Source organism: Rhea pennata, chromosome Z (genome assembly GCF_028389875.1).
Source record: "Rhea pennata isolate bPtePen1 chromosome Z, bPtePen1.pri, whole genome shotgun sequence".
Lineage (NCBI taxonomy): Eukaryota > Metazoa > Chordata > Aves > Rheiformes > Rheidae > Rhea > Rhea pennata.
Window position 1 is genome coordinate 20,275,427 of NC_084702.1, and position 138,927 is coordinate 20,414,353.

Below are 138,927 nucleotides of genomic sequence, written 5' to 3' on the forward strand. Positions count from 1 at the left end.
ATTTAAGAAATATTACTGAAATATTAAGAGTCAAACAGCAAATAAATTGGACAGAAGATCCAGAACAGAATGACAAGTCATTATCAACCTGATTTTCTGCAGTACCTGCAGCTTCACTTCAGGACCTCTGAATAGTGACACATTGAAGTTATTTTTTAAATCTAACTCCTTCTTTTTCAAACACAAAAGTTAAACATGTCTTTAATGCTAAGAATCAGCTACTCAGAGGAAAACTAAATTAGCCAAACTTATGCAAGTCATATGCTTGAGACAATGTGCAGATCTGGGATCTCCTCCTTCAAAGGTTCTTCAAGAATTTGCATGAGCTTACACCACAAAATCTAAGGGCAATCAAGGGACAATCTGAAAAGGTGATAAAAAGATCCACTACCTCTTGCCTGGTCACCAAGCTGAAGCAGCTGGGAGATACTAAGCCTAGGTCCATTAGGACTCAATAATGTGTGTAACATACTTGCTACTGATAGGTCAGCACAGTTAAGAGCAAACAGAGAGCTACAAAGATGCTATCTGGAAAAATTAACAGCAATTTATATTGAGGGAAGAAAATCCAGTCCAGAGGAGAATGGTGTGACTGAGAAGAGATATCCCCCGAGAAGCTTATAAATTTGGCTTTTGTTAAGCATATATAAGCTTGTCTAAGATTCTGTCTGATAGTAATGCTGTACAGGTGAAGTGTTCAGTTGGATCACTTCCTTAGATTCACATCTTTGGCCACAGACCTTAACATCAGGTTTGAGAGACGGACGCTTAAGAGAAGCTACTGATTTCTTGAAATGCAGAAAACAGAACAGTACGTTTGATTGAGTGTCTTCTGACAGCTCAATTTTCTATCAAATGACAAGATTCTGAAGGAAATGGTATTTCTTATACATAACGCTAAAACAACTGGTTTATTACTCTTGTGTACATACCAAGGCTATAATAATATAAGGCTATAATAATATAAGACAATGAGAAATATGAGGTGGTAGTAATTAACACCCACATTGCTTTAAGCAACTCTTATTTTTCTGTGGCACATACTATGAAAGTACACTTGAGTTTTATCTTATGAATAGTTTAGACATGCTGATACAGTATTGTTGATTGGCACATGTCTAAGATAAAAAACAATCTTTCACCAGAAAGATCATGACTGCAGTATATATAAAATATACCGTTAAGGAATGAAAAGATATTTCCAGCTGGTCAATTGAGAAAAGCCAGTCAATAACATTTGTTAGTTTTGTCTTTGTGATATGGTTGTTCCAATAAAGTTACAGTGGCTTCTTATTTGTCAGCAGCTGCAAAATTAAGTATGCAGCAAGCACAAAGGGTGCAGAAATAATAACCAAGTTAAATAATACAACTTCTAGAGTGACAGTGACACTGTGCTACATGTGATCTATTGTTGGCAGGCAGGCTGGCCAATTAAATAATGCCTTGTAGGAAAGTTTTTATTTGAACTAGTAATTTCAGATTACCAAAAACCCATCTTATGTTTCATTTGAACACAAATTTGACACAAGACAGATTCTCTTTAACGGTACTGCTGAGATACTGTGTGTCACTTACATTCCTTACACAGGTATACATTGGATTGCTATAGCACAAACAAAAGTTTGGTTTATTTACTAAATAGAACTGGATAACCATAAGACAAGATTTAAAGATTTCAGTATGAGGTACATGATGCTGGCATATGTATTTAGCATAATTTCTGCTCTTTATAATCTCACCTGATTTGGTAAAGCTGAATCAAAACAATTCTTTCAGTCTCACCTTCTATTTTTTCTGTACTTTTATGAATCTTCCCTTCATATTCACCGACTTTTTAGATCCAAAACAAACAGAAAGTTGCCTAGTCCCAAATCTATCCTTCCTCTAAGTTCCTAGACAGGTCTTTGTGAATCTTATGAATCTGGCTCAAGTCTAAAAAGGGTTGTATACCTCAACTACTCTACTAGCTATTATTAGCAATATTGAATTTGATGCAACCTGTCATTTAGATGGACAGAGCAGAGGATACGTTTGTAAAAGATTCTGCATTAAATAATCTTTATTTTAAACATTAAGACTTTTCAAATGAAATAGCAGATCTCTGATATTATGCAAAAGTACTATTCAGATCCCTATCAGTCTAACACTAACTATACCATACTGCAGTAAAAATCCAGTTGTTCTCAAATGTTTTCAGGCTGTTTTTCATCAGTGGCTTCTGTTAATACTTCTCAGAAATTCAAATATTATTAAGTTCATAGGTAATATCCACTGCACTAAATGAAACACAGATAGTTCTGATATTATATCAAGACAAATTTCATTAATATTTTCCAAAAGATTTTTGAAGTGAACAACAACAACAAGCACTAATTTGTCTTAAGAATGCAGTTTCCTCTAACAGAAAAAAATTTGAAGGAGGGCTAGAGGGAATGAAGTAAGATTTCAAAGTATGCTATGATTTCACTACTGAAAGTCTAACACCTTTTCTTGCTGGAACAGCTCTTTCTGAGAATCAATTTCAGAAACATTACTTTAATAATCAAGTACCATCATACAGTCATTTGCTAAGTTTTCAAGAAGATATTGGTAACTTACTGTTTAGAAGTCTATTATTCAGAGAATAAAACTCACCATTTTCTAAAAATAAAGCCTTTCCCAATTCTTTCTTCTCCCTTCTCTCCTCAACACATTTAGAAACTATTTTGGAATAAACGCTACTAAAGTGGGTTAAAAAGTAAAGTAGCTGCTTTAATCACTTCAGACATCAGTTTCTACAGTTAAGGGTGAATGGGAGACTGAGAAGACAGACATTTGCCAAATCTAGTAATAAAAAACATTTGAGAACCATTACACTGAAATTACCATCTTTCAGGGAAAAAGCATACACCATTCACTAGAAGGTATACCTGGTACTTTAGGTAGAGTTCACTTTTGTATAGTTTAAATAAGTAATTTAAAATTTACAGACTTTAAATTTTTTAGTTTATAATCCATTGTTTGAAAGAAAAGTCAAAGATAGATGCAGACAATGCTGCCCTACTTGATGCACACAGTATTGACGATACACAGTAATATAGACTGTGGACTTGTTCCGAAGATTTTCTAGAAAATCTGACATGCTTCACTTTTATCTGAAGCAGATCCAAAGCAGTGTCAGTATACCTAAGCTATAATCTAGTCCTCAGACTTGAACTCTGCCACCAACACAGACACCCATTCAATCCATGCAGTTATTGCTCCAAATAACCACTGTGTAATAATGAAGTCTCAGCAATCTGTGAACCGTAACAGCAGGGCAACCATTCCTGCCTTAACCCAAGAGTGAACTGTCTTTGCATAATATGGCCAAAAGAGGGCACCTGCAGAATAAGAGAGGAAAGGCAACACTCTAGATTTGAATAGGTGGGCTTTGACACTAGCCTGACATACTGCCGTCCTAAAACAGTATGCATCACTACAGAAGATAGAATACTTGCACATGTCCTAAGCTTAAAACTTTACAAATATCACCTACAAATCAGGCACATAAACACATTTATGGATGTTTCTATCTATGGTCTGTAGTACAGCTAGACCACGTTTAATCCCAATATGAGCCATTTTAGGATTAGTTTCAATATTTCTTATTTCTTTTTATTTATACACAGTATTAAATTTGGAGTACTTGTGGATTTTTATCCCCCAAAAGCAAGTAAAATATAATGTTCCTATTACTTGACTGTATAAATGACATAAAAGATTTAAATACATGTTATAACTAAGGTTCTTACAATTCGGCAGGTTATGTATTACAGTTTTGGCTCCCCATGGGTAATTAAATTAACAGGAAGAATGATACATAAGAACAGGGAGAATAATTATATGCCTTGTTACATGCCCAACAATGAATGAATCAAGTGCAGTTAAATTCTTGATCCTGTCTCTTGATGAAATGTTTCAGAGCTGTATGATTTGCTAACTTTGAAAACTGGTAAGTATGAAAAACTTAAAAGAAAATTAACTGTTTTGTGTCATAAAACAGATTTAAATATTGACACATAAAACAAAGGTGAAACATAATAGTCCCTTGGTACCTCAGAGAGAGACAGAGATAGAGAATTCAGCAGCTACTTTATAATGTATGTGTGCATTTTTGAATTCCAAGTCCTACCTCAGCCCTTTCATCTACTTTGTTCATGCCCAGGTTTGGTTAAATATTGCTGCTCATACCATCCTGAAGAAAATTCAGACTGATGTATAAAAATGCAGTGCAGAAACTTCAGAAAGAACGGCTGATGATAACTCTTGAAATTTAAGTGAAGAAAGCGTTACACCTATTTTCAAAGGGTAGAGGAGGTAAAGCTGGTTCAGAAGCTAGAAGTTTACACAAACTTTAAAATCAAGTAGTTTTTAAAATGACCCTTTTTGAATTTTCAGTGCATTATCAAAATCTGTTAATTCAATAAAGGAAGGTGGGCCCAAGATAAGCAATATTAAGATTTTAAAAGAGCTGATCTAAAGATTCATCATGAATAGCATTCATTACAAATTTAGCCCTTTATGTTGAATGAACTGTTCACAAGTGAACTCCGATCCTCTCACAAATACAGTCTACGTATTGTTTGCCCTAACTTTGTACCTCTTACTATCCTGCTGCAGGGCTGTCATTTGAGATGGTATTAGTCCTATTGTTAGATAAAACAACAAACACAGTAAGCAGCAGAGCTTGAAAAATCTCAGATGTGACTGTCTCATAAAAATTCAAGGAATTTTCCAGAATCACACAGAATGCTGATATTTGTCCACACAGAATAATAAATTACATATTTCCAGACCCAGAAAAACAAAGGCAATATTTTGTGATTCATTGTCATTTTACTGACCTAATCATAAGGATGCTGTCTTTGGTTGATTAATTCCATGAAGAAAGGGCCCACAACAAGAATATAAAGCTCTCATACATCAACATAGTACTGCTTTAAATCAGCTAATATACATTACTGTACATGTTAATAGCAAATATCTGTTTTTATATATAAATTAAAATATTTTCATGTTTCCCATTTATAAGCACCTAAAATGATTTTAATTCCAGCTAGTCATGACTAAATAAAAGAAAATACAAAACGCATAACTTTAATATCTATATACTATTCTCTATGATATATTATGCTAATTAAATCAACTTTTTAAAAAAAGAATTTGCATTTTAATATTTGCACTATACAGCTTCTTTATTGAATTACTGCAAGGAAATCCTTGGGGAAAAGGGGAAAACATGCTTACTATCTGCATATTTTACCCTAGAATATTTCATAGCTTTTGTTGACATAGGGACATGAATGATAATGTTTTTCACTAAGATCATATGTATATAAAAGGATAACTTAAGATATAAGATCTATCCATAAACTTACATATATATGTATTTATAAAAACTCTTCTAACAAACGTACAGAAGTCTGCCTCAGTTTCAAATGTTAACTTTTTACAGAGTGGTGCTGCATGATTACTATTGCGCATCATAAATTAAAGGGAATATCAGGGAATGTTAAACACATCTACCAGAAAAATGACTGGCATGTTATCTAGACACATTGATTGATAAGAACAGTAGAAAAATTAAATGCAGCATGAGACTACTTAACGGGAACACTAGCAAACAACATAAACTTCAGTGTATTCTACCAAAGGAAAGAAAAAATCAGAATAGCTAGTACCAAACAAATAGAGGAAGACTCCACTCCAGTCACTGTTTTCATTATCATTGTCAAACACTACAGAAACCCCTTTAGAAAGCTAATCTGAAACTTAAATATATAGGTTGTATTAATCCCATAATACAATCCAGACCACTACTAAAACAAAGCCTGGGGCACATTATGATAACTTTGACTGGTGGGTGGATTTTAATTGACTTGAGGACTGTCATAGTCTTATTATCATAAAACCTGTAATGCCCTTCCAGCATGTAGGACCCATCTGTGCCCACCATCCATCTGTTTAGACATGACTGGCAAAGTGGTAGGGAACTCTCAGTGGTTGCCTCTGCCTGAAAGGAATAAACCACAGGATCTTCCAGCGAGTGCCAAAAACTTCTGAGAAGGTCTGCTGCCACGGCTTTCGAGGCCTCGATCTACAAAAGACAGCATTATTAGTGAAAGACAGCACTCCCATGTGCATTTCAGTCAGTTAGAACAATACAGGTTGGCTAGAGATCCATTACTGGACTCTGATGAATTGTGTCCCAGCATCACAAACACAGCTTTTCTTTCATTATGGCATGCAGCTGAGACTTAACTTTGGAGAGAAGAAACTATCTGTGTTGTCAATCAACCAAAGGCAACTTCTGAAGCACAGGAGAGCCTCAGGATCAATGAAATGTACATCAACAACACAGTAGCAAGTGTCTTTTGATCTGTGCTTTTGAAAGAAAATACAGTTTTACTTACTTTGGGTAGGGAGGGAATAAAAATAATCTGAGGCTATTTGATGTAAAAACAGTAAAGATCAGTAAGCTACTATTACAGGTAAGAAATATAGGGCACAACAGCATGCAAATTAATCTTAATAGTACCTTCAGTTCTTCTCTCACATAGTTACAGAACACAGAAAACACAGCTACTCCTCTAACTTTTCAACAACTAAATTTAGAAATTTTACAGTACTTACATGTCCTCACAACAGTTTGACATTTTTTCTATACTTGTAGTATCCTATTGAAGAAAACATAATGAAAAAAACTTTTTTTACATTCCTAACTGTTAATATGTCATTATAAAAAGAGCTAAATAAAGTACAGAATTATTCCTTAGCATATACTGCTTTGGCAACAGTCCAGTAAGTTATATATTACTCATACCCAAATTTAAACTGATGTAACATTATATGCACAGCAAATTTACTCAGTCTGTTAAATCTGATCTTCTATAAACACAAAAAATGTAACAATACTACATAGTTCTATTACAAAAGCACACATTACAAAAAGTCAACACAATTACAATATTATTACAGCTAAAAATAATTCAGGTATTACAATTAATTCATGGACTTTTAAAAATTGCAAAAAGTGCACTTTTGCCTCACATTTCCTATTCCAGTCTTGGAGTTTCCACTCACATAAGCACAGGAACAAAATATATTTATTACATAATTTAATAAAATATGACTATCAGCAGAAGTAGTTCTTTCAAAAGTAGAACTTATTAAGAGATTTAAAAATAGAAAAATAGTTTTATTTATGAATCTTATAATGTGAATAGCACCATCAATGATAGGTAAGCAGCTTCCATGCTCTCTAGAGGAAAATACTAAATATAAAAATGATTTTCTTAAAATTAACAAAAATTGAATTGTCTGGAGTAGAAGTGTAGAGTGAAGGTACCTGCAGCTAACAGAAATTATATTCCTACTTTTGTGAATACGATTAATTTCATTATTCATTAAGTTTTACAAATAATAAATCAATTTAAGCTCAGATCACCTCTAAATAAAACTTTAAAAACCATCAACAATGATACTTTTCCATACTTCAGCAATATATATTTAACAAAAATATCTTGTTTGTAAGTCAGTATTACCTCAGTTTTAACTCCAGCAGTATTACAGTGTTTTCAATGCACAATAATAGTTCATTAAGTCCCAAAATAATTCATTATAACTAAAATACAGTAATTCAAATATTTGCTATGATTCCGGTTTCTTTTCATGGTAGCTTGACACTTCCCTTTACTGTTGACTCATACAGGCATGTACACAATGCACCTGTCAAATTAAACTACATCTTGAAAGAAACTCTGTTGTCCCAGCCATGCAGAGACACAAGAAATGTGGTATAATTACCCTGCAACTTCATTAAGTCATCTAGAAACACTATCTAGCAATAAATTATCGTGCATTCCTTGATCATTCATGCAATCAGAGCATCCAATTCAGTGCAGGCACTGCTGAGATTCCACCACCACCCTTCATACAAGGTTTGAAGGGAAAGGGTGGAGTGGGAAATGCCATAAAGGAAGCTGCTTTCCCGCTTCACCAGATACAGGTGGTCTCAAGCCCTGTTGCCAAAGTTCCTTCCTCTAAATCCATCTCCGCCCCCTGATTTATACAAAATCCCAGTTCTTCCTAGTTTCTGCAGAAAAAGCATGTCCACAGCAAATTACACAAATGCATTCTGCTCCATCATTAGGTGGATGTGAACCACTGTTCAAGAGTGAGAGAGGCCATGATTGGAGGCACACTGTAAATAATGTCTGTCATTTCAGTTTCCCCAGGTAAACTGATTCTTCTCTTCACCTTATGAACTTGTCCAGGGTATTAGTTTGCCCTTCTCTCATCTTCCACAAGCAACAGGAAAGCATTAGGAGACAAGCCATTCTTCTCATCAAGGCAGGATCTGACTGTGACCTACCTTTCAACTCAAAACTGTCTACCTAGCAGAACAAAGAATATTGACACATTTGATAGCAATGATTGCTAGATGATTTTTTGCAGAACAGTAGTATACTAGTACAGACTGTAACTGATAACCAGTTATAAAAAATGTGCACTTTCATTTCAGGAAAGGAGCTTAAGAACAACTTCTCATTGCAAAAAAAATTATACTCTCAAAATGGCTTTTTGTCATGTTTTTGAATATGCTGTTTCTTTTTTGAATATTTTTATCCATTAATATGTTTATACTGATTTCTAAAATACTGTATTTGCATTTTGGAGACTGATTGGGTATACTTTTTGTAGGAATTCCTCCATCTGTGTTATTGGTTTGGGGTTTTTTTTTTAATTGTTATCATAGCAACAACATCTGGATGCTCACCATGGACTGCTTCTCTCAAAAATATAACCCATTAAACTAATAAAGTAAGTAAAAGCACTAAAACAGGAACTGCAGAAAATTACTGTAAAAAAGACTGCACAATTTTCACACCTTCAAAATATACCAAGAATTTTAGCCGGATAGGAAGTACAAAAAAATTATTTCTTCCTTCTTGTATTAAAATGCCAAAATCTAACTGATAATAGCTCTGCTTTATGATAAATAAACTGGGACTGAGAAGTGAATCCTTTGTTTCTGGGATATTTTTTCAATATTAAGAAAACATTATAGACATATTTTAAAAGCTATAACCTATAGCTGGAGGAAACTGGAGAAAAAGTTTCTTCTCTGAAGTTTAGCTGCTTAACAAGTACTGATGACTAAATTTAAGAAACCAAAATTCTTTCTACTGCTTCCCTCCCTCCCTCCTGCCCCTCCTGCCTTGAAAAATGCTGCCAAACATTTGGGATCATTTGAAATATATTTTCATTTGCAAGTGAATCAATTTACCTTTTCACATGAAAGTGACACTTCACAGAATCCATTACTAGGTGTTTCTAGAAACTCTTTTTAGTATTTCTTAATTCAGTAGCCCCACTGGAGAGGAGAGTAAGGAAAGGAAGGAGCCCACAATTGAGGTTTGGCCTGGTATTTTAAGTTTTTTTCTCAGACAGCCAAATTCTTCTTTCAGAAATTGGAGGACAAAAATAATCAATATTCCACGGAATGACAAGGTGTTCATTAACACATCTGAAAAATGACCTTAAACAGACTACCACGTTTCTGTTTACTATGTATCAAGGTTTTCTTACAACATCAGTATTACTCTGTTCAGCCTAAGAGGCTTTGACTGTCTGCGTCAGCTATCAGCTTGGATTACTATTAATACAAATGGAATGCGGCTAGGAATTCTCCCTGCTAATTCTGATGTTAAAATCTGGAGAGTAAATATTCATCCATAAGTTGCAGGCAACTTGAAATGAGCAAACATTAATTGAGTCCTAGTAACCTCTATCTTCAAGAAAAATATAAAATTTACAATTGCACACAAGACCGAATGACTACAACACAAGTGATTAATTTCACATGATGAGTCCTCTGGACCACTAAAGTCATCATTCAGATTGGAAACAACCATTGCTTCTGCACCTGGTTATTCAGAAATATACACCCACAGATAAACATCTTAAAGCATTTAAAGAAAAAAAGTCCTAAGTATCTTAGTGAGAAAGGCAAAAGATATTAGAGGAAATAAACACAGAAAACACTAAAATACATATATTTTTTAAGAGAAACAAAGACCAGGATGCTCAGAGACTGCTGAGGGGATGCCGAGTGCATTATTACTTTGCAGACTTAACACAAGTCTACAATAGCAGCTTGCCTACTCTAAATAAACTGCAGCAGCTACAACTGCTACGAAAGGATGAAGAGATATATTTAGCAGTATTGACTGAATCCTACAGACTGCCTTAAGATGCATTTGCAAATGAATGCACCTGTGCTAGCTACTCAAAGGAACAGATCTTTCACATTTATATTTTAATTAGCATTAGCCACTGCCTCAAAAAAAGTTTTTAAATAGATGCAAGAGAGCATATAATGTACTTGGACAATGCATCGTTCCTTTTACCTATCCTCCTTTCATTGCGTATACAGTAACAGGTAAGCATTTCAGGAATATCAAATATTGAACACTTCATAAAAAAAGAATGCTACTATTTTGGTAATTTTTCTGCCAGTACAGTGTACAAATTATTAACTACATTTGGATTTTACAGTTCATCACTTTTTAGCGGTTTTATCTAGAATTCTCATGTAAAAATATGATCGATGTTACCAATTACATTTAAGTTCAGCCTGAAAATTACCAGAAGAAAATAATTCAATTTTAACTGCTATTTTTTTAATTCCTTAAGAGAGCTGTCTGTGTACAAGATGAAAAATGAAATTGCATTGTATTATTTCTAGGGAATACTTCTATTCTCTGGTTTCTGATGAATTTAGTGAAATGGATTTCCTGGTGCTAGTTCCACTTGGGGCTTGAACCCAGGACCTTCAGCATGTAAAGCAGATGTGATAACCACTACATTATCCCTCTACTTTCTATTTCTTATGTATTTGTCAGATATCAGAAAATGATTCAGTGACAAGAAAACACTCAATACTCAATTAGGAATATACCTACAAAGAAACTGATACTGAAAAAATCTCTTTTCTTCAATTTGTTTCAAATTCCTGGTGTTTTAGGCACAACAGCATCACATGTAACAAAACACAGTATTTCTCTTAGTTCTTAACCACAACCTCTTAAGACAAAAATATTAGTGAAAAATGTTTGGCAAGGCTGGCTGTTCTTCTTCACACACAGAAGTTATTTTAATGGTCTGATGTCTAAATTTGACAGTCATTATATTTTAACAAAAGGTATTTATCTCCCAGAACACTCCAACATCATTATTACAGTTACTTATTTCTAGTTGTTCAAAGATATCCGCTTTGTTATTTAGAAACATACTTGAGTTGCAGAAGGGCTTCCTTGAATGATCAAAAGGGATATTTATTTTGTTTCTCTTCAAAGGGTAAGATTTCATTGACTAAATTTTTTAAATTAAAATACCTTCTCTTAATAATGTAATTAAAGAAATTCAATAAAATTGAATATTCCCTAGTCACCCATATATATATACCATACATTTACTGGGATTTATTTATGTGAATCATACAGTGATCTAAACAAAACATGAAAGATATTTTGCTCTTCGGTATTTTTTGCTTTTAAGTTTATTCTTATATTTTAAAAAGATCGTGCAAAAGGCTTTTTGAAAAATCTAGAATAACAGTTTTGATGGTAAATAGGCTTTTAAGACTAGCAAGAGATATTTATTAAAAAAATATTAATCCTATTGCAAATAATAATACACAGAGACACAAAAGACTCTGTACAGTTAACAAATTCTCATTTAAAGACCAGAACATGACTAATGCCTGACAATTTTGTTTATAGAATTTTATACAGTATTTTAATGCGAAATTTATTTATAGGTGGATTAAAGGTAGACACAGGCAAAAAGAAAGGGATAAGGAAAACAAGGAAGACAGACAGCACTAGTTTGCACTTATTTTCTGTTAATTCTCAAATTTCAAATTGTTATTTAGGTTTTCTTTACGTTCCCTCTGTGATAACTTTATATTTTACACTATTATATAGCAGTAAAGAACACGTTTGTCTGGGAATCCTAATTTCCCCTTGCAATCCCAATTTCTTCTGTGCTAAACTTAATTACGAGGATTAATAGTTCTCTGATTACATTTCTGCCATGTTTGAAAAAACAGGTAAAGCCCTTATTATTTCACTAATCAAAACAGTATTTAATAGATTATCTCATTAAAGAAATGATTACAAATATTTTTAATTACAAGATACTTATTTCTTCAGACAAAAAGCATTTTAACATAACTACATCACTTGTCCAATCTGTGTATAATAAATATCAATGGCTCAACATTGTAAAATATGGAAAGAATTAAAAACTGTATTTTTCACAGAATAACTGCAGTAATTTTTCACAGCTGAGGATTTTGTCTTTGATAAAATTTTATGAATTACTGATTACACAAAGAATTTCAAATTTCTCACTAGCACTTTATTGTTTGCATTTGCTTTTTGCACTACGTTGTTAAATGGAATACTACGCCTTAAACAAAACCAAGTGCTTCAAAATCTTCCTCTGGGATAAAAATATCACAAAAAAATTCATTTTTACAATGTCCAACTTTTTTTGTTCCTTTAAAAAGTAGTTTTCTTCATTTTTAAAAGACAAGAAACTCTGAGCAAAATGATCAGTGTTCTTCATTACTTACTCAATGTAAGTATTAGCTACATTAAGGAAAATTGTTAAAATACTTGAACTAGCAGGTTTACTATGGTTATGTTGAGATGGATATATTTACTAGAACAACCAAAATAATCTAGTGAAATGCATTTGCTACTTGGAAGGTAAAAAGGACAAACTGCAACAGTAATACAACATAGTCTTTAAAAATATCTAGAATGTTTCTGGAGGGAAAAAGTTATATGGATAGGCATTGCACTATACACCACAGAGACTACTGGAACACCAGCTGTTTAATTGTTTTCTCTTCCAGCCTCCTCAAAGCAAATGAATGGAAATTCTCTCTACCATATCCACACAGTATTGATGCTCCAGGATATTGGCATATCACTGTACATCATTTAAACTGTTAATTAACAGGAAACCCTGGCAGCATTAATTAAATTAATAAAGTCATTGTCTGCTTAGTTTATGATAATACATATACTAGATCGTAGAAAGACCACTATCAAATCTATCAAATCTATCAAATTTATGAAAGCCCATCTATTACATAGTTTAGCTGCAGAGAAACAAGTTTAGTAGTAAGTAATATTAATGAAAAGCACATCTCTGCAATACTGACACATAAAAACTATAGAAAAATATATATGATGGACTATAATGAAAAACTAAAAAAAAATATTTAATTTCATATAAATAATTTGTTAAAACATATGGAAAAATGGAAACACGAACTCTTTAGTGTTTTAAACAGAAAAACAATCAAAGTTAATCCTTTGAAATTAGGGTTCAGATTAGTCTCTGCAAAGGATGCCTTTCAACTGAAACATCTGGTAGTGTTATGTTGAGAGACAGATCTTTTTTAACTTTAGAAATGAGATTAGTAGATCTGTTATTTGTAAGTGTCCAAGTAATTTCTAATTATTTTATCTGGGTCACAGCTAATCCGCTTTTACAGGGCTCTCACAATGACATCAGAGGATCACTGCGGTACTGATTATCCTGTTACCTTCCACCATCCATGGGAAGATGGGATTTTCCTTTTGTACAGAGGGAGAGAAAGAAAGAAGTGGCTGATTGTTTCAGACAGGTGGCAGCCAACAAAATAAAGAACAAGACAAAGCTTGAGGAAGAAGCCCTCACATATGCAAAAGATACCAGCCTCAGAAAACAGAATACTTTACAGTAGTGTGACACAATTTATAACCTCAATAAATATTTGAACAAAATGCTACACAATACAACAAAATAATCATAGACATTTCCCTTTATAAAAAGCATACCACATTATTTATACTACAGTAATACTTTTTAGATATGTAACTAATGCCTCAGAACATACAGAAGTACTTTCTTAAAGCTAAAATGGCATGAGTGAAAGAGACAAACAACAATGCAAGTGCTGGTACTGTATTAATCTATATACAATTAACCTGATAGTCCATACTTTTTAAAATAGTCTAGATTACAGCTCTTTACCTCTTGCAAACATAAATCAGAAGTGATCTATAACTGACAGAAAAAATACTCTTTTCTGTAGGCAAATCTATGCCTTTTCCTATCAATAAATGAATGAATAAATAGGTTAACTTGTTTTACTAAAAAAAAAAAGGGGGGGGGGAAGCGTATGTTGTATATAAAAATACTACATATCAAATGAGAGGACTTTTTAAAAAACATTTATTGTCTTAGAAAAATTTATGCCTTGGAAAAGCAAGCATGTTTCTGGGTATTATTCTCTCTACTTTCTAACTAGATTTAATTATTTGATGTGAGGTTAACTACAGGAAAAAATGTAATTGGCAATATAGTGGAAAAATATGGAAAAGTGCTCCTCAACATCTGGTTTTTGGTTAAGTATAAAATACCTTTTTCTAGATAAATTTTGCATTCATATTACAGTTGAATGTCACTAAGAAACACACACAGTAGAGTACATAATACATGTTTTGTATTTTTTTAATAGAAAGTTAAATTTATCTGAAACAGTTGTCTCAAGCAAAATGATAGCTTACATTTAATAATATTTTTGCAGTAAAGAATGATGTGACAAATCAATAGATAAGGGATACATCTTTCTGCCTTGGAGTTCTGAAGTGTCTGTACTAAAGCTGTCTTCTTTTCCTGTCAACTGGCTAAGGTCAACATGGGAGTGTCCTACCTAAAAGCTAGCTGAAGTAAAGGGTAGCAATAATAATAAAATTAAAAAAAAAAAGGAGAGAGAGAAAAAAAGAAAGATTGCTATTCTCAGTAGGAGGATTACATTTAGTCTTCCTAGGATGCAATTGTATCTGTCTTCTTTACTTACTGTTTTATGCTAAGTTCGTCTTTATTTCTAGAGAAAATCTATTAAAAAAGCTTGCTCTGACTAGAAACGAATACAGACTCACTTCCAATTAAGCAAGATCAAATTTAATTTTGCAGGGCAAGCAACAATGGAGGTCTGGATAAGCAAGCACCAAGCAAAGAAGATAAGCAAGACTTCAATATAAATGCACAATCCATGCTGAAAATTGTAACAGACTGTTTTCATGGGTAAAGTTTGAAACAGCGTTTTCTTCCACTCTGCTCTTTAGAAATATTAAAATTGTATGTAATAAGGCTCATTGTTGCACACAGATTTTAAAAAGTGTATTTATTTTCTAAATTATGATCGTTCATTTCTCTCACCTTTCAGAGACTCTTGAATTAGACAGAACCTTAGCTACCTCTATTTCTAGAGAATTCATATATAGTTCACATGCAGTATTACAACTTCAGGATCACCATGACAGTAAAGGCAAATTAGAGCTTGAAGAAAGCAATTGGAGGAGGAGGGTGAAAAGAGCCATGTGCCCCTTCTGCTAAAAGGGTATTTCACATATGCTAGTTTCTAGGGAGAAAGCACTAATCTAGTATAAAGCGACCACCTCAGCTGCTCCCCCTTCATGAGGGCAACTGACATCGGAAGCTCCACTGAGGACAGCTTTTTGCCAGCTGTTCTCACACTTCTCCTCTCATTGTAGGAAGTCACCTCCCTTGATCTTTGGCTGCCTGGACCTCCAGATGAGATTTGAATAGCTGTGGGCTTAGGACATACTAACAGTCTTACCACAATCAGAAAGGTGGTAAGATTCTGAAAGTTTACTGCATATTAAGTAACCTGTCTATTAATAACCCTCACAAATAGTACAGCCTTAAGAATAGTGTCTATGCAAGAGCCAAGTTTGAATATTGAGCAAAGTTTCCACGTTTATAGGAGAGAACACTCATTTCCAAGCCTCTTAGAATCAATTGAACATACAAGAAACAAGATAACAATAGAGAATGTAGAGAAGTTTATGAACTCCTGCATAAACGATCTACCCTTATAATGTAAGACCATTACACAAGGATGGGCACAGAAAGTAAGTCAACTGCACTGCAACACTGCCTTTTGGAAAGTGCCAGTACATAAAACAGAATGTATCACCTATACTTCATAAAGTGCTTGTTTTCTTATTTTTAGCTACTGCCCTTATTTGAGAGAAATACAACAGGGTATATGAAATATATCATTTCCACTGATAACATTTTTCAACATCTGAAAACTGTTACTCAAAATGAGCAAATATTCTTTAAAATCCTACAAAAAAGTGGTTGTAATTCATAGGGCCTGTCAAGCTATCGCTTAGCTCAATTCATAGTAAATTCTGCCTAGAAGCCCAGACAAATGTTATATGTAAATGTAACTTAATGCTAATTCATTTTTTCTATACATTCAACTTTATCTGTCTTGCTGCAGTGAAAAAATTACAAACTTTTAGCAATTTTACTACTGTTAATAAGTGATACAAATAAATGAGAGCTCTGAACTAGGGGGTTGTCTTCCCTCATAGCTGAGCTGCTTGCTATACTAATTACTTATATTTGAGCAAAGCCATCATACAGTGGGTATGAACCGTAAATAATGAAGGCAAAAGATGCCACTTCAAGGCCTAGTTCTTTATTAGCGATGTTATTAAAAAAGGAAAACAACAGACTGCAGTTTCGTATAACAAATTCCTTTTTGGAACTGACAGTAAGCAGGGCACATGTTTAGAAGATATTGAAAGTCACTGGGAACGGAGATTTCTTTATATCTGCACATCCAGTATTACTGAAAAAAAGTTTGCCTTAGCTGTTTGTATTACTTTTTTTCAATGACACGAAACAGAAACTATTGTCTTGGTTTCTGGAATATCTTATAAAGAAGGTCAAGCAAGTTTACATTACGAAGAACCAGAAATTTTGCTATAAAAATGCTCAAAGTTAGTTAAATCGTGAGTTTAGTTCTTTTTCTAAAAATATAACCTTGGCAGTTTTTGAAAAATAGGAAAATAACAAAGATAAAATCCAACAAACCTGAACTTGTTGGACTCACCTAGCAACAATCTGTTGGTTTACTTTAGATCACAGAACTGTAGTGGTAAGTGTCTCTCTAATTTAAAAGTAACTTATATCCAGGAACTGTGGAACTAATCTTGACTTGATGTTAACTGCAAAGACAATGGAGCAGGAATTAGAAAAAACGTTTACTACACTTTTTTCTGTACATACACAAGTAGGAAGAACAGAGCTGCTGCTCTGCTGCACCTTTTCCAAGGGCAAGAGCCCAAGCTTTTGTGCACCTCTCTTGCACATATGCCTGTGAAGCTTCGGCAATCACTGAAGCATATGCTCTCAAGAATCACTATGGGACAATTAACGTAACATGAATACCTTAACTGTGTGTGTCTGTCTGAGTTTCTTTCAACTTAACCTCAAATCTGACTACCAAGCTTTAACGATGCTGTTCTTCCAGTAATAACATCTTAAATAAAACTGTTTTTAGTTGGTATTCTTTTAAAAAATGAAACTTAATTTCACCAAGAATTTTTTATTTCATTTTAATTACAGCTATAATTTGCTTAGTTTACACAGGAAGGTTAAAGGCTGGACAGTGACTTCAGCATGGTATGCAATAGGCATGTCTAGAGGGACACCTGTCTTTTAGTCACCATTATTCACCGCTCCTACGGGACTTTAACACCTTCCACACAATGCACTCTACAGTGGGCATCCCCAGGTTTTTTTTTCCCCCTATACTGTTCACATTACATCTTAGAAATATCTGTAGAAAGCCTAGAAAGAAACTACTCAAGTCACCTTTAAGAGGAAAAAGTCTCTGCAGTATCAAAGTCATAAAAACTCTACAGTTTTTCAACTGCTGTCCTTTCATCTGCCTTTTTAATTGGCTAGTCAAAACTGTTAGCAAGTGCTTACAGAAGCAGAACCCCACATTGCAATACTGGCAATCAAAAGAACTTTTTACACATAGATCTATCTGACATGACCTGCAAGCCAAACAGCCACCCTATCAAATAACTTTGTTTTGTCTGAAATGTGATTAACTCTTTCCACACAGAATTCCTCAAAATGACCACACTGGAATTTCTTACCAATTCTATCCTCATCAAAGAAGCTACACAAGGGAAGAGGAGGATTGTTTTTGCTGGTATAGAACAAGGCAGGTGACTGCAAAAGGGTGATCTTGTGCAAGAACATTACGTACATTTAGAAAACAAGCTCTCTTCTCCTTGGAGAAAATTCATGAATGTCTTATGGAAACTTACGACTTCCTCTATCCTGCCCCATGTCATGATGGAGTTGTATCAAGCAGGAGCTATCACTGGCTAAATATTGATGCATATCAGTATCTGAAAGCAGTGCTTCTCCAAACTGCAAGCCTTCCTGATCACTGCTGAACCATGTGCTGTTTCTCCAATCCTATTTTTATTATTTTGCCATCATTTTGGGCTGTATCATTTTAAGAAATTGGGGTATCCTTCAGGTCAGATAAGAGGTCAGTGAACACTCTATAAATTTACCAAAGTCAAAATACATCTTGATCAGGTAAGCTAAAGTTACTAAAATTTTTAAGAATCCACTCATATTTTATGGAGAAAAAAAATCTCAAGTATTAGCAAGGCCAGCAGACAGAGACAGTAATCACAAAAGAATCTTTAAGACCCTGCTTATCCACAAATACTATGTTAAATATTTTCACTTGAGCTTGTTGGCTAAGAAAGTACCAATTTCACCTAAACAAATGCAGTAGTATTTCTGTGTAATAGTGACTGCCAAAAGGAGGTCTACAGACATCCGAACATAACGCAACATGTATATAGCCCCTAATATCTGTGACTACAAAAAAGTTTGCAAAAAGGCAAAAGATTGCAGTTCAGAAACTTGAAGGATGCATTGAGCAGCATCCTTCTAAAAAAATACCATCCAGTGCCCGTATTTTGAATTTTGAAGCCAGTTTCTTTCATCTCTGTAGTCTCCCTTTGAGAGTTTTTCAAATAAACAAATAGTAGAACATTGTATTGTTTGAGAAGCCAGAAGGAGATATCCTTGGGATAATGGTGGACAGTTGATTATGCTTTTTACATATTTATTCCTTTCACAGTGGCCCAAACCTCAATAATCTTTGCACTAAAGCTAGCTGTAGCAAGCTTCTGCATGCTTGCAGTTTCTGTCCCCCTTGGGGTACTGCAGAGTTACAGCCTAATGCTCTCAACCATTCAAGGCATTATGATTTTGAGCACAGAAAAAAAGATGAAAATCCTAAAAGCTCACACCTGTTTCAAGGCAGTGGTCAGCTCAGTAAGTAGAATGATGTACATCACAGTATATTGTACAACTGATGTAGAATAAAGAAGCTTTAAACTATTTTATAGAGTTTCCAATGTTACTGACAAGCTGAAGGTGTTAAGGTGCAGAACGGCACAAGAATGTTCTGGGAATTCATGCCTGTCCAGAGGCAGCACTGTTGGTATCTTGTGCCAAAACAGAATGTCCCAAGTTTCAGGTGTTTCAGTAACAGAATCAGCTTCAGTCTGAGAGCTTCTGCTTCATGTATACTACTGGCATCTGGGTAAGGGCTGATGACCGCTACCAAAATTTAGCACAGCTCCCAGTAGCACAAACAGGTGACTTGAACAGAACTGTAGATTTAGGGTTTGTCCCTTGTTTGCTGCTATGTAATGCTTCTCAGATATCTGTTTAACAGAGACTCAAAAGCCATCCACATTGCAGTGTCTGAACTCTAAGACTCCCTGAACTTCTCTCTCTCCTTGCAGTGGGAGTGAGGGGCAGCAAAATGCAAATGTTTCCATCACTTCAGCTAGATACTCAGGAGGGCAGAATACAGGATTAGAATAAATTCCTGACTCCAGAGTAGATAGACACAAAGGTTGTGTGCCAGCATTTAAACAGGGAGGTAACATCCTGTCAACAAGCCCCAGAACAGAAAAGAGGCACACAATAAACAGTGACAAAGATAAACAGGTAAGGTCAACAGCAGGTCTAAAGAAGGTGCAAAAAGTAGCCTGGCAAAGCAGCTAGAGCACCTACACAGTTTAGTATTCTGTAAACACAATTCAACAATTCCAAAAAGACCTCAGAATTAGCTGCAGTCACCATGCAACTCACCATGCAAAAGATGCTGTCATCCTATACATTATTGTCATTAACAAAAGTTTTGCAGGTCAAATCATACACTCTTTCAGACATGTACAGAGATGTCTAACATTTTGTTCAATACCAAAGAACTTAGCTTTTACAGATTCTTAAGACAATTTTAAATGGTTCACTAGCAGTGATTAACTTCTAGAAAAAAAGTATGTTGCAGCAAAAAAAGCTTGTTTCTTGTAGATATTTTTTACATTGTCCAATTCATTTAACTAGAAAATGTTTCCGTGCAGAGGTGTTTTTTCTGTAACTTTAAATACAGAATATGCATTTAGACTGTACGTTGTTGATCCCTGGCCATAGTTTATTAACTGGAAAAATATGATAATAGGCAAATTTATTAAAATACTTTACAAAAAAGCTGTGTTCTCAGAATACATGATTAACCAGTGGGCCTTACTGCTGCAATGTCTAATGGACACCAGAGCACGTAAGACTTTAAAATAAAAGCAAAAAAAGACCCCAAAAATACACACCTTGTACTTCACTGTAAATCCATTGTTCATTTCCAGGGCAGCATATGATTTTATTTCACTAATATAAATCAGAAAATTGCCTCAATAGTCAACATTCAATTATTAGACACTTCTTTGCAAGAAGACTTTGTAAGATTTCCTTGGAGATGAGAGTCTTGACAGAGCATATACCAAATAGGTGCCTCATGGTGGAAGGGTTTATTATTTCTTTAAAATGCATTCTGCTTTTTTTTAACTCTGTTGATAATAAAACTGAAACACATTTCTAAAATTAAGGGATTAGCTACTTACAGTGAAAATACCCATTAGCTGAGTGTAAAAGAGTCCACTGATTCCACCTAGTATTATTAGACCCATGAAGGCAGACACTCTTAGAATAGCAAGTTCATGTCTACTTACAAAAACATCCTAGAACAAGAGAGAAAGAAGAGACTTTAGCACTTTAAAATTAAATTAGGTCTTTGAACCCAGTGGTAGTACTAGGTAACAGCTGTCCCCAAAGACTTAGAGCTGAAGTCAAGTGGTGGATTTTGAGCTGCATAGCAATTCATTGATGTATTTATGTGCTAAAATTATAAACAAGAATATTTTATTTATATATCTAAACACTTGGATAGATAACCAAAAAGCTCATTCAGATATTTAAGGCTTGGGAATACAGTAAACTTAGATGTTTTAATCTTGATTTTTTTCCACCTCAGACTGTGCTGGATAGCTATACAAATGCTTCAAAACATCAGAAAACTAATCTGTTAAACAATCTCAGTTGTAAGGATTTTAATCTTGGCTCCCACCCACAGCAAATTCTATTATAAAAGAGGTGATGTTAAAATGAAAAGAGTAACATTTCTAGCTTGACTCCTGAAGATGGTACCTATAGAATCAAAGTATCTATACTGGATTGGTCTAACTATAATGCTGCCTACTACCCAACAAAAACTTTTCTTCCTCTATTAAATCTTAGCCTCAAGCATCTTATTATAATTTTGGTACGGGAGCACAAACAAGTTGCCTTTTTTACCAGTAATAAATATAAGAGAGTTTTTTAGATTACTTTCAAAGGATAAATTACCTGATTTTTATCAGAGAAAAACATTTGTACATGGCAGTTACTGCAGATGCACTGTAAGTTCACACCTTATCTTACCCCTTGATAATAAATTAGCACACCCATTCCCTTATTTGTAAGTTACGATTATGTTCTCCAGGCTGTCTTCTGAACATACACATCTGTTCTTTCATTTAAAAAGCCGGATCACAGCAGGGAACTATTAAAACCCTTTCAAGTAAACTTTAAATTACAACTAGAACATAAAAGTGAACTGAATGAAAAAGCCCTATTGCTTTTGAACTTTATTTACTTAGAATCACTATGACTTAAGGAAGAGGAATTCTTAGATCGAGGAATACTAGGATTTAATTAAACAAGGCACGGGCAAATTTTATCTTTGTTAAAAAGTTTGATACTACATTTGAATTCTTTATGTGAAAGTTCAAACAATAAAGCCAGTCATTAAAGTAAGAATTATAAAGATTTTCATATTGTCTGCTAAAGCTGTGAAAAAAAGTCAAAACTTAATTTACTTTTTTTTGAGCTCTGTTTATTCAGTAACTAGTTCATTCAAAGTTAAACCAATCCCAAAAAGCAGGCAAGTTCACTTTTATTTTCCTTTCCACCTCCCTCATCATACCTCTAAAGAAAAACAGGATAAGACACCAAGATCTATCGGTTCTAAAGCATTTTATCTTCATACTTTCACATATATGCCACTTTATTATCAGAAATGTTTTAATGTATTTTAACTGAATTGCACACTCAAATTCAAATTCAACTTGATAGAAAAGATAGAAGTGTGAGAGAGTGCCAAAGGTGAAGTCACATTTTGGATCTAGCATCATGTTCCTTCCATTTAATTAGAAAAAAAGAAATAATAATAAAAAAAACTTAGCATTCCCCTTAGCTGCTAATTAAAGGGATCATTTTCATCAGGAAAAAGACATCAACTTACACACTACAACAGAAAATCCTAATGAAAAAGGTGGCAGTAAACATTTTGTATTTCACCCTTCTAAAACACATTAAAACCACAACCTGTCTTTTATCTATTGGGTATTACGAGGCTAGAGATACAGAAAAAGGAAAGACTTTTGATACAGTAGTGAAGATCACAGGATTTTAGTCTGTCTTTCCTTCCTTCGTCCTTAAAAGAATAAGGCATCTACCACAAAAGAATTTCTTTGGCTGAACAAATAATGAGAGGAAGTAACATCATAACATTTTTGGAGCCATTACTTGTCCCTAGGAGAAACAACTCAAAACCAACTGCACTAACTTTCAGACAACCTGTCTCTTAAGCAGTGATGGCCTAGAAAGCAATACTGGACCCTCATCTAGAAACCTGTACAGGTAGGACAGTATTTGTTAGAAAGATCCCCAGCATATTTAGGAATAGAGTCTTCTGGTAATTATACATTAACAACAGAACTGCTTTCCCACTGTATCTTGAAACAGAAAAGCAATTGCATAAAGACTGGGAAAAAAAAGACATTAAAAAAAATACCATTTAAATCACAGCAATAACAATAACTACATATCTAGCATGTTGGTACATTACATAAAAGTTCACCCCAATATTTTTTTATTATTCCTTCTCAGGACTGACAGAAACATTTTTCCCCTTAAGAAAACCACCCAAGACTATAAAATCACCTCAAATAACCAGTCAACAACTAATCAATCCTTACTTCAATACATTTTGGACAGATTCATCTTGTTCAAACACTGAAACTCACTCATCCCTGTGCAGTGAGCACTGAGATTGTCTGAACCCCAAAAATCACACCGTATGTGCTCAAAGAGCTAAACAGACTGAGCCGCAAAGCATAGGCACACCTCAGCTAACACCAGCGACACAAGAACTCTCTCATGGGGCAACAGGGTTTTGTCCCACAGCACTTTTTTCCCCTACTGGGCCAGGCTCATATTGGTGACTTTGGTCTAGACCATCACTCTGTGCAGAGGTAATCAGACCAGCACTTCAGGTAGCCCCCATTCTCCTTACTTTTTGCAAGCACCACAGCCTACCTGTCCCCTCTAAGCTTCAGAGGGAGTTCGTATGGGTTGTTGCCATTGTTTTCCTACGTACCGTACTCTGCTCAGTTGTGCCCATCTGTGCCTAGTGCCTATTCCAAGTTTTTTAGGTCCCCTTCAGCCACTACTTCTAGATTTTCTGTCAGACTACAAGGATTCTTGTAGTCTTAAAAAGAGATGGACAGCAGAAATGTATAGCAGAAAATGTGCAGCAGACGTACAATAGTAAATTGACACAAAATGAGACTGACAGTGTACGTCTGCAGGCTTATATTAAGATTTGCACTACAAACCAAGAGGTCTGGCACCTTTACCTTCCTAGTACCAATATATTCCACAGATTCATAGAATGATAACGTTGGAAGGGACCTCTGGAGGTCATCTAGTCCAACCCTCAGCATAGCCCGTACAGGGATTGAACCCGTGACCTTGGCATTAGCAGCATCATGCTCTAACCAACTGAGCTAAACCTGCCCCGAAAGCTAATCTTTGTGACAAAGAGATTCAAATAAGACTTCCTCAGCCCCAGGATAGAATATACACTGCATTTTTATCTGGAAACAGCAACCGTCACAGATGCTTCCTACGATCAATGCTAATAGTGATTAAGAAAAATAAAATTATAGATTTACACAAACATAGAGGACAGGTTGAAAGGATCCAGCTCAAGACCATAACCAATTCCTTTCCATTACTGATAAATGGAAGTCATGAGCATGTCAAAAAGATATAACCACCACTTTTAAATTCAAGTTTCTTTTTACGCTGCTAATATATGCACAAAAACCATTAACAGGTCCCTGCCATTAGGAGTGTTGGGCTAGTCACAGCTTTGTATACACAGCCTTGGTTAGTATCCATTGCTTCAGCCTCTGAGAACAGCATATTCTGTACAGAAAATAAAGCTTTCGCAGGGTCAACACAGGGCTACAGTATCAGTTACAGAAGTGACAAGGTGCAAAATGGCCTTCGTGACTTTTCATTTTCAATATAAGATTTATTTCTTCAATCTTGCCTCTTTACTGAAATGTAGTATGCATAGAAATTAATACGCTAACAAAATAAGGTGAGACATTTTATCTTTCTCTTGAGGAGATTGATACAGACGAAATCTCACATAACACACAGTAGTCGGCTTGTGTATTGTCAGTTGCAGATGTCTGCCTCAGGCTGATGACGAAGTCAGTATATCAACCTGGCTACAATAAAAAAAAAGTAAAACACAGAACAAAGCCAGGCTAACAGACTGGAAAAAGACAAAACAAAAAATAGGGGCCACAGTGTTACCAGGAGGGAAGAGGAAATAGGAAAGAGGGGAGAATATTTACTCAGCTTAAAAAAATAGGAAATTAATTCATAGCTCAAGAGCTGCATTCTGAGTAAGTCTTTTTGTAAACATATTTATTACAAGTAAGAATGTGTGCGTAAGTTAAGCACTTATTTGATTCAAGCCTATTTCAGGTCTACTAAATCTCTGATTTTCCAAAGTCTGTTCCAAGACTGATTTGGATTAAAGTGAAAATAGGAAGAGCACTTTTAGAAGAGATCTCAATCCACAGTAATAATTCTGAAGTAATCACAGATGTAGAGAAGATTTTAACAGAAGGCAACATGATATTGGCATAAAAATGATACTACCAATATACTTAGTTTTAACAAAATATCATCCTTTCATTCCTATCTTCTCCTGTAGATCATATAATTTAACAACTTCATTCAAGGTTCATTCACTGTCCTTATAATTATATAAAAGGAGAGCAGGGTTAGATTGCTTTTTTCTTTCTTTTCTTTTCTTTCTTTCTTTCTTTTTCTTTTTTTCTTTTTTTTTTTTTTTTTTTGGAGCATTGAGGAGGCATTGTTTCTTCATTTTTTAAACAAATTCTGGTCACTTCAAGATCCTAAGGCACTTCATGACCCTAAGAGAAAATTTTTTACTTTGGAGTCTCTTTAGAATAAAAAAGTGGGTTGGAATTTATAGGATAACACATATTTCCAGATTTAAATTAATAATAAATAGCTAATATTTTAAAAAAGCAACAATACTGAAATAAATATTACCTTAAATAATACTCTTACAAAATCTAATGAAATTTTCCCAACACCTCTAATTTGAAACTGGGAAATCTGAGTTCCAGTTAGCAGGTGGATTGTCCTACAGAGCCTCCTACCTCAAGTTTCATTCCGCCTCTGCCAATAGAGCTCAGAATACTCTTCAAGAATTAGTTAAGTAATGGTATTTCCATAATATATAGTGTGTGACTGCAGAACCATGAATGATACAGACTTCTTATCCTGGCTGTTTTAATGAAGGTACAAAACTAGGAATATCCCAGACTGAGATTCCAAAAATCACCCAAGGTAACTGAGGAACTCATATGCTGCCTTATTTGAATTTTGTGTTTTCTGCTAGGATCTTACATGTATGACTTAATTACTAAAACCCTATTTCTTCCAGTTCTAGCAGTAACTGTACTCCTCCTGCTGGACAAAAAGAAGCAGTAACAGCAACACATCATTCTGAAAGTAAATCAATCACAAGAGCTGAAAATACTACAAAGCAGCTTTCTGCTTATAAGGTATGACACTGAAAAATCGTAACTCTGCCGAAGATAAGTATCTTCCTTCACTAGCTTTAAAGTTAATGAAGTATACTTAGTATACTTAATTTAAAACTGTTCAGGTTTTTCTTGCTTAAACCCTTACAAATAAAAATGCAAGTTCTGATTTGAGAAAAATGCTAAAATGCATATAGTGACCATATTTTCACAATACATTTTCCAGTCCTATGAGAACATGATTCTTTCATAATAGCATTAAAATCAATTTTAATTTTATAGTTTTTGTACTGTGTATTATTTTATATCCAAAGAATAAAAACACAAAAAAGATGAAGGCACACTGCCAGAAAGATCACAAGTATTTTTAAAGAGCAGGAGGCAAGCTAAATCCAGATGGCTATTTAGAAAAAATTATCCAGTTTTTAAACCTGTGGTAAACATGAGCCCTTATTAATGAAAAAAAAAAAAAGAAAAAAAAAAAAAAAAGCTCTTGGTTAAAGCAGAATATGCTGGGGTCTCTGGAATGCGATGGTACTTCATGCTTAATTTGCTTTGGAAGATTAAAACAATCTTGCACAATGACTGCCTAGATACCTAACTAATGGTGACCAAGTCTTATTACTTGTCCTACTCACGTGATGTCAAAAGGATATAATTCTGACAAACGATTCTGTGGTGTTCAGTTACATGACATTAAACCGTCAGCAATACTATCACAAAACAGCTAAACAGAGCTCTGACATTGTCTTCTAGGCCGAAATGCTGACTAGACCCCCAGAAAAATTATTCTTAATTTTCTGTACTTCAACTAGGACACTTTGTCTTCCAGCTGAAAAACTGAGAAAGCCAAATACCGTAAAGTGACTAGACTTAATAAAGCAGTGCAACTAGGAACAGATTAGACCTGCTGCTGTGTCTACCAAATTTATACACGGTGTAAACAGCTTTGTTGCTCTAGAGCACAGAGATACTATAACATGCACCTAGTTTTTTAAAAGTAAAGTATCATTCAAAGTGTCCATATATGCAAATATATCATCATGCCAAAACCAACCACTTGCATGAACCATGCTTTTTCATGACTCTCTATAGATTTAGATATCCAATCACAGAGCTGGCTAGTATTCAAGCATCACTTCCTCCAAGCTCAAGAACGGTGCATCCCTATGAGTAAAAAATCCAGCAAAGGGGGCAGGAGACCTGCATGGGTGAGCAGGGAGCTCCTGGCAAAACTCAGACAGAACAAGTCCACAGAATGTGGAAGAGGGGACAGGATACTTGGGAGAATTATAGGAATGCAGCCAGAGTATGTAGAGATGCAGCGAGTAAGGCTAGGGCCCTGTTGGAATTGAGTCTGGCAAGGGATGTCAAGGACAACAGGAAGGGCTTCTTCAACTACATCAGCAAGAGGAGCACTAGGGAAAATGTGGACCCACTGCTGAATGGGGCAGGGGCCCTGGTGACAAGGGATACAGAGAAGGCAGAATTACTAAATGCCTTCTTTGCTTCAATCTTCACTGCTAAGGGCAGCCCTGAGGAAACCTGCAGCCTGGATGTGAGGAAGAAACTTCCCAGAGAAGGGAAGACTTTCCTTTGGTTGAGAAGGATACGATTAGAGACCTTCTAGGTAAGCTTGACATTCACAAATCCATGGGCCCTGATGGAATGCACCCATGGGTACCGAGAAAGCTGGTGGATGTTGTTGCCACCGCTCTCCCTCATCTTTGAAAGGTCCTGGAGACCTGGAGAGGTGCCCGAGGACTGGAAGAAAGTCAATGTCACTCCAGTCTTCAAGAAGGGCAAGAAGGAAGACCCAGGCAACTACATACCAGTCAGCCTCACCTCCATCCCTGGAAAGCTCATTCTGGATGTCATCTCCAGGCATATGGAGGAAAAGAAGGTGATCAGGAGGAGTCAGCATGGATTCACTAAGGGGAAATCCTGCTTAACCAATCTGAGAGCCTTCTATGGTGGAATGACTGGCTGGGTACATGAGAGAAGAAGGGTGGACACTGTGTACCTTGACTTCAGCAAAGCTTTTGACACTGTCTCCCATAACATCCTCCTAGACAAGCTCAGAAAGTGTGGGTTAGATGAGCGGACAGTGAGGAGGATTGAGAACTGGCCAAAAGGGAGAGCTCAGAGGGTTGTCATCAGTAGCACAGAGTCTAGCTGGAGGCCTGTGGCTAGTGGCATCCCCCAGGGCTCAGTACTGGGTCCCATCCTGTTCAGCTTCTTCATCAATGGCCTGGATGAGGGGACAGAGTGCCTCCTCAGCAAGTTTGTTGATGACACCAAGCTGGGAGGAGTAGCTGACACACCAGAGGGCTGTGCTGCCATTCAGAGAGACCTGGGCAGGCTGGAGAGTTGGGCAGAGAGGAACCTCATGAGGTTCAACAAGGGCAAGTGCAGAGTCCTGCACCTAGCGAAAAATAACCCTTGGCACCAGTACAGGCTGGGAGCTGACGTCTGGAAGGCAGCTCTGCAGAGAAGGACCTGGAGATCCTTGTGGGCAACAAGTTGACTACGAGCCAGCAATGTGCCCTTGTGGCCAGGACAGCCAATGGTCTCCTGGGGTGCATTAGGAAGAGTTTTGACAGTAGGTCGAGGCAGGTGATCCTGCCCCTCTCCTCAGCCCTGGGGAGGCCTCATCTCGAGGACTGTGTCCAGTTCTGGGGTCCCCAGTACAACAGAGACATGGAGCTACTGGGGAGAGTCCAGCATAGGGCTACAAAGATGATCAGAGGGCTGGAGCACCTGCCCCATGAGGAATGACTGTGAGAGCTGAGCCTCTTCAGCCTGGGGAAGAGAAGACTGAGGGGGGATCTTATCAATGTGTACAAGTACCTGAAGGGAGGGTGTCAGGGGGACAAGGACAAACTCTTTTCAGTTGTCCCATGCAAAAGAACAAGAGGCAATGGGCAGAAATTGAAGCACAGGAAGTTCTGCCTGAACGTGACGGGGAATTTCTTCACTGTGAGAGTGACAGGGCACCTCTCTGGGCACTGGCACAGGTTGCCCAGAGAGGTGGTGGAGTTTCCTTCTCTGGAGGAAGAGAGAAGCCCACCTGGATGCAACTCTGTCTAACATGCTCTAGGTGACCCTGCTTCAGCAGGGGGGTTGGACTAGATGATCTCCTGAGGTCCCTTCATGACCTTACCAATTCTACGATTCTATGAATTAAATGTACTCAGGCAAATGCATTAAATTAGGTTACAAGAATTGATTGCTCTGTATCCTAATTTAGCAGATCTCCTTAAGTGTGCCTATTAAAAACAGGCCTCTCTCCAAAATGCTTGAAATTAACCCGGTTGAACAATGAAGATCTGTATCCGTGCTACGTGATACTTGATGGGAATGGTCCGTGTTGCAACTTTTGTATCTGTACCACATGCTACTTGGTGAGAATAGTCTAGTGCTGTAACTTTTTAGTGCCTAGAATAATACCGCTGTGTTAAGCGGGATACAAACAAGTAACTAACAAGGTCATGGAAATCTGTGAGAAAGAGCAGCGGTTGGTCACATATAGATGTGGCTGGAAGCCACAGAATCACCATGAGAAGCAGTCAACATGAAGGTCAGAAGCTGAAGAGTAGTGAAATAGCGACCCCCAAAGTCAAATGTGGCCCCCAAAATAAGTCTGCACGCGTGCGCAGTATCACAGCCCAGTTATGCAACCGGGGCGGAGTTGGGCTAGACTCCCCGCACTTGCTGGCTCCAGGTGCCGGGACTCTCGCCTACCGCAAGTAATCATAAATGCCGGAGTTTTCCAAAGGAGGGTGAGGCTGCTACACAACAGAGGACCACGTTGCCTCCTTGGGGACGCCCGAAAAGATTGTGCCTGCCGACTCTCCCTCTCGCCATGCAGACGATTGGGACAAGCATTGAGGTGGTCCTTCTTGAGATTACCATAGGGTCGGTCTGTTTGTAAGTATCTACTAATAAACTGCTTGCTACTGAAGAGTGTTTGTGCGTGTGTGTGTGTGCATTTGTGCTGGCTGGCCAAACTGGATGTTTGGCCCCCGGGAATCTAACTAGAACAAGATCCAAGTTTTACACTTGCTCATTTTCAGAAACATTTATTGTTGCCATCAGAAGGTCCTAATCTGACCAAAGTAAACCTTATTTCCCATTTCTTCTCTTGCCTACCATCTCCAAGCAAAGAATCTGATACCTTCTATTTCACCTTTTAAGAAGTAAAGCTGACAGTCAGAGCATACGTTCATTGTCCAAACACAGTATAATTACTTACAGCAAATTGCGGCATTGAAGATGCTCTCACAGGTTGAAAGGAATCTTTCTCAACCATTAAACTACATCAATAGACAAGCTCTGCCTATGTCATACAAAGAATTTATCACAGGAAAGTAAAACTCCTTTGAGAAGCACTGTAATGACCAACCCAATATTCAGTTCAAATACTGTATCATATAGAGTTCCCTGCACTTAAAACCTGCAAATTCTTTATACAGAAAGCCTGCAGAATATAGATGGTATATAATTATACCCTCTAAAATATAGCAGGCTACTCTTATTAGAAATTACAAGCACTGGAAGAACTAATAGAACTAAAACCCCCAAAGACATTTACATTCAACTGGCTTCAAAGATGTTGATTTTCCAAAAGCCAAATACAATACATCCACAGTAATTTTACTCAGATAACTGTCTTCATCACTTCACTTATATAAAAACATGGCAGCTGTCCTATCTCTTTTAACCTGAATGCAACTACAGCAAATCAAAACAGCTCTGTCTAATCTCACACTGCTTGTAACAAGGTGAATATAAAAAGCCCCTTTGCAGGCAATAAACTCAAGACGAACTGATTAATGTGGGTACTTCTCTTCACTTTCAGACACATACATTACAAGTTTGTCTCAGTTTAAAGGGCCATGGCTGTGGAAAGATGATCAAAGTACACAAAACCCTTCTGCTTTCAATGCTTCTAGAGCCCTTTAATAGCCATATAAATGAAATAATTAAAATAGAACTAAAAAGCTTTTCTAAGAAAGCTTTGCAAAAATCCACAATTTTAGTACACTCTAAGTAATAAAAATTTAACATTATCAAAATCAATTTAAGACCTTTTGTTAATTTTGGATATTCCAAGGAGTACAGACTTCCTATGTTTTTCATCTCTCATTTGACAAATCACCTTCATATGTGCTTCCCTGAGGACTTCACACTCGGTGTAGACTGATATGGAAGCAAATATGGAGCTTAAAAGGGTAAGCCCAATTCTTTTTCAGAGGTAGAAAATTTTCAGAGAGTTTAATAATCTTATTTTATACCATTTAGGATACAAAATAAGATAATAAACTTTTATATTGTTCAACAAAATGGGAAAAATAGGACTTATCTCACCTATAACTGAGTGCCACTTTCTAGCACTCTTGAAAGATGGGTGTGAAGTCACCAGAAAAAAATATGCTGGTGTGTCACATCAAAATGGAGTAAAAAATTTGCAGCACTTCAGGACTTGGAGAGGGGAACCCTAAATTTAGTACACGTTACCAACCTTTAGAATGGTTCTGGTCTCTTCACATTAGGCACCTGGAACATAACCTTAAATTTCATTTAGAATCTGCTTTCTAGGCTTTTCTATTTAACATGTTGTACTTTTATTGGCTTAAGAAAGATACAAAGTTTATTTCAGATTTTGGGTGAAGATTTTCACTTTTCTTTCTAAAAAAGATTTTACAACATTTTTTAAAGAGAATACCAGCTTTCCTGTTTCAGCACTGTCAAACATTCAGCAGCTTTCTAGCAAAACTCTTGAATATGCTGAACTTTGTTGATAATATAGATATAGAGACTTCATGACTTCAGCTTCATCACTGAAGAACATCTTTTTATTCCATTCTAATTCATAAGTCCATTTTTACTGTTTGAGTATTCAGCCACATTTTGCAGAGACAAAACCTTGAAACATCGTAATATCATATAGCCCAAATACAACAAGCCAAATTTCATTCTCTGCTTACCCACATCTCTTATGATCTTTTCAAAGCAACACACTATATTGCTTCAAAAGGCATATACATTTTTCTCCTTTTAGAATTAGTATTACTATTCCTCACTTCTCTGGTGATATCAGCATTTTCCAATAGGGATTTAGGGGAGAAAAATACATTCTGCATAGATCTACTTTGGAGAAAGCCGAAAGCAATATTAATAAACCTGAAGTAGTTATGTTGTTTCTTCCCAGTATTCACCAGTCACTTCTGAAAGAACTGCATTGGTTTTATTCTCCTTTCCTATATTTCTAAGAAAACTAATGCTGTCTTTTTAATACGGACAGTTCAGAATGGTATTGTTACTTACCACAAATGTATTTGTTCACTTGAAAATACATATCTATGTGAATAGGGGACAAGGTAGTAACATTTAGTAGCTACAGATCAAAATAAATTATCCTGTAGTGTTAGCTATTTATTCACTTTGAAGAAAAAAAGATTCTTACCCAGTTATCTTTTCTCAGTGGCAAGAAGTAGTAGTAATGGCAGAAATCAAGTATCAATGTATAGGAACTAAGAATCTGAGTGTAGAAACATAGCTGTAAAAACAGCCAATGATTGTCTTCACCAACACAATTATTAATCCTGCAGAGAAACAAAGTATATATAAAGACAGTAGTACTAAGGCTTTTTAATACTGTAGTTACAATATAAAGAGACTAGTGAATATTACTACCATGTGTGCATAAGTGATGATAATTCAGTCAATATGCAAGAGCTACCGACTGACCACTTATTCTTAATAAAAGCGATGGTCTCTACATTAAAGGTGGCAGTTACTGAAGAAAGGCTTGACTACATTATCATTTAAAGTGTAGGCTAAATTACTGAAATAACTATTCGGAACAGGAGACAGTTCTCCTTATGTTCATGTAATAAAGATAAAATTGTAGCATATCACACAAAGTGTAAGTAATACTAAAGTAACATGATTATATAAAAGAACTTCACAAAATTTCACAGTATTTTACATTATTTTATTGCCACTCAATAGCTTTCACCCATAGTGAGCTAAATAGAACACAGAAACTTGAAAAGCAAATGAACAGTTTGAAACAAACGTAATCACAGAATATCCCAATAACAAATATACATGACTTAGGAAGGAACAGAAGACACTAGGAGACAGGGAACAGGCATCTCTTCTAAGAAAGTGCTTTTTCAGATAGCAACACAAAGGAGTAAAAGAATAGCACAGATTCTAAATACTAACTAGGAGATTGAAAAATCCTCATAAACTAGGTCTAGACTGCTTCACAAAACTTCCATTGACATAATCAAGTTGGTCAGGGGTGCAATTTCATTCAAGTGTGATGACTCTAGTACTAGCACTGGCACACACATTAATACCAAGCTAAGTCATAATGACAAAAGCATTACATTGGCACTATTTTCTAAACTAGAGATAACAAAAATGGTAATCCAAAAAACGGCTAAATCAGCGTAGGAGGATCCTGACCTCAATTCTGTCCTCTGCAGCTCACCATTGCTGTCTTGCTGGAAATGACCCTCAGATCACTGGTAGAAATATTCATCTTCATTTTAAGCAGCAAACAATCAGCTTGACTTAGTTTAAATAGACAGCTTGACTTAGTTCATTTTGACTTAAACTAATCAGGAAACACTCACATGACCAATTTCACTAGGAAATCAGAAATACAATAACAAGTAGGGATACAGTGTGAGGCAGTAATATTTTCTACTCAGCACAGCTTTCCTGCGTCTTTCAGAAAACTGAAGTCAAAACTATCTAAGAAAAGAACTATTTTGGTTATTATAAAAAAGACATCCAATATTTTACTTCAATTCAATCAACAAATTTCATGTTTTACTATGTTTAATGTCTACATTTATTTCTGTAAATAAATTTAAAGAATTTACAGAATTAAATCATTAATATCCTATGATTTACTTTCTAAAAAGAATAATTTTTTTCAGCATGAGAACATAAACAAAAAAGTTACATATGAATTATGCTGACATCAGAAATAGAAATACAAGTTGCGATTCTTTAGTCAAAATATGCAAATGCTCCAATATGATATGACATCAGCATATAACAATTTGACAATAATTAAAGGAAACACAACAAGTTCTTACTGTAAACTGCACTTCTAGCTATAAGGATTCCCAAAAGCTGTTCCTACCCTGCTCTAAATGCCTAAATAGTTAAACACAATTGGAAAAGAAAGATGACAAACAAGCAATGATTGAGATCATGAACTTTGAAATGAATAAGAAAGATCTAATTCATTAAAACAAGAGCAGACTGTTATAACAAATGGCACGATCTTACCATGGGCAGTGATGATCCATCCTCCTAACACAATGTCCACAACGGCTGCAATGGTGAGAGCGCTTTGGTCTCATCATATTGCATTTGTTACATAATTCCCAAAATTCTCGTTCTAGGAAAAAAAAGTTAGAGATAGATTAGAGAGGTTTAAACACAATCCAGTAAGCTCATGATAAATACACATGATAGTGATTTAAAGAGAAAAAAAAATCTTACTATGACAAATGCATAGTAACTAAGCAGCTTACTAGAAAATTTTTTCCCATTGCCACCTTAATTAAACCATAATAACTTTAGCATTTATTTTACCATTCTGTGATAATTTCTCTGCTAATGACATGTTCAGAAAGTACTTCATCTTTATAGAGGAAAAAAACCCACAACATTGTAATACGTTTAACTCACAAAAATATGTATTTTCTTTCTTTAAAGGAAATAGGTGCATGCTTGAGAATATTAAAATGCTTTGACTGATTGTTTCCATTCAAAAATAACTTTTTTAATGCAGACAAATTTATTAAATCCCAAGGAGAGAAGTAAAATTAAGCTTAGTTTTTCAGTAGAGCATTCTTAAATCTTTTATGGTAAAACAACTGTCACCGTGTGAAGAAAATAAAGGTAAATTTAGCATTTCTGCGGGCAGCTCTCATCTTGTCTTTCTTGCTGTAAAATAACATCTTGATGCTAGAAGTAAAGAAACCCAATATCTGAGATTATTGAACTAGTGGTGACGCCAGATGAAAACTGACATAGTCTGTTCCCAGGAATTTAATGTCTCAAAAATGTCACTCTGTAACAGGACAGCTACCAGGAGAGTTCAGAAATACTGCAACTTCAATATCAAATATGATTTAGAACATGCAAAAAATTGTTTTGCTGCGAACCTACAGAACACCAGAGAATTTAAGTGCTACTTTAAAGCGATATGACAAATCAAATCATAATATAGCACAAATTATTGCATAGCACAAATCATAATACAATTATCATAATAAAATCTAAGTGTTCTGTTTTCAGAAGTACCTACAAAGATGTCATGAAGTAAGTGAAGCATGAATATGAAAATTTGGAGAGCTATTCAAAGGCATCCCCTAAAAAAGCAAGAATCTTTTGTGCATGAAAGTAAATAGTTTGTGTTAATCCTGGTATTTTGCAGTGAAATGAACAAGAAACTCAGTCACAAACCTGTCTAATTTTATTAAGTCTCCCTCTGTCCTGTGCAGTTTGTGGGTATCATAACATGATCTGAGGCCAATGAGGTAATGTTTCCAAACAGATCCATCTAGACTCTTATTGCTCTTAAAGAGAGCAATGTTACTCCTTCATCACATTGCAAGAGGAGAGTGAAACATTCACCACTCACTCATTTAATACATTGCCTATATTCAAAAAGTATTTTCTGTTTATGTGAAAATGCTGTTGTAAAAGCTCAAACCATTAGAAAAGTATCTTAATATCATAAAACAAGTAGTTAATGTAAACACTGGCTTTCTCCATGGGAGAATTAGGAGTATTATACATTCTTTTCTATTTCACTTGGTTTGGATACTATACAGGAATTGCGATAAATTAATACAAACCAGTGCCACATTTATTCGCTTAACACACCATACAAAAATAACGTAGTGCAATAAAATGCATCCCTCAAGAGCAGATAAAATCCAGTATAATAGTACCTTACACTACTGCTTTTAATATTTCATAAACATACTCAGGAAAAAGCTATAAAATTATAATCACTAAGTATCTCTTAAAATTTCTTAGCAAATATAAGCAAGTCAGAAGTATATGCAATATACCTGAAAGCCTAGAACCCAAAATAATTCTTTCCAGTGAAAACTACCTAGCAGAATACCCTGCATGACAAAAACTCTGATATTAGTCTTTAAAAAGAAGTTTTGAGCATTTTTATACCAGTAAAAATGCTAGCAATATGTTAGTTAGAAACAACAAATTAAAATGATCTTTTTCATGTCACTAATATTATACAGGTTTCAGAATACACTGCTCACAGTTTCAACTAAATCTCGTAAGATCAGATTGAATCCCAATTGTTCTGAGGACGTGAAAGTGATTTTTGTTCAAAAATTCAAAAGAAGCTAAACTCTCTCTTATTATTGTTATTTACAATCTAGGAGTTACTATAATTAAGGTAAGAAAACAACTGTGGCAGCCTATCCTGCATTATTTTAAAATATCTTGTACCTGTAAGTGGTATCTTTGGGTTTTCAGGTAGTTTTCCTGGATCAGCTACTGAGGCTCTTAGTAATGAAGCTATACAAAACAACGAGCAAAAGTAAAAACCTGAAACAATACATAACATTGGTTACATTTGGGCAAAAAAGAGCAAAAAAAGTAATCACACTTTAATTACCTCAAGCAAGTAGAAATTACAAGAGAGAAGTGAAAAAATGAAGATAAAATAATATACCAAAAATTTCATCTGATTATAGTCAATAATATTTTGGATTTCCTAATAAACAAATGTACTTACTAATATAAATAATAAACCTTCTCCACAAAGCAAGTGTTAAGCAAAGTATTAAAAGAATAATCACTTAAGTGTTTAACACCCAAAAAAAGTTTTTAGAAAATCTATTTTATTACTTTTGTGTGGACAGACTAGGGTAGTCTTTAACTATACTAGCACTGAAAATTACTTAGCCTTCCCATTCAACTCCAGATAGTTTTCCTTCCAAATCATTCTACACCTCAAGCCTCTTTGTGAAAGTGTAGATAACTCCTTTTTCAAGATCCCTACCTACTTTAATAGATTTAATAGATTTATGAGATCCCAAAATTTTAGAACAGCTGTAAAGCTAACTTTTTAACCAGCGTAACTTCACAGATCCATTAGGCTCATAAATTGGCTTTGTGCCATCCACCAAAGCTTTGTAGTACATAGTTTGAAAACTGAAGGGAATGTGTTCTTCCAGATATACTTGGTCAGTTGGCCTATTTATAAGTTCTGATTTTAAGAATCTCTTAATAACATATCAAAAAACAAACAACTGTAGCATGCTGTAATGCTAGCCCCCAATATTAAAGAAACAAGCTATATGAAATTTTAGGTGAGTAGTTCAAAATAATTGTAAGTTTTCTTACAACTTTCCAAACCACTAATATAATGTTCTTCACCTCACTTTTACATAAATATTGCAAAAACATTAAGGTGTTTCAAAAGAAAAATTAAAACTCTGAGTTGGATACAGTATATGCTTGATTTAACATAGACTTTTCTTCTCCACATCAAAACATCCCCACCTATGAAACATCATGAACAAAACAATTACACAATTAGTTACACAGTTGTTAATGACATCATGACAGAACCGGTTATACCTAAAAACAATAAAAACAAGCCACCATCTAAAGATATCTAAATGATGCTCAAACTACAAAATATTAATGTTTAGCAAGATATATACTGTAGAAACAATCCATGGTTGGAACCACCCACATATAAGTAATGTTTTCTCAGGTTTGGTATCCAGTAGAAATTAATTTTATTTTCAGAGGGGTTCAGAATATACTTCTCATTGAATCAAAAATGTAGATGCTCTAGCACTGAAAATTACTTAGCCTTCCCATTCAATTCCAGATACAGTTTTCCTTCCAAATCATTCTACACCTCAAGCCTCTTTGTGAAATGACATTTACAATGGGCCATCTTAGATGGCTCCAGTTATATTTTAAGCGTTTTACCCAGTGCAACTCATACCGGCTGACCCATGAAGGGACATATGATGAAACTAACAAAAGCCAATTTGTCAATCAGGGTTGCAGGCCTGAAATTCTGTCAGTTTTTCCGAACTATAACAGATGATTAACTATTATTAGCATGAGTTCTAGCTAAAGGTCCTCCTACATTCTTTCTCCCAGTTTTCTCACAAGCAAGTTTTACCATAATACCTTTGAAAGGAAGAAAGTGTCTCAAGTTACCAGAACACAAAAATATAGGATGTACCCCAGTGCTCTTAAAACCACACACCTTCATTTTCTCCTTTATATTCCCTTATATTCTGACCTAACATATATTAACTACTGGGTAAACGTATTTCTTGTATTGTGTAAGAAGGAAAAAAAAAAAAAAAAAAAAAAAAGAACAAGTTAAATAGACTTACACAAAACTGCCACAGCTGAAATATGTCCCTCTTCATAGTGAGGAAAAAGGATGACTTTGGGAATGAAGATAGTGTTGTACAGCCAGACAAAGATAATGAGGCCCATGCAGCACCAACCCTGAGGGTCTACCACAAAGTGAATTCGTGGACCCATTGAACACAAACAGATGACAATTTGTCACATCCACGAATAAAAAATGATTCTAGAGAGATTAAAAAAAAAAAAAAAAAAAAAGAAAAGAAAGAAAGTGAAACCAGTATCATGCAACTTACAGGTTTCCATACACATTCAACAGGAAAAACTCTCAGCTTATGATTTAAGGAACTAAATTAAAACTTAAAATGTTTCACTTACACAGCTAACATACCAGGAAGAGACCTATCTTATGATTTCCTTAATAAGCTACATCTCGCTAAAAAGTAATATTTATCACCAAAACACAAGTAAAACAAATACCTGGGAAACCTAGTAAATTATAAGAAAAGCAAGCAATTACGTCTGCCAGGTGGCAGCAGAAAAGGATAAACACTCTCCCTCCCACCTATCGTATTTTCCCAATATGTTTTTGAAGATTAATTTTTAAAAGCTGATATGACAAAATTTTCACAAGCTTCCTAAGAATTTATCGTCTTTCCTCACTGCTCAAAATTTTTTTCTTCATACCATTTGTAACAAATCTGTACAGAATGGGACCACACTTCTCTAACATTTTTCACTTGAATCTGTAAGAGGAATCTTATGAAAACATGTTTTCCCACTATTTTTCATACTTAAAATATCAAGGTTTCTATTTGGATAGTGTTTATCATGCTTTCCTTTATTTTTTATACTGAAGAAACCCCAAGTGCTATACTAAAAACTTCAAAACTTCATAAGCTGATCTTTTTTTTTCCTGTTCTTTCCCAGCACTAGAAGTTTTAAGTGATACTCATCAGAACCTACAAGGGAAAGACTGCTGTCATTGTATATTCTGGCAGGATGTCTTTGCATATGTATCTTAATATTACAACAGACTTATTCCCAAACACAAACATAAATCTTAAACTACTCTCCTACTCAACAGGCAGCCCATTCAACATTAGTTTCCCTACTTCCTCTGCTTTAGGAAATGTGCATTTCAGGTGAACTTCCTCCCATTCCTACAATTTTTTTCCATTGAAATTTCATCTTATCAATCAGACACCACCTCTGTGTCAAAAGGTTTTATTTACTTGCTTGTTTCATGCCATTTGCTGGCATTAACAATTCCTCTGCTTAACATTACCCACAAGTTCCATTCATCCCTTTTTAGATAATTAATCAAACTCACATAAACTCAAATTTTCCCACCCTTCTTCTACGCACTGTTTATCATAACCCCTTGGTTACTGTCTTCCAGCCTAACAGTATTCCTATTCAAGTATAGCAGAGTATTAAGTGTTTATTTTTATTTAAAAATGCATCAAATAACACTTGTATTATAAACTCATGCTGCATATTGAATACAGTTACTGTGTCCTCAAAATCTTTTATAAATTTACGATAATCATTAAAAAGATTTAATATTATATTTACTAATATCTTATACCAATAAGTATAAGCCTAAAAAAAATTAAGACACTCCCTGATCTGCTGCCTGGGGTCATTTCCTGCTTGCCAAGAGCTTGGGTCTGGGATGTCCTACAGAGACTGACAAAGCTCTTCTGGCCAGTGGGCTATTTCCCCACCTGCTCTTCCACATGGGCACCAATGGTAAGGCCAGGGAAGACCTGTGGTGTATTAAATATGATTACATGAAGTAGGGTGGGTGAACGCATGGCGCAGCTGGGGGAGAAAGCCAAGGGCACAGGTGGTATCTCCTCAGTCTCACCAATCAAGAGGGAAGGGCTTTAGGAAGAGTGCACAGATACTGTAGTTCAACAACCATTTGTTCAGCTGGTATCAACAACAGGGCTTTTAAAGCCTAAAAGGGTTCTCCGAGGACCTCTCCGAGGATTGCTAGGAGTTGACTGGATCCATCTAACCAAGTAGGGCAACAGCATCTTTGCCAACAGGCTAGTCAAACTGCCAACAAAAGCTTTAAACTAGGAATGACAGAAGAGGGAGGTGGTGATCCAAGAAGTCAACTGAGGAAGCAGTGGTCATGGTTGGTAAGCAAAGAGTGAAGGGTGATGTGGACAAGAGAGACCTTGTAATCAACAAAACAGGGCTGTAGGTGGGCAACCTCCAGCATATGGATGCAGATAAGAAGTATTGACAGCACAGCATAATGTGGGAAGTTCATAAACTTTTTTCTGAGGAATTGCACAACCAGGTGTCCATCTGAGGTGCTTATACATTAATCCATGCAGCATGGGGAACAAACAGGAGAACTAAAGGTCTGTATGCAATTGCAGGGCTACAATCTCATTGGCCTAAAAGGATATGATGGAATGGCTCACATAACTGGAGTGCTGCAATGGAGAGATACAGGCTGGGATTATGAGGACAGAGAGTCAACATTTATGCAAGAAAGCGGTGGAAATGTATGGAACTCTGCCTTGAAAGAAATGATGAACCAGCTGAGAGCTTACAGATCAGGATTCATGGGAAGACCAGTGTGGGTAATGCTGTCATGAATGTCTCCTACAGACTACCTGATCAGGAAGAATAAGCAGATGAAGCTTTCTTTAGACAACTGAGAGAAGCCTCTGGTTCACCGACCGAATCCTCACCAGCAGCTGGAAGAGCAACATAGCAGCGCACAAGCCCCAGGAGTGCACTAGTGGTAACTTCCTGACACAACTAATCATGAAGCCAACAAGGGGAGCTACTCTGCTGAACCTCATACTTATAAACAAGAAAGAAATGGTCATGGATATGAAAGCTGGAGGCACCTTTGGCTGCAGTAATTACGAAACAGTGTGGTTCAGGATCATGAGAGGAGGGAACAAGGCAAATAGCCAGGATCACAACTCTGGCCTTCAGTAGCTCAGATTTTGGCCTGTTTAAGGATCTACTTGGAAGGTCCACAACAGACTGTCTGACAGACTGACTGTCAGACAGTCTGACAACTGACTGTCAACAGACTGAAAAGAGAGATTGAAGAGAGTGAGTTGATTTTTGAGAGTCACTTCCTCCAAGCTCCAGAATGGTTTATTCCACTGAACAGGAAATGAAAAAAAAAGCAGCAGAGAAGACTAAAGGAATGAACAAGGAGCTCCTGAATAAACTCAAATATCAAAAGAAGTATACAGGAGGTGAAAGCAGAGCAAGTGACCCAGGAGCAGTTAGGGCTGGGATTAGGAAAGTCAAAGCTCACCTGGAGTGAATCTCCCAAGGAATGAAGGTCAACAACAAGAGCTTCTACAAATACATCAACAGCAAAAGGAAGACTAGGGAGAATGTGGGCCTGCTGCTGAATGGGCCTTCAGAATTCCAATGCCTCTCAAATCACTGGGAAAATCTGAAGCAAGGAAGATCTACCCTGGGTGGAGGGGAACTGATCCCAGGTCTATTGGATCTTAAGGCACTCACACGTGCCAAAGGTGCTTGTCAGCGTCATTACGAGGCCACTTAGGTGACTGAGGGAAGTTCCTGAGGACTGAGGAAATCTGTTATAATTTCTTTCTTCAAGAAGGGCAAGATGGAGGATCTAGGGAACCACAGGCTGGACAGCCTCACCTGGGATGCAAATGATCCTGGAAAACTTTTCCAAACATATGAAGAACAAGAATATGATGTAAAGAATTAAGCACTGTTATGAAGAGGAAATCCTGCTGGACCAACCTGATAGTCTCCTCAGATGAGATGACTGGCTCAGAAGGTAAGGGGAGAGCAGTGGATGCTGTTTATCTTGATCATCTTGCTTGTTTATCTTGAGAAAAGTTTTTGACACTGTCTTATAACGTTCTCACAGACAAACTGATGAAGTATGTGCTACATAAGTGAACAATTAAGTTGGATTGACTACCAAGCTCAAAAGGTTATGATTAAAATCATAAAGTCCAGCTGGATGCCTGTCACTAGTTGTGTACCTCAGAGGTCCAATAGTACTTAACATCTTCATTAATGGCCTTAACAATGGGACAGAGTGCACCAAGTTAGAAGGTGGTACAAAACTGGTGGCTGACACACTAGTGGGCGTGCTGGCTTTCAGAGGGGTCTTGACAGGCTGAAAAAGTGTGCAGACAGGCACCTCACCGGGCTAACAAAAGGAAGTTGGCAGAAAAGCCCCTAAGGTCCTGCTGAACAGTAAGTTGACCACAAGCCATTAACATGTTCCCGAGGCAAAGAAATGCAACAGTGTCCTGTGCTCCATGAGGGAAAGCGTTGCCAGCAAGTCGAGGTAGGTGTCCATTTCCCTCTACTGAGCATATTTGGAGTACTAGACTCCCCAATACAAGAGACATGTGATCATTCTGGAGCAAACACAGCAAAAGAACCACAAAGGTATTAAGGGTTTGAAGCATCTGACACATAAGGAGAAGCTGAAAGAACTGGTTCTGGTCAGCCTGGAGAAGAGATGCCTCAAGGGGATCTTATCGGTGTGTATAAATATCTGACGGGGGAAGAGTAAAGAATACACAGATAGTTTGTGCATACTCTCTTTTCTTGCCACTGGGCAAAATAATCTGAAATGTAGGAAATTTCTTTAAATGTAAAAAATAACTTTTTTTCACATGAGGGTGGTCAACACTGGAACAGGTTGACCAAAAAGGTTAGAGAGCTTCTATCTATGGAGACGTTCAAAACTTGACTGGACACAGACCTGGCAATCTGCTCCAGCAGACCTTCTTCTGAGCAGAACAGTTAGGAAAGGCAAGCTTTAGAGGTCCCTGTCTACTTCTCTCCATCTTAACAATATTAATTCACACCTGCTTCCACCCTGTCTTTTCCTGTCCTCACCTTTTGTGACATGATCGAGCTGGAATTAACTGTCATTACATGAATACATAATAATTCCAGCCAAATTCTCTTCCTCTGCTCATCTACACATCAATACAGAGATACACACACATGCAGTCATACATATTTTTTGGTCTATTGTGCTTATACATTCACTTTAGCAGTCATCTACTCTTACAACCTGGGCATCAGACACACTCTCAAATTGCCAAATTTTATTAATGTTTCTACAGAGTATCCAAAATTAGCAGCTTCAATCTTCTGTTTAACAGTTGCTTTTATACCGGAAAAAGCAAGACCAGTATTTCTCTTGCACATTCAGCTATTGAGGATATACACTTTGGCAATTAAAGATTCACAGAACAAGTAAAGACGGAGGGGACCTCTGGAGATCATCTAAGTCCAACCTCCAAAGATTTCCTGGTGCTGGTTCCACTGGAGCTTGAACTTAGGACCATCAGCATGTAAAGCAGATGTGATAACCACTACATTATCCCTCTACCCCCAATGAGAGGCACTTGCACAACATATGCTACGAATGTGTGCACGCTAATCATATTAGCACTCTCATTATGAATACCTTTGCAAAAGTGAGAAGTTAACAAATTGCAATACATTTGTAATAGAGAATGGCTCTACATTTTTCATCAAGCTCTGATCTTTTAACAGTCCAAACAACTGGGGAAAGAAGAAGCTGTTTGGAGTTTTTTAATATTCATGCATTTTCCCCCACCTACTTTAATCTTTATACTTGCACTGCTATGTAGAATAGTAAAAGCAAGTAATGAGTTAAAAAATATTATACTGCATGAGACTAGATCTGCATTTTGGGCTTTCAGTATGACAACCGAATACGGATCTTACCACAACTTACATCACAAAATTCATTTTTACTAGTCACAATCCGACCTATTTTTCTGATTTCCCTATGCCACTTCACCTCTCTTTTTCTAACTTTGATTACTAAATAACTAACTTTCCAAAAACATTTTAAAATTCATGCTGTTTAATCAAGAATAATTCTTCAGTACAACAAACATATTTCTTTCGAACCTATGGATAAAAAAGCTTTTGCCTACAAAACTATTGCCTACTTAGTACAACATTTTATATGTGATACAAATTAAGAATACTTAAGAATTTTTGTTTAGAAGCCCCTTTCCACTTTACGTACAGCTATTTTTGTAATGTTCCTCTTAAAACAAACTGGCAAAGCCATGTGAGATAATGCTTATCTGTTTCTCTTTGTCAGCCCAGGGCATGTGCTAAATTTTGACAAACTGACTTTTTTTTTTGCTTTTGGCAGAAACACAGACGCCAACAAAACCAAAGACAGCCTAAAACACTGCTGACCACTAAGAAATCCATTTGTTTTCCTTATCAGAAGAGAATTCAGAATTTGGAGCACAACCTCAGAGGAGGAAGTAACAGCTCAACAAGCATAACAGAGAAATGTAAGAACTAGAACAGTTGTTTCTCAAGTCTATTTAGTATAATGTGCAAGCAGTAACTAGTAAGAGATAGTCTAGAGACAACAAGAATTCTCACAATGAAAATATATCCCAAATCCTTATAAGTCTAACTTGTGCCTGCATGTGATTATTTACTTTAATAAATTTTTTAAAAGTATCTTTGTGTTCCACAAAATGCACGCCTGTTGTAATGATTTTTTTATATATTTTTCTTTATACTACTGTCTGCAATACTGCATAAACAACACTAATGCATTGATTTCCTCCACCAAAGTGAGCTTCTCCTCCCTTGATTTACATACCACAGATAAATTAATATGTAGACGGAAAAAAAAATCAAACTAACAAAAAAACTCCACGTGTACATTTAGAAAATGAAAGAACCTAATTTAACTCATAGATTTAAGGTACATTTGCAACCTTTTGTTTTTAAACATACCTTTAAAAATATACATTCAGTCCTATATAAAAAAAAAATGCCTGAATAAAACTGACCTAAAATAATTCTGTTAAAAAAGTTTTCTATGATGTACTACTTCGGAGGAAAACAACAGCAATACAGAGAAAAAGATGTTCATGGGCAGGTTTACAACAAGTCAGTTACAAAACAAAAATTAAATTAAGGGATTTATATCAGTATGCATTTAGAAATGATATATGTACTATCTCAAAATTTTCCAACAAAATAATTAAGGATAAAATACACATAACACTATTCTGGATGCTTTATTTTTTTTCCTCTCAAAACAGAATTTATAGCAATTTCTTCTAAATAAACATCTCACACACAAAATATCTGAAAACAAAAAGCTGTGTATCTGTCAAAGTTACTCTGCTCTTCTTACATGCTCAAAATTATTCCTGCCTTTTCATAAAATACCTTTTCTAAGCAATGCATAGACACAGAGCATTTTTTTTTCTAACCTTTCTCTCTGACCAATTCAATAAACACTATCATAAATCCCATACTTGTTCATTTTAGTTACCTACCCTATAACTTGTGATGTGATGTCTACTGAATAAAGAGACCACAGAATGAATCCAGCAGGCAAGAAGTCACTTCCAATAGAACAGAAGCTCTGCACTAACTGGAAATATTAACATAAAATAAAGATTGTTTTAATAGATTTGTTTGAACATAAAGTTCTAAAGGTTATACAGTTATGCATCAAGACTGTCCAAAAACATGTTTAGAAAAGTTTCATAAATAATCCCAATACAAGCACTACTCAGTTTTTCATCTTGCAAAGTGTAACGCCAACCTGAAACAACTTACTCCTTGTAATGTTGATATATAGCTGACATAGGACTGAGAGCTACAGCTAGAAATGAAGATTCTGTATTTTCACATTCTGTCTCACTTTAGGAGAGCAAGTAGTCCTGAACTACTACTTCAGTAACAAATTATGCTCTGTACAACACACACCTAGAGGGAGAAAAATACTATGTTCTAAAAAGGCTGCATTTTAAGTGAACTAGTTCAAAAAAGAGATAGACAGTAGAAGCATTTGGGTGATAATTAAAGCAAAGATACAACTATCAACAGCATCTGCCAACTTGTAGATCCAGCAATAGCTTTCACCCATGACTTTCCTGGAATCCTCTGTAGTTGACTTAAGAATTACAGCCTAAAAATAACAGATACAGAGCTGAAAATACACCTTACAGGAAAAAATACTGGATAGGGATGCAACTTATCTTTCAATTGCTCTTTCTTTTTTTTTTAAGAAGCCTTTTATGTGAACAGCTATCAATTATCAGGCTAGAATTACCACTATCGCTTTTGTAGTTCTTCAATTTTACAAAACTGTTACCTGGTTAACCAGTTAATACAAGCATGTTTTTGCCATGACAAAGCCCCGAGTACCTAGCATTGCAAATGTCCATACCACAGAGAGTTGTTAAAGAGACACCTCAGCATTATACAACTATGAAGTGACTGACAGGACAATTCAGGTAGGCAAGACATTCCAAACCAAATTTTTTGTATAGCTAGATAGCTACCTGCAAGATGTTCCTTATTAAGAGTTTTTTTTTTTTTTTTTTAACTACCACATTCACAAAAAATGCCTAACCTGCTTGGACTGGTATCGATGTATTTGCTTTATATTCTTATTTATCACAACTACAAAAAAGTCTTACTCAGTAACACTGATCAAAGAGCCCCTCCTAGTTAGCTGGTGCAAGCTATTTATGTACATTCCGATTCTCAAGACTAAATGGTATGAAAACTTACTAATTTAATTTTAGTAACTATTGGAAGGCGAAAGTGAAGGTCTGAAACTAAGACCAGACATGAGCGACTGCACGTGTTTCCTCCAAAACTGAGTGCACACATAGCAGAAAAGGAGCCCTAGTACCTTTCCGCCCCCCTCCATAAGCCAACACACTCCCTCCCTGTCGCGCAGCATCAAGAGCAGCATTGCGGGGCTTCGCGGGAAAAGGACAACAGGATTTCTTTATTTCGCAATTAAGGACATACTCAAGAAGTGGACTATGCGCTTCCCTCCCCAACTCTTTATAAAGGGAATAATATTTCCGAATTAAATGTAACGCGGGAGAAACGAGGCCCGAGAGCGAGACAGGGACGCGTCCCGGAGACAGACTCCGGCGGCCCGGAGCTTCTCGCCAGCCGCCCGCGGCGGAGCGCTCCGCGCAGGCACCGGCCGCCCTCCGAGGGCAGCGCTGGGCCAGAGCCTCCCCGGCGGGCCCGCCAGCGGCGCGGACCAGCGCCGGAGGGCTAGCCCGGCGGTGCGGGCCCGCCGCTTCCTCCTCCCCTCCCTTCCCCGCGCACGGCGGGCGGCCCCGGCGCTCGGCCGGCCGCGCGCCCCCGCCGGGGCACGAGGCGGAACCAACCGTTGGCGAGACCCGGGGGAGAAGGGCGGGGCCGCGCTCACGCGCTCCCCTCGCCTCCGCTCTCCATGGCAACCGCGAGGACCACCTCCGCCGCTCCCTCGCGCCCGCCAGCGTTTCTCGGGAGCCGCGCATGCGCGCTGAGCTCTCGCCAACCGGGGCGGGCGGGAGGCGGGAGGGGGCGTGGCCCGGCGAGACGGCGGGGACGCGTGCGCAGTGGGGACCCGCTGCGCTGCCCCGCCCCCTCCGGCCGTGCCGCCTCGCCCCCCCGCGCTGTTTGCGGCCGTTGGCGTCGTGGACCGTTAGTGCCTGACGGCGCGGTGCGCTGTGTGGCGGCGGGAGCTGGGGAGCGATGGGAAGGCCGTTTTTCTACCCTGTAGCGGGAACGTTGTCCACGCGCGGTTGGTTCAGCTCTTGTGCGGCTCACCTTCCCTGTGCGCACAGGAAGGGATGGCATTGTAGTAACCTTCTCTGCCTAGCTGCAGGCCTAAAAAGAGCATAACCTTGCGTTCTAAGTTCATTGTTAGAGCAGTTCTTGATTAAAGCTGTAGGAGAGTATTTCATGCACGCACTACGGGGTTGTTCCTGCTGTCTGATGCCTGCATGGTTTAAGGTGGCACCGGCAAGATTGTCGCTAGATGCTGGTGAGCGAGGCACTCGGTGTGACGCAGCCATAGGGTGTATTCAAATACAGCACACCAGTGCTGTGTGTCTGCTTGGCTTCCTCTCAGCTGCAGTGAATCAGGGTCATGCAGTGCTGTTCACATGCTGTTTTTCAGATTTTGCTGCTTTGTTCCAAAGGAATTAACAGCTCAGGAACTCAACTGGTAATAAAAACTTGTATTTCTTAGTGGGCAGGGAAGTGTGAAGTATGCAACAGAACTAACTTTTCTGACAACTTCTGTAGGAATACTACATACAGAAAAGAGGGGAGTGGAAAGGAGGAAAACCAAAAAGATATACTCCTTTCAGGAGTATAGTCTGCTGTTCACTAATCTGTGTTTGAATGTGAATTCATTTTTGTCCAGTTAAAGCTCAGCAGAATGCTGAAAGATGTACTCAGATCTAAACAAAGCACGTATCAAGAAAAGTCCTCTTCTTCATGTCCTTAGAATCCCTTTGTGATTTTCTATCAAAATAGAAGCACTGCAGATGAGGTCAATGCCTCCAGACACAGCTCACAGAAGTCTCTTATATGGCTATGGAAGCAAATTTTTATTTTTGAACGTTAATTCTGTCCAGAGAGGGATTAGCAGAGGCTAATCACCACAGGCAGCTTGTAATGGACAGCAGTTTCAGCATTCCCAGCTGGGAATCATGCCTTGAGCACCCAAAGCTGATGCACATACATGATCTCTTGGCTACCTAGAGGTATCCCCATCTGTTTGAGTGGCATAGTTCCCACTCTAAATTGATGGACTCTTGCCCTGGAGCATTTTTCTTGCACAATAATGAATTAAATGGGACACCTGAAGAAGTGCTGTGATCAGCTCTGATATAGAAAACTCTTCTTTAGCACTGATACGTTATTAAAATTCCATCATAATGATTACTTTGAAAAACAAGTACCAAAATGCAGAGTGAGCTTAGAGTTTAGGTGGATTCCAAACTTCCGTCAAGATTGTTTTGTCTTTGCCCTGATTTTTTCAGTGTCTATAGTCTTCTATTGTTCAGGGTAGTTGTTAACATTTCAAACTAAAAGTGCTCTGACTTGTGAATATTTATTCCTGGAGGAACTGCAAGTTGTCTGAAAAGAGAATGAAACGTTTCAAGTAAACCTCGGGATGGCTCAAATAACAACTTAGATATGTCTCTAAGAACAAGTAACACTAAAAATTATTAAAAATGTGGGTATTAAAAACGTGGAAAACTGGAAGGGTTGTAACAAAAGCCAGCCTCTTTATATTCCCTGACTTATTTCACATACCGCTTTCTGTTTATATATGTAAGACATTATAGATGGTTTGTGAAAACTTTCCACAGGCGGGCATGAAGAATAAACATAGATATAAAAAAGGGAAGAAGGAGAAGGAGAAAAAAAGAGCTGGAAAATAAAGTGAAAAGGTAAATAAGAGGGAGAGTATGATAGAAGGAAGTCTTTTCTAGAATAAAAAAGAATCAGACAAGTCAATAATGACATTTCCTACTCAGTACCAGATATTTGCCGATCTATAATGGTGCTCTGATAAATACCTTTACTAAGCCAGTACATCGATAGTCTCTTCAGATAGCTTTTATTCTTCTTTTTTCTACTTACAGATTTGCAGAGAGAACACAGGTTTTGGAACAAGGGCAGTAGTTGTTCTGGCTCAGTTAGCAGAAAAATTCCTATTTGTTAAAATTTACTTTGAGGAAGCACAGTGCTGGAAGAAAAGGGGGAAACTATGTGCTTGACTTCCCAACTGAACTTGTAAAGGCTCTAAATCTGGAAATTGCCTGATGGTTTTACCGAAATCCAAATATATTTGATCTGGGATTCTGTAATAGATAATGATAAGTCTTCATGGTGAGGACCATTCTAAAGAAGAGAACATACCTAGGGAAAGCATTGACTTTGTCTTATATAAAGTCCAGTATGGATGTCTTATGTAAAGACTGTTAAAGGTCTGCAGAATTAGAAAAATATCCGAATTCTTCAGTGCTGAATATTGCAAAATAGTATGGAACTCCTCTTGGAGATTCTGATGTCCATGTTGTGTTTTTGTTGCTGTTCATAAATTACCACATGAGCCACCAGCTGTCATCATAAAAATTTTATTGGCACTCTGTAAATATTAAATCAGCATGCTAAAATCAAGCCATGTGCAGTAACAGCTGATGCTCTGTTATGGAGATCACATGCAAGAGAGTGATGTATTATGACTCCCATGATTCTTACTGCTTACAAGTCCCTTGCTTTGTGTTTCAGGATTCATTTTGTGCTCAACTGTGCCCCTTGATCGATGTGCTGTCTGCTCATAGATATCGCCTAGGGGGAGAAAGCAGCCTTCTTGATTACTTTCCGTATCTTCCTGGATCCTTCCAAATTTTGAAGTTTGTTATTGCCACTTTTTTTTTATTGCTAACTTCCTTGCGAACCTTGCCAATGTACACAGGAGACACTTGTTAACTTCAGAATATGAGCCACATTCTTTGTGTCATGAAAGTTTACGTTTCTGATGTATGAGGGAGGCATTCATTAATGACATGCCATGCTGAAATGGAACCTATCCTTGTCCTTGTCCAGAAGTTCTGTTAGCCATAAATAACATTTATGTGGACTGGTGATAGACGGTAAAGTAAATGAAAGTACCTCTGGGATTCCCTCTTCTCTCTCTCTCTCCGATAGTAATGGTCAGAGAAATGGCAGGCAAGAGGCATTTTCAGATCCCTTTGCCTCTGTGGTGAACATGGTGAAATCTGTTTATACTCAAGCCTAGATGGGTTATGTAGAACAGACTGTGCTAGACCAGCCCTAATTTAGAGAGTTAGCTTTCATCCAGGATTCAAGACACTTCAAGAGCATAAGTTGCTCTCAGATAAGGTCCTGCTGAAGATGTCCTAACAGTAATTCTTCTAACCTTTCTCTCCCAGCCAGGGTTGCTGTTTGAGCAACCTAGGCAGTAGGCAGTAAAACAGAACATTTTAATGTCTCTCTGTCTATTGTGAAGAAAGGTGGCCAAGGTGCATGGATGCTCTGTTTGAACTTCTTGACTATGGGCAGCAACCACCAACAGAGCATCCTATTAAATGGCTAGTTATACTAATTCTCTAAACCAGCAAAACAGAAATTCCAGAAGAGTGCTCGGAGAAACCTAATGATGGCTCAGATTTTGTTTAGATCCATTTTTGGTTTTTTCATTAGCTTGGATTGTTGGCTAGGAAGTTTCTTACTATGTGAAGCGTCTACCACAGGGAAAAAAAATAATCAAAAGGAGACAGCAAGAGATATTGCTCAAGATGAAGTGTGTTTTGCTGGTGCAGTGGAACATATGGCACTGTGGACAGGATGATTTTGTTTTCAGGATGAAGAATTAATATTTTCTCAATATTCCTGCAATGGTCAAGCTACAGAATTTTCTCATCCCCATTCTTTCTTTCCCGCCAGAGGGAGTGGTAACAGCTGTCAGGCTGGGCTTTAAAGGTAGATAAGTTGGTGGCTGCCTATCATAGCAAGGAGTTAAATCTGATCAAACAGCAAATGTAAAATACTTATAATCCACTAACAATAAATATTTCTTGTTACCATGGGCAAACCTCCAAACAACAGGCCTTCTGATGGAGGACCTAGCAGAGCTTCAACTCCACTCCTCATATGTATTGCCCAGCATAGCACCTCTCTCCTGCACCATATGATGTGATTGTGCAGCTGTACAGATTGGCAGGGAGTTTCTCCTCAAGTATGGAATCTAATGCAGTGAGAAGCTAGAACATTAAAGAGAAAGTATAACAAGAGGTTTCACCACCTGTCAGTAAAACAGACTAAAGCTTATTAGCTGGCAGCTGGGAGGCTAGCTGTGAGTATTTTATGAGTGGTGGACAAAGTACCAAGTACAGCTGAAAGTACCAAGTGCAACATAAGTACGTTTTCCCTCAAGTTTATATCTGGGTGGAATTCGGTGTGAGCTACCATCTAGTGTTTGATGTAATTAGGAACACTAAAACCAGCCTCATAAAATATTTAAGAGAATAGCCTGTACAATTTCCATATGCAACTCAAATAAACAGCATTTCTGCTCAGTTATTTTCAAAGGTAAAGCACAGAAACTACCCACATCTGTTCAAAAGACGTCTAACTGGTCAAGTAAGCAAACCCCTGCTGGGACTGAGCTGAGTTTTCAGAGAACTCTGCAAGTAAAACCTGGTCTCGTTCTGTAAAATAAGCATGCATGAGGAGTGGTCTGAAATCATCTTAACACCACTTCCTTTGTAAATACAGTTACACAGGAAGAGCTTTCACTAAGACAACGTACAGCCTCTGAATGAACACAGCTAAACTAAAGTCATGCAGGTTTGCGGTTACAATGGCATTACAACTGAAGGTATCCACATAGTGACACAGATACCTCTCACCTTTCTGACCCTTATCCCTATACTGGTAGAGGCCATCATAGTTGTTCTGAAAGAACAGAATCCTGTTAACATCTGGACACAACCTGTTCCTAATAACGAATTTTTTAAGATTGAGAAATCTGATCCAATTAACACATTCTTGATTTTGCAGAATACAGTACTAATTACATGCAAGGAATCATTACTGGTTAATTAAACATTCATCCAAAAACCTACAGCACTAATCTAATTAGCAATTACAACAGCTGTCATTATCTCTTTTCACCTACTTTTAAGCTATGCAATTCATACTAAAAGTCTAGCCCTGCAGGCTACTTACATGAATAGCTTTCTTTGCCTCAACATGGAGAAGGAACTTTAAAAATTAGGCTGAATACAACACAAAATACAGCTTCAGTTCTTCCATCCTTGTATGAAAAAGTCACAATTTATGAGTCAGTCACTTCAAACAACGAAAGTATGAAATCTAAAATACAAAACCCTAAAGCTAAGGTTTCAAAAATATGAAACCTCAAGAACATTGTTCTTTTTAATTGCTTTATGATCTTAGAAAATCTATTGGGAGCTTAGGTAATACTGCCAAGAGGTTCTCTATAAGTATAAAATCTAAAATGTGCTTGCGTCAAAAAAGCATACAAAGTCTGTTACATATTCACACCGGTTGTTTGAACTTTCAGAAGGCTCAGCTTTTTCAAATTACTGACACTATGAGAGGATAAAATTGGAACCTTGATGCTTTGTACGCTCATCTCCCTTAGGCTTGTTTAAAAGTTTATACTGATAAGCACACAGTAATTCAGAAAGCCTTGGTAAGGTGCTGAAGTTGAACCTTATGGTAAGGCAGGGACTTCATCCTAGCTTTTCCACAGGTGCCATAACAAAGCAGCAGCCATTAGGGCTGACTGTATGATTGTATATTCCCAGTGAAGAGGGATCTCTGTTGAAAAAAACGTTACCTGGAAAGGTTTACTTTGTCATCTGAAACTACATGGCTACTAGCTAGTGCTATTTTTTTTTAAGAAAACCATTTCTTTCTTTGATAATAACAGACGTAACACCATGCAGTTTCACATGCGTTGGCAGGTTTCTGAACCTGAGTGCAAGCTCATTTCACCAGCTAGCACCTTGGAAAAGTTGATCAGCATTATAAAGTTGAGAGGAAAAGTTAGAATAAATATTTGCTAGATACAGTGTTTTCAATACAGGGATGAGGAGGCTTCAGTCATTGCTTTTTGGGATGACATATGCCACAACGTACAAACAGCCATACACAGTTCACATCTTAGCCCTTGGTGCAAAGGATAGAGAGAAGAGCTTTGCTTAGTTTTGACACCTATTTGTTTTTATTTAAAAGCGGATTTATGTATAATGAAAGGCAGCTATATACTAATCTCCATCTCTCTCATTGAAGGTAACCTGCAGATCAAACAACTATAGCAGCAGTTGAGACTTGGTATCAGAATGGCATCAGGTGCAATTTTCAGTGGACATTAAAAACTGTCCTGCACTCTAAAGCTACAGTGTGCATATTTTTGATAGGATTTGAAGATACTACTAACCACATTGCAGTCCATGTCCAAATGGTATGTGATGTGTTTCAGGTAAAGTTTTGATCAAAACAGAAAAGCAGTTTAAGTAGAAAAATCTATGTCTTTAATCTATTGGTGAAATTGTATGATTTTGTAATGAAAGCATTAGTTCTTTGCTTTTTCATTGGCAAATGCTTATGATCGAGCAGTTTAGAGGTGCATTTTAGGAGGCTGGTTTTACACATTTGCATGCAAGTCTGACTGTAGTGATCTTATTGCAGGATCTTTAATCTTCTGAATCTCACATTTACATTCTTCTACAATCATGACTTCTTTGACCACTGGGACAGAACTGGTGCAGTTGAGCTCCAAGCGCTTCATGGAGAACTTGGTGGGCAAACAGTGTGAACAAAAGGTATAAAGACGATCATCTGGACCAGGAACATGGAAGGAACTACACTTTCCAAAACAAAGATTGTTCTGCACCATCACCTTCTCACAGCTCTCATGACCAACACCCTGTAATAGAAAGCAGTTTGAAGATCACAATGCTAGCACTGACTCGTGAATATAGGTAAATCTTGAATTTGATCTTCCGGAAGATCAAATCTGAATCTTGATCTTCCTTGTACATAAATGATCTCCATGGACTTTGCAAGAAAGTATGAAATCAAAAAAGCACCCCAAAACTACTATACAGTTGCTATATTTTTACTTCTCAGAACATTTCCATTAAAATGTTAATTTTTACATCAAACAAGCAAAAAAATTCAAGAATTTTATAAGCAAACATGAGAGCTCTGTTCTTAATCTGTGTATTGAACAACAAAGAGAGATTTTTACTTTGTCATTTGTACCTTGCTGATTGGAATCTACATTTCTGACATGATTAAGCAGTATTACTCATTTAGTAGTACTTAAAACATAGTTTTGGCCTAACATTCTTGCATGTGCAAGCCACAAGCCACGAGCCAGACTCACATCTGAAATCTTGAAGATTTGTCTTCATGAGGAATAATAATGTTCTTTAGCAATTTTTTGGGGGTAAGCTGAGTGCAATAGGAATTCTGTAACTTCTTTGCAAAAATAACAGTTCCTTCTATCAGAAGAGTCTATGTCAATTCCAAAGCCAGAAAAACTACACTGAAGCAAGCACTTTTATACTGACATAACTGCAGCCATCCTGGAGAGAACTAGCTATATGATATGGCCAGAAGAAATAAAATGGCATGAGTTTTTTGGCCACATCTGTATTTACAGATATCTGTTGATAAAGTAAATTACGTGAGGAGTGTGAAAACACATCATTCCTGACTGACTATGGTGACAGAAACTAAGAATAGATGCAGTCTAATGAGGAAAATGGCACTTTTATCTGTACTATTTGCTTATCTGGGCATGACAATAGATATGACAGAATAGCTTCCTCTGCGCTTGGGCACTTTACCAGTTCTCCAACATTCTTGGCATAGAAGGAAACTATGCATCACTCTTCCAATTAATACAATAGATAAATAATCCTTACCTAACTGTAAGGAAACAACCAGCTTCTCCTTGAGTACTTGTTCTGAGACTCACTGTATATATGGATACTTTGTGTATAAATAGTGTATAGATGTATATTCACTGCATAGGTAATTACATAGGTCATAACATCCTTGGATAAAGAGAATAACACTTCCTGAGCACTGAGTGTGTTGCCTTCCAGCACTTCAGTAGTTTCTCTCATCAAACTAAAGCCTCAGAAGTGGTCCTGAGTCTTAGCAAATGAACTAACCTGTATGTCTTCAGTTACGGATACAGGGAAAGGTTATGTTTACTGATCTTGGACAGCTGTTCTTACCTGGGAAAAAGGCAGGGTTCTGCAGGTTTCTTGGTGCATTTCATTGGTCTTGATTGGCAGGACAACCTCTTCAGATGCTGAATTTTTCTTCAGCTTGAAGTGGTCCCAGAATTTCTTGGCATCTTTTCTATACAGAGGTTCAGCTTCTCTCTTGCTAGAAGAGTGGGATGGAGAGACACTTTCCACAGGAGAGGTCTCTCTGGGTGCTGTCCGGGTTCCCAGATCTCGGTCTGCATAAAGCTCTGCATAGGGAAGGGTGAATCTGGAAGTTTTTTTTTGTCCTTGCTTTACACTCTCGGTTGCTGTCTGTGGAATTGCTACAAATAAGCTTGTTTCTCCTAGAGTTTCTTCAACATTTATTGGATTTTTCCCCACCAGCTGACGAAAACCCTCACTTGCAAGCAGATTTTTGCCTGGGTAGAAAAGATGTTGAAATGACCTTATACTTTTCTTTTGCTGTAGATCTCCCTCTGTCTCTGTGGCTCCAAGATGTGAGAACATTAACAGCTGAAGAAAAAGTAGTGACATGGTCCTGTTGAGTATAGCCCTGTAAACCCTTTGCCATTGCAATGTATCTAGCCTGCTAGCTTTATACAGAAGACTGGTGTCAGCTTATGGCTGATGTTTGTGTGTAGAGAGGAGGGATGGGCTGAAGGGAGACCCTAGCATGGCTAATTGCATTCTTTTACTATAGATTACAATTATGATAGGGGAGTTTGTGCTAATGAAACTCTGCTTTCAATCTGGGTTATGTGTATTAGAAGTTCCTATCTAAGATCTACTACCCCAGGATGGGGTGGAGGACAGAGGGACTCAGTAAGATGAAATGTTTGGATAAGCTGTCTAGCTGAGGTCTAGGAATTAAGGAAGCATTTCGGGTTGTGTATTCACTTGTTCAGCGTGGTCTTCATTATTTATTTGACTTTCCATTCCACAAAGCCAGAGACTGTAAATACAGGTAGTGTTACTTCATTAGTTCATCAGAAAAAAAAACAAGCTGATTAAAGTTTCATAAAGCATGAAGCTAGTTCTGGGGATGTGAAATCAGACCATATTTCACAAGTAGCTCACTAACACTCTTATTGCCTCTTTTGACACCAAAGTGACTGCAGACATCATGGGAAGTTGGTAAACGAAATGAGAATTTAAGCAAAATATTTTAGAACTTACATAATTCATGGTTCTAGACTTGAATGTTTCAAGAGAAACATTCCAAGACTACTAGACCCTGAATTGAAGATTATCTTTTTGAAGTTATGTTATGCAGTGTGTGAGAAAAAAAAATGCCAGAAGAGGAGGAATTCTGCAGGAGAATCGGTAGACTTACGTTTGTAGCCACTGTATTCCTTATAGTTAAAAATCTAGCTGATCTGTACCAAATGTATGGCATTATTTGTTTTTCACTTCTGGGGAATTAACTCATTGCCTCATGACCGAAGTAAACTAATTGCACATCAACACTCCTGTGAGGCACTGGCTTACAACTTCAGTGCAAAGTTAGTGGAGTCTTAGAGCTTGTCCTTATCTTGAAGCTATCCCAGGTTCATCCTAAAACAGAAGTATACGAAGCTCCAATAAGGATGGATTTAGATACCAACATTTGAGTGTATTTGTGCTTTCACCTCAGTGGCGTGAGCGTGTTAGGGAAAGCACAGCTGTCAGACACTAACTTAATTGCTCTGTAATTTAAACTCAAAGCAATTTAAGTCTTCTACTGGTTTAATGCCTTCCTGAAGTCTCAAGTGTGCCCTCGGAGGGCTTCTACAACTATCAGGAAAGAAATCAGAGAAAACTTGGCATCCACAGCAAGATCAGCTGTGAGGTGTGCCTCCAAAAGTCATTGTGTCATATTTACAAAAGCATCAGGGTGGAGCGGCAATGAGTAAAGAGGATTAAGTTGAGTGTAGATAAGATGAAGTAGCCTAAAAGTAGAATTTGAATACTCACATCCTATCTTCATTGGCCAGCAAATTTAACCGAAGCAGTAGACTTTTGGATCTAAAATTTCTTTTAGCTACTGCAGGTTACAATTAGTAATTTAAAATTATTCAGCAGAAATAAGACTATTATGTTTGGACTTTTCCTCTTTTTTTCTTCTCATGATTTTAGTTGCTTCAATAGTTAGAAGTTTGGGACAATACTCAGACAAACATGCTGACATGTAAGGGTATAACACATTTGTCAGTCTTTTATTTGAAGCAATGTATATTTTTGCAGCTTTTTCCTTCAAATTTTAAAAACATAAAGATAATTAAAACAATTTAGAGTCCTTCTGGGTTATAGCACTAAAACAGAGATGTTCTTTTTGTTTGTTTTTAAGCCAGTTAAGCTATTTTTCACTTCTTTTGCCAAGTCGTGACTAAGTCTAGATGCTTAAAAACTCTTAGCTTTGGTCTTGATCCTGTAATATCTACGTATAACTTTATCTATGTAAGCAAAATTTCTTTAAGTCAGTGACATGCATATTTACAAGATTGAAAACTAAATGCCTGGAAAGCACAATTTACCTCCCTTCAAAGACAGCTGAAAAAATCCCACCGCATTCAATGTAACAGAGAACAGGCTTTTAGGTCTTCTTTTTTTACCTTGGTCTGCCCTGAAAGAAAAAAATATACATCTAGATATGGGGGTGTATTTTTTCCCTTCTTACCTGATATGGTTAAGGTATGGGTAAGTGCTCAGATAGCATCTTAGTTTCTTTTGAAAGCTTTTCTTTTTTTAGAAGGAACACAAGGAAAATAATTTTAGTATGTATGTTTTCAAAGAGTTCTTGCAACTGTTCACAAAGAATGTATCAGATTTTAATTACAAAATATGATGAATTTAAGGATGTCTCTGCCAATCCATGGGAAAAAACTAAGAAAATGTTATGGCTGGAATAATGAGGCTGTATCTAAACACAACACTTGGATATCTAAGCTAAACTAGTCTGGGTTACCACTGCAATGAAAACGTTATCAAGGAATGTACAAAAGCTGAAATTAGCATGCATATAGAGGTACTAACTACTAACACTGTATTTGTCTGTATCTTGGCATCAAATGTGCCATCAAAAAATGCTGTTTGAGATCAGAGTCCCTTTATGGTTGGTACTGTTCTGTACTGCAACACAGAGCAAATAATAAGGCCTGCCTTAGAGGGCTTCAAGTATAAAAGCACAGAATATTTGTAAAAGAGTAGGAAAGAAGGCTGAAGCAAAGCAGTGTGAGCAAGATCTCGCTGCAATCCAAAGGCGGGGATCAGAATGCTTTTTTTCTTGCTTGGTTTTAGTGAGATCTGCTGGGAGCCAGAAACAGCATGCTGGGTGAGTTTAGTACTCTTCTTCCATGCCTATGATAGTAAGCTGTTGCTGCTCTCCAAGAGACAAGACAATGGAAAGAAATAAGACCTGGTATGCATGGGCACAGTTTGGTCAATATTAACACATTGTCTAAATCTGTTTTGAAGTCGACTGTGGGTAACTGTGCACTGGTAAGGGGATCTATCCTCAGCCTCTCAGTTCAGCCAGCAGCCTACCTGCTTATAGCAAAGCACTCCAGCTCAAAAAGCTGCTTTGTAGAATTATTTTTGAAACAATAATATTCAGAAGCCTCTTTGTGGTGACATCAACTGCATAATCTTGTAGTTGTCAACAGAGATTGGAATGGGCAGGTTATCATTATGTTCAACATACAGCTAATATCAGATTTCTACAAAGTGTCATGCTATATCTTTATAAAAACTTGTTTTCCTGCCTTACTGTCCTTTTATATAAGCATAGCACATGCTTTCACAGCATTTTGTTTTTAAATTTTGTAGCTATATTCAGTGGTCTCTTTCATGCAGGCTTTGATTTGCCTTCATAGTAGCAATTTATTTGGGGCATTCCACTTTTACTGGAAACAGTCACCATGAATGTTTGCCATCTTTGTAAAACACTGTCGGGTGTTGGCAAGTGTTAAGCAAATACAAAGTCATTTTATTCGTTTGTTTCAGAGCCTCAGTTTCAGTCATCTTGGACAGAAACTGAGTAATTAGTTACACTGCCAGTTGATGCCTAAAAACAATTCTTACACAGTGCTTGAATTACTTGCCTTCTGTTGAGTTAAATATTCTTATCATAGCATGACTGATAATTAAATAATTAAAAAGGATTTTATATATTACAGCCCATTTCAATATTCTGTCATTTTAGAAATGATATTCTATGTAGACAGACTTGTATCCAGTTACATCTTTTACAGATTCCGTATAAAGAACTCAGAACTAATGAATTAGCACTATGCAGTTTATTCTGCAATTATTACACATTTCAAAGAAAGCCATCTGTGGTCTTTTTTTATTGGATTATGGGGAAAAAAATCACATACTGCTCTCACAGAGAGGTTAAAATAATGAAACAAGGCTTTTACAAGGTATGATACGAAAGAACAGACAGTAAATCTGGTTAGTTTTATATCTTCAGTCTTAGTTACTGTACATTACCAGTTCTCCCCTTTTTTTTTCAGTTTCAAATAGTGTTAATTTTTTTTTCTTTTTTTGCTCATTTATAGCTTTGTATTTGTGTTTCTCTATTTGTTTTTCTCTGTTCTGTAGCAACAGAACTGGATCAAAGTTTCAAACTGCTGCTTTAATTTAGATGCTCACATTTGAAAATGCCCTTTTTGTATCCAGCAGACCTAGGATAATTTACCCTGCATATCTGTTGTCTTCTTGTTCTCACAGGGCTTGACAGTAAGTAGATGGAAAGATCTATATGGGTATAAGTACACATGATACAAGGGATGGTTTTCTCTGTACTGTAGTTCTCAGGCAGGTAGGTCTTTGACAGATGCCCACCCAGAGCATCTCCTGAATAGTACTGGCGCAGATGTGCCATCTAGTTGAAAGCAAACCCAGTTTCAAACTGAGCTTGGGGAAGCTGTGTTGGGTACTGGCTTGATTGCTTCAGTCTATAAAGCCATGTGACAGTGAGCCAAAGAAGAAGGAGTTTGAACATAGAGAAAAATTTCAGTCTCCAGCAGACACTGGGAACTTAACAAGATGCATCTTCTTAGACTGAGAGAAGACTGGTGATTCATTAAAGAGCAATAGCAAAAAAATGTTTCTAGTAAAATCCAAGAAAAAATGCAGATAAGATTTCATACTCTTTTACTAAATAAAAATTTATTAGACCACCTAAAAATTGTGTTTGTGCACATAGAATAATTTTTTTGCCTATTGTGCTTATATGTGGTACTTCAGATACCAGGTTCTTACTCATTTGGACTTCTGACTGAAAGAATGCATTATGTGAGTATTAGATAAAACAACAAACCCTAGTGTGTTCTCATCTTCTAACCTTATACTGGTTGTGTAATGATGTACAAAATAGTAAGTAAGCAGTGGAAACAAGAGTAAGAGCTCTCCATATTACATGCAGCATAGCTTGCTATGGGGGGATAACAAAGCAGAACTGAAATCTGCTTATCTTCCATGAAAGAACTTACTGAGGGGCAATGACTTTTTAATGTTCTTTCTTAAATTAAGAATTATATTTAAATTCAATTTTATAGACAGACAATCTCTCTTGAATTCATTCTCTTGAATATCTACTTGCCGACCTGTAAATTAAAGAGTTTCTAATTCCCTAGATTCACTTCTCAGAATAAACAGTTCATTATTTTCCTTTTAAAAATGATCAGCCCATAACACAAATGACCCTATTGTAATAATCTGGGAATAAGAATACACTCATACAGAAGAAACATAATTCTGAAACTTCATGGAGTAAACATTAGATATATTGTGCTTAACTATAAATGCATTTCTGCTATGTCAAGCATTGTGCTTTTTATTATTTTTTTTAAGAAAAGTTTTTATACAATTATGGAAGGAAACTGAAGAAACATGTATTCACCAAAATGATATGGATCAGTTTTGTACTAACATGGATTATATAGTTACACATAACAATATAGAGAGAGTTATGAATACAAAAATTAGGTTATCATCAGTCTTGTGTAAATTAGGTAGAACCACATTATTTACTGAATTCTATATATAATTCCCTGAAAGCTATTCTTGTGTTCTTAGAATGAGTGAGTGAAAACATAAGTGTATTCAGTAAGTTTCAATGTGTAATAAAGAGATCTTGAATACTTCTGATTTTTTTCAGGTGAAAATTTGATTCTATGAAGTTAATAACATGTTTATCTACACAGATGCAAACAATTCATTCTAAGGCTATTGAAGCTAGGTTTCTTTGTGTTTGGTTGAATCTGGTGGGCAATAAGTAAAAATTTTCAGCTACATCTTTCCTCACAGTTGAATTCAGGTCTCCGCTCTACAAGTTCTCTGCGGTAAAGGAGCATAAAAATTCAAGTCAAAATATCTTTCTTTGGGGGAGGTGCTTCTTTGGTTAGTTGTTTATTAATTTCTTTTTTTCAAAACAATTGCCTTTGAGTCATCTACTCCTAAAGTTGGGTTGAAATTGGTCAACAGATTTAAAAAATATTTGTCAGGAAGAGAGGTGGTTAAAAGAGACATACCTACATGCAGCAAACATCTTGATCACATTAACCTGCCTTCTAAAGAAAGATAATCTAGCAGGTAGGTTCCTTATACTGAGCTGTTGTATCTTCATTTATTTTGTTGTTCACAAAAGACACATGAATTGCTCTGGTGTATTAAATCCTCTGTTTATCCAAAAAAGCATGATGCCTATGTGTGAACACAAGTATTCACGTGCTCCTTGCTCTTCTTCTCAGCTTCTTAAAACTCTCCTCATGACTCAACACTGCCTTTCTCTTGAGTTTACACAGAGTCTAATTTAAACCATATAAATGGCTAGAGGAAGTCACAATAACATCTTGGGATTTTAGGGCTACTGTTTACTAAACCTTTCAGAGATAGCAACTTTCTATGGCAATAAAAATTGATTTTCTTTTTTTACTTTTGCTTTCCTTAATTTGAATATGTCATATTCTCTGGAATCCAATAGTCTAATGAAAGCTGTAAAAATCACTGAAAAAATACTTAACTTTAAATGACAGACTAAGGAAATTTTATGAACAAGTGCTTCAGACAGTGCATACGTATTGAAACACATTTCAGCAGCTTTTCAGGTTAGAAATAACCTTTTACTATCATAAAAGGATTTTAGCTGTGTTATTTTATTGTATTAAATCTAAAACTGGTAAGACATATGATTTTCACAGCTAATGATCCGTTTTGTAGTGAAGTCTGATTACCTTAAGTTAGTTCAGATGAATTATGGAAAAAGGAAAAAGCTAAAATCCCCCTTCTTTGCATACAAACAAAACTCTGAAGCACAGAGTTATCTCTGCCTAGGGCATTAGTCATTTATTAGTTACTAGTCAGGTAACAAACACCATGGCCAAAATTCCCCTTAAGTTTTTCATAAAATAATAAGGAGATGTATTTAAATAATCATGATGAGTTTTATCAAGATATCACCAGTTAACTCACCAGTTTTAATGAAAAGAAAGCCCTGAAGAAATCGAACTTTAAGTTTACGTCTTACCAAGCTTTTTTAGTACAATTTTCACTGTGAGCTGAGAACACAATAGTAAAAGATCCACACACTTTCAAAGTTGGTTCCCAAATGTAGTTTCTGAAGCCTTATCCTTTTTGCATTAAAAAGTATCAGAGAGAAATATGAACAAGTCTGGACAGGTTCTCGAAAGGCTATTTGGTCTGGGGAATTCTTGACACAATTAGCAAAGCTATGTTTACAGAGGTGTTCTTGTTGGTCTTGATAAATCCTTATGGAAAAGTCTATGATTGGGCTTAGAAGGTTAGCATAAAGATTACAATTACAAAAAAGAAATTCTGTAAATACATATATTTGTATCTGTTGATATCAACAGCAAGGGTGACAAAGTTTTCCCTACAGTGTTTTCGCTGCAGTATTGCAATGCACTTGTGTTTGTTGGCAAGGTTCTCTCCCTTAAAAAATAAAAATAAAAAGGTTGCCTGGCTACTCACATTCATACTCTCTAACACATGCTGTGGGAAAGGTGGGAGGCTAACACCTGGAATAATGTCCCTCAGCCTAGAGAGGAGAGAGAATTCTGCTGAAATTGTTCCTTGTCAGGCCTGAGAAATTATTTCGAGGCACCTCAAAAGGAACAGAGGAACAAATGATGTACAAATGCATTTGATCCAGTGGGTGGCTGAATAGAGAGACTGATGGGGGCAAGGGACAGAATGAACTGCTGGGCAGCAGATGGGAGGGCTGAGAGTTCATATGGTGTAGGAGAAATTCAACCTACTACCACAGCAACTGTCACACACCCATGGATGGAAGAAGGGTTTAGAGTGGGGGGGGAGGCTTTATTTTTATATTTTTTTAGGAAGATTGTGACTTGTTTCTTTTTTAGCAGTGGTTCCTAAAGTTTTTTTTTAAAAAAAAAAAAAAAAAAAAAAAAAGATTTTTTTTCTGAAATGTAAAAAATAACTTTATTATAATGTTACCAAATAATATCAAGACAAATGCATATACCTAAAATGAAGTTATTTTTCCATTTTTTTCCTGATAAATGCTAGATTTTAAGCCTTTCTCAGAACTAAATCTGGATTTTATATTATTATTATTAAAAAACATCAAATCCCTAATGAGGACTTAGATTAATACTTCTTAAAACCCTTAGCTGCTTTACAACAAAATATGTCTCACTGTGACATTGGCTTATACACACATATAAATCCTATTGATGTTAATGTATCATGGAATTATCCGATGATAATATTCTGGAATTAAGCTTCTGTATTAATGTTCTGCATAAACCATCTTTTCAGATAGAACTAGAGGTCCCATTATTTAATTTCATTGCAAAAATTATAGCACCACGCTGCACTGCTGAGAAACAGTGGATGACTTTGATCAGGAATATTGAACAGTATACAGCCGTATATGAGCATATCCATTAGGATATGAGGCTTTGGGAGCTGGTCTTGTGCAATTGAAAAGAGAAATGTAAGGCTTTGCCCCTGTTGGTACTCTGACACTAAGTCTTTCCACTGGAATTCTTTTCATACTAGGACATCCATGAAAGAATATCAAGTCTCTTTCTGCCTCACCCAAGATAACCTGTTTTCAGCCAGCAGACTGCCTCCATTTCTGCTCCAAGTAATCTTCCTCTCTCTGTGACTACAGCATAAAACTGCAGTTTTATGGCGACTAAATTCAAGCAACAGCCAATTCACAGTCACTCCTTCAGGGAGAAGGAAATTGAAGGATATATTAGTATCTTTTGTTTTTTTTTTTAATTATGTTTACACAGAAATTTGATGAAATCCTTCTGGCTTTCCTCTTCGGTGTAAAAATATTTAAGAGTAAGTGATGGATCAGAATCTTTGAAGACAGTGTAAAATCTTAACCTAGATTCAGTCTTTGCAAGTGACCTCTGTTTCCTGATTAGAGCCCAACGCATCTGCACCTCTGGCAGCATGAAAAAAAATTCTTCCTCATAATTTAGGAAGTTTTCTGACTGCCTACCCTCACATGTCTGCAAATAAATCTGAAACAAGAGGAAAGCTCACATGCTCACACAAAGATTCTCCATTCTTTACAGCTTTCTTGAGCATATATAGCTGTTCTGTTTGACCTTCCTGCAGTCCGTTGCTTGCCATTTCCCTCGCTTCTGCACCAATACGCAGTTCTTCCCTCTCTTTGGAACACGATAGGGGCCTCTTCTCCAGTTTATGTAGGTGATGGGTTCTCCGCCATTCCACTCCCAATGCCCAGCATTCACTTGGTCATTCAAGCCTATGTCAAATCAGTAAGACCAAATTAATGATATTTATCACCTGTGAAGCCTGATGCCAAAAAAAGTGTGTTGTTCTATGTCTCTGTTGAAAACGCATGCAAGATTCTGCTGAGAGATAAAAACATCTGGAGGAATACAAATAAAATAAAACTGAATATTTCCTGAGGCAATCAGTGCCGTCTGAATAACAGAAACTATCCTTTTCCTCACTACCCAACTATCAAAAATGCTTTTTCCCCTTCCATCTACTGTATGTCTGTCACCTCCCAAGTTTATCTTTTGATACTTAAGGTGCTTCTATTCAAGCTTAGGCATTGTCAGACTTTAAGCAGATTCCTTCTGAAAAATAAAATCCTGCAGAGTCTTATATATCTTGCTTATACAGTTGAAAATATAGTAATTTTAACAGTTTGGAGTATGACTTTTTACAGTGTCTCTGATTCAATACAACCTAAGTAGACATTTCAAATACGGTATATCTTCTTAGCTAGAGGAGACCACAATCAGATTAATACCATAGGCTTGTGGTCTTTATTCTTTTCAGAAGAGTTATTTCTCTTAGGTTAACAGAATCATGATATCATTAAGCACTATTCCAAACTGACTGTAGTTTTTAAAGTTGATTTAGTATTGCTAGTAAATCCACCTCAGAAATTTATTAACTGCTATTTGAGGATTGCATTTAACACTTTGAAAAAAAAGTACCTAAAATGTGAAGATACAGAAGGAAGAAAGTTAGAGTGAAGGAATTTATGAGTTAAGGCAGTTTTTCATAGAAAGGGATATCAGGAAGTACAGAGAAGGTCCAACACGTTTTTTTTTTTATTCTTTTAAAATGAAAGGTGCATAACAAGAAATAGACAACCAAACCTAAAATGGTGTGATGAAATATTCTTTAACTGATCGTATACTTATTCACAGAGTTCTGACACAAGATGCCACTAGTAAATTAACAGTTACATAAATAATTATTTAAAATAAATATAGATAAAAGTAAATAGAGTAATAGTCAAAAGAAGGTAACATAAACAAATGAATAAAAATTTTACTGGAAAATATTTCATCAGCAAGGATTAAAATAGGAAAGGTTTCAGGGCAAAAATTCAGCAAGTTCTCACATGAGAAACTCTTCTTTTTGATAATTTGATCGATAAATTTCAATTTATGCCTTGATCTGAAATGACAAAAGCTCTAGAAAGTTGAGGACAATGCAGCATTTGAAAACTGGGCTAGAACTGCTGCAACAGTTCCTATTTTCCAAAGAAAGGCTCACAGAAAGACTGGCTGACTGAGATAGTCAGCTGATATACTTGCCTATCCAAAAGGGCTTCCTGCCACTGAAGTCCCACAGCCATTTCATGTGTTGTTCATTAGCCACACTTGCTAGACTTCCGAGGTATCTAGGCTCAACAAGAGAGGACAGAATAGTTAGGATTAAGAGTAAGAGTGACAGACATCTCCCTTGGACTTATCAACAAGAAGCACCGACTCTAATATAAAGCGTATAGCTAACATTTCACAGGAAGACCAATACTTGCATGAAAAAATAATTACATGAAGATAAAGTCTTGAAATCTTGGATTACATGGAGAAGATTACATGGTTTCTTATTCTGAATGCTTTTTTGACTTTTCTAGTGCAATAATTAAATCACCTGTGCAATTGAATGAAGTATGTACAGGAAGTGTATACTTCATACTCACTAACTGTGTTTTAAAACATTGGCACATTCATATATTATTCTTACATCCTTAGAATGTCCTTAAAAAGTACAGTTAAGTCTTTTTGGTACATCACTTTCTGTAAGCCAGAATTATCCTGCAGAAACCAGCAGAGTCTTTTTATTTTTCAATAATCTGTCCATACAAAAAATCCAAGTATACTGAAAGATACATCTTTTTTCCCTGCCCTAATATCGTCTCCCTTCTTCACCTATCCTACCTGCAACAGCCTGCCCTCCCCACTGAGCCTCAGTCATTTTTATCATTCAATGATTCTGACTGCTGCTCTTTCAAACAGTGGTGGCAACCCCTTCCGCCTCCCCAGACTTCCTGAGTGACGCTTGATAGGACTCAAGGAAATAATGCTGCTCATCTAAACATGTTTTAAGAGAGCCAGAAGCTTTCCTAGCAGCAGAATAAGCTGGTGGCAATACCAGGAGTTTGCGAGCTTCATGACTGTTGCCAGATATCAGAGACAGAAGATAATTTTGCTTAAATCCAAGGAGATAAAGACTCCAAGAATCCAAGAAGATCATGTTGAAGACCCAATACAATAACTAGACCACAAGCTTGGCATAACAGACATGGCCACTAATGGAGACCTTCAATAGATCTTTGGGTGGAAGCCCACCACAAAGTCTGTTGTCCACGCCTGGAGCTCCATTCCATTTGCTGGCATATGTCTCTTCCAACATTACTGATCTCATGAATGCCATATCATAACACTGCACAAAATGGGGAAGCAGGCAAACTTTCCATCAGGAGGAATTCCAGAAAGTAGCCCACAGTTTTCTGCACAATCCCTGTTGTACAAAGTCTGGATCATTTTTTGATCTAGGCATATGATAGCATTGTATGGAGGAAATGCATTGTAGTCTGACAGGATGTTCTCTTTCAAAAGCTTCTTCTCTTAGCCCTGCAGTCAACTGAAGCAGCAGGAAGTTTTCCCCCCGCTCTCCATTGTTCAGTGGGCCCAACAAGGCTCTTGTCACAGTGTCAGCCCTTGCAGTTTGTGTAATCGTGGCTGCCATAGACGAAACACCACACAGTAATGTGGATCCCAGCAAGGGCCTCATCAGTCTGGGACCACCAGAGAACAAAAGCATAGAAAATCTCATCAACATCTCCTGTGTACACTTTCAAGAAGTAGAGATGTGGTAAGGTAGCCTTAGAAACCTTAATCAAGACTTTACCCACAGTAAACTGGATCAGCACAAAGTAGTTAGCAGCAGTGTGGTAGGAGGTAGGAATTGTGCAATTTCTTATAGTACAAGTTTTCAAAGATTCATCCATTAATGATGAAGCCGTGGTGCCAGCTTTTAGTAGAAGTTTTGAGTGTGCTTCTCCTTGACGTTTCGTGCGTGGTGTTGATCCCCCTGTGTCCCAAAGGTAATACGGTGCCACCTCTCTGAGCTCATCTCCCACACCCAAAATCTCCAGGGGGAGATTGGAAAAGCTTCTGTCTCTTTCTTTTTTTCAGACAAAAGGCCCAGAAAACCAGTGTCAATTCATCCTAGCTGTTTTCCCAGGGTAGCTGATTCAGTGGCAGAGATGCTGTTTCCCCTCATAATGCCTGTGGTTGACCGATGACCAAACCTGGGGCTGAAAGGAGATGTGGGTAGCAGTCTCTGTGGTGTTGCTAGTAACTGAGCAGGAACAAGGGCAAATCACCTGGCTTCTGCTTAAGAACAGTCAAAGCCCTGGAACAAAGTTGTTTTATTTAAGCTTAGCTTATTCTTGATGTTTTTCAATTGTTTTAGGAAAATTAAAAAATAATAAAAACTGTCAGGATCTATTGCTAACTGCTATATCGTTGTTGTCTGAGCAACAACAGCTTCAGACTTTTACTTAGGTCTGAGTAGCAGAGAAAGGCTTTAACATTGTGAAAAGAAAGCATTGCAATAACTATAACCTTATCTAATCTTGTCTTAGTATGAGTACTCTCCAAATACAGCCTTAGAAGTACACGTCTGAAGAGTGAACAAGCATTCTAATTGTTAAACCTAGTCAGAGTTTTAGACATTTTTTAGGGAAATGGGAGGGAAGGTACCACTTACAGTAATACTGCTAACCTGTACTATGAGGCAGAATGCCAGACACAGGAAATGACAAGATAATGTTATTTATGGAGTTACATAAATCTACCACTTTCTAATTTAAGTGACTCTAGAGACGGGATCATACTGCCTTATATATATGTAAAAGAAAATGCTGATCCTGTGCCAAATAAGTCCATTTGCAAATTATGTCTATGTGCTTTAAAATTTGTGCTATCAAGTCCAGGCCATCTATCATCTCAGAGCAGTTGCCCAAATTACGCAGATATTTCAGGTAGCCATTTACCTTGAAGCATTATATGCAACACATTCAGCAGAAAGAATTTGCTGATTTTACAGGAAATTCTCCAATGTCAAGGAGAACTTAAGTTCTGCAAAAGCATTTTTGGCTAGCTACAAAGGTCTCCACAGCAAAGGAAGATATTTGAGTTAAACTTCTGTAATAACTGTTGCATCCTGTATATGGACAGTGCAGAGGGGAATTACTGAGCATATCTGTGCTTGGGTTATACTCAGCTCTTATATGATGACCTAGAAAGTAGTGCAGATGCATCAGAATAGGTGTCTAATGCTGCTTAAGTTACCTCCTGGTACTGAAAATGTTCAGATGAGGCTGACAGATATGCAGAGCTTACCAGAGACCTGCACTTCCAGAGTGGCAGTTGAAGGGCCAAACAGTATTTCTTGGGCCTTTAAAATGACTCATGATAACTCATGAACACAAGCTGTAGCAAAAAAATTCTTTGCTGGGTTCATTAGGAATAAGAAAAACTAAATCAGTTGCTTACAGAACTAACCCATTACTAGGATAGGAGACAGTGGGATCCATCCAGTGTTACTCTGGTCAATACTGAGCCATCATGAAGGACTTGTTATTTCAAATTATCGTTCTGGTTTTGACTCCCCAGGATCAAGACCACTGCTATGTGTTATATGGATACTGAACAAAAGAACAGCCTGTACCATAAAGAGATGACAGTCCAGGATCTGAAATATGACTATATTTAGGCTCTAATTATTTAATTTCAAGAAGTTCATGCTATCATCTGATCAACAGAGAATAAAAGCAGCCCTGGAATCTGGCTGTACATCAAAGTCCCTTCAAATGGCAGTGGTGAATGCCAGTTCCCATGCCAGTGAGCCCTGCTGCAATGATCCTTTGGGGAGGGCATGACCTTATTGGATAAACAAGACCTGCAAAATAAACCACCAGAATTACTGCTAAGCCAGACTGCTATGGGATCACCATACCGTAATGACTCTCAGATGCTTCTGTTCATGTTGCCAAGAGACTCTTTATGCATAAAGAAAAAAAAAAGCTATAGAAGTGAGTGCCTTTCTCTGTGATGCACTGGAGGTGGGGTAGATAGGGAGCAAGATTTTCAGAACAATTTGCTGAGCCTTTTCACACCCACAATATCACCGTAGTATGCGGCAACCTGTGTCAAGACAAGCAACTCTTTATGTATGCTTCTATCCATCCCTGCACAAGGAAACTGAAGAAAAGGTTGATGTGCTTCCTACAGCAAATGGGTGCAAGCAGGTATCAAAACTCAGTGCAGAAACACAAAGTGTTTCACTTGGATACAAGTCCAGGTGGGTTTGTATAAGTCCATTGACATATGGTTATGTTAATACTTTACTGCTTCCACAATAAATTGATAGAGTTATTTTCACCAAATTGGTTGGTCTTAAGTCCATCATCTCAAGGTAACAGTTTCCTCTGAAAGGATTGAAGGCTGATTAATTGGAGACTGATACTAAAGCAATCTTTTTCATTGCTTATGCTTTTTTTCAAGTGCTTTTTAGCTCAGTTGGTTAGAGCGTGGTGCTGCTAATGCCAAGGTTACAGGTTCAATCCCCGTATGGGCTATGCTGAGGGTTGGACTAGATGATCTCCAGAGGTCCCTTCCAACCTTGCCATTGTATGATTCTATGAACAGAGAACTAAGAATGTTGAACAGAAATTGAAAATAAAGCAGCTTATGTAGTTGAAAGTGGTTCTTATTTTTCAGTGGAATTGGCTGATTTACTGAAACTCAATTCTGTTCTTTCTTCATTTAATATCTGGAGCTACCTCTATGTTGATTTCATTTGCTTGTTGAAAAATATGAGCCATTTAATTGCCAACAGTAAGCATTAATTACAGAAATACCAAAATTGGGAGGAGGAAAAAGAGAAATAAAATGTATTAAGTTATCTTCTAGTAGCACTTTAAATGAATATTACCTTGTTTGTGCCTTTGTAAACCAATTCCAGATAGAGTAAATAGATTCCGTTTACTATGATAAAAGCTTTCCTCAATCTGCAGTAATTTGACATTAATTATCACCAGGATTCATTTGCATATGGATTCAGTGATATGCCTTGACTCTTTGAATAGGTGCTTCACACTGTCAACTATTGTTATTCAGTTTAACTTTTATATTACACGCTATAGCCTTCAGCAGGAAGTTATCTCCTACAAACAGTATGTGTCCCCAGGAATACACTCTTTTTGGAAATGGGAAGTACATCCTGGCAAATGGACATACAACTAATTCAGTGAGAACTCCCACGGGCTCAATTAAATGTTGAAGACCATAAGAAAAATATGAGGATATTCACAGCTGACAGCTTTGCGGCAGTATCAGAATAAAAGCAGATGAAATATTAACTGTCTCAGGAGCTAGAACTTTAAGTAAAACAGCGAATTGTGAAATCTGTGGCAAGTTCACAACAGCAGGTAACATTTCCTTTTGCATGTTACCAGAACAAAATAAACTGTCCCTGCTGGCTGGAATAAATGAAGGCTTGTGTATGTTTGTATGCACTTTATATTGTCCTCAAGATCTTTAAAAACTTCTTGAGTATATTCTGTTTCTTTCATCTCCAACTCTTCCCTGTTTCAATTTTCATATCAAGGAGAAAGGGAAAGAGTCCATTAAAGAATTGCCTATTATTCAACTTGTTTTAAAACTCAATACTCTTCTTTCACCAGAAGTCAACACAAGGCACAGAACATGCATGATCCCATGCATGGATCCCAAATTTTCTATTTGCTTCCTACTCTAAGACAATTGTTATTATTTAATTTAGCTTCTATTTGATCATGAAAGACAGAAATGTACTTTTTTTTTTTGAATGTTAGTGTTTTCAAATACTTAAATCTTCTGAAGAGCTGAGTCTTCAGTCTGCTGTGGCACACTGGAGCTGGCAACATTGTGCTGTGCTGTATCAGGTGAAAACAGAACTAAGAAAGTGGTTGGTCACAGAAGATGGAAGACTGAATCTTTACTCTGTTATTCTCCTGCAGACTAACACTAATACTTCTCCCATTGGGAAAGCAACCTCACCGCAGCTGGAGAGTTTCAGGAATTCATGTTACAAATAAGATAAGATAAGCATCCAAAACATGATGAGACTAATAGCATTTATATCTTCCACTGGGTCAGAATCCCAGGGTCTGTTATAGTTTCTCTCTCTCCCTCTCTCTCTCTCTCTCTCTTTTTTTTTTTTTTTTTTTTTTTTTTTTGGTGCTGTGTAGCACAACTGAAGTGAGGTTTATAAGAATGAACTCAGCCATAATAGCATTCAGTTCAGAGGAGCATCCAGTGCACTACAAACACATTTATCTGGAGAAGTCTCTTACTGTTCTCTACAAGCCCGAGCAGCGGTATTCCAGGTGACCTTGTGATTCACTACCAGGAAATAGCAGCTGCCCTCATGATGACTCCATCCATCAGGACATTTTTTCGTACTCACTTCCTGAAATAAAAGATGAAAAGGCAGCGACTGAATTCTGCACACTAATAATCAGGCTCAAGGCTGGAGGTGCTGCTCATGGTTTCTCAGGGGCTCTCTTGAATTGAACTCTGGTGTATATATTATAAATTAAAGCAATGCTTAAGAAAAGCAAAAGAATACATGCCTGCTAGAGGAACCTACAACTTATTGTAAGTATGTAATTAAGGCTAATTCTGTGCAGATTCAGATTCCAAAAACCTCTTGAAAGTGTACATTTGTTTGGATGATGTTTTCTGGCACTTACAGTCTATGTAAAGAATTTAGTATAATAAAATTCAATATGGGATCTTAAGGAAGGGGACAGTGATACGTACTTACAGAATCTCTCATTGAGTGGATTTTAATTCATTCTCCAATAGATTTAATTCACTCACTCTGTCACACCCACATTCCCACAAGCGCCAAGACGTTTGTGCCCAGGGGTCTAGCAGGATCAGCAGTGTGCAACACATAGAAAGGGCAACCCCAGCCAGCAGGCCTTCATTACATCTCTGGAGATCTGCTTACTTGGTGCCTGCAAGCCTGACTCTAGACAACTCTTTCATCTCCTGTAGAGTCAGTAGTTGTTACAGTGTGGTCCTTTGTTTCAGACTCTCGCTCATTGTAATCCTCATAAATCTAGGCAATGCAGCTGATAGTCTGTTTTCCCTTGTTTATTAGAAATATATGACTGTTCTCTCTATGAGCTAAAAGGAAAAGGAATGGCATTTTTGAATATGCAATGCTCATTTTTCTAGGATGCAGGGTCTTTCATTGACAAGTTGTCTGTGCTGTGGTCATATCAGGGCAGGCTTTCTGGTCTGGGCATAAACAATAGATGCCTCAATACTGCTGGGAGTGTTGTCCTCCAAGCAGCATTCTGGGAACTGTATCCTTCATTATCAATATTTACTATTCTTTTAACATTTTTCTGATCTTTCTTCTGATGTTACACACCATTTCACTCTAAATATTTTTCTAAATAAATCTTGAGATCCGTACTATCTAAAGATAGCCAGATAGGATCACATTAGATTACTTGAATTCCTTTCAGTGAAAAAACATTAAAATCATCTCTTTACACATGCAGAACATAAACTGAATGTACTAAGGAAGAGAATGATTTTTTTCCAAGTCGTATCAAATAACTAACAATATTTTTCCAAAAGAACTCTATAGATTGGCTTATATGTGGTTACTGCTTTGCTGAGCTTTTTTTGTAACGCATGTTTTGATGCATGCTAATGGCAGCAATTTTACCTTGCTTTGGGAATTCCAGACCTTCCATATTATTCCATCACACTGATACAGCTTTTGAGTGCTTTCTTCATAATGCAACAGCCCCTTTAAATCTGATGTGCAGGCCTTTGGAAAGGTGAAAAAGTTCTGGAAAAGGGAATAGTATTCACACATTTGAAGCAAAATAATTACGCAAATCAAACAAGCTACATGGAACTGATGAAATAGCTCTTAATGTTAGATCTTCATAACATGAAAAGTCTACAAGACTGAGTTGTTAATTCATCTGTGTGTTGGATAAACTCAGTTTTGGAGTGGAAAGAGTTAGGCTGCAGATCTCAGAGGTGTTAAATCATTTTGGAAAACAGCGTGACTGAAAACAGATGGTGAAAATGCCTATGACACTAAAGGTTTCATACCTGATGGCTAGAGCTTGGTTCAGATGCCAGTTCTGCTTTACCAGCCTGTGGGATTTCTGTCTTCCTAGAGGTGATTGTATCTATCTGTGGTTGTGCTTGGTTAATTACCAACACTTCAGCCTTGTTGTTTGCTTTAGCTGATGAGGAGTCTTCCTCTATTCTGAGTGCTACCATCCCGTGATACTTGGTTTTACAGTAGTACACATACGTGCACACACACAAAATAGGAGAGGGAAAAGAGAAGATTACCATTTATCAGCAAATCTTCAATAAACCCCACAAAAAATAAAAAGGAATTAAAAAATAGTTGTAAATCAAGAGGAAATAACATCAAAAAGAAAGAAAGACACAACAATAAAATATTAATCATGATTAAAATATTAATCATGAATGAATTATTAACTAGTTGCTCTACATAGAACTTGGAAAGAACAGAGTCAGGAAGAAGTCAGAAATGAATGAGCTCATAATATTCTTACTTTGAAAACCACATCAGTTCCATTTCTAACTACAGATGAAGGATGAACCTGAAAAAGGTAAATAGCAAAATGAGATGGGAAGATCCATGCATTATAGAAACGAAACAACTATATGAAAGATTCATTGCGTAATCTAGGCTATCAAGTCATGCAGAACATATCTTGCTTTTAGTTGTTTTGCTCTGAGAATGGAAACAGATGTCATCTGAAAACAGCTATTAAAAATCACCCATTAAGAGTGTCTTTATACAGGTTCTTTTAAGATCATAGTGGAACGTTACTAAACTGCTTAACTAAGCTAGTATAAACCAACCTAAAGAGGGAAGCTCAGCAGGCAACTTTGAAATAACTGTTCCCTGTTTAAACTATATTTTCAGCTTTACAACTTCAGCACCAGATGCACAGCTTCTATACATTGGTCCTAGCTACAATGACTTCAACAAAACCCTGCTTCTTTCTTTTAGCAGATCCATAGATTAGACAGGATTTGAAACTGCATAATTACTCAGGTTAGTTGCTTGATGAGACTACCTCAACTGTGTTTTCTTTCCTTGCTCTCACAAACACTTCTTCAAAATTAGGAATTTCTCTTTTTTTTTTTTTTCAATATTTTGAAATAGTTCTCAAATCTGACTTAGAGCAAACTCAGGTATTTTATGGTTACTGTGTAGTTAGGTAGAATCATTGCTAAAATATAGCAACTAAATGAAGATACCAAATCCCAAAGAGCTCGTAAATCAGTCCATCACAATAGAAATGTCTTACTATCCTGCCGTTTCCAATCACTCTCAGCCTTGTCCTTGACCGATTTGAAAAGCTGTATTCCTGCAGTGTGTTCCGTCTATGCTCTATGATCCCTTTGGAAGGAGATGATGGGACCCCTTCCAAGTGAATGCTGCCAGGCCTGGAAGGTGATGAGGAGCCTGAGGAAACTGGAAATAGCGTGCCTCTTCCCCAGAAGCTGTGCTTATTTTGGCCAGAGGAATGGAAAGAGCTGCACTGACCTGAAAGCATAAAAATGGCAGATGGTCAGTTCTAACTCCATGAGCAGATAAGTGGTCACACTGACATGGGCATGTAAACAGCTTGTCATTAAAAGTTGGATGATTTTTTCACTTGATGTGGTTGATTTGTTCAGTCATCCTCATTTATGCAGTTTGCTTAATTATGACTACAACTGTCTGTGCAACTACCACCTGTATATATATGTTATTGCACATACTATATCCATCTCACCACCAATCAGAATCTCTATCAAGTATAAACTGGAGATACATATTTTCATACATAAACTGTGGTTTGGGTTTGGATTTGTTTAGACAGAGAGGGGTATCTTTAACTAGTGTTGGTGATACTCTATCTTGTCCTGCCACGTTTCTCTGCAGAAACTCATGGCACAATTGTTCTTCCACACTAGTGTGTCAACTAACTCCCAATTTAAATCATCAGAGTTAAAGAGAAACCATATATAAACTTTTAAAAGGAATTTTGGTAAAGTGAAATGTAACCTATTGTCACATATGTATTTAAAATACTGTTTCACTGAGCATGAGAAAGGATAAATTCTTCAGCTTTCAGAAAGCTCAGCTGCTTTGCTGGTAATTTGTATTTTTCTACTATTGTTTCAACTTTAAGGCATGCCACAGCTGATCACTGAAAAGCACAACAATAATGAGCAAAGAATGGCCTAAACTCTGTAATAATCACTGCTGTATGCTGCAGTGTTGTGAACTGTGTTTGTAGAACGTTATAAAAATTACTTTTAAGGGCAGGGTTTACATGTTAGTTTTCTTTTCTGAAAGGAAAATAAATTGTATAACAGTGTTACAACAGTTACACAGTTGCCAGAAACCAACTCTAGTGGACCTGGATTTGTTTTTTTTAATAAATGAAAACTGATATCTTGTCATTAGGAAGAGTGATTTGTTTCCCCACTACCACCTTTCCGATTTTTTACTTGCTGCTTTCTCCAAACTCCATTTCCTAAGAGGAGAAACATGGTTTTGTGAGAAAATAGTGAGTGTGCAACTGTCAAGCCTGTTCTCCCTAAAAAGAAACTTTGCATTTTGATATTAACGTAATTATTGGCAACACTTTTTACTGAAAATAAGTAGCTGCAATAGCTAGGTAGCTACAGCCAAGATTGTTCCAGATTTTAAAGATGAAGATTGAAATAGAATACCTCCTTTTGAATCCAAAATTTTCACGACAGCTTTTGTCCTAGTGCCAAGAATGGCATTCACAGGGGAGCTCAGAACTACTTCAAAGACTTCATCATCTTCCTCTAAACCATCATAGGTAATTGCTATATTCCACGTCTTGGTTGACATTCCTAACAGAAATAAACATTTTAATCACTCTTTAACTGCTATTTCAATCAATCTGTCAAAGAAATATATTAGTTAACATGTCTATAGTTAGAATGATGTAGCTTGTGTATGCTATTGTGCTCCTACCAACTGACTGGACTCCTGCTGTTCTCCTAAATAACACTAAGACCAAATTTGTTCCCAGAGAATGATGATTCAAATCAAATGCATACACTGTGACAAAAAGCTGCTTTAGTCATGAGAGATGATGGTTACAACACATATATTTAGGGCTTCCATTGTAATTTTAAAAAGGAAATATAGCATATGCTTTTTTATCTTGAAAGTTGAATTTTAGAGACAAAGCAATTATTTAAAATATTTGCATATTGATCAATGAATATATTGGCTCTAATTAGAAATTTTTAGAATGCAGATTTTGTACTTAGTTACAAAATTTTGACTCAATTGCTTGTCTTAACTAGGCTACTTCAGATTTACACTAGTGGAAATGAGCAAAGATCATTCTAAGGTAAAGAACTAGGCTATTTATTAGCTGAAAGGCTTTAGAAATTGGGAACAGTCAAATGCTGCAGGAGAGAAACATCTCAAAATAGACATTGCTGTCATAGAAACATTTCAGGAACTGTTTTTGCATCACAATGTCAGCATAAACATACAGAGTTAATATAAAAAACACATTTAACATTGTATAAAGATTTTTCTATATCATTTTGCTAACTCTCCTAAGCTTCATTTCCTTCCTCCCTCTCAGCTGGATCTTTCTTACCAAATTATGAGCTCAATACAAACAGTCCCATCAGTCTGAGTAGGATCTTCTGCTCTTAAACTTCATTTGTAATTTATTGATTTCAATCTAATGTGTATAATCACTTGGTGTAGATGAAGTTTATTTATAAAACAAATCTATCTGCATTACTAAGTAGGTCAGTACTAATTAATAAGAATCAAGACTCTCAAATTAAGGTCTAAGAAATTGATGTTGTCCTGGCTGTAAGAGTTTGGAGGGATCCTTCCAGGTTAAGCCTCAACAAAGGACTCTCAAAGAGAGCCATCTAAAAAGCTTGTGTCAGGGAACCAAGCTGGTGCAACTGAGAGGGGGGACACTGTGCATCTCTCTTATACACATTCATAGTTACTTCATGGGGCTCACCACTGTGATCAGAAAGATAGTAGCAGTACTTTGGCCTATCCTGTGCTAGGAGAAGAAATATATGGCCTTGCACAAAAAATGTCTTTGCAACAATCTCGAGCCATTTCAGTCCAAAAATTGACAAGCTTAAGTGTATTAAGAAGAACAGAACTGGAATTACAGATAAGCATGATATGAAATATTTTTTCCACTGTTCTCTAGTCTTTCTTCTTCTAATTAAAATAAATAAAAAAAAAAAGCTAAACAAAAGGTCCTCTGGGAGAGTGGCTTACTAGTTTCGGAGGTTTCATAGGTATTCCAAAAGTAATGGCGATCAGAGCAGATTTTCTTATTTCCTCCATTTTTTTTATTGCTGTCTGCCTAAATGCCCTCCTTTACCCATCTCTGAAAATTAACCAACAGTTGCTTATTCTACACTTCTACATAACTTTTACAGGTTATAAAGAAGTATTTCTGAAACTGTCAGAGTTGTAACTCAACTTTAACTGAACTTAAAGCTAGAGATTTTTCTATGAGATAGCCTAGAAAGCAGAGGTAGATATTTCATCCATGGCATGGAGTTCTGCATAAAAAGCCCCGAGGTTCTACTGTAAAAATCTCCAGGCACTGGCTGGAACAGACTTATATTCCCATATCTGCTTTTAAGAAGCAGATAAGTGCTCAGACTGTTTTTTATGATCAAATAGGTGCCAGATGTCATCAAAGGCAATGTATTTTGTCTTCTCTGTAGTCACTGTGACTTTCTGTCATGGAAATCTTACTCCTGGCAGCCTTGGCGTAATCTCTGCTGGCATTACAGGCAGCATCCAGACTCCAGGGACTCCATATTCTAAATTCAAGTCCTAGGCCTCGAATTGTTGTCTACAGAATGTCTTCTAAAAATTCCAGCTTCCACATGTAAAGGAAGTGATTATGATAGTACATAGGTTTTCATGCCTGGATAATCTGTTTACATGGGCAAAGCCAAATTCTGTGGATGAAGCTAAGTTTCAGAATGGTGCTACTTGTTTTCTGGACACCAGAGGCACACCTGAAACATGACAGTAATAAAGACTGCAGAACAGAGGAAGCTTTCTTCAAGAAAACACATTCATGTTTTTGTTCACTTTTAGTATCAATAATCTCACAGCAAGAATCAGGCCACTTCTGTTAATATAGTTGCTCTTATTTGTGGCTATTTGCAGTCTCAGCCAAGGTCATACTCCTATGGTGATTACCATGCAGGTAGAAGTGAGGTCTGACAACTTTCAGGTTGTGTTATACCCTTCTGGTCTTAGGCACTTTGCACAACAAATTGTTCTCAAGCTCGTGTAAATTTGAAGAGCTTCCTAGACCTCTCATAACATATTTCACATCTTTAAAGCATCTCACAGCTCAGGTCAGGACAAGTCCTTCCTCGCCTGGCTGTGGGGAGAGTAGGAAACACCCTTACAGCACTTTTGATATTTTAACTGGAATAAAGAGATCATGTATCATCTCACCCAAAGAAGTAAGGATGCTGATTCACAAAGGAGGCCCACTGCAATTTCAGCAAATGACCCCAAGTCCTGTACAGCTTCTCTAGCTATAAATGTAACAGGTTTCACACTCCAAAATGGCAGCTTTCACAAATCATTGAGTTTATTTTAAAATTAGCTAGCACATTGGTTCATACCTGGATCAAACTGAACAAGCTTAGAGGGAGTCACGGTAAAGTCTTTTCCCAGCACAGCAGATATTTCGTTGATCTGAGAAGAAATCAAACAGTAAATGCCATGCTGTTACCTATTTCACCAAGCCAGTGTGTTCTGCTGGGTGCTGAAGCTGCTGTGTCTCTTCACAGAGCCCCAGAAAGACATGCCAATCTGGGCATCAGCTTAGCCTGGCTCATGGTTTAAAACACATAATCAAGAAGGTTTGCTCATCTTAAAAGTTTCTCTCCTCACCTCTTGAATTGCTGCTAGACTGCACTACACAGCAGTGCTGTTCAGCCTGGGTACCTAGTCAAAGCTGCCTCCTGCACAGGCACACAGCAGCTTCCTGAAAGAGCACCTTGCTCCCCTGCAACATGGGCTTGGCTGTGCTCCCCCACTGGATCCTCTGTAAGGCCTCCTTTTGCCCCTATTTCTGCTAAGGGAAAGAAGAGTTTGCACGCTGGGCTGCCTGTCAGCCCCAGTAACTAGCCAGGATAGGCACGAGCACATCCAAGCAGAAGTGTGAGGATGCCTGTGCCTCCAACAATTTCTGCAGGAGGCCAACAGAGGACACTAGCTTCCATGCTGCCTTCTTGCTCATGGGTGCAGTTTGCTTGATCTTTTTAGTTTAGCTACAAGCAAAGTCACTGGTGTTCATGAAGAATAACTAGAAAAATCTACCTATTATATATCGATGGAAACATTGACTGAAGTCGATGGCAAAACTCCAGCAGACTTCAGTGGAATAAAAATGAAACTTTTGTTTCTAGTTAGGGTTATAATCATAAGACACTGTGAGGGAGACTGTGTGAGGATTTTACTAGCAAGAGGAGCCAGTAAAAACTTGCAATTTCTTTTTTATGGGGAAAAAAATTGTAAAGGTAATTTGCACAAAACATGTTTTACAAAAATATTAAAAATCTTCAGCTCTCAGCAGAATTTTCATGGTACAAAACAGAGCCTCTTACCCAAGGTTTCGGTGTCCCCTGGGTCATTTCCTAGCTAGATGGCAGGGAAATGGTGGGGAGAAGTGCCAGACATTGGTTTACACTGTGGAGCTGAAGCTCCCATAGCTCCTATGCTTCTCAGTGTAAGCAAGAAAATAAGTCTCAAGACCCATCAGGGATTCCAAAATAGAAACCTAGCCTCCCAAGCAGGATACCAGAGAAAACTGCCTACTGCTTCACGAAAGTTCATAAAATTTGAAATAAAGCTCCGAAATATCCCAGTGTATGTTAACGAGCATTTCCCCTTAAAACTGTTTATGAGAAAATTTTCAGCGGGTTGTTTTGCCAAGGACAACATCCTGGCAAATCTAATTTGAACTGAATAACCTTTTGGCAGATTACTGAAATATCTTTTAAATCAGAGGAGGAAATTAACTGGCTCTATTGTTTATTATTAAATTCCATTGAAGTCTTATTGTTTTAGCTTTACCTTCACTGCAATAAAGGCAGAGTCTGCAGAGTGTCCTGCCCTGCTGATTTTCAGTGACACCATTCCTGCATTCTCGCACACTTCATATTCAGTCTGTTGCATTTCAATTCGAGACCACCTTAGTTCCAGTCTGTGGGGAAAGGAAGGAAAACCTATGTGAAAAAAGCAACCTACTCTCAAACCTCCACCCCCTGCTGCCTGAAGGTTCAGTAAACTGACATTTCTTTCTTTCTTGAGTGTTGATTCAGCCAATAAACATACTAAGTCTTTGTCTTCAAATCAACAAATTTTTGTGATTTGGCTGATTATAAAGAGAGAGAAGCAGTTAATAAATCTTCCAGTTGAATCCCTGTCTACCCCAAAACAACCCTGAACATCATCTCAAAGCCAGAGAGAAGATTCATAGCAGAGATTTCTCTTTGAAAAGAGAAGTTTGGCCATAAAATAAGATCAGCCATGATAAGCTACAATGCTTCTTCCTGGGTCCCTCCATCCGTGTGACTTTCTTTAAGTCAGTTCCTGGTACTACCTCTGCAATATATTCCCTTCTTCCCACCTTTCTTCAACTCTCCTCTAACTCATTCCCTCCTCCTCTAGTATACAGGGCCGCTCCAGCAGTTCATTGACACATCCACTGTTCTCCCCACTCCCTTAATATTAATTTTCTCTCTACTTTCTTCTCACAGAGAAGCAGCGGATTCCAGACCTCTCACATAATGAACTTTGGAATTGCTTGTGAGGGAACGTGACTGAACCTCAGAGGACTGCACGCTGCAGACAGTGGCTGATAAACATATCCTGTTGAAACAACCTTTTGAAAAGCTGCGGTAAAAAACAGTGAGAGTCAGAGATGAATGAAAGGCAGCAGAAAGAAGGAAAATGGGCTATGCTAATTATAAATCTAATTGAGCTTTTCTAAAACAAAGTTCTAGACTTTTCAGGGTTTGAACTAGCTCTAACATTAATTGACAGTCTCTCTTATCTTCCTAGATTTTCTGATACCCTGGGAAAGACAACTCATTTAGAAGCTGATTTATTTTCTGTTTACCAAAGAGTGTGCCAGGTGTAGTCTAGTAGCATTCAAATAAAAGTTGGGATTTAATTTCAGTACTATCAGCTTGCAAATCAAACTTGTCTTTTGACTCAGAGACAATTAGATGATAAACCATTCAAACAAATCTGTCACCAGCTTTTAAATGCAGTACTAAAAACATGGACTTTTCCTTAAAAGCAAAATTCTCCTTTGTTCCAAAGTCTGGTGCAGGTAATAAGTACGGTCTACTTCTCTGAAACTTGTATTTTCTATACGAAGAGTGGTTTCCCTCTTTTCACTCCCTAAAAGTATATAATGTATTGCTATTGATATGCAGGAACCCATACTTTCCCACATGTAGTGGCTGCATTTTAGTGATGGGTTTAATATCAGTGTGTTTCTGAACAAATATGATGCAACTGGGAAGTGAGCCGAGCACAGTGCTAGCTGTATCTAGATGTGTTTGACTACAGGGACATCTTTTGGCATAGTGTGTAACTGTGGAAATGTTGTCTCCATCCTCTAGCATACCAAGAAGTGCTCTTGCAGAGAGCCTGAAGCTTGAAGCCAGCTATCTCCTCCTTCCACTTTCCCCCCCTCCATGATGCCAAGCTTGTGGATAGGCAATTTGGCATATGGAAATAGTTTTCTGTTTTTTATGATTACTTCAGATTAACAAAATTGATTGAACATTCAGTCCCATTTTCAGAAATAAAGAGAAACGGTCAGTGGAACTACTATTACTTTTGGCCATTATTATCAAAGTACAGCTCAGATGATCCCTCAGTCTCTAATTTTCATACAGTAGATTTATCTTATGTCAAAGAGATATTTTGATGATATGCCTGTTCAAAATATTAGAAGTACACAACAAAAAGGATGATTTGTGCTCTCCACCTTCTTCTTTCAGTGCTCTCATGCAAAAATGTAACATACAGCTTTTACAGCTTGAGAGTTTCCCCTTTGTTATAATCCCATGCTTGTTACTGCTAGCACAGGACAAGAGTGACCTCCAGCTACAGGAGCATGTACAGGAAGCAACAGGCCTGTCCCTATGTCAGCATCTCAACTCTCCAGATATTGTAGGCCTAATTCTCACTTATGTTATATTCCATTTTATCTTTCTGTGAGGCCTTGTAGGCCATAAGGCACCAGGTTCAGATACCAGGAGAAATGTATCCAGTTTGACTTGAAATTAGCCCTTTCCCCCATCCTGAAGGGGAGAAACCTTCTTTATTCTTTAACAACAACAACAACAAAGGAATTTAAGTATCTGAAACTGTAACTACTTTAACTTCTGCTCAGCTGCAAACCCAGCAGTGACTCATTTGACCTATGGCAGAAGCTGTCGCAGAGGCTGACAGGTGAAATGCACAATGCATTACAGTGCTTAAAGCAGAAGATCAAAGTTACATTTGGGGGACTCCTGAATTTCCATTGGGATCTGTGACTTGAAACTCCAGGTCATCTGAATTCACTTCCTGCAGTGGATTGATGACATAAAGTACAATTTTACTGTTTAAATCCTTTTGGCTAAATCCTTCGTAGATAAAACCACCTGGGAAAGGACAGAAAGAACAGACACAGGTGACTCAGAAGGCTGTTAAGCAAAAATCACATCTTCCATAAAGACTATTTTCAACATTGTTAAACACTTAGAAAACTCTGAACTTCCAGAAAGCTGTTTTTATAACTACGCAGCAACATCCTAGCCCATTAAAAGTCCCTACCAATTCATTCTCATGTGATGTGTTTATCAGAAGACCTAGTTTGGTGTTCATCGTTTCCTTCCTTGATAAAGCTCACTGTAGGCATGCTATATTATAGTTTTGCTACTTGCTATGTTGGTATTTCAGGCTTCCGAAAAACAGTTTCTGAGTTGCAGTTCTTAATAATCTGCTCAAACAGTGTGAGCATTCATGATTAACATGACATTTAGGTTTTGATACAGAAGCTTTCTTAACATATTGCAACCTTACCCAAGGTTTTCTGGGAAAATTTGGCTCCCTTTATCAAGTAAATAGATAGGTTTTTTTAATTTGTTCCAGCAAATCCTAAAATATAGAGATTATAGGACACAGTACCTGTGGTTATATTTTCCAGGTAGCCATAATGAGGACCTCGTAAAATCTTAAAAATTATTTTGTCATCTTCTGTATTGGGATCAGATGCCTTCAGGGACCTGGCAGTAATATAGATCCCATAATTGCCATTCTTTAGCAGTTCTACATCAGTAAAGCAATGGAGATGAATAATTTTTGGTGCCATTTTGTCCATATGGTCCACCTAAATCAAAGTTAGAGAAATGTACATTTGTTTTACAGAATCGGCATGCTTCTTGCCACTACTACCTTTACTGAAAGCACAAGAGCGTGCTCAGGAATGCAATAGTCATTCTGGCTAGCAGTCTGCTCCGGAGGAAATCTGACCTCCAGGTAAATACTACTTCCCATGAGAGGTTTCCAGGTCCAGACTGCCTAGTTGCTTGCTGCACATAGAGGGATACAACACATGCCAGTGAGGGCAACAGGATGTTCTGTGCACCTCTGTCCTGATCTCCCCTACTCCCCATACTCCTCCCTTTTTTTGGTATCTTTTTCTAATAGCAAATGAAAACTCCAGCAATGGTCTCTCACCTCTATTTCACAAGCAGGGACTACCATGACAAGCAGGGAAATCTGTGAATTATGATAATCACAATTATAGATGTGCCCAAAATGTCCTGTTCAATCTGTGCTACCTTTCACAACTTCTGATATGTCTTCTAGCTTTCAGTATCCCACAACAATGGTTGCTGTTGCGCTTTCCATATCTCATTTTTCCGATGCAATGACACTCCTTGTTCCTTACACAACCTGATGGCTTTACCATCAGGAGAAGTTAAGAGCTACTGCCTCTTTGTTAGTATCAGTATTTTGAAACTTACAGACTCCTGACATACAATGCAACCAGGCTTGTTTTGCATATTAAAGCATGCCAGACATGTAAAAGAAGTCGTAGCAAGGCCATCTGAGCTTGTGACACAGTAGAAAGAACTTAAAAATGAAAGGAATGGAAAGGGAACAGAAAGATCCTAGTAAAGGAGGGAGGAATCAGAGCAGGCACCTTACAACTCTCAGAAGGACAACTGGCTGTAGGAGTGAAGTAGTGGCTGTAATTCAAGATTCCTGCAACACACCAGTCAGTTGTCATCCTAATATCTGTCACATGAGACTAGTGGAAAAGCACCAAATGGGAAAACAGAGGAGGAAGAAATTGCTTGCCATAGTTAGACTAAGTTTTAGGATTGAAATTCCTTTTAGAAAATATTTGCAAGTATAAGTGGATGCCTTTTTCCTCTTAAGTGTAAGTTCTTTGTTTGCACTATATAGACTTCTTTACCTGAGTAATGCATTGTGGTGATTTGTTCTCAAGATTAATTACTGACAGACCAAATCTTGCCCTCTATAAATATTTCAGTTGGATCATTAACTGCAGCAAGAAAATACCAATTCTAAGCCTAGTCAAATCACTACATTTTGCACCTTATCATATTACACATCTTTTTTTAAGAAGGCCTGTGGCCACACTTGCCTGAATGGTGAATGCCACTGGCTCGATCTGCACCCTCCCATTCACGATGAAGCCTTGATTAGTCCTATCTGTTGCAACAAATGTAAATCTGTCAATCTGGGAATTCCCACCTCGGTGTTTATATGCAACATCCATGTTGTCCACATCTTGCTGGGTGAAATTGTGCTGTAGTAGCACAGCCCCTTGATAATACAGATGACCATTTTGGGGGACCTGAGCCAAGAGGAAGGTAAGGTTTTCTTTGGCAGTGTCTGGGTCTGAAAGCTGCAGGACATCAGGAGAAAGGAGTGCCATAGCGCCTTCCACTAATCTTAACCCCATATTCCTAGATAGAGTGGGTAAAGCTTGGTCGACTGCCTCCAAGAAGATCGTGAATGTCCCATGCTTAGTCCTCAGTCCATTGCTGATGATGAATCTGGCAAAGAGAGGCAAGGCAGCCTTCAGCATGTGTTCTTGATTCACCATGTATTGAAACGAAACAGTAATATATACCGTCACTACAGGATTTGCCTGTAGTGATGCTGCAGAACACATGAAGAACTGGAATTGGTCTAGCTCAAACCCAAACTGTGGGACAGGTGTGTGTGACTTTAGAACATGGAAGCAGATGGCCAAGTCATGGCAGGACTGACACTGTGTCTGCACGAATTTGACTAGTAGCCAGGGTAGTGACTTTGAGGATCAGTGTCAGCCATCACAAAGGAGCTGTTCTAATCTTCCAGCTCAGATACAGAGGAAGCAGATATAAAAAATGATGGGGTGATTAACAGGTTTCTTGGACCTTCTGGCCCAGATGCAGATGTTTGTACACATCATCAAGGTTATCTTCAATTGGGTACATTGTGGTGGCAGCTCAGTAAAAGTCATGACTTTGTCTACAACATACAGGAAAAGGTGTGTAAATACATAGTCTGCCCAGACAATGGGGTTGTTCACTGGTACAAGCCCTTCATACCTATTAGTGCCAAAACTATTTTTAAAAGCAAGGCGGGAAAAGAAGCACAGAGATCCATCCTCATCACACTTCGCAAGTTTATTTAAGTACTAGTTTTATCTGTGAATTTCTTTATATTCAGAGGGACTGATTTATGTTTCTTTACAAAACTCAGGCAAAAAAATCACTGAAATACTAAGATTCTGCAGTAGATATTGGACAGAATTATGTAAGCTGGTAGGTTAATTTGAAAAATGTAATTATCCATACTGTGTATTTATCAATGAGTCAGAATTCTGTACTGAATTTGTCAATGGGTCAGATGCAAAGTTGTTATTCCATGCTGGGAATTTTTGTTAATAGCAGCCTATACTCTTATATTTCTCTTCAAAGCAGAAAAATTTCCTTAAATATATTAAAGATTCAGTTTTTCGCTAGAGTTAATTTTCCTTTTCTAAACAAGAGAAAGCTAATAGTATCCAAGGCTGGAGAAAAATGTGTTGGAGGCCGATCAATTGGGTATGGGTATTTACTACAAAAGTAAGAGTATGTGCTGCAGAAATTAATTATCAAATTTTGTAGAGCATAAAAACAAAGAGAAAACTAGTCTTGCAGCCTTCAAAATTCATTCTAGGTTTCCTTGCCAAGATACTACCTATGTATTTATTTGAAAGCAAGAATATTGTATGTTGTCATGCTATGTCTTAAAATACTTTGACGATATATCAACACAAAAATTGCCTTGGAAAGATCTCATTGTTCTTCAGATCACATATCACATAGTATATAAGAGAAAGTTTTGCTTTTGCAGAGGTTTTTACTGTGTTTCAGTGAATATGCTGCACAGTACATACAAAAACTTGAGAGTGGTTTTTACCCAGATTTGTTCTGTCTGAGCCTGAATATAGTACCAAAGGCATAGGTCAGACCAAGACTTCTTTGCAAAGAATTTTGTTTTGTGATAGAATATTCACGTTCCTTATCCTTCCTTTTTCCCCCTGCTCTCCAATACCCCATGCTCTGTGCACACATGTTGCTACACTTACTGCACTTGCACAGCTGATCTTGAATTTGACAGTACCATTGGGTATTTTAGACAATCTGAGAGCTAGCTGTCTTGCACCTATCATAGAATCATAAGGTTGGAAGGGACCTCTGGAGATCATCTAGTTCAACCTCAGCATAGCCCCATACAGGGATTGAACGAACAACCTTGGCATTAGCAGCACCATGCTCTAACCAACTGAGCTAAACCTGCTGTTACATATGTGAAATGAGGACAGGCTACACTTAGTTTATCTGCCTCATCTTGCTGTCAGACCTTGCCTACAGATTTCATAGGAGTATTCCAATAACTATGGGGTCAGTTGCTGCATGGTTTGAATATAAGCGACCTTGAGTAGGTCATGGAATAGCTGTTTCATCCAGGCTGTTCATTTAAAACCCTTCACTGCCCTCACCAGTGCCGGATGATTGGGGCCTCCTCAAGCAGGCACTGTGCCATGAAACAGATGGGAATGAGCACAGGCAGGCCAGAGACTATACAGGAGTTAGAAATATGTTTACTGGGGACAGTATTCCCAGCTGGGAACCTAGAAACATCTGTCTCTACTGACCTAATGCTATTTTGCCAACGGTTAAAGGGCTGCCTTGTCAGCAACCTAGCTGAAATCAAGCATGGAGCTAGAATAATGATCATAAATAGTATGCTAAAAAACGTAAAGCATGTTCAGTTAAGACCTTATCCCTACCTCAAAAGATCTGAAAAATTGCAGCTGGAGTGAGTTCGCTTCATTCAGAAATCAACTTTTTTTCTTTCTTTTGATGTCTGTGAAGTCATGTGGATGACATCTCAAATGATATTTAAGTGAAAGACTTAAAGAGGACAACTTTGTTCATGAAAGCAAAGATTCATCCAGAATTCTCTACAGAATACCAGACAGGAGTAAAGCTCTTGGTTATATATATACACCGAAAATTACATTGAAAATGTTGTGTGCCACTTGATTTCACAGGTAATGAACCTGATTGCGTCCAAGAAGTCCTTTTTTTCTGCACTTTGGGGGATTTTGGTTTTTGTTTATTTCTGGTTTATGGCTGCTTCATCTTTCCCCAAGGAATGGAAAGCAGCCAACATTCTCATCACTCTGATGAAATTTATGGGACAAATCTCAGATATAGTTAGGAGGACATGTCGCATGGTTTGATTTCACCATTACCAAGGTTTCATGCTTTCTGCAGTTCCATGGCAATAGAGTTGGCTGAAGGACTTACCATCTGTCATGGCATTTAAAAGATAAAAATGGAATCATAAATAGTGCCAGCTCATTACAAAATTGAACCAGCGTGTCAAAATGGAGGACATTAGTATATTCTTTTAGCATCCTGCTGCCAGCCTCTGATGTCAGGTTGCTAATCACTTGAAGTCATCTGTCCAAACAAGCATTGCCAAATCTTTCTTCCAGGCCAGCAGCACCAAACAATACAGGCAAATTTATGACTGAAGAAAATATTTCGGTGGAAGGTAAAAATCCAATCAATTAACACCCCTTCCCCATATAATTAACGTTACCATTCCTTGTTAAGAAAATAATAATAATCTACTACAGTATTTATATGCCCACACTAAATCAAATTCTTTGCTGAATGGTAACATCATGGAACATCAATTATTGTGATTAAAATGGATATGCATATTTATTAAAGCATAATAAACTTACTAAATTAATAAAGCTGACTTTCTAATTTGGTTCTAAGCCATTATCCTAAACATTGGGTTTATGTGCATGCACAATTTCCCTGGAATTATTGTTCTGATCATTGAATATTGGGCTGATCACTGAATGCCTTCATTAGTCTGGTACAGAAAAGATGCTGATTCAAGCCACTTCCTGCACTACCCATCCTAGGGTTGATACAACAGCAACTATTCTTGTACAGGCTAATTCTATTTTTGGTCATAGCAATTCACAAGCATGTCACTGAACTTCATCAGGTCAGAGAACATTCATTCACTTTTTAAGTTATGACCGCAAGTAGCCATCAGACAAATCTTGTGACTAGAGATGGTTGAAAATCCAAATTTTCACAGCTTCTAATTCATTGGAAGGGATAGCTCTAAAAGTTTCAACTAAGAAATGTCCTAGAATTACATTTGTCTCAGCTTGAGATAATGTGTACGTTAGCTGCCCCATTGCTGTAGGTGGAACTATTTCATGCCTCCATACCCAACTTCCTTGGCTTCTATGGGAAAAAGCTCTCTGGATGAATGATGCAACATGCCATTTAAGCTTCATTTATGCATTTATGCACAGTTCAAATCAGGAATCCTATTCACAAGAGAGTGTGTAGAGGGGACTTTCATACATCTGGACTGCAATGCTTATGAGTTAAAGCTCTGTATGGTAGTCATAAAAGAAAAACAATTAGACTTTATTTATTTCCTGTGGAAATTTTTGATTTTACAGGAACTCCATTTTCTGTCAAAAGCTAACTGGAAGTTAACATTCTTCCTTAAGAAAAATTTGCCTGAATTTGCTCTCTTTTACTGGAACTCCCCCGGAGAGATTCAGCAGTGACACACATCTCTCTTTGCCTAAGGATAACTCATCAGATCATTTCATTCAATGACCAGAAGCGGTTCAAGTAAGAACAGCATAAGGCAATATTTACTTTAGAGTGAACCTAGTTTAAGCTGGTCTAAGGACCAGGTCCAGAACCCAGGTGAAAGTAAGCCTAACTGTCAGAAGGCTGCTGAACTGGATCTATAAGTAGCTGACTTTACTCAAAAAATCCAGTTGTCTACAAAAATTTTTGAAGAGATAAGTGGTTTGGTCACCAGTGTGATGAAGAATGACTACTGGATTCAAAAAACCTGCAACAGAATAAATGCAACAAATAAGCAAAAAGAAGCTAATAGCTGGACTGAGCAGTTTTACCACATCCAGCAGTAGCAGGAAATCATAGGGAAATTCCCCAGACCATATTCTTAGTTGTTCTCCTGCACACTCTCTCCTGTGAGTGTATGTGTGCTTTTAATAATATTTAAGGCAGTGTCACTGAGTGAATGTGGCTCAAGCTACTATTTCAAGCTCTGTTAGAAAATATATTTATTACTAAGGCAGTCATAACTGCATCTGTTAGAGCAGAAATATCTTTGCTGTATAAATATTAAGAATTCCCACATCTCATCCTCTTTTTCCGCAAATACTCAATAAATTCTAGGGGAAAGGAAGCTCTTTTTTTTGATGCCTTACCTGAACGTATCTTTAGAAATGAGTGCTTTAGTACTGTGAACATAGCGGACTCTCTGTCGTGCTACATCCATTTGACTGAAGCTGGTAATGGGGATGCCAGGATAGCTGACGTACTCTATCTGTCCGTATCGAGGTGGGGAGGTTATCACGTAAAGGAGCTCCTCCAGTTTGTCTGTTCCATCCAGTGCAAGCAGGGCATCTGTTGTAATGTAGCCCTGATCCCCTTTTGGCACTCTAAGAGGCTTTACAAAAACAGCAATATCTCCTGCAGGATAGATAAAAAGACATTAAAATAGTCATACTGATTTGAAATTTCATCTCTTATGCATCATTTAGCCACATGCAAGCCATCACCAATAGAAAAAATGATGGGATTATAGGAAATTTCGGGCTGGAAGGGACTTCAGGATGTCTCCAGTCCAACCTTCTGCTCAAAATCGCATTAGCCATGAAACCAGCCATAACCAGGCTGCTCCAGTCTTTATCCCACTGGAGCTGGAACACCTCCAAGAATAAAGACAGTACAACCTGTCTGCGCCCCAGATCAGACCCCTAAGATCCAATCTTAGTAGTGTGATGTTACTCTGATCTAAGTTAGGGAAGTAATCGTGATCCAATATTGAAAGAGAGAGACAGTAAGATTAGTACACAAAACTGGGAGTCAGCGCTCTTGAACAGTGATTTGCCTACCTTGTAACGTTCTTGTCCTTTTTCTGCGCTTTGATTTACTCAGACATAAAACTGATTTCATAAAGATATTGTCAACTCAATCTGAGAAGTAGCTGGAAGTCCTGGGAGGCAAGGTGTAAAAACTGCCATAGGCAGAGCCTTTTATAATCCCAGGACCCCTTCATCAGGAGTGGAGACATCAGGGCAATGAAATCCCAGCACATAGGCTTTGGGGTCTTGTGAGGCTTGACAAGGGCCTGCATGGCACTTGGGGAAGTATCAGGATGATCCAATTCATTCAGACCATCATTGTTTCAGAAATAGGCACTGTAAAATGTTAAGTCAAGCAGACCTTTACCCTTTTCCATGTCCTTGATATTTATGTAGAGGTCCACAGCTGGGGATCTGTTGTACCCATCCCACAGATAAAATGTAAACCTGTCTTGGTTCTTGGACCCTATAGCTCCTGTGTGGATGTATCTCACAAAGTTCATATCTAGTTCTTCCTGGGTGCACTTCATTCCACTTTGGAGAGTCACCCAGTCTCTGCCAACCTAGAGAGGACAAACATCCTTCAGTAATGGACAATCCCCGATATACCATCCCCAGTTATTTGAGTTTATTTGTGGTCATGCAAACTGTTAGTGGCAGCACCCTGGTTTCTACATTAAGCTACTGATTCCCAAGTAACTTTTAGGCTGGAGAGGATACAGTGACCAGGAATAAATGCAGATGAAGAGTGTTTAGCCACTTTTACTCTGGGAACTACAGTCCTACACACTTCTCCATGAGCCATCAACAAGAGGAACATGGAAAAGATCCTGACTCAGCTTATGTTTTCCATTTCTTAATTTCATACAACGACTTTTTTATTCTAGCCAAAACTTAAAGGGGTATCATAAATGAAACTGTGGGGAACTTTAGGAAGCACAGAAATTTAGAGAGCCTGGAAAAATATGAAATGTCCAATAAAACTTACTGCATATTAGAAGATGCCATAGTAGCTCATGCTAGACAGATCTGTGTATTTGGCATGTGGGAACAGTGCTACAGGCTCTGCAGTGGTGTCACACATGCAGGACTCACATACACTCAGGTACTTTCTATATTCAAACTGCTGGACTTCAGCAGCAGCTCTCACCCCAAAATATGGGGCCCCTTTCATTAACAGCTCTCATGTGATCCACAGATTCCTGCAGCAGTATGGAATCAAAATACTTACCACATTCATAGGTTTTTGGAAAAGATTTTTTCTGATTATATCTACATAAAATAAAAAAGAGAGGCATTTGTTCTCTGTTTCTGTTCCAGTGGCTTATCTCTGGTCAACAGATGGTCATCTTTTTTCCATTTCTAATTTTATTTTCTGCCAATGCCAATCCTCTTGCTGTGTCCTTTTCCATCTTCCCTCTTTTTTATCTTTTTTCCCCACATACTTTTGTTCTAACTCATTTTTTCTTACTTACTTTTTCACACGCATCCAGGGTCTCCCTCCATTCTTTTTCTGCATCTTGAAGCAACTGAAGTAACTGCTCACTTGTCACCTTTTTTAGCCTTTTTTTTCTCTTGTCCTTTGGTTTTTTCCCCTCTGTGGGCTGATTTCTCCAGTCTCTCTCTCCACCATCCACTTAGGTGATCTGCCATGCTTTTTACCCTCCCTCCCTTCCCATTGAGGAGCTGGCCGCTTGTGACAAAGCCCCTGTGACAGTGTCACTGTTTGGTTCAAGAACTCTTTCCAGAAGCCAACTAGCCATAGCAGTCTATTTCAAAACATGAAAGTCATTTGTGGGAAAAGGAACATGAGCTTCATTCTGTTGTAATGAGAGAATTGTTTGCATGCCTGTTTCTATTAAAGTACAAAGACTAACCTTGAGCTGAAGCTCACCGTTTTCTGGAATTCTTTCAAACAGATAGTAAATTCTCTCCCTAGGGGTATCTTTATCTTCAGCTGACAGAACAGCACTAGAAATGATTCGGGTTTCACCCATGTTCACTTCTATATCATCCTTCCTGCAAAAATAAGAAATTATGAATACAGGTAAAAGCAGAAAAGTAACTTTTCCAACACATAACACTTCTTCCAGGAATATGGATTACCCAGATTCTGACAAAAATAACAATTGCCGAAAGAAAAGAACGAGGATTCCTATTTCCATTAAAATGGAAGAAAAGTATATTGGATAGAACAGTTGCCTCTAGCAGTACTGAAAAACAGCAAAGCAAAGATATGCAGCATCCTGCGATTTACCACGTCTGCATCTGTCTTCTTTCCCTTTCCACATGCTCAGAGAGGTTATAAGAAGGGGACAACATAAACTAGTAGGGTCTATTACACGCTACTATAGACTATAACAATAATGAGTCCATTGCTCCTTGGGGAAGATACTGTCTTCCAATTGACTAGTCTGACACTGCTTGTCCCTTAAGGGACATTGCCCTTCAGAGACCTAACTCATTTCCTCTAATGCTCCTCATTGCAGAGCTGACCTGGGCTCTGGGTTCAGATAACTAGCTTAAGGAGATGCACCTTGGCAGAAATGGCCATCATTATTCACAAAGAAAATGTGAGACAGTGCTGCAGAGAAATCCCACCTAACTTGAAATTCCTCCGGAGCCTTGCTCTGGTATGATTCTCAGACCATGTCTGCTCCGTTTTCCCTCTCAGCCAGTAACCGTCTTCCAGTTTGTCTCTACACACCTTGCTTTATCATTTTGCTGTAAGCTGTTTTAAATTTTCTCAGTGTGTACCCAAACTGTATTATAAGGTTATATAAAGTATAAGATTTTGGAGGGGATTCAGCATATTCAGTCAGCCCAGGAGTGAGACCTGTTCAAGCCTGGCTGGGGGCACAGAGCTCACACATGCTCAAGAAGGACAGACTCCTCGGGTATTTTGGCAGCTAAGCTCTGGCCAGATTCTACTGAGTTTGTGAAGGCCATGCTATTTCAAAGACTTCTGGCTTGACCACATGCGAGTAGGTTTTTACAAGAATCACAAAAGACACATGCTTCATATAACAGCCTTTGCCAGATTTCAAGTGCTTGCTCCAAAGCAGGCTGGTAACTAAGCTTTCCAACAGAAGAAGTTGTCATTGATAGCTGAAAATATATTTACTGTTCTCAAAAACAGCAGAACTTTTTTGCCTGAAGTTTCCATATTCAAACTGACACAGATATGAGGTATGTAAATGTCGTGTTTGGCAAAATAATGAGCAACTGAGATGAAGTCATGTAACACAGTATGTCAAGTCACATTAATGACCTGTCAAGCAACCTCAAGATTTATGACTCCTGTTAGCAATAATGAGTCACTGGGTCTGTGCATACACAAGGATCAGGTGTCTGACGAAAAGATTGTATGATCTATGAAGACAAGCTTCAAACAAACAATGAGTGAAGATACACACATTTAGATGCACTCTGAATGCTGTCTAATCCCAACTCACTTGTTCACATAGCAGTTAGATAGTTAAGTCTTTATAGCATCCATGTGTCAGATCTTGAAATTAGACTTTTATGGGAATGTGTGAGGGCCTTACATTCCGCAAGGGCACTGCTTGCTGCAGGACGCAATTGGAGAGGGAACAGATTGATTGTTTGGCAGTCACTGTGGGTCAGAGCCACTCTTTGCAGCTCAGTAAAAAACACCCCATCCAGATTCTTCAGTCTGGTGACCACAGCTCATGGAGGTGAGGATTAGAACTCCCTCGCCTGCAGAGGTGCTCCCAGACCAAAATGTGAAAAAGAGCTTACAAATATTGTCACATTATATGTTCATTCGTAAACCGTTGCAGTGGCATAAGGGAGTTCCTGCCCCATGGAAAAGACGTGGCAACCAACTGCATGTGGTGGCAAATCTACTTCAATGCAAAAGGAAACATATTCCTTAGATCATTATCACTCAACTGCTACTTGCATGCTGCATCTCAGTGGAAGAATAACATGCAAGAAGTGGTAACTTCCTATAACAGTATAGCTGTTTTACAAGGAAATGCATCACTATGTCCTATATTCACCATATGAATGACAAATGATAAGGTCTGACATTGCCAACCAAGACAGCAGCAACAGTTCCTGGATCCACGTGGGCAGAAGAAAAAGCACATGGCTTCTTGCACTCCATAATCTTCCTTCGGGAAAAAGGGGTGGAGAATACTAAATAACATTACAGTGTACCTTTCCGTCACTGGAAGTGCTTTTATTAGATAAACTGATAGTGACTCACTTGGGAACAACTTTTTTGACATTATTCTGTCACTATTTATGGCATCCTAGTCCTACTGATCACTGATAAGCTGTTTTCATCACTTTTGGATAATTTTGTTTGAACTCATCCCTCAATCTGAGATAGAAATAAGTGGCTTACTTGCTCAGCACTGGTTTCTCATCATTAACAGGAATGACTTTTACTGAAATGGTTCTTAAGACTTTATGTTTCCCATCTGATAGCTGGATTGTAAAGCCATCAGTGAGGTTTTCTGAGTCATCATGCATGTATATCAGCTTCATTCCTGCACAGAGAAAGAAGAGAGATATATAGAGAGATATTTACCTCCTTCAAAATCTCCCACATCATTTCTCTCTGTATCCATCATCCTCCTCCCTCTTCCCTCCACATGTGCCCCAGCCCCAGCCACCTTGTTTCAGCTACCATAGAGTAAACTTGGCAATTAGCAGCTGTTCATTAACTTTAATCACATACCTGTGACTCAAAGACATTCAGCATGACCCGAGTAACAAATGACCTCCTTCACAATAAAGTCTATGTTGGTCTGAAAAACTACGTTTCTTCTACTCTCCTCTTTCTGATTCATTTTAACAAGGACCATAGGAGAGTGAGACTATCGGGCAACACATGATACTCTCAAGTAACACTTTTCTGTGCCTTGGATCACCCACAGGGAGCTCTGAACAAGGCTCAGAGAGGAAAGCTGGCCTTTCAGCTATGCACATGTGCAATCAGAAGATCTGAGCTGGAGCTGGTAAGGTCGTAAGGTCTCCATTGTGGGAAAGAGGAGAGAAAAGTCAAGTGACTGGAAGATAGTCAAGATCAGGACTTGGAAAAGTTGACGAATATAGGCTGGGGATGTGATGTTTTTGTATGTACTTTTGCAAAGTAGTATTAGGCAGAGAAGAGTGAAATATTTCCTCAGGGTTTTGAGGCCTGAACTGCATCTTGAGTGATGGGATCAAATTTGTGTCCCCACTGACATCAGTAGATCTCATATTTCATTAAATGGCATTAAATGTGGAAGAATCCACTATATTCTTGATGGTGTGAAATACACTTTTTAGTTATATCATTTGAAAAGGGATTTGCCACTTCAAAGCAGTTTAACTGAAAATGATAAGCGTTAGCATCCCACTTGGTAACTATCATTCAGGACAACATTAAACCCCAAGATTTCCCGGATCAGCTAATGTGTTTGTAAGTCAGTCTCGCCTTCTCTGCTCTAGTTGCTGTCAAAAATTTTTAAAATATACTTGCCGATATGTTGTAATATTCCCATTGTTTTTTCAGGGCAGATGGCCTCTCTAATCATATTACTACTCTTTCTGACACGCAGGCCTCTCAGGGTGAATTTATTGACAGTTCTTCAAGTCTTTAGACAACATTAGCATGAAACAGGATAATTTCTATTATTAAATGTTCTCTTGGAAATACACTTAAGACAAATGAATAAATAAGTGATGAAGGTTTCTTATTGTGCCACTCTGTCTGCTATGAATTATTAAAGGAATGAAAGACCAATGTCAAATGAATCCTACACTTACCATTCATAAGTAGCTCCATGGAAAAGTCATGAACAAGAAGTTCATAGCTGTGATGATGAGTAATTAACTGTTTGTAGTGTAGAGTATCATTGCCATGAACTCCATTAATGAGAAACCCATGCCAGGGCTTCTGCACAACACTGAATACCAAATGGTCCCTAGGCATATCCAGATCGACTGCACTGATAACAGAGAGATCCAGCTCTTTCATCTCACCCTCTAGAACCTGAACATAAACAAAAGAGAAAATAAATCAAATTGTTCTACATAAAGAAAAATTGCGACATTTTAGCATGGTTTCCTAAATAGGCAAATTTTTTTAGGAGTCTATCTCTTTGCTTTTTCTACCCTTTTCCCAGTAGCTTTTGAAACAAGTACTGTTTTTAATCAAGTTTAAGGGACATAGAGTAATAAATAGTTGCAGTAAGGAAAATAGAAGGCTAGAAAAGAAGTTCATATGTGCCTCAATTAATAGAAAAGCTCTTTAGGTAAGCAAACATCATAATAGGTGTTAGAGAATGCACAGATGGGAAAGCCTTTTAAATACATAAATATATATAAACATATATGTGTGTGTGTATGAATTTATAACATACATACTTTTTTCTTGTAGAGCCTTTACAATGAGATCATCTCATGCTTCCTTAGCATGGTTTACTTATATTAAAAGCAGTGTCTTCAGAGAGAGGAGAGGCTATGCCAGGAACAAAAATTACTCTAGAAAAAATTCCAAAGAGTTTTGTGAAACCAGAAAAAAAATAAAGATTCTCCTCCTTTGTAGATCTTTTTGTTTAAGGTTTAACTTTTGTTTACTTAATTGCAAATCAGTAAGCAGAGCTGTGCATTACTTCAGTATCACTGAAGCTCTATTTTACAGGTTTGTGTTGTGTTTGAATAGACTTTTTCTTGAACTATGTAGAACTGCACAAAGTAAGAGAAAAATGCAAAGGAACAGACATCAGAACAATGCTCCAATTTAGTTTTTCTAGCATAAAATAATTATATAAAAAGCCTTTTATTTCTTTCCTTACAGAAATGTTCCTTGCTATGAATTCTGGGACTTCATCATTAGTTGGGTCGATCAGCACAAAAAATGGAGTCTCTGCTGAGTGATGCAGCCCATCAGTGGCGTAAAGTACAAACTTGTCTGATGTTGGTTCAATCCTCACATGCCTGGACTGTACATAGTTTATATTCAGGGCTTTCAAATGTTTCATCTGAAAGGATGCTAGAGATTTTAAAGAGATGATAAGTTAGCAAAACTTTTTTTCTGGTCTCACATACCATAAGATATCTGGAACCATGTCTTTCTTCAAGAAACAAATTATTTGGATTGTATGGGTTATCATCGGTCATGTTTTTTGCTGCCTTATTAGGCATTGTAGCAAAAGGCACAGAAAGATCCTCCCCAGTTCCAGTGTGCAAGTCCCTGCAGGATCCCAGTTTCAGAGTTCAAGGCAAGGGGAGCAAAGGGGCTGGTCCTTCCCTATTCTCAAGGTGCTCGTTGGGAGGAATGATGAGAGGAGAGGTAGCACTCAGCCTCCTCTGTTGCCAGGCACAAAGCAGCTCTGCAGACTAGTGGTTCAGAGAAGGAAGCTGCTTGCTGGGCTCAGGTGTCCCAGTGCATACACTTCTGCAAGAGAATGCAGATTGCACTCCCTTCCCCTGAAACAAAAACATATCCTCTTGATTCTTCTAGGGTGATGTTACTCTGTGCAGTCTGCAGAACTGAATAAGACCCAAACAGCAGATAGGAAAAGATCTGGGGTCTAAATAATGACATTGACTGTCATTTGATTAACAATCCAAGAAACTGGCGGCCAAAAGGCTCACTAAGAAATGTCTTTCTCCAGCCTTGCAAGCACGTCTCCAAAGCAAAATGTTTTTCAAAAGGGATCAGTAATTCTGGGTGTTCAGCTGAGAATACTGGTAAGAACTGGTAGCATGACAGAACATGCCACACCCCATTCTGCTGAAGATGAAACTGTCTGATGATACTTCAAGGTGGACATAAGAAAAGACCCAAGTCAGCTACCAGCTTCCTCACTTTTGTAATTTCACTTTGGAAACTAACACAGGACCTACACCTTTCAGATTTTCAGCTACTAGAATTTTATTGACAAAAATGTAAACATAACATCAGGCTGTGGGGACCTACCTGAAAAATAAAAATAGAAAAATAGTAGAAAAATAAAGAGGGAGGCAGAGCAAGTAGATTAATGTCTCATATTGTCATTGCTAATAGATTGCAGCTGGAATGTGTAAAACAGGAATAAGCTTGTTTACTCCAAGTGCCAGTTCTCCACATTTGGAGAGCTGTAGTCTCCCTTTGAATCCTCCTACACAGTCCCACCACTCTCATTTGCCAGCACCTGCTTTCCTCAATTAGCCCATATTAATGCATGCACCTGCAGCTGCTTCAGCACAGCCCACCATACCGCCCTCCCCAAGCCCTTAGTGTATCATCCACAGGCTTACCATATGTCATTAAGACTTACCTACACTTATACCAATGTTGCTCTTCTCAAACCCAGGAGAAGGCAGTATATTTTCAATGTAACCATACTGGGGGGGAGAAACCAAGACAAACTCTAAGTCATCGATAGCGGTATCAGGGTCACTGGCAAACAAATGGTTAGCAGTAAGGGCTGCTGAGGAGCCCTCCTCCACCACAAATCTTGCACCTGCACACAAACAATGTGATAAGCGTTACTGCTTATTTAACTTAGCTTACTCTGATATTTGTTAAAAAGAATTGAAATAATAACTGAAGAGGAAAAGAACAGTAATATCAACTCTACTTCCTATCATATAAGTAGATGCAAAAGAGATCAAAAATGATTTTACTGATAAGTCATTTAGAATGGCTTACATATTGCTCAAAATTGGTTGTTACCTCTGTTTGTCAGAGCATTAATTGCATGAGAGCTGTTACGAATTGCTCATAATGAACAATTCTTCATGCATCAGAGCTTAATTTCCCTGCTGGGACAATGCTTCATTTCTAGAACATTGCTTGGGTGATAGCCTGCAAATCACAAAACTATTCATACATATGTTTGAATGTTCTCTGAGATACCTAACATGCATATGATGTCTGCAAATAAATTACTCTGAAAAAAGATAGATATACAGAAAGTATGCCTTTATAGTGTACTACAGCCTTCCTTCTAAGCCAGGTAAATCAATGGAAAGTTCACATAATGGCCTGTTGCTGAACTAAATGTAGATCAACACTGTAATGTTATCAACACTATTTCTTTTTTAATTGAGAATTTTTGAACTTGAGGAGTACTAGTTTAAAATATAGCTTCATATTTAATTAACTTGATCATAACATATATAGTCTAGATTTGTCTTTATTCACTAACAACAGGATTAAATGTGGTTACTATAAATATTCCTTACCTTGAGGAATTAAGGGAGGGAATAAGGGCTAGAGTCTAAATTTCTGTTGTATACTTAACAGGCGGAAGCGGGTCTATATTTATGGTAATATTTTTGTACTGTATAAACCTGAGAGCTGTTTGGACCTAACCTCACACTTTGGAGCTGAGACATAGCTCAGTTTTACTCAGACAAAACTGACACATGTAGTAACGTACATGTATAGATGGATGGGAGCAGATCTGAGCACCCTCCTCTGAAGCCACATGATTTAAGCATGCAGTTGAAGAACCACAAGCAGTCGCTCATATTAGCACCTGAATTTGGTGGTCACACTGTACTAGAAAAAGAAAAGTTATTTGATGGAAATTCTAATCTAAAAATTTTGTCTGCTGAGCTTCTCTGTTGACTCTTTCTGATGCTAAAGTATTTGAGCCTTTAGTCATTACAGTACTGCATAGCACACATTATAATAATATGATACAGTGAAAGAAAGCTTTCACCAGTTGTGATGGATGGAGGCTGGTTGTCCACTGGAAGCACAGTGATGTTTAGGTCAAATACTGGCAATGGATCGTGAAGTGGAACTGGAGGAGGAAGAGGTCCATCATAACAGCAATCATTCACATTTGAGCCAGCTTCACCGTCGGAGACAACAAAGGTTAAGATCTCAAAGAAAGGAGTAAGGCCAATCTCCCCACCTGGAAAACATATTGAGAAGTACTGTTTTGCAGTAGGGAACCAAAACTTCATGAAGACAAGTCTTGTATCCTTCAAGGATATATGCTGTATTTGAATTCAGAAGACAAAGGTAGATCAAAATAACAGCAAAATAGGCCAACGAAATGAACAGAATACTTTGAGTTCAGGTTGTTGTTCGATTTGGGGGTTGTTTTTCTCTCTTTTTTTTAACTGTAACCAGACTTCTATTCTAGATGAAAGGATGTAGAAAAGCATGTAACTAAGACAATACTACTAAAAGTTGTAATATTACTATTATAATATTGTATTTCAGCGGCAATACAATTACTAATAGTCCTCATAGTTTTATTCTAAATATAATAAGGAATCTTCAGAACATTATTTTGTCCAGGTATGGAGTGTTTTAGTGCATTCCTTCTCCAAGAATGTAGGAGGAGATCTTTTTTATTGATGTTCTCTCTATAACAAGTCATAATGCCCATGTTCTTCCAGAAGATGTTTCTGCATAGCAAAAAGTACATATATTCCTCTGCATATATGTGCATGTACGCCTCTGATCCCTACAAAATGAGAACAAAGGCTATGCTTTGTTGCCATATTATACATATTACACACATACGTAGTCACATTCGAAAGTGGGCTGATAGTGATAATTGTGCAACAGGGCTAGCACAGGACTGGGGACTGCCATTGCTTGCAAGACATGCCTGTGAGTGAGTGCACCCCAGTCTTGAGAAGATCTGGAAGCTTGTGCCAATATGCTGCTTGTGAAAGAAAGGTACTGACTACTTGCCTTCCTCACAATAGCTACTGGTAGATCATTTAATGTGCAGAAATCTGGGAATTAGAAAGCACAGGCTTAGCACTGCACCCTTGAAGGTTAGTCTCTTCCCTTTATTGCTATACAAAACACTGTCATTAAAATAATGTTCCCAATAGGTTTATGATGCTGAAGAAAAAATTGCTATTGGTGGCCATAATCAAGTACTCTCTTCTCCTCTCAAATATTGTTCTGATGGACAAAAGCTGTTCATTATAGACAGCTCCAAGTCTGAAAAGATCACCTCTATTCTCTACACCAGCACAAAATTGTAGATAAATTACAGAGAAAACCATAAACTGAAAAAAAAAACTGAAGTTATTATAATAGGTGTAGGGAAGGAATTTCTTTCAATGGATGAAAGGATTGAGTAAGTAGGAAAGGGAGTTAGCTTGCAATAGACTTTGGTGAGTAGTTAAAAATATATTTTTGGATTTTAAAAATAAAACCATAAAATGACAGCTTCTCAGTGCTGCAGTTCTCTTGACAGAAACCTGAACACTGCTTTCTCTGTGGTACAGAAAGACTGTAAATTTCCCACTGGATGGATATCCAAGTAGACTGGAAAGGCTTGCAGTGAGTATCTCAGGTTGTTAGGAGTCTTCTGTTAAATCTCTGCATTCTTATTTACAGCATTACATTATTTTATCTAAACACATTTATGGAAAAAGGTTTAAGATATTTCTTAAAATGCTGTGAAACAAATGAAAAGATCCTCTTTGGATCTTATTTTAATCCTTCTTTTGCTGATAAAATGATATTTTCTCAGCAACTGTAAAAGCTCCAGGATTACAATGCCTTCATATTAGCGTATGTTTTCTGATACAATTTTCTGTTCAAATAGGGACTTAGACAATACATTAAAACATTTGGTAGTTGTACAGCAGTCTTATTTCAAAGACCGCTTACTTTTTTCCCCCAGTTATAACAGATGTGCTTTCACAGCAGTTCCTACTGAACTTTTGTGAAGATTGTATGGATTTAGGTTAAGATTTTCAGCCAAAACTATCTGACCACCTTTTGGTCTAATTCTGTCCTTATGTCGCTTACTTGTGTGCTTGTATGTGACCAAGCCAGAAATGATATCTGCTTGGGAAAAGCGATCCACAACGATGCCAGCTTTCCTCACTACCCCATGGTAGGGCTGGCGAACCAGCATAAACATCAGCTTCGTGTCATCGCTGTCGGCATCTGTCGCACAAATGTACTCAGAGGAAAGGACTACTTCTTCACCCTCCAGGCAATGTACAACAGGAGTGAGGCCTGTTCGCATAACAGGTGGCTCATCATTCACGGGCAACACCTAGTAAGAAAGAGATTTAAAGATTGTTTTTCTTAATTTTTTTGTTTCAGTGAAAGGGTGTTGTTTTAAACATACTGCTTTCCAGCCAAACCAGCAGCACAGTGTCAGTGTATGAATACATTGAGTTCTCTCTGTGAACAAAATGAAACCAGCTGAGTTACGGTCACTGTTAAAATTCAAAACCAAAAGTAAACCAAACTAAGCAGACTGTGAAAAGAAAATGGAAGGCTTAAAACATTTTCATCTTTAGTTGCTAAGCAGTGAGGATGAAAAGTTTGCTTAGAAGAATTTACTGCAAAACTTTAACTTGACTGCATTTCTTTGACAGTGCAATTTATAGCTTGAGAAAGAAGAGGCTTTCTGTTCACTCCCCATATTTAATTATAGAGACAGTAACTCCAGACAGAAGAGCCCAAGCTAGACCAAGCATAGATGCGTTTCAGTGAAGACACACAAAACCAAATTTGCTTTCAAATTTGTCACATAAACAAAATAGCTAGGCTGAAGAAAAAGCCTAACTAATCCATTATCTTCCAGTTTCCAAGGAAGAAGTCATGCCTTGCCCTTTTCTACACAAGCCAATGCTCTCCAAATCATGCAACGCACTGACCTTGACCTGCAAGATGAACTCTACTGAGTGGATGCTGTCAGTGACTGCAAAGAGGATATCATCAGTAAGCGTCTCAGAGCCGTCATGCCTGTACCTGCAAGGATACAACGCGACAGTAATTTCACACAAAGATGTTGTGCTTTTTTGACCTGCCAGATCTCACGGATCCTTCCCAAAGCAGAAAGCCAACCTTCATACTGGAGCACTCATCTAGGACTTAGGGTTGTCATCAGAGTTTAGGGCTTGTGGGGTCTCCCATGTAAGGAAAGTCCCCAGCAAAAACAGGACATCAATTGGGAAAGAAGTTTCTCTGAAGCTTTTTCATCTGTATTCTGATTGCTTGAAAAATGTCTACTAAATACTGCAGTAGATATCTTCTTTGAATAACAGATAGAAATCAAGGTAGGGAAGTCTACTTCTGTCTGTGTATAAAAGTCAGCATCCTCTTCTCTCTACAAATATAGTGGCAAAATTTTCATCTTCTGGTTAATCAGTGATTGATACAACTTTTCTTGCAGGCTAGATAGGTAAGTTTAATGAACAAAAAAAAATGTTAAAAGTAAAAAGCTGGCAACCATTGCCTTCTTCACAGGAGCTAGATGGCTGCACACAGAATTGGCCTCCCCACCTGCAAGAGGCATTGCTTTAGGCGGGAACCTCACCTCTGTATGCTAGATGTGGTCCCTAGCTCCTTTGTCCGGCCGTACAACAGCTCAGTTTCTTCTGTGAGTTTGAGGCTCAGACACAATATTGGCCTGGAGTAGCTACCGCTTGCCCCACGTCACTACAGAGGTTTCACTGGTTCAACCAAGGGCCTGAGCCACTGCAGGAGGAAAAGTCAGACACTTTTCTAACCTGACTGCCAGGGTGTGCAGGTCCCCACAGGAAAGCCTGTCACCTTCCTTCATGGGAACACCATCCAGCTCCACTGCACCGTGCTGTGGGTGTCTCCGCAGGAAGAGCAGGAGGTGCTCCCGTCTTGTGTCCATGTCAGAAAGATGAATGTGCTCCTCTGTGATGGGGCTCAGGCCACCCTCTTCCACTCTCAGATGGCTGGTGAACACCTGCACAGAGGAGAAATGCTGAACTACTGCTTTCCACTGCATCTCCAGACATACATGGAATGGGACAATTTCAGTGTGCTTTGTAATTAGGACCGGCGACATCTTAAAAGTCAAAGTTCAAAGGGCTACATGGCTGTCTGTCATGTGTTAGGAGGAGCCCAGGCATTTACTAATAGTGGGCCTTAATACAAAGACACTAGTCACGTTCAGGGAGGCTCCACCCCTTCAGAAATACCTAGAATATAGGCAATAAGGAATAAGGGATTTAGGGTCTCTGAATGCAGCTCTCAGCTTACTCAGCACAAAAAAAAGTCACCCTGTACATTCACCAGACTTTGTTTTCCACTTCAGTCCCACGGAAACCCTGATACCAGGAAGATTTATTTTTGATTTCAGTTGGAGCAGGACATCTCCTGTTACTTCTGTCCTTACTTAAGTTCTACTCAAAGCCATTTCTGAGTCTTTCACCTTCACCATCACCCTACCTCTGGAGCTTGATTATCCACAGGAAGAATTGTAATATTGAAGCAGATCCCATACAAAGTGCCCCCATGCTGATTGCTGACTGAAAATATAAAGTGGACTTGCTGAGGTTCAGGCCCAATATCCTGCAGTGGGGGCATATAGGCAACTTTCATATAATTCACAGCATGCTGCAAAAAATGAAGAGGGGTATATGTAAGAAGAGAATAAAATAATAGAAAAATTCAGGACATTATAGACCTTTAGAAGTGATCTGAACTGTCAAAATGAATCCCAGAAACTCTGCATCCACTTCAGTTACTGACAATACCTTGAATACTTGCATCTTTAGCTACAAATTGGGTAAGTACAGGTGCAAATACATAACCATCTGGAAGCAAAAAATATAGGCACAATTTATAAGTGACAACAGAAGCAATGGCCTTATCTTCTGGGTGGAAAATGAGCCCTTTAAGAATGCTGCTCCCAGGGCCTTTTTTATACTGTGATTTTAAAATAAATATTTCATCTCAGAACAGCTTTAATATAACTTAATATAATTTAATATAATATAATTTACTTCTCTCTCTCAAGGTAAAGACAGGTGGATAAAAGAGACAAAAACCATCAGCAAATCTTTCCATCTAGACACTCTTATCAGGCATGTGGTTCAAGATTGGTAAGCTCAGGGTCTCAGAGCTCTCATTATGATACTGCAAACATTATACAACCTTAAACATTCAGCAGAATATAAAACAGGACACTTTACTAGTATTCATAACAAAGACATCTGTCAAACCATACAGGCATAAAAATTGAGCGACAGAATACTGAAAATGAATACATAAGCCTTTTCCAGATGACTGCAGCAATTATCATAGGTGCTGAGAATGAACAAGAAACCAATGAGGATCCAGAAAACAGTCTTATTTCCACAATGTGTGCATTTTTTCTTTTATCTTAATATTATGCTGGATCCAAATTCAGCCTGCTCTAAGTAAGCGCAGCCCCTGCAAGCTTCAGAAGGAAAGGTAAATTTGTATATTCCAGACCTGAAGCATGACAAAATTTTGTTTTTAAACTGGAACTGAATTAGCAAGGTGTTGAGCTTCTCAGACAGACCTAATGTGGTAACTCTGCATCCCACTTCACACCTTATGTTTCTCTGCCAAGAACCAGCTGTCCTCTTGTAACTGCTTTTAAAAGTGCTTGGTACTAGTTTTGGTGTCATCTAATATAACTAACCTGAGTAAATGACTTCAATGCAAGAGCAGCAGGATCCTTGATCAGTTTTGGGATGGTGTCCACCATAAACAGCTTCCCAGCATCTAAGTGGCTATACAAAGGCATACATATTACATTCTGGTCAGCGACACTTAAGAACAAGAAGAATAGTAGTAATATAGCTGAATCTTATATTTTAAACTAAATTTCCATGCCGAGCTGTGTTGAAAGCATCCCTGCTAGCCTAGTTCATCACACTCCTATTACTTACATACCTGCATGGTATTTTTATGTAAAAAAAAAAGAAATTCTTTCTATTTTTTATTCATCTTGTAAACATCTCAAGTGAAGCAATTTCTGCCAAGCCATCTTTCCAAAAGAAGACAACAGCAGTAGCCAGCAAATTTGTCAATCAGGTGCCTATTTTGGCTGATGAACATCCTTTGCTCTCAGCTACATACTGATTCTCTGTTGCTTTAGGTCAGAATTGTAAATATTATCCTCAGTTTACACCATACAGTGGTAGGAATTTAAGCTTTTCTATTTAGTAAATTGTTGCTGACATAGCCATGAATTTACCGAACAGTTAACAGCATTAGTAACATGTAAACTGCTACTGTATGCATTCACTGCAGGTCACCAGTGCCCTCTGTAGTCCACCATGCTCTGCTCTGCTCTTCAGGCTCCCTGTCTAGCCCTGGGCTCCCTCATGATAATGCTCACACAACCTGGCAAGAGCTGTAACCCCTTGTCCTCTCCATCTGGGACAGACCCAGATCAGCTCCTGGTCTACCAGTTAAGAGTGCTGCTGTGACATACTCAGCGCTATAGAGGATTCAAAAGGCCACAGTAAAATACACATTTAAACAAAAGGAAAGAAAAAGTGCAAAATGTTTTTCTCCTCCTTTCTTGTTAAACTATACAATATTGTGCATTATTCTGTTCCTTTTGGTTCTGACTCACACTTTATTATAACAAGGAAGTTGCCTCCAGCTATTGTCACCTACTCCTTAGGCAGAGGGCTGAGGAACCAAAGACAGAACCCTGCTAGTGCCACCGAGTACCCATCTCTTAAATGGGGCATCACCCTGTCCCACTTGGTGGTTCAGTGGATCACTTGTACCTGGGTCTACAAGAGAAAAATGGAGAAGAGGTTATGGTGTACGTGAGTTCTCTTTCTTGTTCTTCCACATCTATGAAGTGGAGATGTTTCTTAGTTAGATGAGCAATCTCAGTCTCCTTAACAATCAGGTGACGGGTTACTCCCAGGGCTTCTCTGGGTAGCTGATCATTCACAGGGATAATGTGCACCATCAGCACCTAAAACCAGGAAAAAGTAAAATCAGCAGCCGTTTCTCTCAGAAGAGGGTATCCAACCAATTGCTTACCAGCAGGCATGCAAAGAAAATTGTTCCACGAGTATGACATATAGGTATTTATGTCATACTAATACCATATCATAAACACAAAGGTAGAAGAGATACCAAAGTTATCATAGAAGATATACATAAACACAAAGGTAGCTGAACCCCAGTATCTTAGCAGTGTCTTGTTAAATTAAAAGCAAAGTTCAATTCAGTAAGCTCAGGACCTGGGTGAAATGAATAGTCTCACCACTATTGAATTCAGGAAGACTGTTCGGTCTGTTTGTACCATCCCAGAACCTGGTATGTATTTGACATTTCATTTATACTGCAAGAAAAAATCTTTGAGAACTGACAATATTTTTCAAACAGAGAGAGTAAACAGGAACGCAAACTCAGTCTGCCCATCATTACTGGTGGTAATGATGGGCAACAGAAGAGATCTTAGTTTAATGTTAGGATCTCCCAGAAGGTGTAAAGTCATCAGCCTTTTGAAGAAGAAATGCAGCAGCCTACCAAAGATAGTTCAGTGTCATACCTGTGGTTCTGAGAGATTGGGAGGGTCATGGCTATCACACAAGACAAACTCAAGGGAATCTTCAAATATTTCTCCTCCCAAATGATGATAATAAATTATTCCATTAAATAGATCCCTCTGAAGGAAAGCACTGACAGGATACCCTGTTGAATTAAAGAATATACTTTCTATTGAACAGTGTATGATTTTAATTATTAGTAAAAAATATTCGCTAGCTATGCAAGTAACTAGTGACGCATAACCCATGAATCCTTAATTAGAGCAAGCCCTTTGAAATGTTCTCATTGTCTCACACTTTTCCTGAAGATCATAAACTTCCATATATGCATGCCACTTAACAGTTACTCAGAAAATGAAGCAACACAGAAAATCAGTCTGCATATCTGTGCAGAAGACAAAAGAGATCTGCAAAAGTGCTAGAGACATCTCAGATCTCATATAGGGATATCTGAGTTCACTAACATGGAAGGAGAGCTTCCTTCATCTTTCAGCATCACCAGTGTCACCTTCTAGCTTTGAACTTGTCAGGGATCCTTGCAATAAAATGGCTCCTGACCAGCCCAACTCCTCTGCTGGAGAAAAGTGCAGTAGAGAAATAGGCTCAGAATGGAAGAACTGTGGGATAAATTGTGTTCACAGGTGTAGCTGTCCTACTGGAAACAGAGACCAAGAGTAACTAACGACAGGAATTTCCACTGTAACAGCAGAAATCCAAAATTAGCCTGGCCATGACTATTCATAGCCCAGATAAGTCTAATAACAATTTATGAGGTTAAAAAAGAAGAGGCAAAACAAGTGTAGTATTATGAATGTGTTTCATTACCTATCACATTTGGTCCTGGTTTCTTCATGATTTCTCCAGCAAGCGGTGGCTTGGTAATGTTAAATAGTATGTAATCATCACTGGAGTCCATGTCAGAGGCTTGAAGCATTGAGCCCTGGATCAGGATTGTCTGTCCTTCATGAACTTCAACTATCACATTGCTGATAAGAAATGGAGGGCTGTCGTCTTTAGGAAGGATATTGATTGGAAATTTATGGCGAATACTGTGGAGGCCATCAAAAATCCTAAACACCACAAAATCCTTCGTGGAGTCACTGTCATCGTGATGGTAGTAAACAGCTCCAGCCTGGATGTCAGAAACTGTGAACATGAATCCTTTCCCTCCTGTCAAAGCAATAGGAGAAGATGTGCCAAAAAATGTGTAATTCAGCCAAGAGGAGAATCCTTCCACCAATAGGGATTTTATTAAGGGAGAGAGAAGGACAGGGCACTTATAATCAGAAACACCAAACAGCCGCTACCGCGAGCACCTCTGCCCCGGCCGGCTGCGCTGGCCCGCGGCAGTGCCCGGCTCCCCGGGAGCCCGGCCCCCCGTGACGCAGCGCACACGGCCGAGTTTTGTCGTAAAGTTACGGGAAGGTGACCGTGCAACACCTGAATGCCGTGCCAGCACTTCGGAATACTTTCTGTGTCTTCACCACTACTCTAGGCATCACCTTCACCTTTTCTTTAAATACTTGCTTTATGTCTCGAGTCTGTGTACTTTATTTAAATAAAATAAATATTTAAATAAATTCAAATATTTATTTTTTGAACGTCAAAAAATCCAGCATCTAGAGTGGCAGCTTCTTGCCGCTGACCCACCCCAGTAGCCAAGTAAGCTTTTTTACTGAAACGTTTTCTCAGAGAGAGCAGACCTGTGCTGACTTACAAGAATACAAAACCAATCTAGTAAGAATGAAAGTGAAAAAGGCTAATGAATTAGAAATTTGATTTAATTGCAACACTTTGTGTAATGTAAAATATAATCAAATAGTTTGAGGAGGAAGAGTTTGATCTTTAAATACTTCCATTTTCTTTGTCTTTAAAGTAAAAAAAAAAAAAAAAAAGAAAAGAAAAGAAAAGAATGATTTTATGCAGGTCATTTTTGAGCAAAAGAGTATTATTAGTTTCCTAACATGTCCTTATCAGGTTTTGCAATAGAGGCATACAAACAAATTGCAAACTCACGTTTTTGAATGTGAACAAGCCTCATTTTTGCTCTCAAAATATTGCAGCTACTTACCTGAATTTCCTTCTGTACACCTTTAGAAAGTGTCCTTATGTAATTTGACAACCATCCTTGTATTATATATTATCTCTACACAAAGCTCAGCTTTGACTTGATTTATCAACAGATTAAAGAGGAGTCCAGGTCCTGCTTAAAAATGAACTTTTAAATCTGCCAGTAAACCACAACTATATCTAAATGTTTTCTATATTTGCCAAGAAATAAAAATCACTCAGCATTCCTTCTCATCTTCAGTATATAAGAAGCAAAATAAACTCATTGCATTTGGCCTAAGTCATGTCTGTTCTATGAAGGCATAGCTAATTGCTTTAATATTTATCTTTTGGATATAAACAAATAGTAATAAAATTTAAAAATCAAATACAAAATTTAAAATGCTGTTTTAATTCCAAATTAAAACATAGCTGTAGTAGAGCAAGCCAGTCAGCAGAGGGAGCAAAAGCTATCTTAACGAGTCCGTCTTCAAATACTCAATACTTTAAATGTTGTGGCATGACAAAAGACTTTATCCAGGTAGCTTTGGCCAAACCAAAGCCAAGACCACCTTTGTCTGAAATTCTGCATAAGCATCTTGTAACCAGACACCACACATTACTTGGGTTCTTCTTCTGTTTAATGGTGTACTTTTTAATTGCAAATATGAAAGAGGCTAAAATGAAGAAACAGCTTTTCGAGAAGCGAATAGCAGAGGTAAAAGAAAAACCAGGCTGCAGCTTTTCCTTTTTAATCTACTTAATTGGTTCAGTGAGATGACTGTTTCTCTATGGTTCTGATTTTGCTGTGCACACTGGAGATGAAATTTGCAGAAGAAACACTCTTATGCCCAGGTTTCCATATTTTCTTTGAGCACCACAAAGCAATATAAAGATCCATTGATATTTTTCTCATTTCAGAAATGCTGCATGCCCAACGCTGACTTGCAGGGAGTTACCACCCATCCTCATTTACCTGTTGGGAGACAGGTCAGAGCCAGGCCTGCTGCCCACATTTACCAGTTGCATTAGCTCACTTAAGCTAAATTCTCCTCCAACGCAGCAAATAAGAACCAACTTCAGTTTCAAATGAAGATACGAGCACTTCAGTAGTGTGTAGGTAACATGCCAGACCTACAAGTGTTTAGACATTTACAGATGTAGATAGCACAAAAAAACTATTTGCAGAAGTATCTTAAGTTATGTAACTAACTTTCTTTATAAGGCTATGAACTTTTGAAATTTCTACTATTCATCCAGCTATTTCTGCATGCAACTTCGTTCCTTTGTAAATCTGGCTCTTACGCTGGCTGCACTCAGCAGGGAGTGACATATGACAGACTCTGTCAATGCCTTATTGCATGCTGTGTTATCGTAGCTGGTTCTCACTAGAAAATGTATTTCTAGTCTCTCAAGCTGAAACGATGACTTACCTCTCACTGTGAGCCGCCCATGCTGCAAGCCATCTACTGTGACCAATCGAACATTTTGGATGTTGTCATTATCGACAATTTGGAAGTGTTCCCACGTAATCGGTCGGGATTGTCCTTCCAGGAGGTTGAGGCCTGCAAAGAGCAGAGTGTAATTTCACCACAATATCTGTGACATTCAGGGATATTATATCTCTCTTTAAAGTCTTTTTGTAGTCAGGAAAAAAGCTTATTTCATTCTATCTACGTGTGTGCATGTGGCAGACATATCAAGAATACCAAAGCCTGATACCAGCTTTCCTTCTGGCACCTTTACTTTCATCTGCTGCCTTTAAGGGTCTTTTTATAGAGGAAAAATGTAATCTATTGCCCGATTATCTGACAGACAAGCTAGGCACATTTCTGGACATTTGTACAAAAGGAAGCATGACACCTGAAGTCTCACAGTGTGTGAAACTGGGCTACTCAACTTCCTTAATGAATTTGTATTTGAAAAATATAGTGATGTTCATGGCAGAGGACAGGATCCCTTCTTTCCACTCAGGCAGTCGTTTCAGGACGAGTTTCTCTGGGAGGGATGAGGTCTCTCCTCAGCTCCTCCCCTTTTCCACTGCGAAAGGGACACACTTTGTCTGGCATCAGATATTTTGTCCTCATTCGTTTCCTTTTTAATATGATTTCTAGTGCACCTTTGGCTTTTGACAAGTATCTTGGTGCCTTTCATTCCAGGCAGAAGTGCCCACCCTCTCTCTGGAGCAGGCATTACAAGGCTGCTCGACTTAGAATTGCCCTTAGTCCTGTAGGATTTCTACGCTTTGAATCACTGGGGGCATGTCACGCCCAAGTGGTGGCCCCAGCACAGACCTGCACAAGTCCATTCTTTATGAACTGGGCTGAGGGCTTTTTTTCCTCTTGTTTGGTATCAGACACAGTCTGACACTCATTTTCCATGCACTCTTTAACTCTTGTAATTATCCGACTTTTCATTATTTCCCAGCCTTCCTTTACCAAACCATTTTCTACTGCTTTACCACCTCATTTTCCACATCAGTGGTGCCTCGAACGAGTGTATCCTACAGTTCATGACTCTTTGTCCTTTTTCTAGTTGTTCATTCTTAGAGACTTTCAGCAAAATTTACCAGTCTTTATTTTTTCAGCTACCTTACTACATCTATGCCATCAAATATTTATATTTGCTTTTTAAGCTCTTCTGTGTTAAGTTCATTCTTCAAGAAAATGTGGTATACAAAAACTCTGATTTTCCTGTAACTCCCTTTTTCCTTATTTTTCATTCCAGTTAAAAATTAACATTTCTTCTAGATGCAATAGCATGATCACACCAGAAGGAGTAAAGGGAAAAATTAAATCTGCACTCCCTTAGTTAATGCTCCTCAAACTCCAGGCATAGATGTGAATTTTAGAGCTTTCGACAAATGTCGATCCATAGCGTTATGTAAATTCTGTAGCAGAAAAAAAAAATCTCACCTGTATTCCATGAAACCCGAGGAGCATTTGTATCTGTTGTTCTGACAGAAAGATGCACAGTGATTGGTAAACTCCTTTTGAAATAGAAGTCATGAACCTCAAACTCCACCTGTTGCAAAAACAAACATATTATTTATTGAAAAAAGAAAAAGAGATTGAAAAGAAGATATACTTTCAAAACATATCTGCTTGTATCTGAAAGATAAATCTTGGGAGATTTTAAGGTGTTTGGTAATAAATTAACAATTGCAACTCAATTTAGCTTGTTAAAATTACCCTGTATTATTATAGAATCCTATTAGGTTCTATACTAAATAAAATATCTGTCTTCTGTTTTCGTCACAATGTATAGGAAAGGTAGTTTACAGGGTGTAAAAATTTACAGACACAATGAGTATTTTCAATGGTTCTTGAGGAACACTAGCACAGCAGTTAGTATAGGACTTTGTTATTGTAATAACGCAGGGAGAAGGGGAATTTCCTATTTTTTTTTTGCATATATAAGACCAAGAATAAAATTACAAGAGGAAAGATAGAAAGAAGAAAACTGGCACAGAAAAAAATAAAAATAAAAAACAAAAGGAAAGGAAAAAAAAGAAAATGTCAAACTCTTGAATTTCCCAGGAATTCCTGAATCTACATTCAAGCAATGACCAATGCAGAGCAGAGGAAAGGCACTTAAAAAGTAAACAGTTTGATAGGATGACTGGTCCTGATATTAAGGCAACAGCAGGAAAGGAGGTTCCTGTGACAGCTGCAGTTAAAAAAAGACAAACCCTGTTAGCATCCAGTACCAAAATGTTTTACTGTGTGAACCAATTGCTCTGCTTCCCAGTCTACTCTTTCTCCAGAAAATCAGCTACTCTGATCGCCTGTCTATTTAGACAGTCTCATTACTTTACTACCAACCATTTTGTCTGGTTTTGGTTCTCTGAATTGCCTCACTCTCTCATCAGCTTTATTTCCAATGTACTTATAATCTCTCTTAACTCATTTTTTTCTCCTCCCATTTCTCCCTTTTATGGCTGTTGCTTATTTCTCAGAGCACTGGCACACCACCCAACTCCACAAAATACCTAATAGTAGTAGATACTACAAATAATAAAATAAGACTGTACCCAAAATAGGAGACATTCACTTTCAGCACTCTATGGCAGATTTGAAGGGAGAAACACTACTAGCAGCAAACACAGAAGGGGTAGAAGTGGTCCTTATTTCCTTTACATAAAACCTGAATGTATCCTTGCAACCTTGATCTAATCTAATAGATTGGCACTGTTTATTTAGTCACTTACTTACTTACTACAGGCCCTACAGGCACTGCGCTGCTCTCATAATTTGCTTCATATTTTCTATGTTAGCGGCATACTTTTACTACTCTTAGCAGGAGCTGCTAGGAATACTTTAGTATTATATCTTCACCATCATCATCTCAGTAAGCTGCAAGAATAAATGGCAATCCTGGCATTTAGCTGGTGCATCTTCCACTGCCTTAAACAAGTACCCTGTCTGCAGGGCACGGTGATCAGTGGAATCACATGAGGGAAAAAGCTACGTGGATTGGTCCTTTGAAAGGCTCTTGAAGCCTCAAACTGTATGCAGATATTTTCAAACAGAAGAGAGCGAAAAGAGAAATCTTCCAGTAAAAAGAAACTATTTAACTATTAAAAAAAAAAAAAAAAAATCTGATTTGTGTTAGACAGGTAAGATGTTGGGTTACAAGAGAAACTGATATTGTCTACCACACTTCCTGCATTGCATATAACCGGGAAAAAATAATTTTTCTCGCAAATATCTATTACAAATAAACACATTTATTTAGTTTACTGAATCTTGAGAAGACACCACATGCCCATACAATAATACACTGTTACCTCATAATTCCTCCTTTCCGTGTGGCTGTTATTTGGAGGCTGATAAGCAACAAGCATGTCGCTGAGATCTTTCCAAGTGAAGGAGCCAATCGGTTTTGTGTGGTCTGACAGATGAGTGATGAAGCCCCGTGGAGGTGGCTTGGTAATGTTGAATACAAGCAGGGGCTTTGGTGTTTCGTTGTCTTCAGCATCAACAGTTGTGGTTGTTATGGGAGTTAAAATAAACTGGTCTACTTCCAGGCTGAACTTTGCTGTAAGGGCAGCTTTGGGGATTTGGTTGGGACTAGCACCTTTAATCTGAACAGGGAGCCATGCATACTCAGTCTAAAATAGGGGAAAAAAAGAAAAAAAAAAAAAAACAGAAGGACAAAAGTAAAGCAAACAAATTTTGTTTCCATTACCTTCACATAATTAATTAAGGTATGTGTTAAAATTACAAATTATTTTGAAAAGAAAAATTGAAACATCTTAATGAGAAAATGACTGAAGTAAACTATTTAGGCATCAGTAAAAGGTCTTCTGTGTTCAGTTGTTTTATTTGTGTCCTAAATTTTGGGCTGAAATAATTTGCTTAATTTGATGTGAGCTTCATTTAAAAATTTGCCTGACAGAAATATGCACATTAGTCAATAATTATTATTAACGCAAAATGTTCACACAAATCTTACCTTATTCATTAGTATGCGTATATTCTGTGCAACTCATGTTCTATAAAAAGGTGGAATTGTGCCAGAATTAATTTTGCTTTCAGACTAAACTACTTGCTACTGCAGGTAAACAACCAAAGGTGTTTTGCTGTAGCCATTAGGGTCTAAACGTAGAGGTAGGACAAAATCTAGTGATGGAGATAGATAATGTGTTTAATTTGTCCAGCTGGCAAAACTGTAAAAATTAAACAAACTTTCACACCCACAAACTCCCTTCAGATGTGAAAAGGACAAGCAGATTTCAAGTTTTGGAAGACCAGGAAGACAATCAGATATTGTAATGTTGTGTAAAAGTCTTACTTTGTGCAAAGTTTTGCTTCTAATGTCTGTGAGATCAAGTCTGACAGGAATATAGTCGGTGTCAGGCGAGGGAGGGTCAAGGTGCTGATATCGGATCCCCATCCTCAGAAACTCTTCACAGTTCATTTTTGTGTTGTGAATTGCTCCTAGTCCCGGCATACAATTTCCACTTTTGCACACCTTGTCTGGGCTGCGCTCTGTAACCCAACAGAAATGATAGTAAAACATTTTTCTGAGCAGAAACCCACACAGGAAGCCTGTTCATGCAGCAAAATTAAACCTAGGTCTCCTTCCTCCCTAACTCCTTCTACAGGACTCTGCTTTTAACTGGGCTCTTCCAGCTCCAACCTGCTTTGGTCCCTGGAGAGGTGTTGGAGGGAAGGCCTCCCTTGAACGCCTCTCTGTGGTGCTTCTGCTGGGTTTTGGTGTTTCCAAAGCTGTCAGAGTGGTCTGCCCATCTCAGAGCAAAGACTTTCCCAACTTTGGAAGTACTGACCATCTGAAGGCTGCACTGGGCCCCATACAAACTTCACGTCCGTTTCAGCTTCCCAGACAGCTCAAGCTGTCCATCAAACTTCACATTGCCCACAGCACCTTTGACAGCTGCTTAAGCAGCATGTATGAAGCAATGTAGGGCAGCAGACTTAATCTACCTGCTCTCCCTGAGCATGTTAATGCAAACTACTGAAGGACATCATACTAGAACCAGAGAAGAAGCTCTGTGGCTGGTCTCCACGAGGCTGCTCTCGCTGCTCTTCCCCAGCGAAAAGCTGGCCGTGAGCAGGCAGGTGCATTTCCAAAGAGGCTATGGTGATGGTGCAATCCAAGTTCATCTTCCTGTTGTAGTCAAAGGTGAGGACATTCTTGTCAATCACTCTGGACAGACCATAATACTCAGGGACCTCCAGGGCGTGGGTGTGCATTTTGATGATGTTACAGTCTGGTTCAAGTAACTGCACGTGGAGGATGAATGTTTCTGCAAAAGTTTCATTTTCTGTAAATCTGCAGCAGATAGAAGAAAACGAACTATGCGTCATTCTGTTGCTCTGTGTGGGCACTGTCATCACTTTCTAATCTGAATTATTTAAATCCCTTTACCATGAGTGCTCTTAGACCCCAAATCTTCAGAGACCAAGAGGTCCAGGGCACTGCCACTCAATTCCTTGTGCCTGTTAAAAATATGTCGATGTGAAGGAAGAGGATCTTCGCTGTGCACCCCCTGAGTCTGTGTCCCCCATCCCAGTACAGCAGAGAACATACTGTGCTGTTAGTACTGTCACGTTCAGTAATAAGAATGAAAATCAGTGGCTTTCTGCAATGAACCAGCAATAAATTTTATTTATTAATACCAAAAAACACTATCAGAGCATATCTGATACATATCATGACAAATGCTTCCATAAACAGATGGTCAGTTGTTGATTAATGATGCTTCTACCAAATCTAGTTACTACAAACTCTAGTAGAACATGATTTTGCCATGGAAACTGATCTGCTTGTTTTTCCTGAGAAAAACACTAGTAATTACTAGTGTCACTAGTAATAAAAAAAATCCGATGCTGCAGTGCTGCTTACCTGTACAGCCTAAGCATGACACTGTCTTCATCTAAAAGTGGGCAGCCATTGTGAGTGTATTTGACTTCGTTACGAAGGAAGTGACAGTCGAAGACCTACGAAGGAGAGAAGAAAGAGATGGAAAACTCTGCCACACAGCTCCTGCTCCAGTTCTCTGACTGTCAGAAATGTGTCAGACCGAGGGAAAGGTTAATTTGCTGTTTACTTCTATGCATAGCTATAAAGCCACTTCGGAGTGTCTTGGAGAGAGAGAGACAAAGCAGCCGCAGTAATTTGGGGCTGTTGGCACTCTGCAATTAGAAAGGAAATGGGCATATAAATGTGATTGTTTTAGGTGCCTTGGTCACTCCTCTCTGCCCTGGTTCAACAAAGAGTTTGAGCACACACTGCACTGCCACTGCAGTCGGTGGATTTATGGATGCATCTGCAATCAGCAGCAGAGATGCAGTGGTTCTAAGCAGCCAGCAGTTCCTGCAGTATGCCTCTGCATTTAATAAGTTTTAACTTTGTTCATGGCTATAGCTTGATTATACAGTAAATCCTGTTTTAAGGCTGCTGCTATTGGACCAGAAATATATGCTCCTCTGAAACTGCTCTAATGAGTAGCTAGCTCAAATTTATTAGATGTTTTTGGAAGGTTAAGTTGTACTAGCAGCTCTTTACTAGATCAGATGTCATCTCTCTCTCTGCCATTACAACATCCAGCTGCAATGTTAGTGTAATCCCAGGGCATAAAAGCAAAAAGAAATTCTATACCATGCCTTCTGGCTAATTCAAAAGAAATTATTTCTTGCCCTACACCTGATACAGATCAAATTCACAAAGCTGCCTGGTTTGAGGGTTGATACATTCAATATCAACAGTGGCCACAGTTCAACCATTTAAAGCAGATGCCTGTCTGAGGCTGTGTCTCACGCACTGGTTTGTTTACTTGCAAAAGAAAGTCTGAGAAAAAAGGCCCACCACAAAATGAAAAAATTTGCTTAGTACAGTTCTGACACACTCATTCTTTGGATATGACTTTCGTGTCCTCACATATTTTTGCCAATTTGCAAGTCTTTTGGTAAGTTACCGTTCCCATGTAGCTACAAATATTTTTACAGAATTGAAAGAACAGAACTGAAAGCTCCTAGCATTGATAAGACCAGATCTATGTTATCCCCATGATAACAGGATCTCTACAGCTCCTGCACAGACTAAGTATACTCATGTTTCTTATCAATGGATAGACAAAGTATATTCCTGTCAGCAAGAAAGCGATAGCTAATCATTGCATTTCCGGAGTGTTTAACTATGAAATTAATTTGGGGGGAGGGGGAGGGAGTGTCTGCAGTATTCTCATGGGATTAGTGTTTCTATGGACTAAAATAAAATCTCTTCAGCATTCATTAATAGATCAGGTAAGGACTTAACTAATAAGAATTACTATATATGCACGTGGCTGACTGACAGACCATGTCTGTTTGCAGGAAGTAGATATCATTTCTTAGTATGCAGTCATTTCTTCAAATACAACAAAGGAATCATGAGAATGGGGTGTCTTGCCTGAATAACCTATGTCTATCCAAACATTTCAGGTGACAGTGAAGCAGAAGGGACATTTCAGTGAGATTCTACATTCACTAGAAATGTGGTATACAGAGAAATTCCTTAGCTACTCTGAATTTCCACATAAAAATAAAATAATACTTTAATTCTGAAACTAATTGTTAACACTTAAGTGAAGTGTATAATGATTGTTTCATAAATTAATAGTAAAAGCTGTAAGAACTACTAGCCTTTGCCTCCTTCTAGCAAAGGAAATACAAAATTAGAACTTGCATTTTTTATACTATAAAAAATAATTATAACTCATCACCTTACATCATTACATCATTTGTGGTAGTGTGATTTCCACTAAGGTTATTCTCAGAGACTCAAGGTAGGCAGTAATTGTTCTATATTTCTGGTGATCTTAAGATATATTGCTTGTTTTTAACTTTCATAAAGAATTGCTTTGTACAAAGTATCATTTTTTTCGGTAAATAATAAGTTAGTCCACTAGCAAAGACTAGTACCTGTACCTGGGTGTTCAGCTCTATTCGTATGGGTTAGAATAATCTTGGAATAATTCACACTGAATTATGATTTATTTGTGAATGACTGTTCAGAAAAGCAGGACAAGAAAAGTTTGTGAAAAACAAAATTACTTCCCATGTGATCAAGCAACCATTTGATTATGCTGTGCCGGTTATGTTGCATATCATTTTCAAATGTCTCAGAAATGTGTGTTTTGCTATTTTATGAATAGTCTTAACTGACATTTTAGATTTAAAAAAGTATGAAAATTAGGTAGCTGGTGTGATATTTTAGACAAAAAAATGCATGTTATATAGGAAAAAGTTGCACTGTAGCTGCGTGTACTTTAATATTGTACACTAAAGATTAGATTCTTTGCTACTGTAAATCAGTATAGAGCCCTCAAAGTCAGTAATGTTTCTGAGGACATGTAGGCCTGATGTGCACCTAAAAATCAGATATTCCTCGGATGATACATCTCTGTTCATATTAGAGCAGACTGCCTGCAGCAGAGATGGTTTATCATATCAAAAAATTGATTTCTTTTTTTTGAAAGACATCATTAATTCCTTAACTTCACTGATAACAAGGGGATAGAAAATGAAGAACTTTTCCACAAAGGCCTGTTACCAGCGGCGGACAGTCATTTTGTATGTATGTAAGACACAATCTGCTTTGCAAAAAGCAGCAGCTGTTTTATGTTTCCAAATATGTTTTCCTCTTATATGAACACGCAACTGTAATTGAGTATAAATTTGCTGGGTAAAACAAAGCAGAGCTAAATCTTTTTCCTAATTAATGCCAGGCTTTGTTTTTTTCCACTTCAACTGCTTTTCAATTACAATTTATAATTAAATTGTCACACATTCCTAGCACATTACTCACTTCTAGGGCAGGAAAACAGATCCAACCAGAGACATTTTCCGGCTGCAGAAGGAGCAGGAGTGGTGCTGGGAGGGCCTGAATCTGACACCCTTCCTCAGGCATGGCTAATATCCAGTGTCCATCTCCAGGAATATGTGATTTAACACAGAAGCTCCCCAACTTACGAATATCCTCCTGTTCTCTTCCAGCTGGAGAAAGTGGCTTGAGACAACCAGACCTCCTAATTTGGTGGTAATGTCAGTGTGGGAGACTGCTGGGCGCTCCTGGGTCTGCAGAGCCGTGGGACTGGTGGAGGGGAAGGGACAGCTACCTTTCCTAACAGCGCTCTGCTCAGGCTGGGCAGGCAAAGTGGTTTGTTTCAAGGTGCCTGGCTCCTACTGAGCTTTAGAAGCAAAATTGCTCTCCCAACCAGCTGCTTTGCACAGAGAGGAGGTCTACTGGCAGCAAGAGAATTACACCCCGCTTTTTCTGAACATGTGCCAAACCAGACCAGGGACATGTAGAAAATATCATCAGTCCTCTCCCTGGGAAAAGCCCTCCCCTAATCCGCAACGGAGGAGCTGTGTTTCCCAGGGCCTAATTTCTAGAAAAGTAAGCATGTTTCCCCACTGATCCCTTCCTACTCCTCCCCTCTTCAGCGCTGGTTCAGCTGGAGTACAAACAATTACAGCCAAGCCAGATGTGTTGAAAAAGCTATTGAGACCTATACTTCATCATCTACCCTCTCAAAAACCACCAGAAACCTCAGAGATGATGATTAAAAAACACACACATATACAAACATATGAAAATATGTTGCCATGTGGTACAGTTAAAAAAAAGTGTTTTGAAATATTGACAAGAACTGTTTGATTATGGTTCATTTTAGAGCTGTTAATCTATCTCTGCCATTACATCTTTATGTCAGTTATTTCAAAGTCCTTCCTTCTATGACTTAGGTGAAGGGATTTGTAGGCAAATGTGTAGCAGAGAGGTGATTAGTGAAATACATTTCATTGTTCTTGCAAGCTTGAAATTTTAAAAGAAAACAAAGAAAATCTTTTATATATTTGCCATCTGTTAGTAATTTGGCTGTTGAGGAACACAGTGAACAACATTGTACACAATGTGCTTATTGTATGCTATGTTTTTTGTTTTTTTTTTCTTAATTGCTCCCTAAGTAGTGACTGCGTGACTAAAATGCAAAATGCTCTAGCTGGCTATGCATTACCGAAGGGACACTGGTTACCCTCACTATGGAAAAGCAAGCAACTGAGAGATTGCAGGAGCTCTCTTAACAGAAAGTTTTGAAAGACCAGTCACGAGCTGAGCGACATGAGACTGGCCAAACTCTCCTCTGTACTCCTTCATGTTAGTGAGCTCAGCTTTCAGATTTGAGGGGAATATTCCTCTCTTAGTTGGATATTGTTAACAAAAAGCTGAGTCTCACTCATGTAGACCATTCAGTTTTATGCTTTTAATCACAACCCACCCATTCAGATGACTCTGACTTACAAAAAAATATATATATAATAATAAAGCGACTTTTTCCTGGTTTCTCCCATGCCCATGCGCATATGTGCCCTCAAAGTAGCACAGTAGATCCCAAATACCTGTGGAGTCAGTTTCCCAACCCTCTGAGTTATTGGCTCATTAATCACAACTTCTACTTTGCAGGCATCTTTCTCTCTGGGGATGGAAAACTTGAGGTCATCTTCTGACAGGAAGACAGACTGTCCCTTCTTCACTTTCACCCCAAGGTTGACACTGATAAAGGAGGCACAGGTGACTCTCAGGATAACAGCCAGCGGTAGAAACAACCAGCTGTTCTCAAAGGGCTTCATGTTATGAGAGGAAAAGAGCTCTTTTCCACTAGTAAAGAACTTCTTAAGGCCACCTCTTAAGGAAAAAGGTCTTCTCTTCCACCTCCAGCAGATTTTCACCATATAATGAAGGACCAAACCATTAGTCACAGGTAATAATTTACCACATTTTCTATTAAGATGCACTCCTTTGACTGATATTTGAAGAGGGCCTTTCAAAATATCCTTGGACTTTAATAAAATTCGTTTATCAAGTCTGACAAAATGATGAATGTGTTCTCAGAGTACTTTTAAGGTTTGTTAATCCTGCAAAAAAAAGAAAAAAAAAGAAAGAAAATTTGAATAAGGCATTAACCAACTATTCAAAAAATACACACAAAAAATCTTTCATCAGTTCTTGCAGTTTAATTCAAGCAACAAATTAACTTGACCTTTAATGCTATTAAGTATTCACTCATGCTCAGAAAATTAACTGTGTGCAAATGAACTCTCCTCAACAAATCAACTCTCAATGTAAGTTCCAGCAATTTAGGATCTATCTGCACATACAAACACAAGCTGAGCCCTGAGGGCTGCATAGGATCCTCTGTTACTGCCCATTTTTGCTGCTGGAGCACCATAGCTATACTATTCTGAGTAGCAGATTAATAAACAGTATCCAAGTGTGCAACATTCAGGTATAGACATTTCTCCAGATTCAATATATTTGAAAGTATGTTGATATGCGAGCCCTTCTCTGCTACAAAATTGGCCCCCTGGTGGCAATTTTCATATGGCCTTGCTTTTTTTTTTTTTTTGCCTGCAGGCATTACTCTTGTATCACTGTATGCATATGTTTGCTCCAAATGTTCCTGCAGTTGGCTCCTACTTGTCAGCTCTAAGACTGTCTCCTTACACAGCTGAGTGAAGTTCCTCAGCAGTGTTACCTCAATTTTTCAATCACTTATCTGATGACTGCATAATGAAATGACAAGAGATCCTTTCTGTGCGTAATGGCATTAAAACAAAAAGGTGGGAAGCAGGGCCCTGAGATTAACCTTCCCTCCTCTGTGTGAATAAGACCATTGCCTCAGCAAAGCTGCGTGTGCCTTGCAAGGCACTTGCACTGATTCACGGTGACTGCTTTGCTCTCTGACCACTCGGTAGCCATTGTGGACAGGCTCCTGCCATAGTCTGCGGCTGCCTTTGACTTCCTTACAGCCTTTCTAATGCTCTGCCCTTAATATCACAGCTGAGCCTGATTCATCCCTGCTGCTCCTTGATGTGGCAACTATCCCACCCAGGATGAACAAACGCCTGACATTATTTGATTCCAGGTGCCCCGCAATGGCTCAAATATACTTCATGGCTTAGTGGAGTAATGGCGCTTATGAGCAATATATTAAGATGAACAGTGCAGTGTTTTTAGACTAAGCTTCCTCCTCACTGGTTTTCTAAGGGACTTTCTGTAAGGCAAACAACTGAACCAGCTCCAGACCAGCTGTGTGCCTAGTGTGTGCCAGTTCATAGAAAGTTGCCAGCTTAGGACCTGGAAGCAGAATAGCAGTGTTACTTCAGTGTGACATTACATGGTAATTATTATCCTTCAGCAGGATTAATAATGATGAAGGGCTGGAGCACATGAGGTACCAAGAGAGTCTGAGATAGCAGGATTTCTTCAGCCTAAAGGAGAGAGGCCTGAGAGGGCAATCTTCTTGCTGCCTTCAGCTGTCTAACAGAAGAGTGTGGAGCAGCTGGAGGTGTACAGGGAAGGGACAAGAAGCTACAGACAAAATCTGCAACAAGAGAAACTCATATTTGATATTAGAAAAAAAATCATCTTTGGGCTGGGCAGGTAGCAGATTGCCTAGAGAGGCTGTGGAGTCTATCCTTGGAGACAGTGAAAAGCCAACTGTTCAGGGCCTGAGCAGCTAATCCATCTTTGAAGCTGGACCTAGCCTATAAGTCAGGTGTGCTTTGAGGAGGATGGGACTAATTACCTGCAGAGGTCATTTCCACCCTCAGTTCTGCTATGATTATAAGCTGAAACGACTGTGAGCTTTCTGATCCTAGGACCTAAACGAATTACCTCACATTATATACACACCACAGCATTGTACCTAGCAGATAGTCCAATAAGTCCCATGAGACATCCACTATAAAACCATGCTGGCATAAGAAATGATGTGGCAGAGAAAGAGAGCTCATTTTTCATAATTAGAAATAGCCTTACCATGCTGACTCTGAGATTTGGGAGCCTGGAAAAGCTTGAAATAACCTCTGCTTAGTTCAGCCATGGTGACCCCTTTTGGCCCTTGACATCACCCTGAGGACATGTATGAGGAATGGTGTGTAAGGCACTCAGATCAGGGGATCTGAGGAGCTCTGCAGAGCTCCTAATCTGCAGGCAGACCCCACACAGATAAACCGTTGTGCAGAGGAGAAGGGGTGTCCGAAGGGGGAAGGAGCATGACTCTGAGGAGTTAGTAGCAGGACAGACCAGGCTGGGGACATATTAGGGGAAGGTGACTGGGAACTTCAGATGTCATTTATTAAAAATTTTCTCCAAGAGCCAGAAGAACGATAGTATTTCCACAGGACTGCTGGTGCACATGAGAGAAGTTGTGCAATGACTAATTACAAAGATTAGCTATGCTCACAGAATGCAATAGGCTTTCAAGATGCTCAAAAAAAGGAAAGAAAAAAAAAGAAAAAAGAATGTCCCAAAGAAACTGCAACTCTACTCTAAAGTTAACACCATCACAAGGCTTTTGACAAAACTTCTAAGTTTATCAAGTGTTCACTGGCTTCAAGAATCTGGAGAATGGTGTAAGACCCTGACAGCATCCAGGAGTTATTGAAAGTTAGACATCACTCCAACAGCAAATTGTGGAGAAAACATCTGTGCAGGAGCCATACTGGGGCACACATAGAAAATCTTGATTGTTTACCTCCAGAAGCCAGGTCAAGTAGCATCTTATCTTTTACATATTTATTTCCAAAAAAAATTACCATCACGACTCCTTTGTGAATGGAATTCATTTTAAAGAATGTGATATAAACCAGTTGGTGGGAAGAATTTCAGTACTTTTTTATTTAAAAGGTATAAAAATGCAGATTTCTGAGTCTGATTCTGAAGAGAGCTAATGTGATGTAAATAAATAGCTACCCCTACAATTTAGATTATCATTTACTACTGCAAGACCACTAAAAGTATGATCAGAAACAGAACCAATAACTGATATAATACCTAACACCCGACTAAAAAATGTAGTCACTGGAGCCCCTAAACTAATTGTCAGTGAAATCCAGAGTATTTAATGGGATTTGAGTCAGACCTTAAGAGCTTCCCTGTGTGTGACAACATCTCTGGGTGCCTGGGAGTTTTCACAGAACAATTGTACTGAAAATTGTCCCTTTCTTTCTTAAAGCTTGAAGCAGATTGTGGAGGGTTGGTGTTGTGAGCTGGGAGACGATCTGATTTGTTTTAATGAACAATAAGAAAAGTTTACAAGAAACAGAAAGAACATGGGATTTCTTTCTTTTCTTTTTTTTTTTTTTTTTTTTCTTTAAGGAGGGGATTAAAGAAAATAAATGGCAGCCTTGCATGCTGAATATTATTACAGTAGTTAAAACTTAGCCCAGGGCAACAAATGAACTCTGAGCTGTTAAATGAGACATTCTGTCACTTTAGAATGTGCAATTAACACGAGCACCCCTTGGACTGCTTGGTGTTCAACATTCCTCATCCATGCACTGCAAATAAAGATCATAGACACATAGAAACAAATGGTCAAGAAGGTGTTGGCTAAGTAAAGGAATGCGAGATACCAGTTGCTCTCCTTTTTTCCTTACTCATTTTTAATCTGCAAACATAAGTCCTTTACGTTGTTTGACATAGCAAAGTAAGGAAGCAACAAGTGTTTCATTGCATGGTCGATGAATAGACCTGTTTCTACCAGGGAAAACAGCTGTAGGACATGAAGCGTATGCGATAGGTCCTATTAGCATTTCTCTACTGTTTTTCTGCTGTAACAGAGTACTTTAAAGCAAAAAATATCTATTTTTCTTTATTCTATTCTCTTTCACATTGCATTTATTTTAAGAGTGATTACTGCATATTACAATTTCAATTTACAGTGATTATTTTTTATTTCTGTGTTCTTTTCTGACATTGCCACATTATTGCAATAATTCACTCAAATTTAGGATTAGATAGTGGAGACTAAGAGCAGGAGTATCCCTATATGCTGAAAGGGCATATAAAACTGAAAGCGTATTTGACAGTATACGAGGGCATACAAATAGTCAAGGAGAAGATCTGAATATATGATTAGAAACACTTTTGCACTGTAATGCAAAATGTTGTCCCTTGATGCAAGGTGTGTGCTTGCCCCCAAGTGTGCTAGAGGTGCCCCTTTCCCCAGGAGCTCAGAATATCCAGAGCTCAGCCCAGGGACAGAGTGGCAAAAGTGGGGAAGAAAGACTGAATTACTGTTTTCCAGAAGGTGCTTCAGTAGCTAAACCCTTTTACTTTCCACTCCTTAAGAAACTCCACTCTGTAGTGACTACAAATGGCAAAACCTGAGGGAATTCTGCTTAAGGAGCCATGCCCCACTCCTTTCTCATAAAATAGACCTAAAGGGTGGGCAATGGAGGTGTTAAGAAATTGACAGAGAAGAAAATAAAGAAAAAGCAAGAGAAACACTGAGAGAGAGGCTTTCAGTAAGTCAGGAACAGAAATACTTAACAACTTGGCCTTTAGCCATAACACACGTCCTGGATGATCAGCAGCATACCATTAACAAGGCAGAGTAGGTCAAAGTGCCTGACTGGGACAACGAGAAGGACCTATCTGTTGCTGTCCTCCCCTGAACATCATTTTTGAGACTCTGCACTGTTCCCTTTTAAGTGTTAAAATCCATTGATCAAAGCTCTATAGCAATATTGTTAGAGCTATTTTAAATTTTGAGGTAGAGATCACATTGTTAGCAGCCATCTAACATACTGAAGACAATTTGAAAAGCAAATAAAATTGAGTCTTGGTTTTTGTTTTAATAAAGATTCTTGGAGATTAACAGCCACACTGCATTTTCTGAGCAGCTAAATATTTTCCACCAAGGAGGACAGTGAAAATGTCTTTGTTCTGTTCTAAGCCCAGAGAACTGGCTCATACAGCAGAAGTTGGGAAGGTAGAACAGAAATAATTTTATTTCATTTTTTATTGGTTTCCAATTGCACATTTTTTAAGTTCTTTACACAAAGAAGTACCATACTTTGACTACTCATACTCCACCAGACCTAAACACTGAAATGGAGCAGATAGCCTCTCACCCATACTGCAGTGCGAAAAGACTGAGAAAAAGAAGTAACTTTATCTTTTTGACATGTGTCTGAGAAAATTTGTAAAAACTACAGCTTCCAGTGAGATTTTCCTCTGATATTGTTGGCAGGGTACCACCCTCCATGACCCTTCCTCCTTCCTTACTCATCCTTCTTTTACTGTGTATTCACTGAATTCCCCTCTTCCAAAAGAGCTTAGCTGGGAGAGCGTTAGACTGAAGATCTAAAGGTCCCTGGTTCAAGCTCAGGCTTCAGCAAGGGTTCTTGTTGTTCCTTCTCTGGAGATATTCAAAGTCCATCAGGATGCAACCCTGTCTAACATGCTCTAGGTGACCCTGCTGAGCAGGGAGGTTGGATTAGATGATCTCCAGAGGTCCTTTCCAACCTTACCGATTCTATGATTCCCTTTGGGAGTATAAAGCTATAGCAGAGAGCTATTTGCAGTGGAAGTTAAAGCAACCTATGAGAAATGCAGATTGTACCAACCTCTTGGTCATTTCCAAAACTTATTAAACTTTTAGAAAGTTTGAGTATTTCCACTTAAAATTTTCTGTCAATCGCTCAAATGTAGTAATAGGTTGTTTTGTTGCTAATTAAAGAGGAATATGGCAAAAAGATCACAAAATTCACTTTTCAGACTCACACCTCAAATAAGGAGGCTAGTTCTCAGTGTTAATATTAACACAAGCCATTATATTTCTTTACTCTCATTGTTTTGTAGTCATGTTGGTGCTTCTTAAGAGTATCATGTGACTGTGAAGACCAGGAGCATATATGACTTATCTCTTTTCTTTTACTCTGTATTAGGAAGGAAAGAGAGATCCTGGAGATTCTCAGTTATGGTGGTTATTTTTTCTAAGGAGCATAAATGAGGGAAAGTACACAAAATGTAAAAACAATAAGGTGAATGGACTAGAGCAGTTACTAGATTACCCATCTTTTTGATTTCATGCATAATTGTATGCCCTGCAGACAGGGAATAATACAGCTTCACGTGGTTAGGAAAATGGCTGCCCCTAATCCAACCAGAGAATGGCTCGGATATAGAAATGATGTCCCCACCTCAGAGGATGGAAGCTGTGGACAGGTCAAGGGAGAAAAGCATGTGGATAAAGAAAATGCCCCAAGGCTTTTCAAGTCTGAATAGACATTTTGTTTTAACAAGAAACTAGTAATGGACAAATAACTAGTAATGAATAAAAAAAGAAACTAATGAAATGCAGTGGGAACCTAGGGATTAGTCAGTGGCTACCACATTTGTGTTTGACTTTCAACCACAATGTCAGCAACTTAAGACAGAAACTGTAGTATTGTTTTCAGCATCTGATCACACAAAGCTTCTAGCTTTTGAGCCCTCTCAATTTCCAAGACCTTTGCAAGGGAAGGACTGATCCCAAGGATGAGGCCCTAGGTGAACTCTCCTCATGGTAGAGTAGCTCTACGAGACAGTGAAAGCACCTTTGAACCACCAGCCTGAAGATAGGAAAGCGCATGGAAAGGGAGCAAGAGAGGGCTTCTGTCCAAGGTTAGGAGACAGGGACAGGGAACCTGTGACCAGCTGCCCAGGAGTGACTTTGTTTCGTTACCTCATGATGCTATGTGATCTGGCACTTCTGCGAAATAGTGATGCTGGTCTTCAGTGATGATGGTTCATGTAGGCAGCAAGCTGTGTGTGGCAACACCCACATCTGTTCCACGTGGGAATACAGAACAATGAAATACTAGAGGATTTCAGTTTCTACTAGATTCCCTTTTATGGATAAAACTCTACTTAGAGCAGAGCAAGCAGATTTGATGTTTTTAGAATATTTTCTGTATCTATTGTTAAAGTTTGGCTGCTTTTCTGAGCTTGGGGGAGAAGACTGAGGAGCCTTGCTGTCATGGCAAAAGTTCTGAATTCTTGCAAAAGAAGGTTTTGCATACTACTTTGTACAAGGTCAAGGCCACTAAAGCCTTCTTTAGGTTCTGCATCTCACAGTGCTAAACAAAAGAAAAGCTGCAATTTGCTTTACCTGCAGCACTGAGGAATGTTTTGAATCCTTAAATTTTAAAAAGTGGTAGATGGTATGATCTATAGTCTCCCACAAACACAGTGGCTTGGCTCATCTCATTGAACCTTAAACATCTGAAAATTGGATGCTTGTTTATCACCAGTGTTACCCCCCTATTCCAGGAGTGAAAGATGATTGCCTCTGGAGAGCAATTCCTTCCAAATTAGTGTAGTTATGCAAGAGAAGAAGAATAGATTTATACTAGATGCAAATTTGGGTTTTGAAAGGTATATGAGGAGACTGCTATGAGCATAATTCTCCCTTATTACAAAGCATAAGCAGTTTGACATTCTGTGAAAATCTGTGACTTAGTAGTGCTATGGTTGTCTACAAATTCTGTTTTATCAGCCAAGAGTATGCATTAGTTTAACCAGCTACACAATGTCTCATTATAACTACCTGGATCCATGAAAAAGTGTAGTTCGCCTTTTGTCACCATTTTTCATGAATACAGGATGTCTGCACAATGCAACTGCAATGTTTCAGCTCCATGTACTCACTACACAGCTGGAGGCTACATTTTTCTGAAAAATCAGACACAATCCAGCTACAGTTTATCTTTGCAATCAGCTATTACAGTCCTTTGAAATGCTGCTACAGGCTTCACAAGATAGCAGCTAGAAGCAGAAATAGCATGTTTCGTTAGAGACTGTCTAACAACTTCCTAGGTTTTTTACCCCATAGCATAGAAGGCAGGCAAATCATCCTGAGGATCTCATGTTGCAAACTGTGAGGGCATGGCAAATGTGAAGCTATGTTCAGAGCACCTAGCTACAGCAACTGTAACCTAGAGAGCTATTAGCATGAGAGAAGTTAATGAGAGAAGTTAGTCCATCACAGCATTTCAAAAATTGAGAGGAGGATAGTTAAAAATATTAATCAAGAATGATTGATTAACCACTCTTTCTGCTCAAAAAGTGTATTGAAGTAGCTTGCACTTTTAATGTGACATTACCTGACTAATACAAGCTATTTTGTTTTTTTTTTTTTTTGCTACGCAGATTATTTTTAGCCATTTAAATTCATCCTTTGCTTGATCAAGTCAATTATTATTTCTTCCCCCCCCATGAGTAAATTCATTCCTGCAGTAACTAATTTTGTCATAGACTTTGTTATTATTACAGCAAACAACCTTAAACACTGCAGAAAATAAATGAAATGACTGAACAAGCTTGACTAAAGTACTTTCATTTAAAAATTCAGGTAATTGTCCAAGGACTTGCTCCCTATTCAGTATACTTGACTAATTCTGCTCAGAGCAGGGATCTATGCTGGAGAAAATGCTCAAAACAGAAAGGTGCCCAGAATAAGATTGAGACATAAACTAGCTGTAGGTCAGAACAGCCTGCATGTAGTCATGTTGCATACAAAATACTCCTTTTATAAACTCAGAGGAAAAGGTACAAAGAAAATACTGGCAGGCCACAGCATGCATATCTGAGCATGAGCTTGAGCAAGAGAAATGAGGCAGAACAATCCCTACATATGTATGAGCTCAGTCACTGTGAAAGCAACTGGTGATTTCCAGTGCCCATGCCTCCTGCAGACGACACTGGACACATGTCCACAGCAGAGGTGCAGTTTGCCTGAAGTGACGAGCCATCCTGAGTTAGTTGAAACAATGAACTAATAGAATTCCGTAATTAGAACAACTGTAACCTGCAAAATTCCCTTTTAGTAACTGTTTGAGGAGACTGCGTAAAATTATCTACTGGAGCTGTTGAAGAGTCTGAAAAGAGAACAGAATGACAGCAACCAGTCTTTAAAAGCTGAAATTTAGAAACTTAATCTGAAAGACTGAAAAATGAGCAAGAAATTTAAAGACTGTGCATGCACATATGTGGATACTCAGATACACAAACATTAATACATACATATGACAAACAAAATCTGTGTATTTAGGTCAAACAAAGTCAGTTGTCTGAATAGAAACAAAAATGTAAAAACTCTCACAGATCCCTACTGCAAAATAGAAGCGTCCAACATTAAAGTATGCATTTAAAAATCAATTTCTACCAGCTAAATAAAGTACATCTACTGAAAGAGCTTACTAATATTGAAAGTTTTTGTGATATTTTCAGTGCTTTGTATCACATTTCTTTCTCCCAATATGTTTCATTAAACAGACAATTCCAAAAAAATAAATCTTGCTAAATGCTTCCAAGCCCTTATAAAATACAAAACCATAAAGTTTTATTAGTCCTGATGGAAGAAAGCCAGCATAGCTGAGATATCTATACCTACTTAACATTAGGATAAGTGAAGCTGCTTGGAATCCTTAACTTCCAGAGGATCTGGACTCAGTGCCTCTGTTCCTCTAAATTAGAATTAAGTTTTCATAGATCCCAAGTACAATAAATATTGTTTGATTGCCTTGCTGCAGCACATATTAAGACATTAAATACTATTATCACTACAAACGCTCGTTGCATTCAGTGTATACAACAGATTTGAAACAGATACTTACTTCAGCTGTGTTACCGCAGGAGGTTGAACACAAGATGGTACTCGAATAAACAGAGCAGTGAACATCACTGACCCAGTAATCTCTGGTTTAAAGGGCTGGCAGAGAAAGAAATCCAATGAGTGGGAGACAGAGAGCAGGGGGCGGGGGGGGGGGGGGGGGGGTGAGGGGTAGAGAGCTGAAATTCCAGTCTTTCAGGTCAGCTGGGTTTTAGTTTTCTTCATACTAAAAACACACGATAAACACAAGTTTTGCTTACGAGGCTGCTCCTGACTTCAGAGGTCCCAGGCTTTCAGGCTCCCAATGAGAAGAGCATTCTAAGATGCCCAGAAGTGTTTACACTGAGCAATTCTTCCCCGGCAGCCAGTCCCAGATCTTCCCTTCCCCTTCTGCTAGTTAAGTCTGTTCGGACTAAAAACTGAGCTCCTGTTAATAAGCTCTGCTCATTTTTTCTCTCTGAGAAAAACTTCTGCTGACTTATTCCCTCCGCGCACACACACACATGCACACACACACGCAGACAAAGAGATGACCTGAAATCTTTCCAGATCAAGCACTTTTCCCCTACAAAAAGGGGAAGAAGAGTCCTCGCTGAAATACAGATATAATTGATTTCCTCCATAAAATAATGAACAGGCAGGTTTTGATCTTGCTGAGGAAATTAAAACCAAGTAAATTATCAGTTTAGTGGGTAGTGCATATTGTATGCTTATAAGTGTGATACTTTTCACAGGCTGGAATGTCCAGTTGACTGCTTGCCCCCTTTTGGACAAGCAGACTGACTTTCGCCCTCATATGGGAAACAAAAAGTGCACTGTAAAAATACAAAACAGAAATCAATATTTTCCAAACAATAAGCTCTCAAGCTATTATAAAAGAAAAGAACCAGCAGATGTTCTTGTGGCACAACTTAAAGGCAGATGCACAAAACAGATGGCTGTTAAAAATTAAAATGAACTCAGAGCTGCATTATGTGTAATGTGATACAATCCAGGCTACATTTCCTTAAGAAAAAATACTAAAGAGAAAACTATTTCTTCAGATACAGTGCTAGTATCAGACGAAATACAATGCTCTGGTTTTCAGACCTGTGATAACCCTCAGATTTCGTCAAGTTCCAGAAAAACTTGACATGAGTATTTATCTTGTCTGAGTCACATAGTTTAGCTTGTAGTTTAGCTTGCATTAGCAGCTAAGTGTTTGTGCTTACTAAAATGTGACTTCTAATTCATTGCGACAAATGGCCTGCTTGTATTGCACAGTGGTCTAGTTAGGATCATCAGCATAATTGTATGTATATGCTGGTTAAAAAAGTGACAGCTTGTTTTAAAAAGTGGAACAGCTCTGATTCATTAATTGCTAGCATAACTGTGCGGGCTGCCTTCAGAACAGTTTGCGTGACAGCTCCAGCAATGAGTTTGGCATTTTATTTCTTATTCTAGCCCTTAACTGTGATTTATTTTTTCCATATCAGGGTCACATTATCTAAAGGATAGACTGAAATTACCAAAGCTTTTCTTGAGAAGTGCCAGAGCACTGAAGAAAAGACAGCACATAGTTACCCTTTTTATTTCAACATATGTCCATGCAGGGAGAAGAATGGCTCGGCTTTCTCTGAAGGAAACTTAAGCATAGCGTATGTTCCTTGTGAATAATTAGCTACAATCTTGCAGCATAGACTGTGGATACCAAGGTAAGTAGCCAGCTCTTTTCTTGAAGCTTTCTTTAACAGAACACAGTTTTAATCAGTCACTTCCTTTCCTGGCTTTTATTTGGAAAGGAAAAAAATGCACTTAAAGCACAACACAGCACAAGGGGGGAAAAAAAAAGAAACTCACCTTTCTTGGTCCAGTTCGTGCTGATAAACAGTGGCCTGACTACTGTAATGTCTAGTGTTGTAAACCACAAGTGGACCTGCATGTTCAGCCAGCACCAATGCGAGGGAGAAGCTGCTCTCAAAGCAACAAGAGCCATACGCTCATCCTAGACCAGAAAGATCCAGCAGAAAGGTTTGCTGAGCTGTAAGAAAAAGAGATATCGCTATCTCCTGGGAATCTGCAATATGGCAGAAGTTTTGTTCCTTGAGCAACACCACCAGGCTATAACACTTCTGGGGTGCCTGATGGGGAGGGTCTGCTCCCTAATTTCTGATGCAGAGCGAGAGGCATATGGTGAAAGATCATATTTAAAAGTGGAAGTATTAAATCTACCTTCTTCTCTTTCCCCAGCCTGTGGCCCTAAAGATTCAGCGTATTCCTGGCTACTACAAATGTTGGAAGAGTGCCGAGTTATCCTCTTTCAAAACACAAAAATGCATGATCAACAATGTAAGATCAGATGGTGAACGTGAAAATACGGGCGGACAAATTGGCAGATAAAAGAGTGGGCGGGCAGGCTTGCTTGTAGACTTGCCTGTTGGTAACCAGGATGGAGCCAAGCCTGTTACTGAGAACGAGATAAGAAGCCAATTGTGTGGAGGAAGCAGTCTGAGTTCTGGACAGAGTCCTGGACAGTTTTGGTGACAGTCAAACATAGCTCACCGGTTTGTGGCCCCAGCTTGCAAGAGATCTGCTTTCTGATGGCTCTAGCCATCTCACATGCAACAGAGCGGTCTCTGAGATGCTGTGCTACAGCTGCGTGAAGAAAAACCATTACTTTTGTCTGTATCCTATAAAACCATTCTCACCCTTAGGCAACAGAAAGACTGGAACTTTCACTGATAAAATATCAGTGCTACTGAGTTTTGTGCAGCAGAACAGAAGAGTTTAATTCTCCCTGTAATCAACGAGTGTCAAGCTAGACACATCTCTGTTCAGCAAGCATGGCAAAGGTTTCTGAGCTAAAGAGTCCAAAATGATATGGCATCATGCTGTTGAACTATACAAAAACATTCTTTTCAAAGGGCCATTGTCATAGGAACTCGCCAACATTTTAAAGGGTCTCTCAGGTGCCTAACCTTTAGGGAGATATTTTCAGCTCCAGTGAGAAACACTTGACCTTTTACTTCATGAACCATGACATTGCGGTGTTGCCTGGAACAAGAAGATCGTGTAGCTGTGACCTTAAGTGAGTTTTAACCAGCATATACTTCCACTAAAGTGGTAGAAAAGCATGCTTCGGGGAATGGGAGAAGTTACCGTAGATTCAATCCACTGACAACAGCCACTTACTGAACACAAGGAAGTCTATATTTACCCTACTGCTAACTCCTAATCAGCAGATAAGTTACAGTTATTTACTTCAGATTTCATTTATAATTTCTGTTTTGGTTGAATAAACAGCTAGGATGAATTCTGATTAATCATAGCTCTGGCTTTCAGCTTCCTTCTAATAGGTAATGAATATGGTGGAGACATACCAGTATGTCAAAATGCTCTCCAGATTGAGCTTTATAATATATGAAGTTAGAAATTCTGAATACCAGTCTCAGCTTGAAAGCTTCAGAGCAATATCTTGGGATGCATTGTATGCCTCAACTTTCCTGTCAAATGAAAACTCTACTCAGATATCTTCCAGTCGTGTTAATGACATGATCTATTGATGTCCAAATCATAGCAAGGCCATTTGCAGTATGATTGCTTTTAAGAAATCTTTTTCTTTTAAGTTAAGTTCAGGCCTACACTTACAAAACACTAAAGAGCTTAACTAGAACATATTATTGAAAAATGACAAAGCTATTTATTTCATATACCATAGAAAATGATTTATTTATTTATATTTATTAAGATTTCTCTTTAAAACAGTGTAGGCTTTGGCAAAGAAAGGGAGCTAAGATGCTATTTTTGCCAGGTATTACTGCAAATAAAAGAGAGGTGTTTTATAAAGCTGGCAATCAAAATGAAGCATTCTTTGGGTAAAGCCATCATTTCTGCAAAATCTTGGTCATGCCAGTAAAGCCTTCCTCCGCTAGACAGTCTATAGCTGTGTCACTAAGATCTGAGATTGTTGCATGATTGTTGCATATTTTACTGTTTCTAGTTTATGCTGTATATTTTCTTCACTGCACAAACTAAGCTGACACCGTCCCTGAGAGCAGAGCTCCCTTCTGATCTCCTTCTCCTCCTCCTCACTTCCTCAGCCGCACAGAGGGACCAAACAAAACACCAGCCCCCCTCGTGCCTGTGTGGGGCTAGGGCAGATGGGGACAGGAGCAGAGCAGAGCTGTCTCTTGCGGGACACTGCTGCCACGGTGGCTGATGCCCCACGGTGCCCGAGCCAAGCCCTTCTCATGCTCATGCAGACCTGCAGGACAAAACCCCTGTGCAGGGCTCCGGCCAAAGGGAAATGTTACCGTTCCGACACCAGTTACTGTGAGGCTGCTGCAAGACTGGCAGTCTAAATAACTGCAGATGAACTGGGTCTTACTGCAGTGTGAGATGGGCAGGGTTTTGCTGAATATAAGACAACAGCTTTTAACGCAGCAGGGTAAAGAGCATGTTGCTTGTGTCTTATGTCTTATCAAACACAGCAATAATAAGCCTGGAGCAGCATGTAGCTCATCTTTACAGTAAACCCCACAGGTCAAATAAGGACCCATCACTTGCTTTTGCAGAGATTTTCCTTAAGTAATCTGCTATATATCCTGGCCAGACTACCACTTTCCTAATTCGGTAGAATTAGGTTTACATGTTGATATGATCCCTTGATATGGCAGCTGCCTGGTCTCAGCAGCAACCCCAAACCCGCTGCCTGGAGAGGAGAGCATTCTCTCTCGGCAGTACCATCATGCCTGCTTTGTGGCAGGCAAAGTTCACCCACTTGGGAGCCCTCAAATTCTTTCAGTATCTGTTTACAATATTCATCTCAATAATGCAAAAGGGTATCAACAGAGTGAAGTCTCACGGACTGTTGCTATA

At 38.1% G+C, this 138,927-nt stretch overlaps 4 protein-coding genes across 5 annotated transcripts; all 4 read right to left on the reverse strand.

The window, feature by feature from the left end:
* Window positions 1-5,840: 5,840 nt before the first annotated feature.
* Window positions 5,841-47,996, reverse strand: ZDHHC21 (zinc finger DHHC-type palmitoyltransferase 21). Of its 2 annotated transcripts, XM_062599986.1 has the most exons (8): window positions 47,912-47,996; window positions 38,717-38,919; window positions 36,798-36,896; window positions 34,593-34,704; window positions 32,743-32,881; window positions 20,919-21,035; window positions 6,655-6,698; window positions 5,841-6,118 (listed from the first exon to the last, which is right to left on the reverse strand). In XM_062599986.1, the coding sequence occupies exons 2-8, from the start codon at window positions 38,868-38,870 to the stop codon at window positions 5,986-5,988; spliced, it is 798 nt and encodes a 265-aa protein (XP_062455970.1). In that variant the 5' UTR covers window positions 38,871-38,919; window positions 47,912-47,996; the 3' UTR covers window positions 5,841-5,985. The 2 variants fall into 2 exon arrangements, with proteins under 2 accessions (XP_062455970.1, XP_062455971.1); XM_062599987.1 differs by lacking the exon at window positions 20,919-21,035.
* A 6,730-nt stretch (window positions 47,997-54,726) lies between these two features.
* Window positions 54,727-56,860, reverse strand: CER1 (cerberus 1, DAN family BMP antagonist). Its single transcript, XM_062599768.1, has 2 exons — window positions 56,333-56,860; window positions 54,727-55,008 (listed from the first exon to the last, which is right to left on the reverse strand). Exons 1-2 carry the CDS (start codon window positions 56,858-56,860, stop codon window positions 54,727-54,729), a joined length of 810 nt encoding a protein of 269 aa, XP_062455752.1.
* An 8,882-nt stretch (window positions 56,861-65,742) lies between these two features.
* Window positions 65,743-87,428, reverse strand: LOC134153138 (FRAS1-related extracellular matrix protein 1-like). The gene is made up of 13 exons (XM_062598999.1): window positions 86,964-87,428; window positions 85,475-85,676; window positions 84,804-84,948; window positions 82,358-82,487; window positions 80,902-80,974; window positions 77,947-78,096; window positions 76,530-76,768; window positions 75,765-75,812; window positions 75,286-75,468; window positions 74,888-75,013; window positions 73,494-73,609; window positions 67,399-67,484; window positions 65,743-66,083 (listed from the first exon to the last, which is right to left on the reverse strand). Exons 1-13 carry the CDS (start codon window positions 87,426-87,428, stop codon window positions 65,884-65,886), a joined length of 2,163 nt encoding a protein of 720 aa, XP_062454983.1. The 3' UTR covers window positions 65,743-65,883.
* Window positions 87,429-91,731: 4,303 nt separating this feature from the next.
* LOC134153520 (FRAS1-related extracellular matrix protein 1-like) lies at window positions 91,732-124,255 on the reverse strand. The gene is made up of 25 exons (XM_062599769.1): window positions 124,025-124,255; window positions 119,490-119,584; window positions 118,593-118,916; window positions 118,411-118,420; window positions 117,915-118,109; window positions 116,908-117,231; window positions 115,034-115,142; window positions 113,552-113,683; window positions 110,895-111,239; window positions 110,072-110,214; window positions 109,293-109,489; window positions 108,191-108,320; window positions 106,969-107,136; window positions 106,275-106,483; window positions 105,420-105,513; window positions 104,557-104,809; window positions 102,488-102,685; window positions 101,096-101,281; window positions 99,629-99,825; window positions 98,598-98,823; window positions 97,189-97,333; window positions 94,691-94,832; window positions 93,181-93,376; window positions 92,154-92,418; window positions 91,732-91,771 (listed from the first exon to the last, which is right to left on the reverse strand). The coding sequence occupies exons 1-25, from the start codon at window positions 124,253-124,255 to the stop codon at window positions 91,732-91,734; spliced, it is 4,554 nt and encodes a 1,517-aa protein (XP_062455753.1).
* Between the last annotated feature and the right edge of the window lie 14,672 nt (window positions 124,256-138,927).

Coding starts and splice junctions, on each gene's coding strand:
- ZDHHC21 (XM_062599986.1), bottom strand. CDS start 38,870: ATGGGTCCACGAATTCACTTTGTGGTAGACCCTCAGGGTTGGTGCTGC. Junction 36,897..38,716: donor TTCAGCTGTGGCAGTTTTGT/GTAAGTCTATTT, acceptor GTATTGTTTCAG/GTTTTTACTTTTGCTCGTTG. Junction 32,882..34,592: donor ATGGATCATCACTGCCCATG/GTAAGATCGTGC, acceptor GTTTCTCTGCAG/GATTAATAATTGTGTTGGTG.
- CER1 (XM_062599768.1), bottom strand. CDS start 56,860: ATGTCACTACTTTTTCTTCAGCTGTTAATGTTCTCACATCTTGGAGCC. Junction 55,009..56,332: donor GAACCCTGCCTTTTTCCCAG/GTAAGAACAGCT, acceptor TTTCTATTACAG/GGTGTTGGTCATGAGAGCTG.
- LOC134153138 (XM_062598999.1), bottom strand. CDS start 87,428: ATGGTGAATCAAGAACACATGCTGAAGGCTGCCTTGCCTCTCTTTGCC. Junction 85,677..86,963: donor CAGTGGCATTCACCATTCAG/GCAAGTGTGGCC, acceptor ACTTTGATTTAG/GTGGACCATATGGACAAAAT. Junction 82,488..84,803: donor AATTCAGGAGTCCCCCAAAT/GTAACTTTGATC, acceptor CTTTCCCCACAG/ACTGGAACTAAGGTGGTCTC.
- LOC134153520 (XM_062599769.1), bottom strand. CDS start 124,255: ATGAAGCCCTTTGAGAACAGCTGGTTGTTTCTACCGCTGGCTGTTATC. Junction 107,137..108,190: donor CATTGAAGTCATTTACTCAG/GTTAGTTATATT, acceptor CATTTTTTGCAG/CATGCTGTGAATTATATGAA. Junction 97,334..98,597: donor CATGGAGCTACTTATGAATG/GTAAGTGTAGGA, acceptor TTCTCTGTGCAG/GAATGAAGCTGATATACATG.